This window comes from Diceros bicornis, assembly GCF_020826845.1.
Source record: "Diceros bicornis minor isolate mBicDic1 chromosome 13 unlocalized genomic scaffold, mDicBic1.mat.cur SUPER_13_unloc_1, whole genome shotgun sequence".
Lineage (NCBI taxonomy): Eukaryota > Metazoa > Chordata > Mammalia > Perissodactyla > Rhinocerotidae > Diceros > Diceros bicornis.
The window spans coordinates 22,178,346-22,322,524 of record NW_026690866.1 but is presented as its reverse complement, the minus strand read 5'-3'; the positions used below and the strand labels follow the sequence as shown (position 1 = coordinate 22,322,524).

Below are 144,179 nucleotides of genomic sequence, written 5' to 3'. Positions count from 1 at the left end.
AAGAACCCACTGATTGTTGGGATTTAATTGTCTATTTGTGGGACCAAGCTTTCACTGTTGGCACTTCTCTTTCTCTTTGGAGGGAAAGTACAGCCTTCCCAGTCTTTCCGTTACCAAATCACTTTCCTGGGTGGCTGGGCCGTGTCAGGAAGGGTTTGGGATGCCGGGAACCAGGATTCATTTTCAGCTTCTGGTTGTCCTGAGAAGACTTCCCTGGTAGAGTGCAGCCTGTGTGTCTGGGTGACACTTGCAGCCATCAGAAATGAGGGGTTATCTCACAAGTGCCAAGCGATTCATCTGGTCCTTTTCTTACAGGGTGTTTCCAAAGGTTGAGGTTCAAAATGCCACTTGGTAACCATTTGAAAGCTCCTAGTAATGGGGTGGGTTCTCGGTGCGAGCTCAGAGCAGTGTCTGTTCATGACCAGATAGGAAGCATTTCAGTATTATAATTGGTAAGGCTGTGTTCATGCACGTCCATGGACCATCAGTTCCGTGGCATTCCCTGCTGTATCCTCCCACACCCCTGTCATGCCTCATCTTTGAAAGCGCCACACAGTGTTCACACCCCAGCAGGTGGTGGTAATGTAACAACAGCACAGGACTGGGGACAAAAACACAAAAACCCTGGGGCGACACAGTTTATGGGCTCAGGCCCAATTGCCCCATTTGGAGGAGTTGGTAACACCAACACTTAGTGTGTAAACTAGAGGATTGTCCAAGACAATGGACATCAGAATGACACAGGCTCAGAAGTCACCTTGGACAGCAAGGGACAGTGTGAGGTCACTCACTGGCCAGGATTATGGTCCCTTATACTGGCAAAGTAGAGCTCACCGGGGATCCATCAGGACAAGCGAGGGAGGAGGCTTGGGGTCTTCTGGGGAATGTCTACCCTAAAGGGAATTGCATAAGGAAGGCAGGGGTGCTGAAAATCCTAGTTAACAAGGAGCAGTCATGTTTATGGAACAAAGCCCAATAGTAGCCTTAAAAGCTTGGTCACAAATCTTTTCTCCTGGATACAGATCAAGCAGGAAAAAGAATTCAGAGTCCTGGACAAGGATCCCAGCAGGATTCAAATCCAGGTCAGGGGTGAACACGGAGCCCCTAGATGGGCCTCAGGAGCTACGTTCTGCCTGCCTTTAGTCCATTTGCAAATGAGCTTCCTTGGGCCTTCTCCTCTCAACGTGCACGTTTGGATCTTTTTACATTGTTTTCCCCACATAGACCTGTTGCAATTCCAGAGATTGAACTAGAAAACTACAAGTTCCTAAAATTTAGTCAAAAGAAATCTCAAAAAGAGAAGCAGAAATCTTTCCCTGTTCCTCAAGAATGGAGAAAGGCAGCCCCTGCCTGTGGCACTACTTTGTCCTGGGTAGTGCTGCTTTAAAGACACCCACATTTCAGTGGTTGTTGCTCTGCCTGTGAAAGTACCTTCAACCTTAAAATCCCAAGAGAACGGGCGGGGGTCATGGTTGCTCCTGGAGGAGCTGAATGATATTGAAATGAACTGGTCTTCGGAATTATGGGGACTTGGGAGTGTCCCCACTAACCAGGGAAGGGGCTGGCCCTTCTCCCAGTGCCAGCTGTCCGACTTCCCAAGGGCACGTTTAGCCCGAAGATTTACTGAACCCCTAGGAGTCAGTCACCACGGCCCAGACACTCACTCACCCCTAACCTTGATGATGGCGGGTTCTTCTTATCCTTGAGTATTCTGCTGGCCAACTAGGTCTGGGGGTCCAGCTGGCAGGACAGGCTGTAGCTCCAGGACAGAGAGATACCTGTGAGCCTACCAGGAGCCACAACTCAGGTGTCACTCCATTGCCTGCCCAACAGCTGGAGTCTAGGTGTCCCAGAGGTCGCCATGCAATAAGGCCTGGGTCTGAGTGGGGTGCCACGGAGACACGCTCTCTGGACTGGCCAACAGGGAGAGTCCACCCCTGCCCTCACCCAACTCCTGCCCGGCCTCACCTATCATTCTCGTTGAGCAACTACATGTCTTGGAACCAGGCCACAAATCGCTCCTTGGGCTCTAGGTTGTAATTCTTTGCGGCCACCTGGAGCAGTAGGATCTCCCTCAGGACTGGGTATTCCTGGGACCCGAGGGAAGGAGACAATGCAGATAGGGCCTGGGTGGGGTATGCTTCATGGTCCTCGTGGGTGGTGAGGAGTGGGACAGGGGAGCAGTCCTGGGAACCCACCTTCCCTTCAGTTCCATCCAGGCTCTACCTGTTCGCAGAATGGGAATAATCAGCACCTCCTCCAGGAAGTTTTCCTTGACGCCATCCTCCCCTAAGCCCACCCGCCATTTGGTTGGGTCTCCCACTTCTCTGTTATCAAACTCTTCCACTCAATGTAATATACAGGGGGTGGAGCCAGTGACTGTTCTGCCCAGAGGGTCTCTGATTTCCTCCTTCTTCCCCTACCCTGCAGGGGGTGTGGCAGCTGTTCACTTCAGTCCTATTCTCAGGTTGATCTCATTCCCCTGGAAGGCAGACAGCCAGAGTCCATCAGACAGAGCCCCCTAGCCTGACTAGCCCCATATGCCCACACCTTCTCAAGTTGCACTACTGCCAGGTCCCCAGAGGGAGCCAGGCATGCACAGAAAGCAGGAATTGGACCTAGGCCGGGCTCTGGGCTCCAGAGAAGCAGGACATGTGGGAGAGGCTGAAGGACCTGGCAGCACAACCCTCTCTGATGACAGACTTGGAGGCTGAGGCCTCAGGCAGACAGGACTGCTCAGCCACTTATGTGCTGCCTGACTTGGAGGGGTCCGAATTCTCTCTCCCTCCATGGGCAGCATGGGAGGGAGAGGCTGAGTCCAGCTCAGATAAAACTTCATGCAGCTGTGCTGTCAGGCAGCTCTGAGCTTCCCCAGCCTGAGGAACCGGAATGGGTGTCTCAGGTGGAGCCTCTGTTCACTCATCCCTAAGATGGGCCTGATGCCCCAGCTCCCAGGGGTGGCTGAGAGGCTCTTATGACAGGAGATGTGCCAAGTGCTGAGAGCTCAGAGCTCAGTTCGGGGGCTCCCCATCCCAAGGCTCAGGATCCTGGTCCTCCCTGCCTGGTCCTCAGGTGCACCCACCTCGAGATTATCACCCACCAGCAGGTGCAGCATCAGCAGGTGACCAAGGAAAGTGCCAACATATGGGATGACACTCTGTGACATCGGGGTGTGGGTGGGATGAGTCCTTGCTCTCAAGTCAGCCACCTGCAGACCCTACCCTGAAAAGTCCTCACCCTCAGCCTCTTGGCCCACCCCAGGGTTCAAATGGGGAGCAGCCTAGGACCCTTAGCAGCCTCCCCTCATCTCCTCCACCCTTCACAGCCCAAGAACACCACACTCCTCCTCCTCACCTCCCAGGGCCGGCCTTTGGGAAAACACAGGGTGTGCGGTCCCTGGCCCTCCCCACAACAAACCCATCCTGCACCAGCTCTTCCAGGCCCTCCTCCTGGGGCATTCAGGCACTGAGGCACCAAGAGGAAGGGGCCTCCTCTATTGATTAGAGGGCCTCCAGCTGGGAGGGCAGAGCCCCTCCCCCACAAGCACACTCACCTGCTGCTGCTGCTTCTCCTACACTCTCTGGAGGCTGATCTGTGGGGGGACAAACGTGGATGGCCCCTGCTGCCAGGGTCGAGGAGAGTGTCAGTAAGGCCATTGTGCCCTCACCACATTTCTCTCCAGCACCACTGGTCTCTGACCCTGGACATCTGACTCCAGGCAACTGGTACCAATAACACTCCATCCTCCAAGGTGTTGAGATTCTAGAAAAAGCCAAGCTCCAACTCTCACTCTGGGTATGAGCTTGAGCTTTGGGCCAGGCATCCCCGAGCCTGTTTCCTCATCTGGAATGTGTGAGAACTCCAGCTACCTCACAGGTTCTCCTGAGGACTCAGTGTCACATGACACTGTTCTCGCCCTCACCCTTCCAGTTGGAGCAGGCAGAAAGCTCCCACAGTCTTTTCTTCCCTCTTACCTCATCACCACCCTGTGAGGCCTGTTCACTCTTAGCTTTCAGGGTTCAGTTTGGACTGAGAGCCTGAGTTTCTTTCTGTCTGTTGGCCTGGGCAATCTCGTGCTTCTCTCCGCTGTAGCGTCCACATTGGGCAGCCCTAAAACACTGGTATTTGATTCCTAAGTTGCATGGATTCGATAGAGTGAGAGAGAGAGAGATGGAACATGAAAGAGGGAGTAAGAGGAAGCGAGAGACTTTTTTAGTTAAAATTTAGACAAGACATCCCATCACTTTGGCTGTTATTATGTTAAGAAGCCAGTTACTAACTACTTAGTGGTTCCACTGGGATGGCTATACCATGGGTGGGGCTTACTGGGTACCACTGTGGAGATTGCCCACCTCATAGGCCAAGATGAGGCTCTTGGGTCGCATTCTCCATTAAACAGGAAACAATTGAATGGTTTTATGCCACAGGATGGCAGTATCTAAATTTCCATTAGTTTCAACACCCTCATGATGCTGATCTGAAAATGAGGCCAAGTTGGAAGCGACTGTTCCAATATCACATTGCTAGAACCCAGGCCTGTTTTGAGTGGTGTTCTGTGCTACCTGTCACCTCTTCTTGTTATTCCTCCATTTCTAAGTTTGTGCAATAGGTACATGTGACACCAGCCCACAGGGATAATAGATATTATGTCATATACACCAGGTGACATCCCTAGGAATTAGATTCTAGCCTGATCCCCATGGTGCAGGTTTAGAGACTGGGGAGGATCTGAGAGGTACAGGGACTTTCTCAGGATGAAGAACTGGTAAGAAAAAGGAGGTCTGCATTCATCTCTGTCTCCTCAAAGCTAAGACTCGACTTAGGTTTCCAGGGAGCTGTGGCTAGGGCTGTGTAGACTCCTTGTGTACAGTTTAGGAGATGACATGGGAGAGGAGGGTTAGCAGCCAGGGCACAGGGGGCAGCTCTGGACAAGTCTGATTGAGGTAAGGGGCCAGGTAAAGGAATCTTGGAAAATGACCTCACTTCCTTGGTCATAGACCTCAACAGATCATAGAACTCTGGTAACCAGGCACCCACAGCCCTCCATCCAGCTAACTTGACTGGAGACAGTCAACAGGCAAAAATACTTTCTTGTTGTATCCCAACTTTTGGAGGATCCAGGCTCAAAAAACCCCAAAAGAGAAAGTTTTGGTCATTGCCGACGTTGGCTCAGCCCTCATCCCCGACGCCTCTGGGCGTCTGGCAGAAGGCAGTGAAGGGTAACACCGGGCAGCCCAGGAAAGTCTAGTGCAGGCAAGGACACAACTGTGATCCCACCTGATCAGCCCCACACCCCTTACCCTTCACCGTGTGTGTGTGTGACTGTGTGTGTTTGTGTGGAGGGGAGAAGGCAGGTTATGAGGGGCAGGTCATTCCGAGGCAGAAGCTGGTTGTTAGCTGTCAGAAGCATGGTGGGCCTGTCATGTTCATAGCCCAGGTCATGGCTGGCAGCATGAGAAGGTGAGCTCCTCTACTCTTATGTTACTGAGCCATAGAGGTTTCATCTCTTTTCCTGCCTGACCACAGTTCTTTGCAGGGATGTCCCTCTGTGCCTGAACTGAGGAGCAGACTTTCTCTTGGGGGTTGACCCCAGTGGCAGTGTGCAGGCAGCCCCTGATTTCTTCTGGCCCAGCTCCAGAACAGTCTTTGCAGACATCCAGTCAGAATGTCATCGAGAATCTGCCCAGTGGTTTCAATTTCACCAACTCACTAGGCAAGGGGAAGGTGCCTGAGGCCACAAACACCATCCAGTGCTGCTCTGAGATGAGAGCAGGAGCAGAGGGTCTCCACACTCAGGACCTTGAGGTGACCAGGTTGGACTAGAACTAGGGCATGACCAGACTGGGGCTGTCCCTTTTTAAAGCTAAAGGGGATGTACAAGCATGTAACCCTGCCTGGCTCGGAGCTGAGCTGCCATGCCCCTCTTACCATGGCCCGGTGTGAGCTTCTGGAGGCCACTGAGGCAGACGCAGAGGGTAAGGGGGACTGCAGGCTGGATATTCCTGGAAGGGAACTGGGATCTTTCCTGTGTTTAGAAGAACACATGGAAAGTCAGCTATGTGGGTGAATCTTTCTCTTTATCCCACTGTAGCGCCAGATGCAGAGCTCCAGCCAGTGGCAGAAGCAGAGCAGTGGTTAGTGGTGGAGGTAGAGCTGGCTACAGCTCCGTTGACACCACCCCTTCTAGCGTTGGAGCCAGCGTCCCCTCCATCAGCAGTGTTGGAGCTGGAGCAAGGGCCAACATCGGCTCCAGCAGGAGTGGGAGCTGCTGAGCTGGAGTCACCTGGACCATCATTTCTAGTGGGAAGTCTGTCTCCACCTGTGGCTGTTAAGGAGCATGAGAAGAAGCCTAACCTCACCGCCTTCCCTCCTATGCAGGTGATAGAGCGGTTTACCATGATGGATGCTGTGAGCAGCTGGGCTCTCTGGGCTGGGTGGAACAGGCCTTCCCTCTGCTATCATTGCCCCAGACCTGATCCAGAATCCCATGATCTGGACCCAAATCCCAGCTCCACCCCTTAACAACCATATGACCTGGGCAACTTCCAGAACCCCCAAGCCTTTGCTGTCCACCTGCAGACCGTAGAGGTGGACACTAACAGGACCTGCTTCACAGAGTGGCTGTGCTGGCTCCATGAAGTAGAAGAGATGGAAAGCTGGGCAGGGCATGGCCCATCAGTGGTAGAGGGGAACTCATTGTGTGCAGCCAGGTCTACGGTGGCCCAGCCGTCTCCTCAGGAGGCTCAACAGCCTCAGGACTTGACACCTGATGTGTGCTTCACTGCAAGGGAGACAGACAAGGCCAGTCGTTGTAGCTGCCACAGGGGACTGTGCATCAGAATGGGAAGTGGGACCAGAGTGGAGATCAGGGTGGTGGAAGATGCCCCCTTGGCATGAGCAGAGTTGAGCCACCGTCTGGAGCTTGGAGTTAGCCAGGATGGGCTGGGTGCAAATGCCCCTCTCCCTTCTCTGCCAGGATTGGGTCCTGGGTCATCCTGTGCTTGGTACCCTCGGTGGACAGAGAAGAAAACCCAGGGACTCTCACAAGGCTCAGGCCACATCCTGAGCTTCCTGAGCTCCAGCTCTAAACTGTGACACCTGTGTTGGACTTTAGGGGCTTTGGACACAGAGCTGGCCTAGCGCAGGGCTGGATGACACTCCCCCTGTTCCCAAGGAGCTCTTCTGGAAGGTGGTGTCCTCTCAGTGTCTGGGATCTACCTGGCAGAAGAAGAACAAACCTGGCAGTGAGCACTAGACCCCCACCATCCAGGCCACCATCGACAAGTTCAGAAGGGTGGCCAGCCTTGTCATCACCACCAGCCTCAGGGACCCGAGCATGACAGTGCAAGTCAGGGCGAGGGTGGTAGAGCACTAGGTCCAGGTGGCCCAGGTTTGCCATAGGAGGCCCAGTGGAGCCCTTCTCTGGAGACTTGGCAACTCCCTCTCCACCTTTATCAGCTCCCAGGATTGCAGTGTGTGGTCTAAGCTCCTGCAAGTCCCTAGGCCCTTCCTGCCAGGGGCCCACTGACCTTGACTCCGGGTCCCAATGGGAAGATGCTCACTTCATACCTGGCTAATTCCCTGGGTTGAGCTAAACTCCTCCTCCTTGTGAGTGTTACTCTCTGGGTCCTAAATGTCCTTTTGGGGCTCCTTGAGCATCTGTCTCATCTAGGAGGGGAGATTTAAATAGAAGGGGACTAAAGCTAGAGAAAGCGTGGCTCCAGTGCCCAACCTCACACCTCATTCTCTTCCCTTCCTCAAGAGTGCGAGATCTGGAAGAACTTCTCCTCGCCCCGCACTGTCATCTCTGCTCTGCAGAAAACCTCCACAGGCCACCTGAAGAACACATCGGGGGAAGTTTCCCTGTGGGTAGGCCTCTCTCCATAGGAGGACCAGGATGAATGAGGGATCTCCTGTATGACTGTCATTGACACCTCAGTCAGCCGGGAAATCCTGGGAGGCAGCTAATGCTGGGGACAGGGCCTGGGAGTGGGTAGTTGGTCTCTAAGTCTCCTGGTGTCCTTAGTGAATCAATTCTGCTTCAGTACTAGGTTTCCCTAAATGTCAGCTACTGGGTTGAGCCACAGTGGAGATTTTCAAGTGTTTATAGCAACAGAACTCTACCGCCAGTTGAAACTCATAGTGGTCAAAACAGAGCTGCTCTGTAGAGCTGGAGAGTGGAGACCCCAGTGACCAACAGGAGAGTCCCCTCCCAGTCCCATGAGACCTTAGCGCTCAGAGGAGCCCAGTGAGAACACTCCTTCAGGCAGGTTGAATCTCTTGGGTTGTCAAGGAAAAGGGATTTGCACTCAGACCCCTCACATTATCCCTAAATTTATCCTTCCCTCTTTCCCCTCCCTTCGGGTAAAGCTCTCAAAAACTTAAGGAGCTCTATAGCCAAGACGAGTCCTGGAGCAGAGAAATGATGACCAAGATAGAGTGGAGGCTGTGGCTCTGGAAAGAGAGGAGGCGGGAGAGGGTCAAGGGGCCCGGGCAGGCTGTGTGTTTGATAGTTTCTCACTTGAACTTTCTCTGAAACATTCCCGTCTATCTTGTCCAGGTTAACAAGCAGAGGGATCTGTTCAGCCCATGGGCAGCAGGGTGCCATTTTAGGGCAGGAGGCCCTGGTTATGGGACACAGTGGTGTTGGCTGGGCTGTTCCAGGAGGAGTTGCCGAGCTGGTGCCATCAGCAGGTCTCTGGCTTCCGTGCAAGTCCATCCTGCTGGATGTAGCTTCTTCCAGGTTGTTGCGGTGGGTTTAGGCTTCAGCCTACACCTGTCCTCAGGAAGCCAGGCCCGTGCTGCTCCTTCTGTGTTCACCACGTCTGCGAAGGCGTGACTATCATCCTTCTTATCATCCTTCTTTTCCTCTTACCCTAACAAAACCAATTATGAAAGTGGGTCAAATGGTAAAGGAAGCCTACCTTTTTAGGAAAATTATCCTGGCTGTTTTGTACTTCCACCCTCCCTCGATCCCCTGGGGATAGATCTGACCTGTGTCCCGGGATGTCATCAGGCAGATTTGCATCAAGAACAGAAAGCTCAAGGTCAAAACTCAAGGCTACTCCAGATCATTTCTCCCCCTCCATCCTGTTAACACCCCCTCTTTGTTTGAGTGTGATTCTATTCTCTTCTTGTCCTTGTCACTCTCAACCACACAAGTCCTGGCACCCCCCACAGGACAGTAAGTCCCCAGTCCTTTACTAAATCCCAATTCTTACCATTTCTGTGTTTTCTGTCTAGTCATTTACTTAATCCATTGACCACTTGGTATTCATAGAGGTTAAATCAATAGTGATATTATCAACCACCCCCTGCTAACTACTTACTCCCATATCCCAGATGTTCACATAATCCAAGTGGTTATGTTCAAAAGTAAATAATTCAGAAAACATATTCACCCACCACAAATTCCTGATCTCTAATATTTTTATTCAAACAATCACACAGTAAACACCTGTCCCTCAAGATCAGAAGTAATGCCAGATCAGTAATCCTCACCTTAATTTTCTGCTACATGTATCTAATCCTGTATTCCATCGACTATGATCACAATAATTTCCTTGGAAAAATAAAAAAAATCCTTACCACTCATTTATTTTGTAAACCTCCAAACCCAGAAGATCCCGATTATCTGCCATGCTGCAGCTACTGTTGGTCTTATAACAAGCTGAAGAAAAAGCACGAAACATGATCTTTTGGTACCAATGTAAACACAAAAACATCTGCATCAACTGAGAAGCATCCATAATGCCTGGAAATTTTGTTCTCCTTTTTTTGTGTTGGCTCAATAACAAAAAGACAAATCAATTTAAAAAATGGGCAAGGGACCACAATAGACTTTTTCCAATGAAGACATACAAGTGGCCAATAGGTGTATGAAAATGTGTTTGGCATCGCTAATAATCAGGGAATACAAATCAAAACCACAATGAGCTATCACTTCACACCTGTTAAGATGGCGATTATCAGAAAAACTAAAGATGACGAATATTGGTGAAGATGTGAATAAAATGAACCCTTGTGGGAATATAAACTAGTGCAGCCATTATGAAAAAGAGTAGGGAGGTTCCTCCAAAAAAGAAAACTAGCATATGATCCAGCAATTCCACTTCTGGTATATACCACAAGGCCACAGGAATTGAAATCAGGGTCTCAAAAAGATACCAGTACTCTAATGTTCATTGCAGCTAATTCAAAATAGCCAAGATATGGAAGTAACCTAAATGTCACTGATGGATGAATGGATAAAGAAATGGAATATTCTTCAACCTTGAAAAAAGAAGGAATTCCTGCCATTTTTGACAACAAGAGGGACCTAGAAGATATTTTGCTAAGTGAAATAAGGCAGACAAAGAAAGACAGATACTTATATGTGGAATCAAAAATTGTGAAATTCATGGAAGCAGAGGTTAGAATGGTGGTTGGCAGGGGCTGGGGAGATGGAGAAATGGGGAGCTGATTGTCAAAGGATACAAAGTTTCAGTTATCAAGATAAATAAGTTCTGGAGATGTAGGATATGGCATAGTGCCTTCAGCTAACAAAACTCTATTGCATACATCACATTTGCTACTAGAGTAGATACTAAGAGTTCTTACCACAGAATGATAGTAATAAAGGAGGTGAGAGAAAGCTTTGGAAGGTGACGGATATGTTTGTGGCCTTGATGGTGGTGACAGTCTCAAGGGTGTATACTTATGTCAAAATTCATCAAGCTGTATATAGAAAAGTATGACACCATCGTTGATTCTTCTGCACCTTGAAATATGCCATGTCCTCATCACAAGACAAAAACATTTGTAACTATGTATGGGGATGTATGTTATCGGGACTTACTGTGGTGATCATTTCAATATATACTAAAACATTGAATCATTACGTTGTACCCCTGAAACTGATATAATGTTGTATGTCAACTTTACCTCAATAAAAAAACACAACAAACAAAACCATTTGAATATTGTAAATGAGTTCAGTGAATCCCTGAAAGTGCCCCATTCCCATATGAGAGCTACAGGAAGCAGAGAGGATGAAGCAAATGGAAGAAAGTTGTACAAAACACTATTCAAATTAAAATCACTTAAGTTGCTATCAGCTCCTTGTGGCAAAGTTCTGTGAGCACCGATCTTCTTTCACAATTTTCCTGGAAAAGCATGATTTCCGATCCAACCCATAACAGTTTCATCATTTCCTCTAATAAGACAATTTCAACTTAATAAATAAAACCAAAAGCATCCCTTATGTATGAATAAAGTTAGTGAAATTTACAAAGGAAAGAGCATATTTGCACAATCTCAATAAAGGAAACAGAGGAACTGAATGATGATCGAGTCTCATTCAAGCTTATCTTTGAAAGCCAGTAAGACCAAGTTATCTTTTCAAGGATGTGTGTAGAGCTGTCACCCTTGGAAGATAGAAAGAGTGGCCTCCTCTGGAGGAAATGGTAGGCTTGCTTACTGCCCAGTATAATAAAAATAGCACCCCCTCAGGGCAAAAGTTAGCAGACATCCTGCCCGTTATCAAAGATTTGAGTTCCTTAGGCTCTGAGATCTTGCAACTCTCTGCATTTCACCTGGCCCACTGTGTATCACCCTGTAGGAAGTGGGATTTAGTGAACCAGTGCAAATGCTGATACTCTGGCCACGGCTATTGTTGTGTCATTAAGTCCTTTGTCTCTGACCCATGGGTCTCGTGTCTTTTGCAAGCATCTGTAAAACCATTGTAGGCTAACTTATTAGCTTGCAGGAAAGGTAAACTATCAGACCTTTCACAGTTCCCAACAAGCCCTTAAAGTAACTAGTAGTCTTAGGAACAGAGAGCTATCCAGAACAATATGCATGGATGGTCTTCATAGAAGACTTCATGCAACCAAAACTTTAATAAGTCTCTCTGATCTCTTTTATTTCTACACCAATTAGAAGGAGAGGCACCAAGCTATTACAGACCTAGGGCTTGTGCAGGCCACCTGGAGACCTAGTAACCAGCAACTTCCCATGGGCAGGAAAGACAGATGAGCATATTTCCAAAGTGGACCCATATGCCTCCCTATCATCCAAAAGACAGTACATTATCTTAATTTATGATGATTTGAGTCATTAAAGTCTTGTGATGGGCCAAAGATACACTTCTATGAGGAGTCAGGCACATAGCAGTTGTAAGCAGATTAACACACTTGGTGAATATCAAACGTTCAACTAAACATAGTGTTCTAATCAATTATAAGGTACAACAAATTTAATTAGGTCAATTAAATGATATTTGATGGTATCCTTGATTATCACTCTCTAATAATGAACAAGAAACTCACGTAGATAACTATAATTGGCCTTACTTTAAAATATGGTAGTCAGGACTGTTTGAGATAAACTCGAGATAAGGAAGGGGAGAAATAGATAAAAGTTAGCTTCTCTGAAGCCACTGTCAAGACACCTGGATCTACATGTAACCCAGGAGATCGAGGCAGACGGCTTTGTGCCTAGATCCCCCTGCACTGTGGTTCTCAGGGATGTCACGGGGCTGAAGCAGCTTCCTGAATCGTGTTTACATGTCCATGTGTACAACACCCTTGACCATGGTGATGAACCACCATTAAAACATCTCTTACACCCCTCTAATTAACAATTAGGTTTCAAAATCATTGTATCATTACATGATCATTTATTCCTCAAACATTTGGGATGCCGAGCTAAAAGAAAATTAAATATCAATGGTTTCCTTTTTTTGAAGGACCAAGATGTTCTTTCACACTTGGAATCCGGGTTAGAAGAAAAATCCATCAAATCAATGGAAACAACTTAAGAAATGGACAGAGGGATATTTCATTCATATATACACAGTTTGCACTGTGGCAAAAATAGAGTTATATTTTTAAAAATTAGAATTTTTTGAAATTTTAGAGATATTAATGACTTTGTTCTGCTTATACTCCCTTTGGTTTACCAAACCAAACTCACTCTTTAATGGGCATTTCTAGCTTTGAGTGCTAATAACAGCAGCTTTTTTATATTCTTATTTTTCCCAGGTCAAAGACCAAGGGCAGAGGTCATCAAGAGGTCAAGTCTAATCTACCTACAGATGTGGCAGGCTTACCTATGGAGGTTCAAGCCAGACATTGCCAGCAGAACCACATCTCTTCACCCATAGGTGAGTTTTTACTAGTAATCACAGAGACTTAAGGATATCAAAGCAAATTCTTTATTAAGAACAAAAGATATAGATTCCAATGTTGAGTTCATTACTTTGAATTTTTGAACCAAATCACATATATCGATTGGACCATGTTCAATTCTATGATCTTTAGAAGACGCAGCCTACAGCTGAAGAGAAATAGATACAACACCAATATCTTACCCTCTCTGAAGCCTAACTGAGAGCCCCTGGAGTCAGACGTTTTCAAGACAAGAAAAAGTCATCCTTCATCTGAACAGAGAGAGTAGAGCCCATTCAAAGATTCAACTCACATTGTTAACATGACTTGTTAGAATGTGTTGGAGCAAGCATAATACCTTCTAAGCTTCATGATTTTTCTCCAGAATACTGATGGATGACCTTGAAGTCCAGCTTCCGCATAAATGTCGTTATTCAGTGATAAAATTAATTTCCCTATAAAATAATTCCCATAAAATTGTTAAAAATATATCATAGTCTCTGATTCAAAGGAAACAAAGCATATTGAGCAGTTGAAAGCAGTGTAATAAATTCCATACAAGGATCTTATTGCAGCATTATGTATAATAGTGAAACTGGATGTAATCTCTATGCTATCAAAGAAGATATAAAAAGATCACTGTATAACTGTTCTTTTGAATACCTCTAAAACTTCTAAAAAGGTAAGTTAGAGTGATGTGCACTGATAAGGAGAGAGGTCTATGATATATGGTTTGGGAAAGAGCAAATTGCAAAACGATGTAGTTATGTAATTTATGTTTAAAAATCTTTGTGTATTTATAAATTCATAAGAAATTTCCAAAAGAATAAGTCGCAACCTCTTAACAATAGTTCCTTCTGAGTAGGAGAGTGAGTTTTCAGGGAAGGGGATGAAAGGGGAATGTTACACTTTACTCTACATAGATCAGTGCAATTTGACTTTTTTTACAATGTGTATTTGTTTCATAATTAGAAAAATGAGTGATGTGACCATTTGGTGCAGGGCAACAGTATTATGTTCACCAGTCTCTGTACTGTATGTTACTGCACAGCACGGACTGTAGGAGAAAGCCCAGAGGAGCAATGAAGACAAAGAAGACATGACACATGCAAAAAGTCAGTGGAGCATTTCTACATAACAAACCTTCCAGGTGAGTGACAGTCAGTATCTTCCACTGCTCCAGGTCTCGCCATGAACCTAGTACCTGCCCAGAGTAAGCCGGAGGACCACGTCCCGCTAGTCCAAGCCCTGCCCGGAGCCTCTTTGTGCAGGGTGACTGACATCAAGCAGACAATGGACTCAGGATGGGGCGTGTGCCTTTGGGGAGACTGGCAGAGAGGCATAAATTGGAACACCAGCTAAGTGCGCACACCTGAGAGGCGGAGCTCCAGGTGGAGACACAAAATATACCAAGAAACTGTGTGACGTGAAGGAAGCTACTCCATCTCTCTGAGCTTCAGTGTCTCCCCCTGTAAAATGGGGATCACAGGAGCACTTCACAGAGCTGTTGGGGAAGATACATAAAAGTTCCTGTGACAGACAGTCTCCACATTATTAATAAAGTCATATCCGACTTCAAAATAATCGATGAAAAGAATAATGACAATGAGACCAAAGACGGGATGCTCAACATCATAAGCAGACCCAGCAGCATGAGAATGAGGGAGGCTCCCAGTAAGCAGGGTTCTTCACAGCTCCACTGGAGACTATGCACACGGGCTACACCAGGATAAATCACTGTTGTACAGTGACTCGTGTAGTGAGGGTGAGTCCCTGAAGACACTGTGAAATCCAGTTACACACAGTGGCTCCTAGGAAACAACTACAAAGCAATCAACTCAGCAGATAGGAATGGGAAGGGGACGGGCATAGGAGGCTCAGAGCCACAAAATCTGACGGAGGACACTGAGCCACGAGTGCTCAGCTCTGTCAACAGATGCTCTGGTTGCACCAGGAGATCAAATGTCTGAGACAGCCGTTGTGGGGACTGCCGAGAGCACAGTGGTCACTGAAGCCACTCCCCAACAGCAGTTGCATCGGAGCACACAGAACCAGAGACTTTCCTCTCCATTAATCCTTGTTTTAAGATGATGAATATCCTCATGGTACAATGTCTCCTTCCAACCCTTGTGGATGAGTGTCAACAGAACCCACTGAAGAGGTCACAGGCCAGAGTAGGATGGAACAATGGGGGCTGGGGGAGTGGCGCTGCACCTAACCATCCTGACTAGCACCTGGGCCTATTGAACACGAGAGAAGAACTCGAGGATGTGGTCTAAGGAGAATTCCCCGTCTTGCCACATTCAGAGACACTGCAGAGTTTCTCGTCCATTCTTTACAAAAATGTTAAAGAATTCGAGTCATTAATTCATAAAGAGGCAAATTCCACACATAGTGCCAAGGTCTAGTTTCCAAGACCAGCTTTTTCAGTTGTTTGATAATATCCCACATTCAGGAATCGGAAATGTAACCTATTGGGACGTGTAATATAAACAAGGACTTTTTTCATGTAGATCAACACCCAGGTTTTTAGGGAGGACATGAATCATGAAAGCTGCTAACCATTCCTCCACAGGTTTCAATAAGACTTTTAAGTTAATTTACCAATCTCAGGAAAAGATAACTTGGCAATTCAAATTTTTTGTTTCTGCATTCAGGCATACAGTACAGCCAAGAGAATGAGGAGAAAAAAATTAACAAGAAGATCTTGCTTGCATTTCATCTTTTGCAAATAATCAGGATATTTTATGCTCTGTTCCTTTCACTACTCTAATGAATTTTTAAAGGATACGGTACATTTGACTATCCCTGGTCATGTTTATCCTGTGACCTTAGCAGAATCCAAAGCAGAAATGTTAAAGCTGACGGGTTTCAAATGCTGCCCAGGTGCTGTCTACCATGAACATGCCTCTCCCAAAGCTGGACCACCCGTCTCTTCCTGAAGGATCAGAGTCATCACTCATGTCCCTGAGAGACTGGCCACTCAGGCCTGAGCTGAGATTAGGTGATCAATCTAAAGGGCAAAATGCTTAAGCTATTCTCTTCTTAAGGATGTTGTTTCAGAGGCCTCTGCATTGGAATGGGTTAGTGAAAATGGCCTACTAGATACTTGCCTGGGAATTGATTTTTTCTCCTCTGCTCTTAGCAGATCCGTTGGAAACCAATGATTAACCCCAAGGATGCCTCAACTTCCACATCTGTGAAAAAGGCAAGCAACAACCAATGTTACCACCATGCAAACTCTTAAGTTGTGTTTGCAAGAGGGGCCACAAGGGCGAATGTCTGCCAAAAAGCTGATGAAGTGATGGCACTTTGGCTGGAGAAGGCAGAGGACAGCAGGCAAACTGGAAAGTTTCTGGGATGTTAAACCAGTTCCCATAAGCAGTTTAGAGACTCACCTGGCCCTGGACTAGGTAGGAGGCTATGGAAAGACCCACAGGCATGCAGGTGGGTGGAGGAATCAAGCAACGGAGGGAGGTGGTGGGGAAGAGGCGCGAGTCCAACTTCAATTTTGGACAAAAGCAGTTGCACGCTGCAGTCCCGCGGCTGCCCATGCAGCTGCCACACCCTCCTAACTCCCTGGTCCCTCTCATACCTTCATATCCCTCCGGGACTCAGTCCAGTTGGAGCGTGTGCAGGGCCAGAGTCCTGATTCAATGGGGGTTTGACGCTCGGCCAAGCTCACATTGCCCTGTTCCTCCCCCCAGGGCTAGGCACAGCCTCGTGCATATAGGATCCTGGGAGTTCTAGTCCTGCAGCCCTACGGGCTGCCAGCTGGGAGCAGTTAAGAGAGAAAAGCTCCCAGCATGCACAGCTCGTGGCCCCAACTCGGGCATTGTCCCTCGGGCCCTGGGCTCCACGCCTCTGGGTCTCCATCCCACCCTCTTCTCTATACCACGCCCATTCTCCAAGCACTGCCCACCTCCCAGAGAATGTGCAGTGTGGTTGGGCTGCATCCCTTGAGGCTGGTACTCAGGTAGGGGTGGGGTTCACCAGGATGGCTATTGCTGAGGTTGCTTGCAGCCCTGGTGAAAGCTCCCTGGCCAGGATTTGAAAAGTAAATTCAATATCTAAAGCGGAAATACCAGGTGCCTGGGATCCTGGAATTTGCCTTTTCAAGGCCACCTGTCCTACCATCCCCCCTATCCCTCCAGGCTGCCATGATCCTCCCTCTGGACCCATGGTCAGGGTCGCTGCAGAGATCCTCCCTTTGGACACAGTCTACCTGAAGGGCCCATAACTTGGTCAGGAGTCTTTGAAGGACTGCCCTGAGCCATGACATAAAAAGGAGAAAACATCACACTGCACAGCCCCAATTCCTGCATTACACAGACAGGAAACTCAGATGCACTGGTAAGTGACCCCTAATCCACTTCAAGGGACCACACACATGTCCCTTCTCCCATGCTGCACACAGGCTGGTTCACTGGACTTCCTTATCCCAGTGTGGACCTCTTGGCCTGGTTAACATAGGCAACAACACTGAAACTGCCCTTTGGTCCTTCCCACAATTTTAGGCAAGTTTGTGCAGGAAGGTAATATGCAATTTCTGCTCTACTATAGGGCTGGCTCCTTGGGAACTAGTTTTAATATCCCTGTTTAAATATACCCTAAGAATTACAAAATAATTTGTTGCTGTGAGGTGTTATGGTGATAATTCTCTGAAGTCGTTTTTCCATTTAGCTTTTCTGATTGACTCCAAATACTACAGCACCACACGCTTCTCAGACTGGTGGATGCACAGCTCCACTTCTTTGCAGGGAGGACGGACAACAGCAGAATATCCGTAGCCTGACTTTCCGGAGCATCGGTATTACTACAAGATTTGGCATAAGAAAAGTTAGGTCATTTCCAAGGTAAGGAGTTAAAAACTTAACACTAAGATGAGGTGGGAAAGTCATATGCCATTAATAATTGTCAGTAGTCTGTGCCTGAAATGTCAGACTTTCTCGGAGAAAGAACTGTGAGACCTTATTTCCCATTGTTTTAAATAGGAAAAATTAGAAGGCATAGCAAATCTATTGAAAAACTCTACCAATTTCCTAAGTCACAATATGGCACCTAGACAAAAGTTACGAACATCATGTGCTCCTCATTTTGTTCCTATTCAACCCAGTCCCACAGGTCTTGAGTGCATGCTGTGAACACGGCACTGTGTTAGGTGTCGAGGCCTTGGTGAGCATTGTGGTGGGGGTGGACCTTGCTGGAGAAAGATGGCATCATAAAAACTCAAATCCATGCCACTTACAAAACTGAGGCAAAAATGGAAAGACCCAGGAGCCACGCAAGGGTGAGGACATTACTAGATACTTGGGAGTATTAAAATCCATCTAATGGTGTCATGAATGAATGTGTTCCACTTTAAAACAAAACACTGCTGTTATTCTGAGATATTGAGTTAGTATCTTTGTGCAAATATGCAGGATTTAAAATGTTTATTGATGTATAACATGCGTACAGAAATCTATGCAGAAGTCATCCACGTAAATCTCAACGATTTATTACAAAATGAACACACTTGTGTGACCAAGAACTAGCACCAGCTTTACTCAGGCCCCAACAATCCCTTTCCCAATTTTCCTCCCCAAAGGTAACTGATATCTTGCCAGCGAAGACTGTATATTGAGTTTGTCTTCTTATACAAGTGTTTTACTACAGAACAGATTAAACAATATACAAAATAAGTAAAATAGCATAGTAGACCCATCACCCAGCTTCAACAACTACTAATCATCTGCTATTTTTGTTTCATCCACACTCCCTCCCATTCCCACCTCACTTTATTATTCTTTTCAGCCTTTGTGCGTGTGTGGTGAGTAAGATGTATGCACACTGAAAGGCACAAATCTCAACCGTACAGTTTTGGCAAATAAACATGCCCATATAAACTTCATCACTTTAAGAATAGGATATTTCCATCACCCCCAGAAAACACCTTCCTGTTCCTTCCCAGGCAATTTTTTCCTTCCCTCGATGCAACCCCTGTTATGGTTTTTTCAGCATAGTTTCATCTTGGCTGAAATCATCCCATGTGTGTTGTTTTCTTCCAGCTTGCCTCCCACAGCACGAGGTTGATGAGTGTCTCTCAGCATGTGTGTTTCAGCGTTTGCTCCTTGGCATGGCTGAGGACGTTCTGCTCTGTGGATGCCCCAAAGTGCGCTCATCTTCCTCCTGAGGACGTGCACGTCATCTCTTGTGAACAGTCTTGTACAAATGTTTTTTGGTATGCTGTTTAATTCCTTTATTAGCATTTAAGTGACACACTTTTGGGTTTTTACTGGTTGGTCCAGATTACAATATGCATCTTTAACATATCCCAGCCTACCTAGACTTAATAGTTCACCAGTTTAATCAATGTAAAATATGGAAGACTTGCTACAGAACAGTTCCATCTACCTCTGTCTGTCCTTTGTGCTATTCTTGTCGTAAATTTTACATCTACCCATGTTATAAATCCCACAATACAGTGTTATAATTTTTGCTTTAAATAGTCATAGGTATTTTAAAGAAATAAGAGAAATAAGTTGTGTTTGGAAGGAAATGCTTTGAGATTCTGCAATTGTATTGTTTCTTCTTTAAGTTTCCTCCACAGTTTTTGCATTCGTCAGTCAATCTTTCCAACAGTAATTATTACTGTAGTGTTATAGTGGCAATTTTCAATTTCATGCTATCTAGCGCATTTATTATTTGGAATTCTGTGAGGAAGATTCCCCACTCTCCCTCTCCCTCTCCCTTCCCTCTTCCTTTCTTTCTCTCTTTCTCTCATTCTTTTTTTTCCCCTTTTTTCTTTCTTCCTTCCCCTCCTTTCTTATTTAATCTTTTTTATATCAGTATAGCGTCGTGGATATTTATTTTATTCTCTGGGTAATAATCCATTGCTACCATTATTTATTTTGTTGCTCACAGTTTTCCAGCTTGAGTCACTGGGAAGTCTTTCAGATTGATTCATTTTGACACGTCCCATCATTTTCTGTGTTTTTTTTTTTTTAAAGCACTTTCCTACTTTCTGGCACTACAAGATGATCCAGGCTCATCTTGTATTTTCCATCTCCAGCCCTAGAATTAGCCATTTCTCCAAGAAAACCTGGTTCCTTTTATTGGAGAATAATATTTAGAAAATAAGATCTGGGAGCTAGGTGTGCTCATTAATATTAGAGAGTCACTGCTTCTAGTCCCTCTCAGCAGAGTTTGTAAATGTATGTATGAATATAAACTCAAATATACACATCTCTCTATCGGTCTATCAATCTATCTATCTATTTTGATAGATATATTAAAAGAGACATGGATTCATACTGATACTTCCAACTCCAATCCAGCACCACAGGGTTTATTCTAGCATTCTCCTTTTGTTTATTTGTAACTTCTTTCACCAACAGTGAGAAACTTAACTCCAGTTAGCTACAATATGTTTACTGTGTCAACTAGTTTCAGAATTGCTAATCCATACCCTTATGAAAAACAAATTTACCACCTAGAGCACAGTGTTTGTGTCCAGTACTTTAGTTTTACAGTATCCCGTCAAAACACTGTCTTCCAAATTAACTTAGATCAGGACCTTTCATCACCAATCCTTCTGTATGGTTATGTCACATGCTTGTAATACAGTGAGATTCATTTGTCACTGCATTCCATCTCGGTTCCCCAGCATCCTGATTGATTTTTAAAATTTGCAGAGTAAAATTCACTCTTTACTGTGTACAGTTCTATGGGTTTTGACTTTATGGTCATGCATCCATGTCCACAGTACCATACAGAGCTGTTTTTCACGCCCAAAGTTCTCTCATGCTATCCCTTTGTATTCAACCTCTTCCCCTACTCCATCCCTTGGCAACTACTGATCATTTTCCATCCCTGTAATTCTGCTTTTTCTAAAAAGTCATATAAATGGAATCATATTCTATACAGCCTTTTGAATCTGGCTTCCTTCACTTAGAGAAATGCAGCCAAGATTCATCCATGTTGTTGCGTGAATCAAGAGTTTATCCTGGGGCCAGCCCCATGGCTTAGCGGTTGACTGCGTGTGCTCCCCTACTGGCGGCCCAGGTTCGGATCCATGGCGCACACTGACACATCGCTTCTCAGGCCATGCTGAGGTCGTGTTCCACATACATCAACTAGAAGGGTGTGCAAATATGACATACAACTATCTACTGGGGCTTTGGGGGGAAAAAGGAGGAGAGTTGGCAATCGATGGTAGCTCAGGGCTTATCTTCCTCACAAAAAAAAAAGAGTTTATCCTTTTTATTGCCAAGTAGTATTATAATGTACCAATGCAACACAATATCTTTCTCCATTCACCTGATGAAGGACATTTAGTTCATTTCCAGCTTTTGGCAATTATGAATAAAATGGCTATAAAGATTCCCACAAAGATTTTTGTTTAAACATTAGTTTTCAATTTTCTTCAGTAAATACCTAGGAGTGGGATATCTGAGTCATATAATAAGTGTATGTTTAGCTTTATAAGAACCTGCTCAATTGTTTTCTGAATACAACTATCATGTTGCATTCCCAGTTCTAATTGCTCCTAGTCCTCACCAGCACGTGGTATTTGCAATTTTATTTTTTATTTCAGCCACCTAATAAGCGTGCAGTATCTTATTGTGGTTTCTACATACTTTTTGAAAGTGAGTTCTGCTAAATATAGAATTTTGTGTTGACTTTTGGGTTTTCTTTCTGCACTTGAATGATGTCATTTTGTTGTTGAGTTGTCTCTTTTGTTTTTGATAGTATATCATCCATCGTTCACATTATTTCTCCCTGTATGTAATGTCTTCCACTGTATGTGTGTATTTCCCTGACTGCTTTCAAGATTTTCTTTTTATCTTTGGATTTTAGTAGCTTGACTATCATGTACCTAAGTATGCTTTTCTTTTATATTTTATTTTTTGGGTTTGCTGACTTTCTGGGATTTAAAATTTTAGATTTTCCACCAAATTTTGGAAGTTTTATGCTATTACTTATTGATTTGCCTTTCTGCCTCATTTAATTTTTCTGTCTCTCTCCTCTCTGCTTGGGACTCAATCATCTCACAGGTCATAAGGCTCTCTTCATTATTCTTCAAAATTTTTACATTCTTTTCTTCAGACTGGATAATTTCTATTGCTGTATCTTCATGGTTTTCCCACTATTTCTAATCTACCGGTAAACTCAAAAGTATTTTTTTTATTTCTTCTTCCTATTTGGTTCTTTTGTGTAATTTCCACTTCTCTGCTGAGTTCCCACATCTGTTCATTCATTATGGGAATATTTTTCTTTACCACCATGATCATCTTTATAATAGCTGCTTTCGTATTCTTGACTGCTAATTGTAACACATTGGGGAGAGTTTCTACTGCCTGCTTTTGGTCACATATGGATTACATTTTCCTATTTCTTCAAATCTCATGCTTCTTTTAAATTGTGTACTGGAAATCATGAAAGATAGGTATAGACGCTCCGGATTCTATTGTATTCCTTGGAAGAGTTTTGTTATTTTTCTAGCAGGGAATCAACTTGGCTAGACTGAAATTCCAATCCTATCTCATTTACAGTGGGCATAGCTGAAATCCTAGTTCAGTTCTTTCATCTTCCAACTGCTGTTTTTACACTAGGCCTTCTGGGGCCTACCCTGCATGTGTGTTGTTCAAAGATCTGCCAATTTGGAGTGTGTGGGGGAGATACTTACATATGTATTTTGCGATTTTCCTCTTTGTGGCTCCCTCCCTTCCAGAATTTCTCCCCTAACTTTCCAGCTACTCTGCCAGCCCAAAATTACATACTCTAACATTACAAGTAAGACTGTAGTTTTTCCCCTGTCTAGGCCATGGACAGATTTTGGAATGCTTTGAGGCAAATGACTCAAGCTTGCAAATATCTCCTGGTGCAATTCCCATTATTAAGGGAAGATTCCCTCTCAGTTCTGCTTGCTTTTGGAAGTGATTTATACATACACACAAATACACATTTATTATATGTGTATTACATATAACCACATGAGTCTGTATAAATATATATAATATTTTGTGCAGATTTTATCATTGTTATCTGTGAGAGTGTTAGTTCACCAGGCTATTCCACCATTACTAGAAGCCAGACCTCGGTTTTATTTCTTTCTTGGACTTTATATAAATGGAATTATAAAATATATAGCCTTTTGAATATAATTTCTTTCATGCAGCATTTTGGTTGTGATATTCATCCATGCTATTGCATGTAGCTAGTGTTTGTTCATTTGTTGAAAATAATTAATTTTTTAATGGTCATAAAATATGCATAACATAAAATTTTAACCATTTTTAAGTGTACAGTTCAGTGACATTCAATACATTCACATAATTGTGTAGCCATAACCTCCAACCATCCACAGAACTATTTTCACCTTGCACTGAAACTTTGTGCTCATTAAGCAACCACTCCCTGTTATCCCTCCCTCTTGCCCCTGGCAACCACCATTCTCCTTTCTATTCCTATAAATTTGACTACTCTAAATATCTTATATGAGTGGAATCATACAGTATTTTTCCTTTTGTGACTGGCTTTATTTTACTTAGCATAAATACCTCAAGGTTCATCCATGTCATAGTATGTGTCAGAATTCCTTCCTTTTTAAGGGTGAAGAGTATTCCACTATGTGTATACACCACATTTTTTTGTCAGGTCTTCCATTGATGGACACCTGGCTTGATTTCAGCTTCTGGCTAAGTTGAATAATTCTGTTAAGAACACGGGTGCACATATATGTCTTTATACCTCTGTGTTCAGTTCTTTTGCGTGTATACCCATAAATGGTGTTCTCAGATTCACTTTTTCACAAGTAGGAGGGTTCCCCACACCTCTAACAAGCAATTCTTGGAATGCTATCTGGTCGCCAGATAATTCAACTCAATTTGATGTTGACAACCCAGAGATACATCAGATTCCACAGGTTGATGGCTCCGTGCTATAAGTCTGCACACCCACCAAACCTTACCTCAACTTCAGATGCCAGTTACAAGCCCAGGCTGTTACCTATACTTCTGACTTACTGGCTAAAAACCAGAGTTTCCCACAACCATTTCCTTGGGTTTGATTAATTAGCTAGAGTGGCTCACAAAACTCAGAGAAACATTTACTAGATCACCAGTTTATTATAAAAGGATAAAATTCAAGAACAGCCTGTTGGAAGTGGTGCATAGGGAAAGGTATGGAGATGGTACACAGAGCTTTCATGCCATCTCCAGGTGGACCAATCTCCAAGCAGTCCTTGTCATTGCCAACCTGGAAGCTCTCTGAACCGCCTTCTCTTGGGATTTTTATGGAGGCTATCTCACATAGGCATGATCAATTATTAACTCAGTTTCCAGCCCCACTCCTCTCTCTGGAGGATAAGGGCTAGGGATAAATATTCCAGCTTCTAATCAGGGCTTGGTCTTTCTGGTGACCAGCCCCCATTCAGGAGGCATCCCGGAGCCCAGCCAGAGTTGCCTCAATAGAACAAAAGATTCTCCTAGTGTTCTTATCACTGGGGAAATTACAAAGGTTTTAGGAGCTCTGTGCCAACAACTGGACGCAGAGGCTGATAAATATGTTTTTTATTATTTCAGAACCCATAAGTGGAATTTATAGATCATATAGTAATTCTCTTTTTAATTTTTGAAGGAACTGCCATACTGTTTTCCACAGTTTTATATTCTCACCATCAGAGCACAAGCGTTCCAATTTGTCAACATCCTTGACAACACTTGTTATGTTCTGATTTTCTGATAGTAACTATCCTAATGAGTGTGAAAAGATATCTCATGGTGGTTTTATTTCACATTTTCCTGATACTTAGTGATGTTGAGCACCTTTGCATGTGTTTCCTGTTCATTTTATATCTTCTTTGGAGAAATGTCTATTCAAGTATTTTGTGCATTTTTAAATTGAGTTTTTTTTTTAACTTTTTTTTTATTGATGTTTTAATGGTTTCTAACATTGTGAAATTTTGGGTTGTACATTTTTGTTTGTCCATCACCATATATATGACTCCCTTCACCCCTTGTGCCCACCCCCCACGCCCCTCCGCCCACCCTCACTGCCCCTGGTAACCAAAGTCCAGTTTTCTCTGTCCAGGTGTTGGTTTATATTCCACACATGAGTGAGATCATACAGAGTTTGTCTTTCTCTTTCTGGCTTATTTCACTTAACATAATACGCTCCAGGCCCATCCATGTAGTTGTAAATGGGACAATTTTGTCTTTTTTGATGGCTGAGTAGTATTCCATTGTATATATATATCACATTTTCTTAATCCAATTGTCAGTCGAGGGACACCTAGGTTGCTTCGACTTCTTGGCTATGGTGAATAATGCTGCAATGAACATAAGGGTGCATAAGCCTCTTTGGATTGTTGATTTCAGGTGCATTGGATAGATTCCCAGTAACGGGATGGCTGGGTCATAGGGCATCTCTATTTTTAATTCTTTGAGGAATCTCCATACTGTTTTCCATAGAGACTGCACCAATTTGCATTCCCACCAGCTGTATATGAGGGTTCCTGCTTCTCCACAGCCTCTCCAACATTTGTTGTTTTTTGTCTTGGTGATAAGAGCCATTCTAACGGGCGTGAGGTAGTATCTTAGTGTTGTTTGGATTTGCATTTCCCTGATGATTAGTGATGTTGAGCATCTTTTCATGTGCCTATTGGCCATCTGTATATCTTCCTTGGAGAAGTGTCTGTTCATTTCCTCTGCCCATTTTTTGATCGGGTTGTTTGTTTTTTTGTTGTTCAGTTGTGTGAGTTCTTTATATATTATGGAGATCAACCCCTTGTCCAGATGGCTTCTCCAGTGAATTTTACCAAACATTCAAAGAAGATTTAATACACATCCTTCTCAAACTATTCCAAAACATAGAGGAATATGGAACACTTCCTTAAGCATTCTACGAGGCCAAGAGCACCCTGATACCAAAACCAGACAAAGACAGTACAAAGAAAGAAAATTACAGGCCAATATCGCTGATGAACATTGATGCAAAAATCCTCAACAAAATATTGGCAAACCGAATACAACAATACATTAAAAATATCCTACACCATGATCAAGTGGGATTTATACCAGGGACGCAGGGATGGTTCAACATCCGCAAATCAATCAACGTGATACATTACATCAACAAAAAAAAGAATAAAAACCACATGATCATCTCAATAGACGCAGAGAAGGCATTTGACAAGATACAACATCCATTTATGATGAAAACTCTCAATAAAATGGGAATAGAAGGAAAGTACCTCAACATAATAAAGGCCATATATGACAAACCCACAGCCAACATCATACTCAACGGGGAAAGACTGAAAGCCATTCCTCCGAGAACAGGAATGAGGCAGGGCTGCCCACTCTCACCACTCCTGTTCAACATAGTACTGGAGGATTTTGCCAGAGCAATTAGGCAAGAAAAAGGAATAAAAGGAATCCAAATAGGTAATGAAGAAGTGAAACTCTCAGTATTTGCAGAAGACATGATTTTATATGTAGAAAACCCTAAAGAATCTGTCGGAAAACTATTAGAAACAATCAACAACTACAGCAAAGTTGCAGGGTACAAAATCAATGGACAAAAATCAGTTTCCTTTCTATATGCTAATAATGAACTAACAGAAAGAGATCTCAAAAAGATAATACCCTTTACAATTGCATCAAAAAGAATAAAATACCTAGGAATAAATCTTACCAAGGAGGTGAAGGACCTATACAATGAGAACTACAAGACATTATTGAAATTGAGTTGTTTTTTTATTGTTGAGTTGTAGAAGTTCTGTATTTATTCCAGCTATTAATCCCTTATCAGATTTGTGATTTGCAGATATTTTCAAGCATTCCATGGTTTGCCTTTATACTCTCTTGATAGTATCTTGTGATACAGAAAACTTTTTAATTTTGATGAAGTCCAATTTGTTTTTTTTTTTGTTATTTATGTCATTGGTGTCATATTAAAGAAATCATTGTTACAATGGCATTTGGACCCAATGACACACAGCTTTTACCATGTGTTTTCTTCTAAGGATTTTATAGCTTCAACTCTAACATTTATATCTTTGATCCATTTTGAGTTAATTTTTGTATATGGTGTAAAGTAAGGGTCCCACCTCATTCTTTAGCATGTGGGTATCCAGTTTTCCCAATAACATTTGTTAAAAAACTGATCTTTTCTCCTTTGAATGGTCTTTGTACCTTTGTCTAAAATCATTGGACCATATACGCAAAGTTTTATTTCTAGGGTCTCTGTGCTATTTCACTAGTATAGTGTGTGTATTTATGCCAATACCACACTGTTTTGATTACTTTATAGTAAGTTTTGAAATCAGGAAGTGTGAGTTCTCTAACTTTGTTCTTCTTTTTCTAGATTGTTTTGGCTATTCAGTGTCCCTTGAGAGTCCGTATGAATTTTAGGATAGATTTTTCGAATTTTGCAAAACCATCCTGGAATGTTTACCTCTTTGAGTAAGTTGATTCTTAAGTATTTTACTCTTTTTGATGCTATTGTAAATAAAAATGTAAAGTTTTTAAATTTCTTTTTCAGATTACTTATTATTAATGTATAGAAGAATTAGTTTTTGCATGTTGATTTTGTGTCCTAATACTCTGCAGAATTTTCTAGTTCTAACAAATTTTTGGTGGAATTTTTAGGAGTTTTAACATATAAGATACTATTTGTAAACAAATATAATATTACTTCTTCCTTTCCAATTTGGATGCTATTTCTTTCTTTTCCTTGCCTACTTGCCTTGGCTAGAACTTCTAATACCATGTTGAATAGAAGTGGTGAAAATGGGCCTTCTTGCCTTGTTCCTGATCTTAGAGAAAAAGCTTTCATTCCTTCACCCTTGAATATGATGTTCTCTGTGGATTTCTATATATGGCTTTTATTATGTTGAAGAAGTTTCCTTTTACTCTGAGGGGTTTTTTAGTGTTTTTAGCATGAAAGCATGTTTAGTTTTGTCAAACGTCTTTTCTGCATCCATTGAGATGATCATGTGTTTTTTTCCTTCAGTCTGTTAATGTGGTTTATTACATTGATTCATTTTCATATATTGAAATATCCTTGTATTCCAGGAATAAATCCCACTTAAAAATGCTGTATAATCCTTTTAATATGCTGATTAATTTAGTTTATTACTAGTTTATGGAGGATTTTTATATCAATATTCATCAAAGATATTGACCTATAGTTTTCTTTTCTCTTAGTGTCTTTGGCTTTGATATCAGGGTAGTGCTAATCCCATAGGATGACTTTAGAGGTATTCTCTCCTCTTCAACTTTTTGAAAGAGTTTGAAAGGAATTGATGTTAGTTAATTAAAAAAATTGTCTTTGGCCCAGGAATAAATTCAGCATAAAATAAATACAAATAAATATTTTTTAAAAATATGAAAAAGTTTTTTACTAAAAAAATTTAAAAATTAAACAGGTACATCACTTATCACTTTATTTCTAAAAAATTTTTTTAACCTACTTGTAAGCATGAACAAATTGTTAGAATTAAAATGACTGAAGTGTTAATTTTCTTCATTGCAAATTTTCTGACAGAAGTATATGATGCTGTCATGTATGACATCTTTTATGAAAAAATGATCATTTTTTGTAGTATTTGAGAATATTATGAATTTTCCCAGTGGCCTCTGACAATACTCTGATATGCAAAGGTATCTTTTCAACATGTATGTTTCATCATCATCCTTACCAAATTAACAAACTCAGGTGCTAATTAATCAACTACTTTTCATATGATTCAGGTTCTCCACGACCAACTCCCTTAAACATCAGGAAATTCTACAACTTCTGCAAGATTAACAATTTTACCTTAGATTGTATTCATCTCATGTGGTTTAAAACATCCAAAAATCGTTGATAAACTGACCCTGCCCACACTAAATCATTGTGAATGATAAAAGATGGTCTCTGCTAAGTGAGGAGGGATTTCAGGTTGAATTTAATTTTATAAGTGGTCAATTTATTACAGTGTATTGTTCTGTTATGTATTTCACTTCTTTTCTTAAAAAAGTGATAGTTGAGTACACTTAGATTAAAATTTGAGAAAATAAGGAACTGTTACACACTGTAAGCTTCAAATGTTTTCAAGCATAAGAGACAATAAGAACTAAAACTACGAAATGGCAGAGGAAATAGAGATAAGAAGATGAAATTGCAAAACTGAACCTATAATAATATCTCAATGGCTAACGTTGTGGTGCCAGGAAGGTGGTGAAGTCAAAGAATTCGTAAAGATGATAATAAACACACTACAAAGAAAAGAGATTGAAATTTTCATAGAGAGAATTTTTACAGTGATATGATAGGTAGAGAACAGGTAAGAGAAGTGGAGTGAGAGACTATCTGCTTCTTAAATTATTTCCATTGTTGATGACAAAAATCCAATTTGCTGAAATCTTTATTCCCCTCTATGACCTTATATTTACCTGCAAAATCGCAGCATTGAATCGATGTCACAGTCCAGCTTTTCCATCCCTGGGGAACAGAGCAATTTATCTCATCTGAAACCTCAACTGCTCAGGCTGTGAAACAAGGCCGGCCATCCATTCTCACAGAGAAGCCAAGTGGAGGTAGGATTTTTGGTTCTGAATTCAGCTAAACATTTCAAAGAATTGTATCTGGCCTTCCTTATCCAGGGCTATCAGTGAAGGGCTGGCTGGCTTTCAGAGAAGAACAATTCACAGTCAGCGGAGATATTTCCTGTTGAGCTCTCTAGAGAAGGCTGTGGGATTTGTCAGTAAGAGTTGATTTCTATGCGGGTTATATATATTTTTTTATTTTATTCAGAGATTTATAAAGAAATTTACATGGTAAGCATTATTATCAACATAAAACGTTGTCTATTCTCTGGTCATTTAAGCAAAATTTTCCTCTCAGGGTCCACCCATGGACAAAGCCCAGGTTTAATCTCCAAGAGTCAGACAGGCACTCTGTGGTCCATGGGAAGCCCTCAAGTTTGCAGCCTGTTTCCTTGTGTGCTGTGCTCGTGTTTAATCTTCCATCTCTTCCGGGTACAACTAGACAGATGCCTATCAAACCATCAAGGGAATTGACATTCGAGAAATGTACTTTTCATTATCTTTAGACTTCTACACTTTTCAAAAAGACTCTCAGCATTTCCAGTAATTTTGCAGCAGTTTACCCAACACTAAGGTTCTCACTCTTAAAAGTTAAAACAATTAATTTTGAAAAAGAAAAAGTGATCTTCGCAATTTTGTACAGAATCTATATAATGGGTGCATCCTTATAAATGGAGGTGATGGTGCTCAGGGCAAGCTACGCCAGGAGGCACCACTCTGGAATGCAGATTATTTCCAGCTGAAGACAATAAAGACTCAGAGAACTCAGGAAGAATATTTGAGTTTCCCCTCCCAAACTGCCTAAAGAATTTAAAACAAAAGATCTGTTTCAGGAAGGAGTTATTATCATGATGGCTGTAAAGATAATGTAGGATAGAGGTTACAACAGGAAAGGCACCAAGCCCCTTTTATCAAAAACTCTATCTCTCCCTGACCACATTATCTATAGATGACCCTGAGAAGAATTATCAGGCAAACCTTTGCATTTCTATCTCCATGTGAGTTGTCTTCTTGCCCTCTGAGGTCCCAGACCACTACCCATCCCCCACACCTTCCTCGTCTTTAGCTACAATACTTAAGTGGGCAGCTTAGACAGAGGGACGAGTTGCTCACTTCTGAGTATCTCCCATGTATACATGTTATTAAACTTGGTTTTATTTTCTCCTGCTAACCTGTCTTGTTAATTATTTGGCCAGCCATAAGAACCTTAAGAAAAGGGAAGAAGCAGATTCTCTCTCTCCCCCAACAGTTTTTGTGCCCAACGTGTGGCTACACTGGCAGGCAAGTTGCATTCTCTGGCTGGAAGAACTGCCTTCTCCCTGGATTACTGCAGATGATGAGATGCGGGAACACCTGATGAAAGCTGGCAAAATGTAAGACTTCTTACCACGTCAGCCTCCCAGAGTCTCTACCTGTGGAGTCCCGTGGAAGGACGTAGTGAGAATATTTTTCTCTTTCTAAATTTAGATTGGCAGGAGAAAATATTTGGGAAGCTAGTTTCTTGTGCTTTTAGTGACGCTGGTAAATTTGATAGAGTATTCTTGGTTTTGATCTTGATCCATTTTCCTCCCAGAGATAGTCTCTGTTTTTAACTTTGGTCTTTGTCTTTTGTATCATGTGTCATAAGAAGGAAATACCATAAGGTAGGACGCAGGCATAGGCCCTATAAGCCTACTTTCTGGGCTGGCCCCCCAGACTGGTGAGTTTGTGTGTCTCACCAGACTGGCATCTATTTAGACAAACCTTGCTGTGGGTTAATATGCACATGAAGTGAAGGCCATTGCGAAGGGCATCTTGGAAGCCAAAAAGGCTGCAAATTTGGTTGGCACGGGTCGAGCAGTTAAGAGCCATTAGGGCGCTCGCCACTTTCAGGAGACACCGTGACAGGATAATTTGTGTCACAGAACGGGGTAGATGACACAGGTCCCCCGCCAACTGTAAGAAAATGTCCATGCAGTGACGAGGTACTCTGTAAAGCACACAGTCCCCAATCCCGTGGCACCTCCCACCCTAGGTATTATTCTACCAGCAACAGACCTAAGGCATGGCTAAAGCTGTCATTGTGCACATAAGAAAAAAACCAGATGAGGTTTTTCCTTCTGTCTTGTTCTGTGTCCTGAGAAAACTTGGCTTTGTGCCAAGTGTGAATATTCTCCTTGGTCTCCACCTTACGGAAGGTGCATTTATCAGGGTGCCCCTTGGTGGTCAGTCGAGTAGACTGGGGTTCTGAACTGTCTCTTTCTCCGGCTGTGCCAAGCTCTCAGGGGAGTTTGTCATAAAGGTCCCAGTCCATAAGGGCTTTTGTCATTTTAATCTTCGTTTCTTGTTAGTGCTGGAAAAATCCCATTCCAGTATCGCCTGCCCGGTGTCACAGATTAGTGGGTCTGTGACTGGAGGCATCCCACACTATTGTGGGAGAGCAGAGACACCGTTTTCACTACACCATCCTTACCACCTGTGCAACGAAGGTCTTTACTTTCTCTGAATATCTTTGAGAGTGAATTCTGTGGATCATGGGAGCTACATCATCTGCGCCCTCACCAGGGATGCCTCTTGTGTCCATGGTAAAGATTTATTCTAAGCGTGGAAAGTTACTTCCGGGTCTTTCCTTAAAATGTATTATTGGATCGAGTCACTATTGGACTAAATATACAAATGAAGATCCTACTCGTCAATGGCCAGATGACGGATCCTTAGAATTGGGAATACTTCTAAATTGGGGGAAAAAATATGTTTTGAGAGCTCTCACACAATTGTTTAATTGGTACCTAAAAAACAGCCAGACAAAGGAAGAGAAAAATTGAAATAGCCGTAAGACCTTGACTCAAGTTACAACTGAATTGAGAACATGTAAAAGTGTAAGTGTTGATAAGATTATAAAGGTTGGAATGTTTGAGCTAATTTTATATAAAGAGGTTACATCAACTTTGCCTGAGTATGTTTTAAAATGTCTGACTGGGAATGCTTCCCTTGTCCAAATTTAGAAGACCGAGACCTATTGATAAAAATCTTAATGAAAACTATGTCTAAAGGTATAAGAAGTGATGAAATTTACATGAAATTTTGTAGGAGAAAACTGATGTTATTTCTATTACAGAACTGGTTAACAAAAATAGTAATTTAAATGATGGCTAATTTTATCTAATGTCTTATGAAGTCTTATAGACAATCTAAATAATTATTGGGAACAAGTAACTAAATAGTTGTGAAAAAGATGAATATTGGGTGAACTTTAAACAATAATTATGTGTTATGGTGGTTACAGCTTCCAATTTCTTTTTGGTGACATAAAACTTTAGAGTTTTGTTAAATTTTGTGATAAAAATTCATTGAGTATCATCATTTCCTAATAAGATAAGATATTAGACATTGATTGCTAAGCTTACGTTTGTGTACTTTTGGCTTTTCATTACAGGAAAACTAAAAGGTGTTTTGGGTCTATTGGTAAACATGTGTTTTATTAAAAGATTGTACTATAAGGTAACATATTTCTAGAAGTTATGAAGTGTTTATAAATTTTCCAAGCCACAAGATACTAATGTAAAAGAAAGTTTATAATTGTTTACTTAGGTTTTACTTACAAATTGGGGTTTCTAAGAGTTAAAATTTCTAATTAGTATATGTGATTGAAGCTACTAAATATTAAGAAAATTATGTCTGTGTAGAAGGAAAGCAAGATGTATAAAGAAGGAACAAAGAATGGAGATATTTTATTTGATTGATTATGAAAGATAAATTTGTCTTCAAGTACTAGGAGGGAAAAGAAAGACATGGGACAAATTCTGATTGTAAAATGAAAGTTACAGGTTTGTGGAAGAGTAATTCTGGAAAAGGAGTTTTTGTATGGTCAAGTTGGCTAAGATTGAAATGAATTTAATTAAGTAAATGAGTTTTAATATCAGAAGGAAGCTGGTACAAAATTATAATTTGGTCTTCTCTCTTAAAAGGATAATTTTGTTGAACTGTATAAAGAGGTTACAAAAGATTTTTATTTACCTTTGGGTAAGTCTACCTAAAAGAGAGAAAAAAAAACGTTAAAATAATTTTCTGTGTTCAAAAGACTGAGGTCTCTCTATTAAGGTTTTCGGACTGTCAATGCTCTCTTTGTTTTAACGTTTTCTATTTTTGACAAGCTCCCCAAAATTCATATCTTAAATAAAGTCTTTTTTTTTCTTTTTTTCTTTGAGAATTTTCAAAGGGCCCTGGAACTTCTCAAAGAAATTTGCTCTCTTCCTACAAGGGGAAAGATACTAAATTTATTAGGCTTATTCAGTATGTTAAATTACATGGAAAGCATTGTCAGACAAGTGACGATAAGTCTGCTTAGGTGCTATTTTGTGGGCAAATGTTATTGACATAGATGTTTTAAAATTGTATAACATTACTGAAATTCTGATCTGTCCTGATTATCAGTCACAATTCTGGTTATTATTATTTTAAAGTGTTGTATGTCACAAAATTAACCAAATTTCTCTGTCAATTGCCATTTTGAGGTCTTGTTGTTTACAGACTTATTTCTTTGCTCTAATGCTTTTGCAAAATATTTCAACTTCAGAAAAATTCATGGAAAGGACTCTGACATTTACACTGGAGTACAGGTTTCTGACAAACTTTCTGATAATAGAACTGAACTTGGTAAGAAATTACAGAAATCTGATGGAAAGACTGATAACTTCATGAAGCTGCTAACAGAGAGATTGGGATCAAGAATGGATTACTCATGACTGAATGAACTGATAAGGATAATTATAATTTTTATTATTTTTCATTTGAAGTATTGCTGATTTTTTTTTTGTTTTGTTTTGTTTATTGCAGTAACATTGGTTTATCATTGTAAAAATTTCAGGTGTACATCATTGTACTTCTATTTCTGCATGGACTACATCATGTTCACCACCAAAATACTAATTACAACCCATCACCACACACATGTACCGAATTATCCCTTTCACCCTCCTCCCTTCCCCCTTCCCCTCTGGTAACCACCAATCCAAACTCTGTCCCTATGTATTTGTTTATTGTTGTTATTATCTACTACTTAATGAAGGAAATCATACGGTATTTGACCTTCTCCCTCTGACTTATTTCACTTTGCATTATACCCTCAATGTTCATCCATGTTGTCACAAATGGCTGGATTTCGTCGTTTCTTATGGCTGAGTAGTATTCCATTGTGTATATATACCAATTTTTTAATGTTTTATTTTTTTTTAGATTTAAGGAAAACTATTTCTCTTTTCTCCTGAGCTAGCTATGACTTATAACAATTTGGTAAATGATATTTTTGTAAGTAAAATTGGAATATTTATCTTTCTCTCTCTATTTGATCCCTCGAATTTGGAAACTCTTAGTAAGTGAGTATTGTTGTTTTCATGGTGTCGGGAGGAAGAGGAAGAATCACCCTCTGCCCTTTTCCTTAAGGTTCTTATGGCTGGCCAAATAATTAACAAGACAGGTTAGCAGGAGAAAATAATACCAAGTTTAATAACATGTATACATGGGAGAAACTCAGAAATGAGCAACTCGTCCCACTGTCAAAGCTGCTTGCTTAAGTATTGCAGCAAAAGGCGAGGAGTGTGTTGGGGGTGGGTAGTGGCCTGGGACTTCAGAGGGCATGAGGACAATTCTTTTCAGGGTCATCTATAGATAATGTGGTCAGCGAGAGATAGAGTTTTTTGATAAAAGGTGCTTGGTGACCCTCCCATTGTAACATCTATTTTACATTATCATTACAGCCATCATGATAGAAGATCTGTTCTAGGAAGGAGCCACCATGTCAAATTCTTTAGGCAGTTAGTGGGGGAGGTCAAATGTCCTTCAGAGAAAACAATCAAGGTAAAGAGATATATTTCAGGGTGGCCAAATCTTGATCTCCCACAGTCCCGCTTTTGAAACTAAAAGTTTCACAGTCCTTTTGAAACTTAAAGAACTTTCATAGTCCAGATGCTGAGTTGATAGACTGTTTCATCTCACTGAACACATTTCTTAGTCCTGATAATAGATCAGTTCAAGTAAGTTCCTTTTGGAAGGTGCTGATGCAGGTGGGCTTTCAAGGTTACGCCTATATTGTGGAAGCAAACAATCAAGTATTTAATAGAAGCATTTCCATGTAAACAAAAGAAAAACAAGGTTAATGGTTGGAGCAAATTGTAAACCAGTTTCTGAGGTCAGAGGACGCCAGTTAAGATGATTTTTAGATGTCAGCGTCAAAGTATCTTTTGCAGTTTAAAATGTCTCTGATGGTGTCATCATGTCATCTCTTAAGTTTATATCAAGTCCATCAGCTTCAGTCTCTAAGGCTTCAGGAAAAAGGGCAGGTTTAGTTTTCAGTGATTTCAAATGAAAATGATGGAAAAAATCAAAAACGTTAGTTTGGATATCTGTAGCCAGACATTTCAGGAGACTAGAAGAAATCAGGATCCAGTCCAGTCAACAGATATAAAACAAAAACCTCAAAAGAAAATTAACAAAACTAGGATCTAATATCTGCAAATGTATACTATAGTTTTTACTGAAGTATAATTTTTCTCTCTAAAATCACCCTCATTTTTATTGAGATAGCCAAATTAAAACTAACTAGTTTGCAAAATAGCTCTAGTTCCAATAGAGTTGGCCCAATTATTTACATAAGTACAGCAAGAATAGCAATTAATCATATAAGCTCTTTTAAATCTGCTTTGCTGAAACTTTTATAAGGAATCTCAGATTGAACTTCAAAGGCCTCTTGAGGCCAGGAAAGCCAAGCCAAGGATTTTGTCATCAGACTTTGCCTGCAATACCTAGAGATTTGGGTGAATTCCTCTCTTCCGAGGTTCCCCCAAAATATTTTGAGGTTCCTTGTGCCTGCCAGATAAGTGACATTCTTTACTTATCCTGGTAAGTGTTGCTTGGAACATAAGGTACCAGGCCAATATTTCCACGTGGCTTTATTCCATAAAGTCCAATCTTCATTCCTCGAAAGCTGTATGGTTATATCGCAAATATGGTGTTCCAGTCACAACCTTGGTAATATAACCAGTGTTTCCAATTGTGTCCTGCTATAAGGAGAACAGATTCTTATTGAACTTATGCAAATAACTATATTGCCATGAAAACAACAATACTCACTTACTAAGATTTTCTAAATTCGAGGGATCAAGTAGAGAGAAAAAGATAAATATTTCAATTTTACTTGCAAAAGTATCATTTACCAAATGGCTATAAGTCATAGCTAGCTCAGGAGAAAATAGAAAAAGTTTTCCTTAAATCTGAAAAAACAAAACATTAAAAATTCAACAATACTTCAAAGGAAAATCACAAAAATTATAATCATCCTTATCAGTTCATTCAGTCCTGTGTAATCCATTCTTGATCCCAATCTTTTTGTTAGCATCTTCATGAAGTTATCAGTCTGTCCATCACATTTCTGTAATTTCTTACCAAGTTCAGTTTTATGATCAGAAATTTTGTCAGAAACCTGTGTTCCAGTGTAAATGTTAGAGTCCTTTCCATGAATTTTTTCCGAAGTTGAAACATTTTGCAAAAGCGTTAGAGCACAGAAATAAGTCTGTAAACAACAAGACCTCAAAATGGCAATTGACAGAGAAATTTGGTTAATTTTGTGACATACAACATTTTAAAACAATAACAACCAGAATTATCACTGATAACCAGGACAAATCAGAATTTCAGTAATGTTATACAATTTTAAAATGCCTATATCAATAACATTAACCCACAAAATATCACCTAAGCAGGCTTATCATCCCTTGTCTGACAATGCTTTCCATGTAATTTAACATACTGAATAAGCCTAATAAGTTTAGTATCTTTCCCCTTATAGGAAGGGAGCAAATTTTTTTGAGAAGTTCCAGGGCCCTTTGAAAATACTCAAAGAAAAAAAGACTTATATTAAGATATGAATTTTGGTGGAGCTTGTCAAAAATATAAACAATCAATGCAAACAGAGCATTAACAGTCTAAAAAGCCTTAATAGCGAGACCTCAGTCTTTTGAACGTAGGAAATTATTTTAATATTTTTTTTTCTGTCTTTTAGGTAGACTTACTCAAAGGTAAAGAAAAATCTTTTGTAACCTCTTTATCAAGTTTAAGAAAATCATCCTTTTAAGAGAAAGAAGACCACATTTTAATTTTGCACCAGCTTACTTCTGCTATTAAAACTCATTTACTTAATTAAATTCATTTCAATCTTAGCCAACTTGACTATGCATAAAACTCCTTTTCCAGAATTCCCTCCACAAACCTTCTATAGCTTTCTTCTTACATTCAGAATTTGTCCAATGTCTTTCTTTTCCCTCCTAGTGCTTGAGGACAAATTTATCTTTCTTAATCAACCAAACAAAACATTTCTATTCTTTGTACATTTATATATCTTACTTTCCTTGTACACAGACATATTTTTCTTAATTTTTAGTAGCTTCAATCACATATATTAATTAGAAATTTTAACCTTTAGAAACCTTAATTTCTAAGTAAAAACTAAGTAAACAATTATAAACTTTCTTTTACATTAGTATCTTGTGGCTTGGAAAATTTATAAACACTTCATAACTTCTAGAAATATGTTACTTTATAGTACAATCTTTTAATAAAACACGTTTACTAATAGACCCAAAACACCTTTTAGTTTTCCTGTAATGAAAAGCCAAATGTAGACAAACGTACATTTAGCAATCAGTGTCTAATATCTTATCTTATTTGGAAATGATGATACTCAGAGAATTTTTATCATAAGATTTAGCAAAACTCAAGTTTTAAGTCACCAAAAAGAGTTTGGAAGCTGTAACCACCATAACACATAATTATTGTTTAAAGTTCATCCAACATTCATCTTTTTCACAACTATTTAGTTATTTATTCCCAATAATTATTTAGATTGCCTACAAGACTTCATAAGACTTCAGATAAAATTAGCCATCATATAAATTACTATTTTTGTTAACCAGTTCTGTAATAGAAATAACATCAGTTTTCTCCTACAAAATTTCATGTAAATTTCATCACTTCTTATACCTTTAGACATAGTTTTCATTAAGATTTTTATCAATAGGTCTCGGTCTTCTAAATTTGGACAAGGGAAGCATTCCCAGTCAGACATTTTAAAACATACTCAGGCAAAGTTGATGTAACCTCTTTATATAAAATTAGCTCAAACATTCCAATTTTTATAATCTTACCAACACTTACACTTTTACATGTTCTCAAGTCAATTGTAACCTGAGTCAAGTTCTTAAGGCTAGTCAAATTTTTCCCTTCCTTTTTCTGGCCTTAATTCCTAGGTACCAATTAAGAAATTATGTGAGAGCTCTCAAAACATTTTTTTCCCCAATTTAGAAGTTTTTCCAATTCAAAGGATCTGTCGTCTGGTGATTGACGAGTAGGAACTTCATTTGTGTATTTATTCCAATAGTGACTCGAACCAATAAGCCTTTTTAAGAAAAGACCCGGAGGTAACTTTCCACGCTTAGAATAAAACTACCATGGATGCAAGAGGCATCCCTGGTGAGGGCGCAGATGATGTAGCCCCCATGATCCACAGAATTCACTCCCAAAGATATTCAGAAATAGTAAAGACCTTCATTGCACAGGCGGTAAGGATGGTGTCTCCGGTCTCCCACAATAGTGTGGGACGCCTCCAGTCACAGACCCGCTAATCTGTGACACCGGGCAGGTGATACTGGAATGGGATTTTTCCAGCACTAACAAGCAACCAAGGTTAAGACGACAAAAGCCCGTATGGACTGGGCCCTTTATGACAAACTCCCCTGAGAGCTTGGCACAGCCGGACAAAGAGACAGTTCGGAACCCCAGTCTACTCGACTGGCCACCAAGGGTCACCCCGGTAAATGCACCTTCCGTATGGTGGAGACCAAGGAGAATATTCTCACTCGTCACAAAGCCAAGTTTTCAGGACACAGAACAAGACAGAGATTACTCTGGGAGGAAAAGGGATCAAGATAAAAACCAAGAGTACTCTACCAAATTTAAACCAAAAGTCACTAAAAGCACAAGAAACTAGTTTCCCAAATATTTTCTCCTGCCAATCTAAATTTAGAAAGAGAAAAAATTCTCACCATTTCCTTCCGCTGTACTCCGCAGATAGAGATTCCGGGAGGCTGACATGGTAAGAAACCTTACCTTTTGCCGGCTTTCGTCAGACGTTCCCGTATCTCATCATCTGCAGTTGTCCAGGGAGAAGGCAGGTCTTCCAGCCAGAGAAGGCAACTTGCCAGCCAGTGTGGCTCATGGCGACTACGCCAAAACTGTCGGGGGAAGAAAGAGAATCTCCCTCTGCCCTTTTTCTTAAGGTTCTTATGGCTGGCCAAATAATTAACAAGACAGGTTAGCAGGAGAAAATAATACCAAGTTTAATAACATGTATACATGGGAGAAACTCAGAAATGAGCAACTCGTCCCTCTGTCTAAGCTGCTTGCTTAAGTATTGCAGCTAAAGGCGAGGAGCGTGTTGGGGGTGGGTAGTGGCCTGGGACTTCAGAGGGCAGGAGGACAATTCTTTTCAGGGTCATCTATAGATAATGTGGTCAGGGAGAGATAGAGTTTTTTGATAAAAGGTGTTTGGTGCCCCTCTCATTGTAACATCTATTTTACATTATCATTACAGCCATCATGATAGAAGATTTGTTCTAGGAAGGAGCCACCATGTCAAATTCTTTAGGCAGTTAGTGGGGGAGGTCAAATGTCCTTCAAAGAAAACAATCAAGGTAAAGAGATATATTTCAGGGTGGCCAAATCTTGATCTCCCACAGTGGCAATATTGTTATTTGCATAAGTTCAATAAGAATCTGTTCTCCTTATAACAGGACACAATTGGAAACACTGGTTATATTACCAAGGCTGTCACTGGAACATCATATTTGTGATATAACCATACAGCTTTTGAGGAATGAAGATTGGACTTTATGGAAGAAAGCCACGTGGAAATATTGGCCTGGTACCTTATGTTCCAAACTGCATTTACCAGGATAAGTAAAGAATGTCACTTATCTGGCAAGCACAAAGAACCTCGAAATATTTTGAGGGAACCTCGGAAGAGAAGAATTCACCCAAATCTGTAGGTATTACAGGCAATGTCTGTTAACAAAATCCTTGGCTTGGCTTTCCTGGCCTCAAGAGGCTTTTAAAGTTCAATCTGAGATTCCTTATAAAAAGTTCCAGCAAAGCAGATTTAAAGGAGCCTATGTGATCAATTGCTATTCTTGCTGTACTTAGTAAATAATTGGGCCAACTCTATTGGAACTAGACTTATTTTGCAAACTACTTAGTTTTAATTTATCTATCTTTGATAAAAATGAGGGTGATTTTAGAAAGAAAAATTATACTTCAGTAAAAACTATAGTGTACATTTGCGGACATTAAATCCTAGTTTTCTTAATTGTCTTTTAAGGTTTTTGTTTTATATTGTTGACTTGACTGGATCTTGATTTCTTCTAGTCTCCTAAAATATCTGGCTACAGATGTCCAAACTAACGTTTTTCATTTTTTCCATCATTTTCATTTGGAAGCACTGAAAACTAAACCTGCCCTTTTTCCTGAAGCCTTTCAAACTGAAGCTGATGGACTTGATATAAACTTAAAAGATTACCCGCTGACATCATCAGAGACATTTTAAACTGCAAAAGCTGCTTTGACGCTGACATCTGAAAATCTTATCTGGCTGTCCTCTAAACTCAGAAACTGCTTTACAACTTGCTCCTAGCATTAACTTTGTTTTTCTTTTGTTTACATAGAAATGCTTCCATTAAATTCTTGATTGCTTGCTTCCACAATATAGGTGTAACCTTGAGAGCCCACCTGCATCACCACCTTCTAAAATGTACTTAATTGAACTCATCTACTATCAGGACTAAGAAATGTGCTCAGTGAGATGAAAAAAATCTACCAACTCAGCTTCTGGACTATGAAACTTCTTTAATTTTGAAAAGGACTGTGAAACTTCTAGGGAAGTTTCAGAGGAGGCAACTGATGGTGCTCAGGGCAGGCTACCCCAGGAGGCACCACTCTGGTATGCAGATTACTTCGAGCTGAAGACAATAAGGATTCAGAGAACTCAGGAAGAATATTTGAGTTTCCCCTCCCAGACTGCCTAAAGAATTTAAAACAAAAGATCTCTTTCAGGAAGGAGTTATTATCATGATGGCTGTAAAGATAATGTAGGATAGAGGTTACAACAGGAAAGGGACCAAGCCCCTTTTATCAAAAACTCTATCTCTCCCTGACCACATTATCTATAGATGACTCTGAGAAGAGTTGTCAAGCAAACATTTGCATTTCTATCTTCGTGTGAGTTGTCTTCTTGCCCTTTGAGGTCCCAGACCGCTACCCTCCCCCAACACCTTCCTCGCCTTTAACTGCAATACTTAAGCGGGCAGCTTAGACAGAGGGACGAGTTGCTCATTTCTGAGTTTCTCCCATGTATACGTTATTAAACTTGTTATTATTTTCTCCTGCTAACCTGGCTTGTTAATTATTTGACCAACCATAAGAACCTTAAGGGTAACGGCAGAGGGAGATTCTCCCTCTTCACTGAACAACAAGATTATCTGATTCCCAGAAAAAGAAAACTTTACTATAATATTAAGGCTACAACTGTCAAAAAGGAAGCCAAGATACACTCAAGTCAAGCTTTTGCTCAAAAGTTAATTGGCTCCTCTTTGAAACTTTATCATGTTTATTATGTAAGCATGATATAGAGCCTAGAATATAGAAAGTGCTTATTGGTAAGTTAACATTGTGATCATTTATTTTGTAAATATTAGTATGAGAGATGTAATTCATTTTCTAGTATATTCAGATTTTCAAGATCTGCTAAACCTAAAGCCACATTACTGGCAAGTTGGGATACCTCTAGACATCTGAAAAATATGAATCCTAAACAGAAGCATATATATTCTCTATTCATCAGGTTCTAAATTGTAAAACATTCTAAGGTTTTTGAACAAATCAATGGCATTCCAAATTTACAGTAAGGCTGCATGTGCCACACAGGATCCTACAGGAAGAGAAATCCAGATTTTAAATAGAGGAGATTATGCACAAAAATAAAGTATGTTTTCAAGTCTGAAAGGGGATTTCAAGAAAGAAAAGACTCTCAGAACATGTGGTAAGTGGTAAATAACTTACCAATGCTCTCTAAAGGAGAACATATTGTGGACAAAAGAGCTTCACACCAGAGAGCTAAAATGGCATCTCTGGTATCCTTATGATGAAACAGATGCTGAACTACTATTTCCTGAAACTTAAAATGCACCTTGGGCCGGCCCCGTGGCTTAGTGGTTAAGTGCGCATGCTCCGCTACTTGAGGCCTGGGTTCAGATCCCGGGTGCGCAGCGACGCACCGCTTCTCTGGCCATGCTGAGGCTGCATCCCACATACAGCAACTAGAAGGATGTGCAACTATGACATACAACTATCTACTGGGGCATTGGGGGAAAATATAAGGAGGAGGATTGGCAGTGGATGTTAGCTCAGAGCTGGTCTTCGACAGCAAAATGAGGGGGATTAACACGGATGTTAGCTCAGGGCTGATGTTTCTCACATAAAAATAAAAATAAAATTAATCTTATCATCCAAACAAATACCACCTCCTTGACTTGCAGCTTACCTGGACATAGTGATGTGTTGGAATCGTTTTTCTAATTCATTGGTTCTTTTGTTTTGAAGATTTTATTTATTTATTTTTTCCCCCAAAGCCTCAGTAGATAGTTGTGTGTCATAGCTGCACATCCTTCTAGTTGCTGTATGTGGGACTCGGCCTCAGCGTAGCTGGAGAAGCGGTGCCTTGGTACGCGCCCAGGATCCAAACCTGATCCACCAGCAGCGGAGCGTGCGCACTTAACATCCAAGCCACTGGGCCAGCCCCTAATTCATTGGTTCTTAAACTTGATGGGCACCAGAAGCACCTGGAGGCCTTGTTGAAATCCAGATTGCCAGGACCCACCCCAGACTTGCCAGTTCAGCAGGTCTGCAGCAGCACCTGACAATTTGCATTTCAGCCCTGTTCCCAGGTGATGCTGATGCTGCTGGTCCAAGGACTCCACTTTGAGAACCACAGCCTCTTTTAGACCCTGTATATGGTTACCAAATCCATTATTTTATCCTTTGGCTGCTACTTTTACTTTATCACATCAGCACCTTAGCTCCGAATCTCCTCAATGGAAATACATGGAGAGTTTAACAGCTGGTTCTCCTTTCCAGATCAGTTCTCCCTCTTCCTTTCAATACTACATTCTCTTGCCAGGTAACTGGTCCTTAAACATCAGTGCATCATAGATCTTCCTTGCTCAAAAACTCATGACTCTTATGCTGAACACAAGACATTTTAAATTCTCTACTTGGTTCATAAGGTCTTTAATAGCCTTACTTTAATAGTATAATGTGGACACCCTGTTCCGTACCCTGCCTGCTATAAAGGAGTATGTGAGGATTACATAAGATACAGTCAGTTCTCTTTATGCACAGTGTGACATTCTATAAGGTCATTGTGTACACTAAATCAGTGACTATGACCCACTGCTCCTATGGGAAATGCAGTGTTAAGTTCCTGCAAGCCTTAGTCACATTTTCTTCAACTGATCAGTACATTACATTGTTCTCTGTGTGTTCTCTTTAAAGTCACCTTATTTAATATATATTGTTGATATATTAACATTGAACTCACACCAACAGCACTGTAAGTAGTGTCTGATACTAGCTTGTCGAACACACATACTTTCTCCGTAAAGGCACGTCACAGCCTCTTGCCCTGAGGAACACCAGGCAGCATTGCAGCACTACACATGGGAGACATATTAAATTTCAAGGTAACCAACATAATGCACAAAAAGATAAGAAATGAGGCACTAAATAGACTGCAAGAAGGACACTTGTTTACAATGTGGGCTGAAACAAGAGGGTAGAGCAGCAGGTTGTTCCCCCTCAGTTGGGAACGTGCACATCGAGTGAATCAAATTTCTCACCACTTTGTGCATATCTGCAAATGGACATGAAAGCCCTGAGAGTGTTGATTCGGGGGCTGCTGGTACATTTTAGCTAGTGGACAAGTGTGCAACCACGGAATCCACAAATAATGAGGATCAACTATATTATGAAAGCATCTTTTCAAAACCAGAATATTGCTCATGTATAAGAGCAATAATGATAACATAACAGCTAACATTTAAGTGCCTACTATGTGCCAGGAGTTCTTTTAAGTACTTTACATAAGTTAATGCATGTAAATCTCACTAAAACCCTACGAGACAGGAGTTTTCAGTAGCCCCTTTTTATAGATGAGGAAACTAAGGTTCAGAGGGTAAATATTTCCACATGTTCTCCAGTTAGAAGTGGAATAACTGGGATTGATGCTCAGACAAACTAGTCCAAAGCCCACAGCCTCAACCACTATGGTAGGAATGTGAGCGAATTTTCTACCACTCCCTAAAAAGCCCCTTCTGCTCCAGACTGTGTGGTCTCACACATGCTTATTCACTCATCAAACATTTTCTGAGTGCACCAAAGGTGTCAGGTACAGTGTTTAGATACTGGAGGGACAAATAGAATGTCGACGCAAATAATCCATAACCAACCAATACATCAAAATTGAGGCGAGTTTATTATGAGCCAAGCTTTGAGGATCATATAGCCCTGGAGAGTCCTTTCACAAAGAAATGGAGCACTCCAAAGAAGTGGGGTGTACAGCATGGTTATACACCATCAAAGGGCATGTACCACATGTGATTGCAATGTCCCTTTTACAATAGCCACAACCTTGACCTGTCGGCACCTCCATTGATGGAGACAGTGGGTATCAGGTGTGCTGTATCCATGGGTGTGGCTGTTTTCTCAAGTTTGGTGGTCACGGAATGAGCGCAGCAATCAAATCCTAGCCTATGGAGAAATGCTTATCCTTAAGGAAATGCTAATGTGGGGGAAGTTGCATTTACACCTTAAGGGCATTGCTTTTGTCTTTGGGACACGTTAATTGCTTAAAGTGTATATACAATGGATGAACAGAGGCTACAGGCCCCTTTTGGGGGAAAAAAAAAAAAACAAGGTCAGGTCCATTAGTTTTACACCAAATGGCTTCCTCGTATGCTCCAAAGTATCCTGTTGCTTGCCATTTATTTATGAAGAAGAAGAATGGTCTCAGATTTAAGGAGCTCACTGTCTATGAGACAAGAATAAAACAACAGTTATGGAAAAGGAAATACATACAGGGTCCCAGAGTGGGGACATCAAAATGGGTCTCTAGATGGAGACCTCTCAGGAAATGTCTCCAAGAGAAAGGAACATTTGATATGAGTTTAGATCAAGAAATAGGATTTAAGTTGATTAATAAAGGGGGTAGGAGTGCAGAAGAAAAATATATAAAAAGACAGATATAAAGGATGTTAAAGCTTTCAGAAAATGGAGATATTTTTAAGGCTGGAACAAAGCGAACATGTAGGACACAGTGGGTGATGAGGCTAAAGATGAGGACAGCAAGAGAAAGCCTACGTGTCCAGCTCAGGAGTCTGAATGTTCTTTCGGATGCTCTGAGCAGTCATTGAAGGAGTCTAAACAGATATCAGATTTAAGCAAATTTGGATTCTAGAAGGTAACTCTGGAGGCATTGTGAAGGAAAGATTAGAAGAAATTAAGACTGAAGGAAAGGGACCTGTTGGAAGACTAGGCAGCGATCCAGATAAGATGGGTCCTGGCCGGCCCGGTGGCCAAGCTGTTAAGCGTGCGCGGTCCACTGCGGTGGCCTGGGCTTCGCCGGTTAGGATCTCGGGTGCGCACCGATGCACCGCTTGGCATGCCATTCTCTGGCAGCATCCCATACAAATTGGAGGAAGGTGGGCACGGATGTTAGCCCGGGGCCAGTCTTCCTCAGCAAAAAAAGAGGAGGATTGGCAGATGTTAGCACAGGGCTGATCTCCTCACACACACACACACAAAATGATAGTCCTTGGCTCAAGCACAGAGTCTGCAGGTGGAGGAGGCCAGGAGGTGGGAAGCAGTGCTGGGCTCCTGCATGAGGAAACTGAGCTGCCTCTCAGTCACAGGAAGACTGTGCCTGTCATGGCCTCCCCACCCTCATGCCCAAATGCCATGTTCCTTTCTACTTCTGTACCTTTCCTCTCTTCTCCCATCTGAAATCCTCACTCTTTCTTCCCTCCACTTGCTCAAAAGTGGTCCCTTTGAGGACTTGATCTAGTCCACCTCTCCTAAGAAGCTGTCCTTAATTACAATTTCTCGATAACATTCTCATTTTTTTAAGGTTCTGTAATACAACATACACTAAATACCTTGACAGAATCAAATTATATCTTGCAAACAATTTCATGTATGTGGAGGAGCTTGGAACCTTATAATTCTTTATATTTCCTTCGATACCTACCACAAATACCTTGCACATAGAGGTCAATGCATGTCCAGTAAAGTTAAATAGAGTTGAATCACACTTTATAAGCTAAAAACTTTTATGAGTTCAGTTATTCCTTTAGATCAGAAGCTTGAACCATTTGTTTTTCTCCACAGGTCAACAGTGTTGCCCAGCACAAATGAGTTTTAGACCTTCTCAAACTCAATAGAGCAAAGATGGAACTTCATTCCCCTTGCAAGCCTTACTGCCCCAGAGAAAAGCAAAAACATGTGACGTCTAATTCTTTCTTCACATTCTCATCTCAAATTGTAACTGTTTCCGAGTTGCTAATTGGTTTTCATTATTAAAACCGCCAAAAACTTTCTCATTATTTCTTTCTTTCTTTTTTTTGTTTTATGAGAAAGATCAGCCCTGAGCTAACTTACAATGCCAATCCTCCTCTTTTTGCTGAGGAAGATTGGTCCTGGGTTAACAATTGTGCCCATTTTCCTCTACATTATCTGGGATGCTGCCACAACACGGCTCCACAAGCGGTGCATTGGTGTGCACCCGGGATCCGAACCTCTGCACCCGGGGCCGCTGTAGCGGAGCGTGCTCACTTAACCGCTGCACCACGGGGCTGGCCCCTCTCTCTATTTCTAAAGTTAAAATGTCTAAATCTTTCTCTGGGTTAGTTGGAGTTTCCATAAAATGAAAATGTACGTTCCAGAAAAATCCTTAACTTTCCAGAATAATCTTTAATATGGTAAACACCTTGGCAAAAATGTCACTGATTTTCAATATCAGTGCCTCCGCAAGGGTATCCTTGCATTGTCTCCCCTCCCAACCACCTCTCACTTTGGCCCTCCCCAGGCTCATGGGGTCAAACTGTTTACTGAGCACTAGGAGTTATCAGAGTCTGAGGGAGACTTCAAGGATGACTAAGCCATGGTTTCTGACCCCAACCATCATTCTCCATCCCTGCTTTAACCTCTATTTTTCTTACTCTGGTTTCTACTTTAGTTGTTTACTTGTCTTGTGAATTGTTGTTTTGTGGTTTATAATTACGATGTAAATTCATATTACTTGTTGCCTTAGAGTTTAGAAAGAACTTACATTATACAATGTTTTTTTTCCCAGCCCTTTGATGTGTCTAATACCTTTCAATGAAATTCAAGTGGCTTCTTGTTTTTATGTCTCCATCATTATTTAGAATTATGTTCACCCCACACTTTTGAACTGACCAATGCTGCTTTACTCTTTAAACTTTTCTATGACAAGACTCACGTGAGGAATCCCTGAAGCACCGTCAGCTAGGCATCCCCACATTCCTCACATCTGATTCCTTGATTTGTTCCTAACTAAAGATGTTTCTGAAACTAATACTGAATTGTACCAAGTGGTCATTGTATAAAAAGCACTATCACAGATACCTTAAAGAGAACAAATGGAAAAGAATATTCAATTCCTCAGTTAAGTTCACAATCAAATGAGGCATTGAGGGGACCTGGGGGCACTGATCAGAGCAGGAATCCAAGAGAAGAGTTTTAAGTCAATTTCAAATGAGGTTAAAACTGGAATGAGATAGTATTTTACCAGTTATCTGAAATCATAGGCATTTTTTCTGACCTTTGAGAATTTATTTGCATGCAAACTGTACCTGTGGGGTAAGAGAGTGCTGATATTGTTTAATTTCTTTTTATTATTCACCACTTTGTAATAGATGTGGCTACTCACAATTAATAAATATCATAACGTGGAGAGACCCAACTGCCACTTGTTATCAATTCTTACACAAAGTTAAAGTTTTAAAGATCAAACTTCATTCTAGTTACCTTTCCACTAGTCTATTTATATAAGAAAGATGCTGAGTTTTAGGAAAATACTTCTAAACACAAATTTTATATGTAATTTCAAAAGCAAAAAATGAGTTACAAATTGGGTGGTAACCAATTTTGCTGCTATATATTAAACTTTAACATGGGAGCAGACATTTTTAGAGAATATAATTGATATTTGCCTATTTATATATTGTAGAATGTTAAAGGACTTACAGTTTTAATAGTATTTCAAATACCAGAGAATAAAAAACAGAACTGCTTCAGTTTTATGAAATAGCTTTTTAGACATAGCAGATTTTCAGAGCATATTACTTGATAACAAAACAATCAGTTAGTGAGGTTTAAGCCATGTGGTTTTATTTTAAACTTGCTCATTCCATAGGAGTGTCAATAAAAGCCCTCCAGCAGTAGCTGACGCTCTTTCCTTCTGCCTGAGCACCAGCTGCATTTTCTTCAAGCATCAGACTCTCGAGCAACACCATAGCCCTCAACTCTGTTTAGTTGAGAAAAGGCTTTATGTGTCATGTGTTTTTTCTAGGGGTATGGAGCTCCCAGAATTATTAAGTACAGGGAGAGAGTAAGAATCTGAACACATTCAATAAACTCCAATGTGCTCAGGTGAGAAGACGGGTGCCTGAACTCACATCTGAAGAAGAACTTAGAGGATGCTTTCTGACTCTGCTTCGTGCCTCTGACTAAGCAGTCCTGGACATCCCCGCTACAGCCACAGAATAACACAGGCAGTCTTGATGGACCAGAAGTCCTCCTATGTCCATCATTTGTACAGAGCAAACTGGCTTAAGATCTCTCATTTCTTGCTGCAGTGGTAATTTGCAGAGATACAGAACTGCCATCTAGTGACTAAGAGAGCAGCAAAGTGCTTTACATGAAAAGCGAAATTCTGAGTTTTATAAAACAGAACAGTGAAGAACTAAAGTTGGTAAAGTTGACACAATGTGGCACACGAAATTTATAGCAAACCTGAAAAATGTGTAGGTGAACTAATCAGTTGCTCTCTATGCCTCTAAAACATGTCTTGACATCCTACGCATACATAGTAGAGTTTAAATATAATAGAATAAATTTGGAAACAAACTTCTCATCTCATCTCATCCAATGCTGTTGGCAGGAGCCGGTATTAAATAGCCAGATGGTGAGTACCCATGTTGAAGTACCATTTTTATCACAATGGAGAGAATATGAGGGATAAGCCCAACGGACTGATGTTCAGATCTTCCGTCTTACCCTTGATCAATTTTGTAAACATGGTTTTCTTTATCAGTTAAATATGAATTATAACAGTTACTTTAAAGGATTACTGTAAGAATTGCATAAGGGAATACAGTAAAGGAACTGGCGCACAGTAGATTGATAGTTAATTCTCCTTCCCTGTCTCTCTTCTAAGAAACATACAGAAATAATCTAAGAAGAGAACCCGTGTATAAAGTAAACTTATGACAAAGAGTCAATGGCTCCTGAAGTAAGGGACATCATTGTTGAGTTCTTAACCTCAACTGCCTCCAAATACTGTTAACTCTCAATTAATTTTATGTGTTTTCTGTCTTCCAGACAGTTCACTGGCTACAAGGAAAGGAGAAGTGTGAAATTGAATTTAATTTTACCCTTGAATGGCCTAGCTGTAACAACAGGTGTTTTAAATCACCTAGTTCTTCAGGTTTTCTGCTTATTACTATATATTTTAACATGGTTCACAGCCGGAGGAAATAAGAAAATCATTATAATTTTACATACATGAATATATGTCTTGACTACTACAGCTGGACTCTTAATATATAGAGCAATGTTGTATATGTTTTCTGCTTGTTGATAGTACAGAATACTTTTCTCTAGATTTTCTTTGGCATTATCATAAATAATGAAGAACTCAGTAATATAAGCCCAGGAGAAAAGGGTTTATAAAAATCTAACATACTATCCTAGTCATGCCTCAAAAAAAAAAAAGCTATAAAAATAATGAGAGGATATTTTGAAGGCACTATTTTTCTTAATTATTTCCAACTTTATTTCCCTTTACCTCTTTTCAATCTTTCTCCGTCTTATTCGCTATTGGCTAATCATCTCACAGTAATTAAATCACCCTCAGCTGAGTCCACCATGCCTCTTCAAGTGCCCCAGCCTAATGTCTATCTCAGCTCTGACAAAAAGTAGCTGGGAAAACCTGTTTTGTGGCACTATTCTTAAGAATATCTTTACACTTGTGCCGGCCCCGTGGCTCAGTGGTTAAGTGTGCGCACTCCGCTGCTGGCGGCCCCGGTTTGGATCCCAGGCGTGCACTGACATGCTGGCTCTCCGGCCATGCTGACATCGCGTCCCAAATACAGCAACTAGAAGGATGTGCAACTATGACATACAACTATCTACTGGGGCTTTGCGGGAAAAATAAATAAATAAATGAAATTATTAAAAAAATGAATATCTTTACTCTTACAATAATAGCTATATTTTTGAAAGGCACCAGTGGATTATAAAATAAAGTACTTGACCAATGTTGTATCCACATTTTCACTCCAGGGGAAACACAACTTTCGTGTGTAATGCAGGGCTGCTGCTTTATTGTTCTCTCCTTTCAAGATATTTTATTACTTGTAAAACATAATAGGATTAATAGTGATATATGAGTAACAATATAAACTTACAAACAGCAAAAAGATACTATTTTAGTGTCATAACTTTATGTACTGTAACAAACAGTAATATTTTCATAGTGTAATATCTTGATTGATCATAATTTTTTCCTGGCTCATTTTTATGCTAATTCATATATTAGATTACCAAATTTATATTTTTATGATCTTTATTTTCAATCAATATAATTGAAGGGACATCAGTTGTTCTTGGTAAGTGAAAGTTCAGAAAAAATTTTTGATAATGTATAAGTTTGAGAAGGATCTTTCTGATTTTTAAAAGAGAAGTCAGGCCTGGCCCTGTGGCTTAGTGGTTAACTGCGCGCGCTCCGCTGCTGGCAGCCCGGGGTTCGGATCCCGGGCACGCACTGACGCACCACTTCTCCGGCCATCCTGAGGCCATGTCCCACATACATCAAGGATGTGCAGCTATGACATACAGCTATCTACTGGAGCTTTGGGGGAAAAATAAATAAATAAAATTATAAAATATAAAAGAGAAGTCATTTAATATTTGGAAAAGTTCTCAAAAATCATCAAATTCTTTAATTTTACAGTAAGGAATACTACATTCCAGAGAGCCTAAGTACATTGTCACACACTAACCAGAAACAGACCTGGGCCTAGAACTCAGGTCTGAGTCACCTGACTTCTACTGGACCACACTCAAGGGAGCACCCCCTCTTCTTACTGGTAATTTCTAATATTAAGTTATTTTCAAAAGCACAGTTGAGAGAAATTGTACATAAATAAAACATGATTTTATATAAAAAAGTAGCAATTGCGACCCACAATTTCTATTCCATATGAGTGTTTACTTTCTTGTAGGTTTCTTGTTTTTAATACTAAGTCCATTTTGGTAACAAGAAAAAAGACATAATGTTTAGTTTCTTTAGTAACATAAAAAAAGCTTCTGTGGAAATTAAAAAGACATAACTAATGTCTCGTCTACTAAAGCAACTGAAGAGTATTATTTGATTTTAGGAAAGCACTGAGAGATTTTTTTAAAAATCATATCCACGTGACTATTAGTCCAGCCAGGCACATCTCCACATGACATCTCCTAGAGTGTGCAGTTTTCTGCTGGATCCAGCTATTGTCAGGCCCAATGCTCTGGCTGAGTAGAGAATGATGCCGCTTCTGAAAAGCATGTGCTCAGTTCCACTTCAAGGTTGATTGATGGAGAGACTAGGAAAGGAAAAGATGAAAATATAACCCTAACCAATGATGTAAAACACAAGATATGAACAGCCGTTAAAAGAATTCTCTATGAAATTGATCAATTCTACTATCACTACACCGGGCTATTTCCTATCAGTAATTTGACACATAAACAAATAGAATACTGTATTTAATGATATCAGTTCTTTTAGTTGTGTGCTTTTCCTTTTAAAACTACATATGCTTATATGTGTTTGCTTTATTTTCAGGTGGTGTCACCGTGTCAAGGCCTCGCGGGCAGGTGGGGCCTTCACTGAGGACCCCCAAGGCCCCCCCTAGGCCCAGTGGTTGTGCATGTGCCCTTGACCTCATGGGTTAAACCCAAGGCCACAGGGCTCCCATAGTGGCCAGAGAAAGAAGGGTCCATGAGAGAGGTATGCTAGGGGCGCAGGCTGTGCCAACTTCCTCTTCTCAGGTCCCTGAGAGAGAGACAGAGAGAGAGAGAGTGAGAGAACCAGAGAGATCCCTGACCTCTGCATTGTTGCCTCCACTGTTAGTGCCTTGTCACACACCATCCTCCTTCCCCCAGCATCCCCATGCCACCCCTGGGAAGGCACCACCACTGGGAGGCCTGTTCCTGGTCACCGCCCTGCTGTCCCTTCAGGACCAGAACCTAGTACAGGGGAGTTGGTTCAGACAAATATTTACATGTCCCTCTCCATGAGAATTGTCTTCTGCCAGTCTCACATCCCAAACCCCACCCCCAACATCCTCCTTTGTCTTATCTGAAGATAGTATTTAAGAGGAGCATCTCTGCCATTCTTTTGAGAGACTCCATTTCTCACGTGTCTCCCATGTATACATGTTATGAGCCCAATTTAATCAGGCATGGATTCTTTTACTTGCCTATTTGCATCAGGAACATAATTACTAGTTAGATAATTAATTAGAGAATATTCATTGTGAATGAAAGATGTCATTTCTAATAACATAATGGAATTCCTTGAGGCTTTATTCTTGGCACATGTGTAGGATTAAGTCAGGACACACTGTGAGAGTGATAAATAAGTTCTGTATATTTTTCTTCTTCAAGTCCATGGATTTCAGCCACAGTTCATACCCATCTACTTTGCAACAATGAAAAACAATTAAACAATGACCTTGAATATTTTGCCCTCAGATTCATTAGTCTTTAAAGTATTAATTGAACAATTTAAATCTAGATGAGTGAAAGACTATGGAGACTTCTAGAATGTGACGTTAGGTCCTGTAGAATTGAAGAATTGTTTTTATAAAACATTTCTATTCCTTCTTATACCTTGACAATAATGTTACTCTGAATCTCTTTTAAAGAGGATAATGGCAGATTTACTTTAATTTGCACCCTTTTTAAGTACATTTACCTAATATGTCTCAGTCTCTTGAAAACTTTTATCTTTAGCTCAACCTTCATTTAAATCACCAGACCTATTTGATGAAGGCGACATGAACATTTACTCGAAAACTCCTCAGAAAATTACTAATTTAATCTGTACTTTGGACGATCCATTGTAAAACTCAAACTGGATTTACCAGGCCCCTCAAACGGCTCATAACTCTGTGTTTGTACATTTATCTGGGAAGATACTATCTGAAGGTAATTGTCCTTCCCAAATGTTTTCTTTAACTCAATCAGCAATACTTTCAAAGTTTTAATGAAAATGTGGTCAATTTGGTGAAATCCAAGTGACTTTTTTGTTTTTGCATGCCAATGAGATTAAGAAAATGAGTATTTTAATTATTGTTATTGATTTTAAAAATCAAAGATGAAGAAAACAAACTTCTTTGTCCAAAGACATTTCTGAAAATGAAATCGTCTGAATAACTGACAGCTAGCCCCCTGTTTTAACCACTAAACCATAAGAAATGTAATACCGTGGGCAAACACTTGAGCGTTGTCACCTGCAGGAGTCCCCAGCGCTGTTGCCCCATCAGGGCCATGGATCAGGGGAAGGAGCCAGTGGAGGGGAGTCAGCTGTGCCCTCAGCATCCTTCCTTCCTTGGTCAGAACCCAGTCCCAGCTGCTCCCTGTCTCATCTTCTGGGGAAGCAGAGAATTCTTCTGGAGACACAACACACTGGGTGTTAAGGATGTCATCGTTCTTTTATAAACAGATGTTAGATCGTGTAACGGGCTTCTCAGGACAGGAGAAGCCACCTCAAGGGAAGGCAGAACTTCTCCAGGAGCTGAAGGTCATCCAGGGAGAGCAGAGTCAAGGGCTGCACAGCATGAGCGCACTCCTGCTCTCCATATCATGGACACCTCGGTCCCCAATCCCCGACACCCCTCCCAGTGCCCCCGCCAAGGGTTCCTATTGTATCCTCAGAGTCCCGCATAAGCGCATGACCAGTGCTCAGAGTGGCAGAGGGGCCGGCGAGCTGGAGATCCCCGGGGCGCATGCACTGGGGGCAGAGACCCTGATGCGGAAGTGGTGGCCACTGGAGTTTGTGGGGGGGGTGCTCGGGCAGATTCTGGATCCTTCCTCCAGGATTTTCAGCGCGGGGAGCTTTCATTTCTGCAGTGTGGAGGAACACTGGGCAGGAGCGGCGGCGAGGTAGGCGGTGGGCAGTGGGCTCGGCGTGGAGAGCTCCACCACATATGGCGGGAGCGCGGTGTCTGGGGCGGCAGATGGGACCGGGGGCTGAGGCTGCTGGCTGGCTGCTTCAGGTGGGGGAGCCCAACCTCTGTCCCTTGGAGGAGCAGAAGAGGGCCGCTTGGCCAGCCTGTCCCTGTGCCTTGGTGGGTCCCCACCTCAGCGGGGACTCACCTTGGCAGGGCCTCCTGCCCACCCATCCGAGGTGCAGGGGGCGGCAGGGAGTCGCCTGCCTTGAGTGCCCGCCCTTGAATTCGCGCCACCCGAGACCCTGTCTAGGCCAGGTCGCGACATCTCTGGGTGAACGCTTTCCTTCGGAAGAGGGCCTGTGGTCAGCGCTCCTCTGCCTGACTCTGCTCAGGCTATTGGGCTCCTCATTGCCTTCATTAAACAAATGAACGGTTCCTACATCCTTGAGACCATCTTTATAGAAAAGCCTGATCGCATTCGCGGTTTCTGATAATTGAGTGTATATTTGCAAGGTGAACTTTGAAGTCTGTGAATTGTTGTAAACTGCATTTAATGAAAGGAGATTTAAACAATCTTTGGTGCAAATTGTGTACCTTCCTAATACTAACTCACCTTCTGTTAACATAGACTGATGACTGATCAATTGATGACTGACATAATGTGAATGGAATTTTGGTTACAGTTGAAAAGATTTTCTTGGCAGTTGGTGCTAAAACTAAAATCGGATAAAGAGGAGGATTTTGGAAGTTGTATATAGTGTCTGTTTTGTCCCCGTACCCATTTAGAATTGTAAGAATTTAGATTTGGAAAGCCCATAGGACAAGAAGTTTGAAATTTTGATTTGACTGACAATGGGAAAGGTCAAAAGGTCAAATATGGTAGAATTTCATTTATATAATATTCTAGAAAAGATAAACCATAGGGAAAGGCAACAGATCGTTAGTTGTCATTAGTTTTCATATTTAGTTAATCATTTAATTTAATAGTTTAATCATTAGTTTTAATATTTCTTATTAAAAAAATACATGTTAATGATAGCATCCTAATTATGCTTTTGGATGATACCAGAAGTTAATAACCTATTAAATTCTGCAGTAGGAAGAAATGACATGTTGGTTTTTGGTGTCTTTGAAGTGTAAGTATTGGCGGTAATGAAACTTTTAAATGAGCTTTTTTGGATTCTGAACTACTGATATTTTTACTAGATCGTGTTGGACATGGCGTGTTACAAGTTTCAAAAGGCTCTTTAAATTATTGTAGCAGGCTGAAGCTATTAAATTATAATGTAAGCTCTTTATAGATGAAACAGGCAAAAATACAAAAAGCCATTCATCGATTTATCTTTGTTAAAAAAATCAAGTAAATCTTACCATATACATGAATGACTTTTGGCTAGACAGACCTGAACTTGACAAGATGGACTCATTGGTATGGGGAACTTCTTTTGGAATGTTAAAATGGGAGAGGATATATAAATTTTACCTGAGGGTGACCCAAGTCGTTATGGCAGGTTTAGTTGCTTTTACACTCTTTCTGAGTTATGATCTTGATTAAAAACCTGGTCATAGACATTCCAAGACATTTGGACCATTTTATGTATCAATATATTAAGATGTCTTATTTCTCTGATACTTTCTGATTTCAGGGTGTCTGGGAAAAACAGTTTCTCAACATAGGTACTTTGGAATATAATTTTTGATTGTTGACTTATTGAATCATAGAATTGTTGAGTTGGAAATAATTTTAGTGGTTTAGAGCCTAACCTCTTCAATTTCTAGGAAATGGAAAGTGAGGTTTCTTGAGTTAAGTCGTCCACAGTCAGACTGATGCTTTAGTGGCAGAGTTGGAACTAAATGCTCAGATGCTTGTCTCCAGATTCCTACTACAGTGCTCTCTGTGCTACATACTATTAAGTAGACAAACCAATGAGTTACCTTCTCCTATCATATACGTAGCCAGCAGGGTCGATTATTTCCCATATGCATTTCTTTCCTTTCTTTTTTAAATAACTACTAACCACAATTAATTTATTCCCCTGTCATGTTTAATGACTATCCTTCTGTGTGTCTCCTCGAGCACACGTGTGGACTCGCTAGAATGGACACCTGCCTGTGATTGGATTGTTGGGCCAGAGGCTGATGTGCATCTGCATCTTGACGAGCTGCAGCCAAATCATCCTCTGAAGTTTTAACAATTTGCATTCCCTCCAACATTGTTTGAGTCATCCTTGCCCTGGGAATTGTCAGATCGGCATTGTCAGATTTTTAAAATTTTGCCATTCTGAAGGGTGAGAAATGAAGTATTTGTTTTCCTCTTTGTACAACTGTTTTGACAAACGCATAGAGCTGTGCAACTACCAAAATTGAGATATGGAACAGTTCCAGCACCCAGAACTCCCTTGAGCTGCTCTTTTGTAGTCAACTCTTCCCCCAACCTTAACCCCTGGTGGCTAATGATCTCTTGTCTTTCTCTATGGTTTGTCTTTTCTGGAATATCATATAAATGGGATCCTACAGTATTTGGCCTTTTGAGACTGGTTTCTTTCATTTAGCATGATACATTTATTTGAGTGTTCATCCATGTTGTTGACTGTATCAGCAGTTCCTTCTGTTTTATTGCTGAATGTAGTATCCATTGTATGAATTTACCACTGTTTATCCATCCATCAGTTGAAGGACATGTGAGTTATTTTCAGTTTTGTCTTTTTGACTATGAATAAAGCTGCTATAAATCTTTATGATTTGAGAAGGCAAACAAGTTTTTGTATGAACATGTCTTCTTCTCCTGGGTAAGCACATAGAAGTGGAATTGCTGGGTCATATGGTATGTGCATGTTTAACTTTATTTTTAAAAACTCTTTGTGGTAACAAAGTCATGGCCCGCAAAGATGTCCTAATCCCTGGAACCTGGGAATACATTAGTTTACTTGGCAAAAGTGAATTAAATTTGCAGACGGAATTAAGGTTGCTGATCAACTGACTTTAAAATAGGGAGATTATCCTGGATTATCCAGGTGGGCCCAGTGCATCACAAAGGCCCTTAAAAGGGAAAGAGAAGCAGTAGAGTAGAGAAAAAGATAGAACAAGGGAAGCAGGGTGAGAGAGATGTCGAGTTCTTGGTTTTGAGGGTGGAGGAGGGGGGCCATAGGGTAAGGAATGTGGTGGTCTCTAGAAGCTTGAAAAGGCTAGGAAATGGATTAAGCTTTAAAGTCCCCCAAAAAGAACCTAGCTCTGCCAACACCTTGATTATAACCCAAAGAGACCCGTGTCAGACTGCTAACCTACAGAACTGTAAAACGATAAATCTGAGTTGATTTAAGCCATGAAATTTGTGCTGATTTGTTACAGCAGCATAACAAACTCCACTTTAAAACTGTTTTCCAAACAGGCTGAAGCACTTTGTGTTCCCACCAGCAATGTAGGAGTGTTCCAGTTACTTTCCGTCCTCATTAACACCTGGTATGGTCAACCTCTTTAATTCTAGTCATTCCAGTATGTACATAGCAGGATCTCAATGTGGTTTTTATGTGCTTTTTCTCGTGATTAACGACCTTGAACATCTTTTCATGTGCTTTTTTGCCATCTGTGCATCTTCTTTGGTGAAGTGTCCAAATCTGTGCCCATTTTAAACTGGGATTTTCTTATTGCCGAGTTTTGAGAGTTCTTTATAGTCCTGTCAGATATGTGATTTGCAAAGGTCTTCTCCCAGTCTGTGGCTTGCCTTCTCCAGCCTCCCACGAGTGTTTTTGTAACGTCTGTGTAACTTAACTCGAGAGGTTTCACATGACCTTATCTTCCTTCAGTGGGAAACAGAGTGAAGTTGGAGCACCTGAGTCCAATCAGACCTTGATCAGAGTTGGATCTGGGTCTCAGTTTTAGTAAACCCAGGCCTTCCACTTTCCCCCTGTTCCTGTTTGCGGTGCTCCCCTCCCCCACACAGGGATCTGGTCCTAAGTCTGGTAGATCTCTGTCTCCTCAGGTTTGGGAGCCCACAGAAAACCTAGCTACGCCCATCAGACATCTCCGTGTAGCTCTCCAGCCTCCTACCTTACATTGTTCACAATATGGCAAATTCCCGGAAGGTCACACTAGCAGTATGTTTGACTTAGGCCACTTCCACCACTTCTGGAGGTTTCGCTTTGCTTTGTGGAAGCTTTTGGCCTATTTCCCCAGATACCTATGTGGCCCCAAAACTTAACACAGGTGCTGTGAGGAAGAGCAGTTGTGTGTCTGAGAGCCATTCCTCAAAATAACTTCCTACCCCATCTCTCTTCCTTCCAGCTCTAAAGGATTACATTCCTAAGCAAGGTTTTGAATGTAATACCATGTCGGTCCTTGAGAAGGAATCTCACATTACCTTGAGAGGGAACTTTCTGATCCCAGCTTCTAAGTAGATCCCTAGAAACAAGGTTGCATATGAGTGGAAATCATTACTACAACTGAGCTGAACTATGAATAACACCTATTCCTGAAAATAACTTCGTGCCAGTCTCTCTTCCTTCCAGATCATAAGGCCCACCTTCCTCAACCTCGTTTGGAACATATTGCCATTTCCGGCCTTGAAAAGGAACCACATATTCCTTTAAGAAGGCACTTTCTGATCACTGCTTCTAAGTATATGTCCAGGAACAAGATTCTCTGTAAGTGGCAATCGTTAGTACAACTGAGCTATTCTATGAATAGCATCAATTCCTGGAAAAAAACTTCATGCTCAATCTCTCTTACTTCCAGCTCGTAAGTACCACCTTCCTCGACCAAGTTTGGAACATATTGCTGTTTCAGGCCTTCAGAAGGAATTTCACATTTCTTTGAGAAGTCACTTTCTGATCCTGGGGTTATCTAGATGTCTAGGAACAAGTTTGTATATGAGTGGCAATCATTACTACACCTGAGTTAATCCATGTGTAAAACTCCTTCATGAAACTGTCATTGTGCCCAGTCTCTCTTCCTTCCATCCAGTAAGGATCACAAACCTAAGCCAGGTTTGGAACATATTGTGATTTGGGGCCCTGAGAAGGAATGTCACATTCCTTTGCAAAGGCCCTTTGTGTGCCTGACCTGTATGTAGATTACTATGAACAAGTTTGCATATGAGTGGCAATCATGACTACAGGAGCTAAAGTATGTATAACAGCCATCCCTGGAAATCACTTTGTGCCTAATCTCTCTTCCTTTATCTCATCAGAATCGGCTTGCTCAACCATTTTTGGAACATTATGCTACTTGGGGCCTTGAGAAGGAACCTCATAGGGTCCAGCACCATGGTGTAGTGGTTAAGTGTGCACCCTCTGTTGCTGGTGGCCCAGGTTTGGATACCGGGCACACACCGACACACAACTTGTCTGACCATGCTATGGTGGCATCCCACATCAAGTGGAGGAAGATCGCGATGGATGTTAGGTCTGGGACAGCCTTGCTCAGCAATTACAGGAGGATTGGCATGGCCGTTCACTCAGGGCTGATCTTACTCACAAAGAAAAAAGAGAAGAAACCACATATTCCTTTCAGAAGGAAGCTTCTTATCCCGGCTTCTAAGTAGAAGTCTAGGAACAAGTTTGTATATGTTTGGCAATTATTGATACAGCTGAGCTAAACTGTCACTAACAGCCATTCCTGGAAATTACTTCATGCCCAAACTCTCTTCATTCCGGCTCATAAGGACCATCTTCATCAACCAGGTTTGGAACATAGTGTCCTCTCAGGTCTTTCACATTCTTTTGAGAACAGATTCTCTGATACCAGCTTCTAAGTAGATATCTAGGAACAAGTTTGTATAGGCGTGACTGTCATTACTGGGGCTGACAATGTTGATACAACACCCATTCCTGGAAATCACTTTGTGCCTAATCTCTCTTCCTTTCATCTCGTAAGGATCACAAACCTAAACCAGATTTGGACCATAATGCCATTTTGGTCCTTAAGAAGGAGTCTCACATTGTTTTCAGAAGGAATGTTCTGATCCTGGCTTTTATGTAGATGTCTAGGAAGAAGTTTGTATATGATTGGCAATCATTACTACAGTTGAGGTAAACTTCATATAGCACCCATTCCGGGAAGTAACTTTGTGCCTAATCTCTCTTCCTTCCCTCTCATAAAGATCACAAACCTAAACCAGATTTCGAAGATATTGTCATTTCGCACCTGGACAACAAATCTCACATTCCCTTGAGAAGGCACTTTTAAAAAGTGTATAACACCTAATCCCTGAAATAACTTTGTGCATAATCTCTCTTCCTCCCATGTTGTAAAGATCACTTTCCTCACCCAGGTTTGGAACATAATGCCATTTCTGGACCTGAGAATTAATCTCACTTTCCCTTGAGAAGGAAATTTCTGATGCAGGCTTCTAAGTAGAAGTCCATGGACAAGTTTCTATATGAGTGACACTCATTCCTAGAGCTTCACAGAAGTATGAGTAACGCCCATTCCTGGAAATAAATTTGTGCCTAACCTCTCTTCTTTCCATCTTGTAATGGTGAAAAACCTGAACCCAGTTTGGAGCATAATGCCATTTTGTGCCCTGAGAATGAATCTCATACTCCTTTGCTAAGGCACTTTCTCAACCCCCTTGTAAGTAACAGTCTGGGAACAAGTAGCTATATGAGTGGTAATCATTACTACAACTGAGCTAACCTATGCATATCACCTGTCTCTGGACATGACTTCGTGCCCAATCTCCCTTCCTTCCAGCTGCTACAAATCTCCTTCCAAAAGCAGGTTTATAAACAGTGCCATGTAGGGCCTTGAGGCAGGATCACTCTCAAATGCCTTGGAGAACACAATTTCTTTTCCGGGTTTGAATGTAGATGATATGAAACACCTTGGTATCTGAGAGGCATTCATTACTACAGCTGAGTTGAACTATGTATTACAACCATTCCTGATAGTAACTTCATGCCCAATGTGTCTTCCTTCCAGCTCCTAAGGATCGCCTTCCCAAAGCAGGTTTTGCACAGGGCCATGTAGGGCCTTGAGAGAGAATCTCGCGCACATGCCTTAGAGAAGGAACTTTCTTATCCCGGTTTGTAAGTTGATGGTAAGAAACATCTTTCTGAGTGGCATAACTACTACAGCTGAGCTAAACCATGCATAGCACCAGTTCCTGGAACAAAGTTCAGGCCCAATATCCCTTCCTTCCGGTACATGAGGATTGCCTTATGAAGGAGGGTATGGAATGAGGACCATGTAGTGCCTTGAGACACTCTGACTCACAAGCCATAGAGAGCACACTTACTGATAGCGGATTCTAAGTTGATGGTTAGGATCATGTTTGTATCTGAGTGGCAAGAATTGCTACAGCTGAGCTAAACTAAGTATAACACTCATTCCTGGAAATGACTAAGTGCCCAATCTCCCTTCCTTCCAACTCCTAAGGATCGCCTTCTCAAAACAGGTTTGGAAACAGGACTGTGTATTGTCTTGAGACAGCATCTCACTCATAAGCCATTGACAGCACGTTTTCTCGTACTACATTCTAAGTAGATGGCTAGAAGCATGTTTGTATCTGAGTGGCAGGCATTATTACAGCTGAGCTAAAGTAAGTATAACTCCCATTCCTGGAAATTACTCTCTGCCCAATCTCCCTTCCTTCCAGCTCCAAAGGGTCACCTTCCCAAAGCAGGTATGGAAACAGGGCTGTGTAGGGCCTTGACACATGATCACTCTCAAATGCCTTAGGGAACGGAATTTCTTATCCTGGGTTGGAAGTAGATGGTTAGAAACATCTTTGTTTGTGAGTGGCAATCATTACTACAGCTGAGTAAAACTATGTATATGACCCATTCCTGGAAACAACTTGGTGCCCAATCTCCCTTTCTCCCAGCTCCTAAAGATCGCCACCCAAAACCAGGTTGTGCACAGGGCCATGGAGGGATTTCACACACATGTCTTAGGCAAGGCACTTTCTTATCTCGGCTTGTAAGTAGATGGAAAGAAACATCTTTCTATCTGAGTGGTAATCACTACTAAAGCTGAGTTAAACTATGTATAACTCCCATTCCTGGAAAAAACTTCTTGCCAGATCTCCCTTCCTTCCAGCGCATAAGGATCGCCTTGGCAAGCAGGTTTACACAGGCCCATGAAGGGCCTTGGGAGACAATCTCACTCACATGATTTAGAGGAGGCACTTTTTTATCCCGGCTTGTATTTAGATGGTAAGAGACATCCTTGTTTCTGAGTGGCAATCACTACTACAACTCGGATAAACTATGTATAGAACCCATTCCTGGAAGTAACTTCATGCTCCATCTCTCTTCCTTCCCACTCCTAAAGATCACCTTCCCAAAAAGGTTTTCCACAGGCCCACATAGGGCCTTCAGAGAGAATCTCACTCACATGCCTTAGAGAGGGCACTTTCTTATCCTGGAAAGTAAGTAGCTGTTATCAAACATCTTTCTATCTTTGTGGCAATCACTACTAGAGCTGAGTGAAATGATGGATACCAGCCATTCCTGGAAGTAACTTCATGCCCAATCTCCTTTCCTTGCAGCTCCTAAAGATTGCCTTCCCAAGGAAAGTTGTGCACAGCGCCATGTAGGGCCTTGAGACAGAATCTCAGTCTAATTCCTTAGAGAAGGCACTTTCTTATCCTGGCTTGTGAGAAGATGGTAAGAAACATCTTGGTATCTGAGGGGCAATCACTACTACAGCTGAGTTAAACTATGGATAACGTCCATTCCTGGAAGTACCTTCATGCCCCATCTTCCTTCCTTCCACCTGCTAATGATCACCTTCTGAAAGGAGGTTTGGAAACAGGGCCGTGGAGTTCCTAGAGACAGGAACACTCTCAAATTCCTTAGAGAACACACTATCTTCTCTCAGTTTGTAAGTTGACAGAAAGAAACATCTTTGTATCCAAGTGTGAATCATTACTAGCTTTCGGGTTAAGGTTCGTGTTAGAGTTTGTGTTAGGGATCGGGTTAGGTTTAGGGTTAGGATTAGGGTTCGGGTTGGGCTGTGGTTAGGGTTAAGGTTAGGCTTAGGGTTCAGGTTAGGTTTTGTGTACTGGTTTGGTTTAGGTTTAGGGCTAGGATTGGGATCAGGATTAGGTTTAGGTTTAGCTTTTGGGTTCGGGTTTGGGTTAGGGTTATTGTTAGGGTTACTGTCAAGGTTATGGTTGGGTTCCACTTAGGGTTAGGGTCAGGGTGTGGGTTAGAGTTCAGGCTGGTTTATGGTTAGGGTTGCATTTAGGATTTGGGTTAATGTTAGACTTAGGATTCTGGTTAGTGTTAGGGCTGGGTTAGAGTTAGGGTTCAGGTTTGAGTTAGGGTTAGGCTTAGGGTAAGTGTTACTGCTTGCTTAGAATTAGGGTTATCGTTGCCTTCCCATTAGGGTTAAGGTTTGGTTATTGTTAGTTTTCAGGTTATGGTTAGGGTTATGGTTCTGGTTAGGGTTTACTTTAGTGTTAGTGTTAGGGTTAGGGTTGGGGTTAGGGTTAGGGTTCTGGTTAGGGTTAGAGTTAGGGTGCTTGTACTGCTTTGGTTAGGTTTAGGGTTAGAGTTAGCCTTCAGGTCAGTGGTCGGGTTAGCTTTAGTTTAAGGTTAGTGCTAGGGTTCAGGTTAGGGTTAGGGTTAGGTTTAGTGGTCTGGTTAGTGTTGTAGTTAGAGTTAGGATTACGGTGAGGGTTAGGGTGAGGGTTAGGGTTAGGTTCTGTTCAGTCTTCAGGTTAGGGTTAGGGTTAGGGATCGGTTTATGGTACGAGTTAGGGTTAGGCTTCGAGTTAGGGTTAGGGTTAGGTTACTGGTCTGGTTAGTGTTGGAGTTAGAGTTAGGATTGTGGTTATGGTTAGGGTTAGGTTCTGGTCAGTCTTCAGGTTAGGTTTAGGGTTAGGGATCAGTTTATGGTACGAGTTAGGGTTAGGCTTCGTGTTAGGCTTAGGGTTAGGTTTAGGGGTATGTTTGGTTTTGTGTTCTAGTTAGGGATAGAATTTGGGTTATGGTTAGGGGTCTGGTTCTGGTTCAGATTAAATTTAGCGTTAGTGTTCATGTTGGGGTTAGGGTTCGAGTTCGGGTTAGTGTTAGCATTAGGGTTGGGTTTCAGGTTAGGGTGAGGATTAGGGTTAGGTTTCTGGACAGAGTTAGGGTTAGGGTTACTGTTATGGTTAGTCTTAGCCTCTGTTTCGGTTACAGTTAGGTTTAAGTTTAGGGTTCAGGTTAGGGGTCTGGTTAGTGTTAGGGTCAGGGTTCCAGCACCTGTTTTCTTTAGGCTTAAATTTAGTGTTAGGGTTTAGGGTTAGGGCTAGTGTTCGTGTTAAGTTTAGGGTTAGAGTTTGCATGAGGGTTAGGGTTAGGTTTAGGATTAGTGTTAGGTTTAGTGTTTGCATTAGGGTTGGTGTTAGGCTTTGTTTTTGGGATCTGGGAAGTTTTAGGGTTAAGGTTGGGTTTTGGATTAGTGATAGGGTTACTGCTATGGTTTGGATTATGCTTAGGAAAAGGTTTAGGGCTAGGTTTAGGGTTGGGTTAGGTTAGGGTTAGGGTTATAGTTCGGGTTACGGTTAGTGTTAGTTTTCAGGCTAGGGTTATGGTTAGGGTTAGGTTTAGGGTTAGGCTTAGGGTTACTGTCAAGGTTAGGGTTAGGGTTAGGTTTAGTGCAAGGGTTAGGGTTCAGATTTGGCTTAGGGTTATGGTTAGGTGTAGGATTAGAGTTAGTGGTCTGATTGGGGTTCTGGTTCCAGTTCGGTTTCGGAACTCAGGTTAGGCTTAGAGTTAGGGTAAGCTTAGGCTTCGGGTTAGGGTTAGGGTTTGGGTTCACGTTAGGATTAGGGTTAGTGTTCGGGTTAGAGTTCGGGTTTGTGTTTGAGTTACATTTAACAGTAGGTTGGGGTCATGCTTTGGGTTACAGTTATCATTTGGTTCATGTTAGGGTTTGGGTTAGGTTTATGCTTAGGTGTAGGGTCTGGTTAGGTTCAGGGTTAGTGTTTGGGTCAGGGTTTAGTTGCGTTAGAGCTAGTGTTTGCTTTAGGTTTAGGATTAGTTTTGGGGTTAGGCTAAGGGTTCAGGTTAGAGTTATGTTAGGGTTAGGGTTCGGGTTCGGGTTAGTAATTGGGTTGAAATGCGGTTTAGTGTTAGGTTTTGGGTTAGGATTTGGGTTAGATTTAGGGTACCGGTTAGGGTTAGGGTTATGGTGCGAGTTAGTGTTAGGGTTTGAGTTCGGTTTAGGGTTTGATTTAGGGTTAGCTTTAGTGTTAGGGTTCACGTGGGTTAGGGTTAGTGTTCTTGTTAGGGTTATTGGTAGGTAGAGGTTTAGGGTTAGGTTTGGAGTTAAGGTTAGTGTTCATGTTAAGTTTACTGTTTGGATTAGGGTTAGGTTTCGGGTTAGGATTAGGGTTGGGTTAGATTCAGGGTTAGGATTAGGGTTATGGTTTAAGTTAGGTTTAGCGATAGTGTGAGGGTTAACGTTAGGGTTCAGTTTCAGGTTACGTTTAGTGTTAGATTCAGGGTTTGGGTTCAGGTTAGGGCTAGGGTTGGGTTCGCGTTAGGGTTCTGCTTAGGCTTATGGTTTTGCTTAGGTTTAGGTTTAGTGTTATAGTTAGTGTTCAGATTAGGGATAGGGTTAAAGTTCGGGTTCGGGATCTGCTTAGGATTAGGATTAGGGTGTGGTTTCTTGTTAGGGTTAGCACTAGGGTTCAGGTTGGGTTTAACATTATGGTTAGGTTTAGGGTTAGGGTTATGGTTAGCTTTACGACTCCGGTTGTGGATAGGTTAATGATTCACGTTAATGTTATGGTTAGGGTTAGTGTTAGGTTTAGGGTTGGGATTAAGGTTAGGTTTATTGTTGGTGTTAGGTTTCTGGTTAGGGTTAGGGTTAGGATTCAGCTACATGTTAGGTTAGTCTTCAGATTCAGTTTACGGTTAGGGTTATGATCAGGTTAGGGTTAGTGTTACTGTTGGGGTTAGGGTTAGCGTTAGGGTTCTGTTTAGGGCAAGGCATACTATTCGGGTTAGTGTTAGTGTTAGGGTTAGGATTCAGTTTCAGTTTACAGTTAGGATTGCATTCAGGTTAGGTATTAGGGACAGGCTTAGTGTTCGGGTTAGCTTTATGGATTCTGTTAGGGTTCTGTTTCAGTTTAGAATTAGCATTCAGGCTCTAGTTATGGTTAGGGTTAGTTGTTCGGTACCGTTTAGACTTAGCATTCAGACACGGGTTAGCGTTAATGTTCTGTTTACACTAAGGGTGAGGGTTCTGGTAAAGGTTAGGGTTATCTTTAGAGTTCGGTTCAGTTTGGGCTACAGGTAGTTTGGGTCAGTGTTAGGTTTAGGCTATGGTTTGGGTTCTGTTTAGGGTTAGGGTTAGGTTTCAGGTTCGGTTTAGATTTAGGGTTTTGTTTCAGTTAGGGTTGTATTAAGGGTTAGGGTTCAGTTTAGGCTTAGTATTAGCAAGTGGGTTAGTGTTAGTCTTATGTTTAGAGTTAGGGTTAGGGTTTCAGTTATGGATAGGTTGTGGGTTCGTGGTTGGGTTAAGGTTAAGGTTAACCCTAACCTTGGGCACTTGGAGGTCCAGGGTTTTACTAATCCAGAGAAGAGGCTGGGACCTGTCGCCTGAAGGGCACATCAAGGGTGTCCCCAAATCCTTAGGCTTTGTCCTGCTTGGGCCAAACTCACTGCATTGCCATATGCCTGTCTCCACACTTGTGACTCTACAGAGACTTTCCTCTACCTGGCTGGAGTCGAAAAGTGTGGACGTGGGGTGAGGCCATGGTTTGGTCATTCCAGGAAGAAATGAGGTCCAGGACGAAGCAGCTGGCCCCAGCAGAGGCTTGACCTCGCACCCCAGTCTGCCTTGGCAGCCAGGGCCAGACTACCACTTCCAAAGTAGGGAAGTGGCTGGTGACCTGAGTGCGTGTGGGGGGATAGGAGGGAGATAATAGCTGAAGCCAAGTCAAGAAGGGCAGTATTCCTTCTTCACCTGCACGTGGCAGGTGTGAGAGAGAGCGCCACTTGGTCAGAGACCAGTGGGCAGGCGAGGCATTCAATGAGGACCCCTGAGGCCCGGTGGCCGTGCATGCGCCCTGGGCCTGACATATTGAACCCAAGCCCTCAGGGCTCCCAGAGAGACCAGAGAAAGATGGGCCCATGGGAGAGGTAGGCAAGGTGGGCAGGTTGAGCCCACATCTCTCCTCAGGTCCTTGAGAGAGAGAGAGAGAGAAACAGAGAGAGAGAGAGATCCCTGAACTATGAGTCGCTGCCTCCACCACTGGTACCAACTCACACACCATCACACTTCCCCCACCACCCCCATAACCGCCCCTGGACCAGCCCCACCACAGAGAGGTTGGTTCCTTGTCACTTCCATGCTGTCCGTTCGGGACCTGATGCCAGAGCAGGGGAAAACGTTCAGACAAAGTTTTCCATGTCACTATCCATGAGAATGGTGTTCTTCCCCTATCAAATCTGAAAACCCCACCCCAAACATCCCCTTTGTCTTGAGCTGAAGATAGTATCTAAGAGGAGAATCTCTGCCATTGTGTTGAGAGACTCAGTTTCCCTTGTTTCTCCCATCTACACATGTTGTTAAGATTGAGATTATTTTCTCCAGCTAACGTGTACTGTTAATGCTTTGTCCAGCCATAAGAAATTTAAGGGAAAGGGCAGAAGAGGGTTCTCTCTCTGCCCCCGAGAGCCCTGAGCTGGGTCCTTTCCTCAGACCTGGCCAGGGACAGCCCATACCCAGACGCCATCTCCCGGGGCATCCCAGGAAAGGCTCACCATCAGCCCCCACCCTCTCGCCACTGCCAATTCCATCGTCCTCCCTCAGGATGCCTGGACAGGTCAGAGACCCGGGTCTGGGAGGCAGCTAGATCCCAGGTCTGGCACACCGGTTACAAGGCAGCTTTCACCTCTGACGGTGCCCAGCACATGCCCCAGAAAACTTGGTGGCAGGCCCCGGGCTCTTTCCTCCGGAACATGTCCCCTTGGAAGGGGCCTGGCCAAGAAGTGTGGTCCTGCTGGCCAGCCGGCCAACTTGGGACAAAGTAGGCGAGCTGAGCCATCCTTCCAGTTGCCCTGGGCTTGGCACTGGCGACCTCAGGAAGAGGTACTCACTGGTGACCTTCATCGTGGATTTCTCCCCAGAGCCGTGGCCTGGGCACTAGGAAGGCCAGGCCCTCCCGACTCCAGAGAAGAGGCTGGGACCTGCTGCCAGAAGGGCTTTCCCAGTGTGGCCCCGGCTACCTGGGCCTGTGGCCTGCTGGGACCACACTCACTGCTTTGCCATATGCCTGTTTCGGTCCTTCAGACTCCACAGAGCCTCTCCTCCACCTGGCTGGAGTTGACAAGTGCAGGCGTGGGGTGAGGCCATGGTTTTGTCTTTCCAGGAAGAAATGAGGCCTGGCATGAAGCAGCTGGCTGAGGCAGAACCTTGACCTTGCACCCCAGTCCGCCTTTGGCTACCAGGGCTGACCACCACTTCCAAAGAAGGGAAGCATCCGGCGAGCTGAGTGAAAGTGGTCGAATGGGAGGGAGACAACAGCTGAAGCCAAGTCAAGAAGGGTGGTGTTCCTTCTTCACCTTCAACTGGCAGGCGCAAAAGAGCGCCCCACCTGGTCTCAGCCTTGTGGGCGGGCGGGGCCTTCACTGTGGACCCTTGAGGCCCAACTGCTGTGCATGCGCCCTTGGCCTGAGTGGTTGAACTCAAGCCGCAGGTCTCCCAGAGCGGCCAGAAGAAAAAATGGCCCACGGGAGAGGTAGGCGAGGTGGGCAGGGTGCGTCTCCCCTCCTCTCCTCAGGGCCCCGAAAGAGGCAGACACAGAGAGAGCCAGAGAGACGGAGAGAGAGAGAGATCCCTGACCTCTCTAGATTTCAGGTTAGAGTTAGGGTTCAGTTTAGCTTTGGGTATGATCAAGTTATTGTCAGGGTTAGTGTTACCGTTGGGGTTAGGGTTCGGGTTAGCGTTAGGGTTAGTGTTCTGGGTAGGGTTAGGGTTTGGGCTTGGTACAGGTTTGTTTTACATGTAGGGTTAGGTTTAAAATTTAGGGTTACAGTTAGGGTTAGGATTAGGGTCAGTGGTCTGGTTCAGTTTAGTGTTAGAGTTAATATTAGGTTTCCAGTTAGAGTTAGAGTTAGGGTTACGGTTAGGTTTAGTGTTAGTGGTGGTTTTCCGGTTAGGGTCAGGGTTAGGGTTTGGTTTCGGTATCAGTTTAGGCTCAGTGTTATGGTCGGGTTAGGCTTCAGGTTAGGGTTAGGTTTCGGGTTCAGGTTAGGGTTCTTGTTAGGCTTAGGATTCAGGTTAGGCTTCGGGTTAGGTTTAGGTTTAGGCTTAGTATTAGGATTAAGGTTATGATTAGGTTTCAGGTTCGGGAAAGTCTTAGCTTTAGCATTAGGTTTCTTGTTAGGGTTAGGGTTAGAGTTAGGGCTAGGTTTAGGTTTAGGGTTAAGGTTGGGTTCAGATTATGGTTAGGGTTAGGGTTAGGTTTATTTTCGGATTAGGGTTAGTGTTAAAGTTAGGGTTCAATTTAGGCTTAGAGTTAGGGCTAGGGTTAGGGTTATGGTTGGGTTTGGATTAGGGTTCGGGTTCGGGTTAGTGTTAGCATTTGGGTTAGAATTATGGTTAGAGCTCAGGTTAGGGTTAGGGTTAGCAGGAGGGTTCAGTTTAGGGTAAGGTTATTTTTAGTGTTGGGGGTAGTGTTTGAGTTACGGTTAGGGTTCAGTTTCAGGATCTGGTTAGAGTTGGAGTTAGAGTCAGGCTAGGATTAGGGTTATAGTTAGGGTTACGGTATGGTTTAGGGCTGCTGGTGGTTATGGTTAATATTCCTGTTATGTTTAGGGTTAGGTAAAGTTAGGGTTGTTTTCGGGTTAGAGTTAGGGTTAGGTTTCAGGTTCCTGTTCCAGATAGCGTTAGGGTTATGTTTTGCTTTTTTGTCATGGTTAGGATTAGGCTTACTGTTAGGGTTATGTTAACGTTTAGGATGAGGTTAGTGTTTGGCTTAGGGTTAGGGTTAGAGTTTGGGTTCTCCATGGGGTTAGAGTAACGGTCACATTAGGCTTTGGGTTTGTGTTAATTTTAGGGAAAGTGTTAAGGTTGGGGTTAGAGTCAAGGTTAGGTTTGGGGTTTGTGTTAAGGTTAGGGTTATTGTTAGGGTTTGGGTTAGGTTTAAGCTTAGGGTTAGGGCTAGGTTTAGGGTTAGTTTTGGATTAGGGATAGGGCTGGGTTTAGGTTGGGTTTGAGTTCGAGTTAGGGTTAGCTTTAGAATTCAGGTTGGGCTTAGGGTTAAGGTTAGTTTTCGCATTCAAGTTAGCATTATGGTTACATTTAGGATTCAGGTTGGGGTTAACATTAGGGTTAGGGTTAGGTTTTGGCTTAGGGTTCAGGTTAGGGTTATGGTTAGAGTTAGTGTTAGGGTTAGGATCAGAGTTAGATTGAAGGTTAGTGTTGGGTTCGGGTTAGGGTTAGCGTTAGGTTTAATGTTAGGTTTAGTGTTTGGTTTAGGGTTATGGTTAGTGTTTGGTGTTGGTATCAGGTTAGGTTTACTGTTAGGGTTCAGGTTAGCGTTGGAGTTAGGGTTAGGGTTAGGGTTAGTGTTCACCTTAGGGTTAGGTTTAGTTTTAGGGGAAGGGTTGGGTTCTGGTTTGGTTTAAGGCTAGGGTTCCGTTTAGGGTTAGGCTTCCAGTTCATGTTCATGTTAGAGTTAGGATTAGGGTTACTGTGAGGTTTAGGCTTAGGTTTATTGTGAGGTTTGCCTTCGGATTAGGGTTAGGTTTAGGTTTTGGTTGGGGATAAGAATAGGTTTAAGGTTAGTGTCGGATTAGGCTTTGGGTTAGGGTTACTTTTGGGGTCCGGTTCAGGGTTAGGTTAGGCTTATGCTTATGACTAGGTTTAGGGTTAGGGTTGGATTAGGGTTACTGTTAGGGTTCATGTTAGGGTAAGGGTTATGTTTAGTCTTAGGGTTAGTGTTCAGATTAGGGTTAGGGTTAGCTTTCAGGTTTGGGTTAGAGTTAGGATTAGCCATAGGGTTTGTGTTAGGGTTAGGACTAGGGTTCTGGTTAGAGTTGGTTTCAGGTTAGGGTTTGGGTTAGGGTTTGGGTGAAGATTATTGTTAGTGTTAGGGTTAGTGTTGATGTTATGGTTAGGATTAGGGTTAGGGTATGGCTTCAGGTTCAAGTTTGGATTAAAGTTAACATTAGGGTCGGGTTAATTTTAGGGTTAGGATTTGGGTTAAGGATAGGTTTAGGGTTCGGATTTGGGTTAGGATTATGGTTATCGTTAAGGTTTGGGTTAGGGTTGGTATTGGGTTGGCTTATGGTTAGGGTTAGGTTCATGTTAGGCTTAGGTTTAGGTTTAGAATTAGTGTTCAGATTAGCGTTAGGGTTATGTTTCGGGTTCGGGTTAGGGTTAGTATTAGCGGTAGGTTTGGTGTTATGGTAATGGCTACGTTTCAAGTTAGGGTTGTGTTTGGGTTAGGATTAGGTTTCGGTTGAGCTTTAGGGTTAGGGTTAGGGTTAGGGTTAGGGTTGGGATTATGCTTGGGATTAGGTTTTGGATTCGGGTTATAGTTAGGCTTAGGGTTAGTGCTAGGTTTAGGGTTCAGTTTAGGATTAAGTTTAGAGTCCAGCTTAGTGTGAGGGCTAGTGTTCTGGTTAGGTTTAGGGTTAGGGTTCAGGTACGGGTTACTGTTAACGTTAGGTTTCATGTTAGAGTAAAGTTTATGGTTAGAATTAGGGTTAGGGCTAAAGTTAGGGTTAGGATTGGGTTGGCTTAGTGTTAGCATTAGGGTTAGGGTGAGGTTTAGAGTTAGGTTTAGTGTTCGGGTTAGGTTTAGATTTAGGATTCGGGTTCAGGTTAGGGTTAGGGTTACTGGTAGGGTTTGTGTTATGTTTAGGCTTAGAGTTAAGGGTAGGTTTAGGATTACTGTTGGCTTTGGTTAGGGTTCTGTTTAGGCTTATGTTTAGGATTAGTGTTAGGTTTCATGATAGTGTTAGGGTGAGGGTTACTGTTTGGGTTAAGGTTAGGCTTATCTTTGGATTTCAGTTAGATTTAAGGTTTGTGTTTACGTTAGGGTTCGTTTTAGGGTTACTGTTAGGGTTAGGGTTAGAGTTCAGGTTACGGTTAGGGTTAGGTTTCAGGTTAGTGTTAGGGTTGGTGTTGGGGTTAGGGCTACGGTTATGTGTATGGTTAGTTTTAGGCTTAGGGTAATGGTACCGGTTTTATTTAGGGTTAATGTTAGTGTTAGGGTTTAGGGTTAGGGTTAGGATTAGGGTTAGTTTCCGGTTAGGGTTAGGGTTAGGGTTTGCGTTAAGATTAGTGTTAGTGTTAAGTTTAGGTTTAGGGTTCAGGTTCAGGTTAGGTTTAGCATTAGGGTGGGGTTATGTTTTGGGTTATGGTTATGATTTAGTTCGGGTTAAGGTTTGGGTTAGGGTTAGGCTTAGGGTTACGGTTCATGTTAGGGTTAGGGGTAGTGCTCAGGTTAGGGGTTGGTTGACTTAGGGCTAAGGTTTGGTTTAGGTTTAGGGTTAGTTCTAGTGTTAGAGTAAGTGTTTGGGTTAGGGTTAGATTAGGATTAGAGTTCTGGTTAGTGTTAGTATTTGGGTCTGGGTTCAGTTTAGGGTTAGCATTCAGGTTAGTCTTCGGGTTAGGGTTAGGGTACGTGTTAGGCTTAGGATTATGGTGTGGGTTAGTGTTGTGGTTCGGGTTAGGGTTAGGGTTCAGGTTCGGGTTAGGGTTAAGGTTAGTGTTTGGGTCAGGGATACAGTTCTGGTTAGGGTTTGGGTTAGGTTTAGTGTTTGGTTTTGCTTTGGGTTTAGGGTGTGGGTTACTGTTAGTTTTAGGGTTTGCGTTAGGTTTAGGGATATATTTAGTGTTATGTTTAGGGTTAGGGCCATTTCTAGTGTTAGTGCTAAGATTAGGATTAGTTCTAGGACTTGGTGAATGTTTACAGTTCTTTCTAGAGCCAGGGTTATTGTCAGGTCTAGGACTGGTTTAGGGTTAGGTCCAGGGCAAAGGGTAGGCTTGGTGTTACAATTAGGGTTAGAGTTATTGTTGGTTAGGGCTAAGGTTAGGGTTAGGGTTAGTGTAAGGGTTAGGGCCACTGCTAGTGTGAATGCTAAGGTTAGGGTTATGTCTAAGGCTTGGACAAGCATTAAGGTGTGGGCTAGGGCTAGTTTGAGCGTCAGATCTAGGACAATATGAGGGTTAGAATTAGGGTTAAGGTTAGCTTTAGGGTGAGGTTTACCGTTTGGGTTAGAGTTAGCATTTCTTAGGAGTAGGGAAGGGTTACTCTTCGGGCTAGGGCTGGGTTATGATTAGATAGTTCTGGGTTATGGTTTGATAGGGCTAGGATTAGTGTTATGGTTATTATTAGTGTTATTGGAGGTGGTCTGAGTTTCGGTTAAGATTAGGTTTAGCAATAGGTGTAGGATTAGGAATAGGGCTAGGTTTTGTGTTAGGACTGGTTTAGGGCTATAGCAATGGCTAAGGTTAGGGTTACGGTTGGGTTACATGTAGGGTTAGGGTGAAAGTAAGGGGTGGGGGTAGTGTTAGGGTTAGTGTTATGACAAAAGTTATCTACTTGCTGAACTCACCAAGAAAACCTACACTTGAAGTGTCTATGATCATCTTCTTAAGTGGCTTTAAATACACTGCAGTTCAGTCTGTATTCAGGGTCTCACTAAAATATCATGATGACCATTATTTCTTAACACAGCTTGCCAATATCTGTCAGTAACATCTTCATATAAAATTTAATGATCATAAACACTTCAAGTGTTCCTTACAGCTACTTGCAAAGTAGGTTTAGCAGGGATGTTTTCTTTTATATCAGGAAGGAAGCCTGAGTGCATGCAATCAACTGCAAAGATGAAAAGGCACTTTACAATATGATCCTAAAAAGCTAAAAGGAAGTATTTTCCTCCACAGAGAACTTGCATGTAATGGATGTTACAGATATTCCCTTGCAGCTGCAGTGCAAGTTTACAAGCTCTCAAAGGAGGATCCTGCTTAAAGCTCCTTGCCAGCTGAGTTCAGCAAGTAGTTTCTTGCATTACATAGGAGAGAGAGTCAGAGCGACAGTCGTTAACTACGATGATGGAAAAGGCAATTTGCAGGAGGATATTATACACATACCAGCGGAGATTTTCTCCATGTTTGACATTCATTTTATGGATGTTACAGATACTCTCTCCCAGCTGTAGTGACAAGTTTAAAAGCCCTCCAAGGAGGGGCTGACTTACAGCTACAGGGCTGTTGAGTTCAGAACGGGTGTTCTTTCATTATATTTGAGGGAAAGCCTGAGTGCAGGCCATGAAGATCAATGATTGAAAAGTTCACTCATCAAGATGATCCTCAACAACTAAAATGTGTTTTTTTCCACCGTGTATGTTATTTCAATGAATGTTATAGATATTTTCTCCCCGCAGTAGAGAAAAGCTTAAAAGCTCTCTTCGGAAGATCTTACTTACAGCTGATGGCAACCTTTGCTCAGTAAGAATATTCTCTCTTATATTTGAGAGAGAACCTGAGTAAATGTCGTGAGCTTCAATGTTTGAAAAAGTACTTTTCAGTGCAGATGCTAAACAGGGACAAGCAAGAGTTTTTCTCCAGAATGTGTTTTTCATCAATGGATCTTATAGATATTCTCTTCCTTGTGTAGTGAAAAGTTTAAGCCCTCTCATAGGAAGATGCTCCCTAACAGCTACTGGCAAAGCAAGTTCAACAAGCACATTCTTTCGTTCCATGTAAGAGAAAGCCTGAATCAAAGACGCGAACTGCAACCTTTGAAAAGGGACTTTTCAAGACGATCATAAACAGATAAAAAAAAGGAGTTTTTCTTCACACTGTACTTTCATTGAATGGATGTTACAGATAAGCTGTAATAGTTGTCGTGAAAAGTATAAAAGGTCTCATTAGAGTATGTTCCTTAGAGCTACTGGCAAGCTGAGTTCAGCAGAAGTGCTCTTTCAATACATTGGATAGAAACCTGAGTGTAGGCTATTAACATCATATTTGTGATATCAGTCATGTGTCCTTAGATTACTCATATATTTATGTGTGACATCACACCCATTGTTATGAGTGACATCACATGAATAGTGTGACATCAACCCCACTGCTATCTGTGACATCAGTGACATGTAAATTGCAACGTCACACACATTGTGTTCATGTGATATCACACCCTATGTTATGCGTGATATTACACACTTGGTTATGGGTGACATCACACCCCTTTGTGTGTGTGTGACAACATCCTCCTTGCGTGTCACATCTCATCAATTTTGAATGACATCAACCTTGTCATATGATATCAAACCATTAGTATGTGTGGTGTCACTCCCAGTATTATGTATGACATCACACCAATTGTGTGTGGCATCATTCTGATAGTGTTTGACATCACTCTAATGGTGTGTGACATGGCTCACATTTTGTGTCTGACATCACTCCAATCGTTACATGTGACATCAACCCATTTTGGTACATCACACACCTTGAGTGTGGTAACACTGGGCTAGACGGTCACACCTCTCAAATTGTGTGATATCACTGCCATTGTGTGTGGTGGCAGTCATATTCTTAACTGTGATGTGACACTCACTGTTATCTATGAAGTCACTTCACTTTCTGTGAAGTTTCTCACGATTTACTCTGACATTTCGCACTGGTGTGTTTTGTGTAACTCTCATTGCTATGTGTGAATATAAACTCATTTTCCTTAGACACCACTCCCGTTGTCTGTGACATCAACAGGTTGGTGTGAGCCTTCTCATACAGTGTGTGTTTGACATCACTCAATGTGTGTGTCACATCACACCAATGGTGTACTTGTGACAGGGCTCACATTTGTGTCTGAAAACACACCCATTGACGTGTGTGACACAATTCCCTTTTTGGGTACATAAGACACATTTTTATGTATGACATCACACCTATTACGAGCGTGACAATGTGCACAGATATTGACATCACACCAATTGCGTGTGACATGAATGCAATTTAGCATATGAAATCGCTATTGTTACCTGTGATGTTACTCCCAATATTCTGTGTGACGTCACACTGATTCTCGAGGACATCACTCTACTACTGTTTTGACATCACTCCCATGGTGTTTCTGTGACTTCACTCATATATTTGGAGTGACATCTCTCTGTTATTTGAGATAACATGCCTGTTGTGTTTATGACATCACACCAATAGTGTGACATCACTGACACATGTGTGTGACATCAGTCACGAGTCCTCTGCTATATTACTCACATGTTTCTGTGTGACATCACTCACATTATGTGTGACATCGTACGGATTGTATGACAACACTCCCATGGCTATGTGTGACATCGTTGTGTCCCTTTGACATAAATCACATTTTATACTGTGACATCACTCCCATTGTGTGCATGTGATATCACTCCCATCATTATGCATGACGTGACACACACGGTTATGGGTGACATCACACTACTTGTGTGTGGGACAACATCCTCATTGTGTGTCACATCACATCAATTGCGTGTGACATCAAACTTAATTAGCATATGATATCCCAATCATTATTATGTTGGTGTCACTCTCAGTATTATGTATGACATCACACCAATTGAGTGTGGCATCACTGTGATACTGTGTTTGACACGACTCCAATGCTATGCTTGTGACATCATTCACATTTTATGTGCGACATCACTGCAATCATTATGTGTGACATCACACCCTTTTTTGGACATCACATACCGTGATTGTGATAACACGAGGATAGCCAGTCACATCTCACAAGTTGTGTGATACCACTCCCATTGTGTGTGACGGCAGTCATATAACTCACTGTGATGTGACATCCGCTCTCATGTATGAAATAACACCCAGGTTTTTGTGAAATCTCTCACATTTTACTCTGACTTTAATCCCACGTGTGTGTATTGTGTAACCCTCACTTTGTGTGAATTCACACACATTATCGTGTGAGACACCACACCCATTGTCTGTGACTTCACCAGGTTGCTGTGTGATTTCACACACATTGTGTGTCTGACATCACTCAATGTGTGTGTGACGTCACACCAATGGTGTATGTGTGACAAGGCTCACACTTGTGTGTGAAAACACACCCACTGATATGTGTGACGCCATTCACCTTTTTTGTGACATAATTCAGATTTTTATGTATGACATCACACCTATTGTGTGTGACAACATTCACATATGTTGAAATCAAACCAATGGTGTGTGTTAGGGTCAGTGTTAGCGTTAGTTTTAGGGTTTTGGTTAGGGTTAAGGTTAGAGATGGAGCTAGGCTTAGGGTGAGGTGTAGGGTTAGGTCTAAGGCTGGGTTAGCATTAGGGTTAGGGTTATGGCTAGCAATAGCTTTAGGGTTAGGTTTAGGATTAGGCTGTGGCTAGGTTTATGTCTAGGGCTAGGTTTAGGGTTAAGGCTAAGTCTAGGGCTAAGGCTAGGTTTAGGGTTATTGCCAGGTTTAGTGTTAGGGCCAGGGGTTGGGTTAGGGCTAGGGTTAGGATTATGGTTAGGGTTAGAGTTAGGGTAAGGGTTAGGCTTATGGTTAGTGCAAGGGCTAGGCTTAGGGCTAAGTTTAGTGTTATGGTTAGAGTTAGTGCTAGGGTTAGGCTTAGGGTTATTGTTGGTTTTATGGCGAGAACTAGGCTTAGGCTGAGGTTTAGTGCAAGGGTTAGGGCTAGGGCTAGGGCTACTATTAGTGTTAGGGCTAGGTCTACCATTAGCTCTAGAGTCAGGTTTAGGGCTAAGCTAGGGCTAATGTTATGTCTAGACCTAGGGCTAGACCTAGCGTTTTGGCTAGGGTTTGCCTTAGGTTTACAGTTAGGGTTAGGTTTAGAGTTAGGGTTAGGGTTAGAGCTAGGGTATAGGGTAAGGCTTAGGCTTGTGTCCAGGCTTAGGGTTAGGGTTAGGACTAGGGTTATGGTTGGTTTTATGGCTATCATTAAGGTTAGCCTTATGTTAATGCTAAGTTTAGGGATAGTGCTAGTGTTAGAGTTAGCGTTAGGGCCAAGGCTATGGAAAGGGCTAGGGTTATCATTAGGGCTATGCCTAGGTCTACAGTTATGCTTAGGTTTACAGTTATGGCTAGAGCTATGGTTAGGGTTAAGGATATGCTCAGATCTGGGGCTTGGATTTGTGTTAGGGTTAGGGCTTGTGGGGAGTGTTATGATTAGGTATAGGGTTAGGTCTAATGCTAGGGTTAGGGTTATAGTTAGTGCTAGCTTTAGGTTTAGTGTTATATGTAGGGTTAACATTTTTGTTATGCTTAACGTTAGGCTTAGCACTTGGGTTAGGGTGAGGGCTAATGTTAGGGTTAGGGTTAGGTTTAAAAGTAGGTTTAGTGTTAGGGTTACCATTATGTTTAGGGTTTGGGTTTGGCTTAGGGTTAGGAATAGGGTTAGAGTTAGTGTTAGAGCTAAGGCAAAGGTTTGTGTTAGGACTCTGTCTAGGATTAGTGTTAGGCTTAGTGTTCGGGTTAGGGGTATGCTAAGTGCTTGGGTTAAGGGTAGCTGTAGGGATGAGGGCACAGTTAGGGTTAGGTTTAGGGTTAAAGTTAGAGGTAAAGTTAGGGGTGGGGGAGGTCTTGTTTTAGTGTTATGGTTAATATAAGTGTTTGTGCTGGTGTTAGGGTTCTGCATATGATTAGTGTTAGGGGTATGGGTAGGCCTAGGTTTCTGATTGGATTAAGGTTTGGGCTAGTGTTTGGGTAGGTGTAGGGGTAGGGTTTGGATTAGTGTTAGGGTTAAGGATAGAGTTAGGGTTAGGGTTTTGGTTAGGGTTAGAGTTAGTTTATAGAGAGAAGCAGGGTTAGGGTTGGGGTTAGGGTTGCGTTAGGCTTAGGTTTAAGGTTAGGGTTAGAGATAGGGTATGGTTTACGGTTAGGGTTAGTGTGGTATTAGTGTTAGTGTTAGGGTTATTGTTAGGGTTAGAGTTAAGATTAGTGTTAGCCTTAGTGTTTGTACTGGAGTTAGCATAGGGTTCGTGTTAGGGTTACGGTTTGGGCCAGTGCTAAGCTTAGATATAGGGCAAGGTTATGGCTAGTGACAAGTCTGTGTTTTAGGTCTAGGGCTAAGGTTAGGATTAGTTTCAAGTGTAGTGTTAGGTTAGTGCTAGATCTAGGGCAAGGGTTTGATGTACCATTACAGTTAGGGTTAGGGTTAGAGCTAGGGCTAGTGCCAGGGTTAGGGTTAAGGCTTGGACTAGGGTTAATATTAAGGATAGGGCTAGGCTTAGGCTTAGTGCTAGGTCTTGGATTATTGTTAGTGTTAGTGTTAGTATTTATGTTTGGGTTGGGTTGCAGTAAGGGTCAGGCATGGGGTTAGAGGTAGGCATAGGTTTAGTGTAGGGGTAAGTGTAGGATTAGCCTTAGGGTTGGGTTAGGGATAAGGTTATGTGTAGGGCTAGGGTTAGGGTTAGGATTAAGGTTAGGGCTATGGTGACAATTAGGCTTCCCATTCGGATTAATATTAGCATTACTTTTAGGGCTAGGGTTGAGGTTTGTATCACGAAACCTAACCCAAATTTAGCTCTAAGCCTAAGCTTATCCAAAACCCTAAAACTAGCCCTAGCACTAACCCTAATCGTATGCCTACCCCTAACACTCACTGTAACTGTAACCTTAAGCCAACTATCACCTTAACTTTAAACCTAGTCCTAGCCCTAGCCCTAACAGTAAACCTAACACTAGCATAACACTAACTATAACCCTCGTCCTAATCCAAACCAAAGCCCTATTCCTACTCCTACCCTTTCCATTGTCCCAACCCTAAGGCACACCCAACACTAAGGTCAGACCTAATCCTAAGCCTACCATTAACCATAACCTCAAAACCTGCCCCATAGCTAACCATAAAAATAAATCGAGCCATAAACTTAAAGAGAAACCTAACCCTAAATATAATAAATAAACCTAGCCTTTAGCCCAGCCCTACTGATAACTTTTGTCATAACACTAACCCTAACACTACCCCCACCCCTTACTTTCACCCTAACCCTACATGTAACCCAACCGTAACCCTAACCTTAGCCATTGCTATAGCCCTAAACCAGTCCTAACACAAAACCTAGCCCTATTCCTAATACTACACCTATTGCTAAACCTAATCTTAACCGAAACTCAGACCACCTCCAATAACACTAATAATAACCATAACACTAATCCTAGCCCTATCAAACCATAACCCAGAACTATCTAATCATAACCCAGCCCTAGCCCGAAGAGTAACCCTTCCCTACTCCTAAGAAATGCTAACTCTAACCCAAACGGTAAACCTCACCCTAAAGCTAACCTTAACCCTAATTCTAACCCTCATATTGTCCTAGATCTGACGCTCACACTAGCCCTAGCCCACACCTTAAGGCTTGTCCAAGCCTTAGACATAACCCTAACCTTAGCATTCACACTAGCAGTGGCCCTAACCCTTACACTAACCCTAACCCTAACCTTAGCCCTAACCAACAATAACTCTAACCCTAATTGTGACACCAAGCCTACCCTTTGCCCTGGACCTAACCCTAAACCAGTCCTAGACCTGACAATAACCCTGGCTCTAGAAAGAACTGTAAACATTCACCAAGTCCTAGAACTAATCCTAATCTTAGCACTAACACTAGCAATGGCCCTAACCCTAAACATAACACTAAATATATCCCTAAACCTAACGCAAACCCTAAAACTAACAGTAACCCACACCCTAAACCCAAAGCAAAACCAAACACTAAACCTAACCCAAACCCTAACCAGAACTGTATCCCTGACCCAAACACTAACCTTAACCCTAACCCGAACCTGAACCCTAACCCTAACCCGAACCACAACACTAACCCACACCATAATCCTAAACCTAACACGTACCCTAACCCTAACCCGAAGACTAACCTGAATGCTAACCCTAAACTGAACCCAGACCCAAATACTAACACTAACCAGAACTCTAATCCTAATCTAACCCTAACCCAAACACTTACTCTAACACTAGAACTAACCCTAAACCTAAACCAAACCTTAGCCCTAAGTCAACCAACCCCTAACCTGAGCACTACCCCTAACCCTAACATGAACCGTAACCCTAAGCCTAACCCTAACCCAAACCTTAACCCGAACTAAATCATAACCCTAACCCAAAACATAACCCCACCCTAATGCTAAACCTAACCTGAACCTGAACCCTAAACCTAAACTTAACACTAACACTAATCTTAACGCAAACCCTAACCCTAACCCTAACCGGAAACTAACCCTAATCCTAACCCTAACCCTAAACCCTAACACTAACATTAACCCTAAATAAAACCGGTACCATTACCCTAAGCCTAAAACTAACCATACACATAACCGTAGCCCTAACCCCAACACCAACCCTAACACTAACCTGAAACCTAACCCTAACCGTAACCTGAACTCTAACCCTAACCCTAACAGTAACCCTAAAACGAACCCTAACGTAAACACAAACCTTAAATCTAACTGAAATCCAAAGATAAGCCTAACCTTAACCCAAACAGTAACCCTCACCCTAACACTATCATGAAACCTAACACTAATCCTAAACATAAGCCTAAACAGAACCCTAACCAAAGCCAACAGTAATCCTAAACCTACCCTTAACTCTAAGCCTAAACATAACACAAACCCTACCAGTAACCCTACCCCTAACCTGAACCCGAATCCTAAATCTAAACCTAACCCGAACACTAAACCTAACTCTAAACCTCACCCTAACCCTAATGCTAACACTAAGTCAACCCAATCCTAACCCTAACTTTAGCCCTAACCCTAATTCTAACCATAAACTTTACTCTAACATGAAACCTAACGTTAACAGTAACCCGTACCTGAACCCTAACCCTAAACCTAACCAGAACACTAGCCCTCACACTAAGCTGGACTCTAAACTTAATCCTAAACTGAACCCTAAACCTAGCACTAACCCTAAGCCTAACTATAACCCGAATCCAAAACCTAATCCCAAGCATAATCCCAACCCTAACCCTAACCCTAACCCTAACCCTAAAGCTCAACCGAAACCTAATCCTAACCCAAACACAACCCTAACTTGAAACGTAGCCATTACCATAACACCAAACCTACCGCTAATACTAACCCTAACCCGAACCCGAAACATAACCCTAACGCTAATCTGAACACTAATTCTAAACCTAAACCTAAGCCTAACATGAACCTAACCCTAACCATAAGCCAACCCAATACCAACCCTAACCCAAACCTTAACGATAACCATAATCCTAACCCAAATCCGAACCCTAAACCTATCCTTAACCCAAATCCTAACCCTAAAATTACCCCGACCCTAATGTTAACTTTAATCCAAACTTGAACCTGAAGCCATACCCTAACCCTAATCCTAACCATAACATCAACACTAACCCTAACACTAACAATAATCTTCACCCAAACCCTAACCCAAACCCTAACCTGAAACCAACTCTAACCGGAACCCTAGTCCTAACCCTAACACAAACTCTATGGCTAATCCTAACTCTAACCCAAACCTGAAAGCTAACCCTAACCCTAATCTGAACACTAACCCTAAGACTAAACATAACCCTTACCCTAACATGAACCCTAACAGTAACCCTAATCCAACCCTAACCCTAAACCTAGTCATAAGCATAAGCCTAACCTAACCCTGAACCGGACCCCAAAAGTAACCCTAACCCAAAGCCTAATCCGACACTAACCTTAAACCTATTCTTATCCCCAACCAAAACCTAAACCTAACCCTAATCCGAAGGCAAACCTCACAATAAACCTAAGCCTAAACCTCACAGTAACCCTAATCCTAACCCTAACATGAACATGAACTGGAAGCCTAACCCTAAACGGAACCCTAGCCTTAAACCAAACCAGAACCCAACCCTTCCCCTAAAACTAAACCTAACCCTAAGGTGAACACTAACCCTAACCCTAACCCTAACTCCAACGCTAACCTGAACCCTAACAGTAAACCTAACCTGATACCAACACCAAACACTAACCATAACCCTAAACCAAACACTAAACCTAACATTAAACCTAACGCTAACCCTAACCCGAACCCAACACTAACCTTCAATCTAACTCTGATCCTAACCCTAACACTAACTCTAACCATAACCCTAACCTGAACCCTAAGCCAAAACCTAACCCTAACCCTAATGTTAACCCCAACCTGAATCCTAAATGTAACCATAATGCTAACTTGAATGCGAAAACTAACCTTAACCCTAAGCCCAACCTGAATTCTAAAGCTAACCCTAACTCGAACTCAAACCCAACCTAAACCCAGCCCTATCCCTAATTCAAAACTAACCCTAAACCTAGCCCTAACCCTAAGCTTAAACCTAACCCAAACCCTAACAATAACCCTAACCTTAACACAAACCCCAAACCTAACCTTGACTCTAACCCCAACCTTAACACTTTCCCTAAAATTAACACAAACCCAAAGCCTAATGTGACCGTTACTCTAACCCCATGGAGAACCCAAACTCTAACCCTAACCCTAAGCCAAACACTAACCTCATCCTAAACGTTAACATAACCCTAACAGTAAGCCTAATCCTAACCATGACAAAAAAGCAAAACATAACCCTAACGCTATCTGGAACAGGAACCTGAAACCTAACCCTAACTCTAACCCGAAAACAACCCTAACTTTACCTAACCCTAAACATAACAGGAATATTAACCATAACCACCAGCAGCCCTAAACCGTACCGTAACCCTAACTATAACCCTAATCCTAGCCTGACTCTAACTCCAACTCTAACCAGATCCTGAAACTGAACCCTAACCGTAACTCAAACACTACCCCCAACACTAAAAATAACCTTACCCTAAACTGAACCCTCCTGCTAACCCTAACCCTAACCTGAGCTCTAACCATAATTCTAACCCAAATGCTAACACTAACCCGAACCCGAACCCTAATCCAAACCCAACCATAACCCTAACCCTAGCCCTAACTCTAAGCCTAAATTGAACCCTAACTTTAACACTAACCCTAATCCGAAAATAAACCTAACCCTAACCCTAACCATAATCTGGACCCAACCTTAACCCTAAACCTAAACCTAGCCCTAACTCTAACCCTAACCCTAACAAGAAACCTAATGCTAAAGCTAAGACTTTCCCGAACCTGAAACCTAATCATAACCTTAATCCTAATACTAAGCCTAAACCTAAACCTAACCCGAAGCCTAACCTGAATCCTAAGCCTAACAAGAACCCTAACCTGAACCCGAAACCTAACCCTAACCTGAAGCCTAACCCGACCATAACACTGAGCCTAAACTGATACCGAAACCAAACCCTAACCCTGACCCTAACCGGAAAACCACCACTAACACTAAACCTAACCGTAACCCTAACTCTAACTCTAACTGGAAACCTAATATTAACTCTAACACTAAACTGAACCAGACCACTGACCCTAATCCTAACCCTAACTGTAACCCTAAATTTTAAACCTAACCCTACATGTAAAACAAACCTGTACCAAGCCCAAACCCTAACCCTACCCAGAACACTAACCCTAACGCTAACCCGAACCCTAACCCCAACGGTAACACTAACCCTGACAATAACTTGATCATACCCAAAGCTAAACTGAACCCTAACTCTAACCTGAAATCTAGAGAGGTCAGGGATCTCTCTCTCTCTCCGTCTCTCTGGCTCTCTCTGTGTCTGCCTCTTTCGGGGCCCTGAGGAGAGGAGGGGAGACGCACCCTGCCCACCTCGCCTACCTCTCCCGTGGGCCATTTTTTCTTCTGGCCGCTCTGGGAGACCTGCGGCTTGAGTTCAACCACTCAGGCCAAGGGCGCATGCACAGCAGTTGGGCCTCAAGGGTCCACAGTGAAGGCCCCGCCCGCCCACAAGGCTGAGACCAGGTGGGGCGCTCTTTTGCGCCTGCCAGTTGAAGGTGAAGAAGGAACACCACCCTTCTTGACTTGGCTTCAGCTGTTGTCTCCCTCCCATTCGACCACTTTCACTCAGCTCGCCGGATGCTTCCCTTCTTTGGAAGTGGTGGTCAGCCCTGGTAGCCAAAGGCGGACTGGGGTGCAAGGTCAAGGTTCTGCCTCAGCCAGCTGCTTCATGCCAGGCCTCATTTCTTCCTGGAAAGACAAAACCATGGCCTCACCCCACGCCTGCACTTGTCAACTCCAGCCAGGTGGAGGAGAGGCTCTGTGGAGTCTGAAGGACCGAAACAGGCATATGGCAAAGCAGTGAGTGTGGTCCCAGCAGGCCACAGGCCCAGGTAGCCGGGGCCACACTGGGAAAGCCCTTCTGGCAGCAGGTCCCAGCCTCTTCTCTGGAGTCGGGAGGGCCTGGCCTTCCTAGTGCCCAGGCCACGGCTCTGGGGAGAAATCCACGATGAAGGTCACCAGTGAGTACCTCTTCCTGAGGTCGCCAGTGCCAAGCCCAGGGCAACTGGAAGGATGGCTCAGCTCGCCTACTTTGTCCCAAGTTGGCCGGCTGGCCAGCAGGACCACACTTCTTGGCCAGGCCCCTTCCAAGGGGACATGTTCCGGAGGAAAGAGCCCGGGGCCTGCCACCAAGTTTTCTGGGGCATGTGCTGGGCACCGTCAGAGGTGAAAGCTGCCTTGTAACCGGTGTGCCAGACCTGGGATCTAGCTGCCTCCCAGACCCGGGTCTCTGACCTGTCCAGGCATCCTGAGGGAGGACGATGGAATTGGCAGTGGCGAGAGGGTGGGGGCTGATGGTGAGCCTTTCCTGGGATGCCCCGGGAGATGGCGTCTGGGTATGGGCTGTCCCTGGCCAGGTCTGAGGAAAGGACCCAGCTCAGGGCTCTCGGGGGCAGAGAGAGAACCCTCTTCTGCCCTTTCCCTTAAATTTCTTATGGCTGGACAAAGCATTAACAGTACATGTTAGCTGGAGAAAATAATCTCAATCTTAACAACATGTGTAGATGGGAGAAACAAGGGAAACTGAGTCTCTCAACACAATGGCAGAGATTCTCCTCTTAGATACTATCTTCAGCTCAAGACAAAGGGGATGTTTGGGGTGGGGTTTTCAGATTTGATAGGGGAAGAACACCATTCTCATGGATAGTGACATGGAAAACTTTGTCTGAACGTTTTCCCCTGCTCTGGCATCAGGTCCCGAACGGACAGCATGGAAGTGACAAGGAACCAACCTCTCTGTGGTGGGGCTGGTCCAGGGGCGGTTATGGGGGTGGTGGGGGAAGTGTGATGGTGTGTGAGTTGGTACCAGTGGTGGAGGCAGCGACTCATAGTTCAGGGATCTCTCTCTCTCTCTGTTTCTCTCTCTCTCTCTCTCAAGGACCTGAGGAGAGATGTGGGCTCAACCTGCCCACCTTGCCTACCTCTCCCATGGGCCCATCTTTCTCTGGTCTCTCTGGGAGCCCTGAGGGCTTGGGTTCAATATGTCAGGCCCAGGGCGCATGCACGGCCACCGGGCCTCAGGGGTCCTCATTGAATGCCTCGCCTGCCCACTGGTCTCTGACCAAGTGGCGCTCTCTCTCACACCTGCCACGTGCAGGTGAAGAAGGAATACTGCCCTTCTTGACTTGGCTTCAGCTATTATCTCCCTCCTATCCCCCCACACGCACTCAGGTCACCAGCCACTTCCCTACTTTGGAAGTGGTAGTCTGGCCCTGGCTGCCAAGGCAGACTGGGGTGCGAGGTCAAGCCTCTGCTGGGGCCAGCTGCTTCGTCCTGGACCTCATTTCTTCCTGGAATGACCAAACCATGGCCTCACCCCACGTCCACACTTTTCGACTCCAGCCAGGTAGAGGAAAGTCTCTGTAGAGTCACAAGTGTGGAGACAGGCATATGGCAATGCAGTGAGTTTGGCCCAAGCAGGACAAAGCCTAAGGATTTGGGGACACCCTTGATGTGCCCTTCAGGCGACAGGTCCCAGCCTCTTCTCTGGATTAGTAAAACCCTGGACCTCCAAGTGCCCAAGGTTAGGGTTAACCTTAACCTTAACCCAACCACGAACCCACAACCTATCCATAACTGAAACCCTAACCCTAACTCTAAACATAAGACTAACACTAACCCACTTGCTAATACTAAGCCTAAACTGAACCCTAACCCTTAATACAACCCTAACTGAAACAAAACCCTAAATCTAAACCGAACCTGAAACCTAACCCTAACCCTAAACAGAACCCAAACCATAGCCTAAACCTAACACTGACCCAAACTACCTGTAGCCCAAACTGAACCGAACTCTAAAGATAACCCTAACCTTTACCAGAACCCTCACCCTTAGTGTAAACAGAACATTAACGCTAACCCGTGTCTGAATGCTAAGTCTAAACGGTACCGAACAACTAACCCTAACCATAACTAGAGCCTGAATGCTAATTCTAAACTGAAACAGAACCCTAACAGAATCCATAAAGCTAACCCGAACACTAAGCCTGTCCCTAATACCTAACCTGAATGCAATCCTAACTGTAAACTGAAACTGAATCCTAACCCTAACACTAACACTAACCCGAATAGTATGCCTTGCCCTAAACAGAACCCTAACGCTAACCCTAACCCCAACAGTAACACTAACCCTAACCTGATCATAACCCTAACCGTAAACTGAATCTGAAGACTAACCTAACATGTAGCTGAATCCTAACCCTAACCCTAACCAGAAACCTAACACCAACAATAAACCTAACCTTAATCCCAACCCTAAACCTAACACTAACCCTAACCATAACATTAACGTGAATCATTAACCTATCCACAACCGGAGTCGTAAAGCTAACCATAACCCTAACCCTAAACCTAACCATAATGTTAAACCCAACCTGAACCCTAGTGCTAACCCTAACAAGAAACCACACCCTAATCCTAATCCTAAGCAGATCCCGAACCCGAACTTTAACCCTATCCCTAATCTGAACACTAACTATAACACTAAACCTAAACCTAAGCAAAACCATAAGCCTAAGCAGAACCCTAACGCGAACCCAACCCTAGCCCTAACCTGAACCCAAACCCTGAATCTAACACTAAACGTAACCTGAAACTGAACCCTAACGTTAACCCTCACACTATCGCTAAACCTAACTTAAACCATAACCCTAATCCTAACCCTGAATCTAACCCAACCCTAATCCTAACCCGAAACCTAACCCTAATCCAAACAGTAAACTTAACATGAACACTAACCTTAACTCCAAACCTAACCCTAAACCTCTACCTACCAATAACCCTAACAAGAACACTAACCCTAACCCACGTGAACCCTAACACTAAAGCTAACCCTAAATCAAACCCTAAACCGAACTCAAACCCTAACACTAACTCGCACCATAACCCTAACCCTAACCGGTACCCTAAATCTAACCCAAATCCTAACCCAAAACCTAACACTAAACCGCATTTCAACCCAATTACTAACCCGAACCCGAACCCTAACCCTAACATAACTCTAACCTGAACCCTTAGCCTAACCCCAAAACTAATCCTAAACCTAAAGCAAACACTAGCTCTAACGCAACTAAACCCTGACCCAAACACTAACCCTGAACCTAACCAGACCCTACACCTAAGCATAAACCTAACCCAAACCCTAACATGAACCAAATGATAACTGTAACCCAAAGCATGACCCCAACCTACCGTTAAATGTAACTCAAACACAAACCCGAACTCTAACCCGAACACTAACCCTAATCCTAACGTGAACCCAAACCCTAACCCTAACCCGAAGCCTAAGCTTACCCTAACTCTAAGCCTAACCTGAGTCCCGAAACCGAACTGGAACCAGAACCCCAATCAGACCACTAACTCTAATCCTACACCTAACCATAACCCTAAGCCAAATCTGAACCCTAACCCTTGCACTAAACCTAACCCTAACCCTAACCTTGACAGTAACCCTAAGCCTAACCCTAAACCTAACCCTAACCATAACCCCAGCCTGAAAACTAACACTAACCGTAACCCGAACTATAACCCTAACCCTAACCTAACCCAACCCTAAACCTAGCCCTAAACCTTTTCCTAAGCATAATCCAAACCATAGCAGTAACCCTATCACTAATCCAAAACCCAACCTTAACCCTAAAACTTCCCAGATCCCAAAAACAAAGCCTAACACCAACCCTAATGCAAACACTAAACCTAACACTAATCCTAAACCTAACCCTAACCCTCATGCAAACTCTAACCCTAAACTTAACACGAACATTAGCCCTAACCCTAAACCCTAACACTAAATTTAAGCCTAAAGAAAACAGGTGCTGGAACCCTGACCCTAACACTAACCAGACCCCTAACCTGAACCCTAAACTTAAACCTAACTGTAACCGAAACAGAGGCTAAGCCTAACCATAACAGTAACCCTAACCCTAACTCTGTCCAGAAACCTAACCCTAATCCTCACCCTAACCTGAAACCCAACCCTAATGCTAACACTAACCCGAACTCGAACCCTAACCCCAACATGAACACTAACGCTAAATTTAATCTGAACCAGAACCAGACCCCTAACCATAACCCAAATTCTATCCCTAACTAGAACACAAAACCAAACATACCCCTAAACCTAACCCTAAGCCTAACACGAAGCCTAACCCTAACTCGTACCATAAACTGATCCCTAACCCTAAACCTAACCTGAAGACTGACCAGAACCTAACCCTAACCATAACCACAATCCTAACTCTAACTCCAACACTAACCAGACCAGTAACCTAACCCTAACCCTAACTCGAAGCCTAACCCTAACTCGTACCATAAACCGATCCCTAACCCTAACCCTAACCTGAAGACTGAACAGAACCTAACCCTAACCCTCACCCTAACCCTCACCGTAATCCTAACTCTAACTACAACACTAACCAGACCACTAAACCTAACCCTAACCCTAACCTGAACCCTAGCACTAACCTTAAACTAAAGCTAACCCGACCACTGACCTGAAGGCTAACTCTAACCCTAAACCTAACCAAAGCAGTACAAGCACCCTAACTCTAACCCTAACCAGAACCCTAACCCTAACCCCAACCCTAACCCTAACACTAACACTAAAGTAAACCCTAACCAGAACCATAACCCTAACCATAACCTGAAAACTAACAATAACCAAACCTTAACCCTAATGGGAAGGCAACGATAACCCTAATTCTAAGCAAGCAGTAACACTTACCCTAAGCCTAACCCTAACTCAAACCTGAACCCTAACTCTAACCCAGCCCTAACACTAACCAGAATCCTAAGTCTAACATTAACCCAAATCCTAAATGCAACCCTAACCATAAACCAGCCTGAACTCTAACCCACACCCTGACCCTAACCCTAAGTGGAACCCAACCATAACCTTGACAATAACCCTAACAATAACCCTAACCCAAACCCGAACCCAAAAGCTAAACCTAAACCTAATCCTGATCCCAATCCTAGCCCTAAACCTAAACCAAACCAGTACACAAAACCTAACCTGAACCCTAAGCCTAACCTTAACCCTAACCACAGCCCAACCCGAACCCTAATCCTAACCCTAAACCTAACCCGATCCCTAACACAAACTCTAACACGAACCTTAACCCGAAAGCTAGTAATGATTCACACTTGGATACAAAGATGTTTCTTTCTGTCAACTTACAAACTGAGAGAAGATAGTGTGTTCTCTAAGGAATTTGAGAGTGTTCCTGTCTCTAGGAACTCCACGGCCCTGTTTCCAAACCTCCTTTCAGAAGGTGATCATTAGCAGGTGGAAGGAAGGAAGATGGGGCATGAAGGTACTTCCAGGAATGGACGTTATCCATAGTTTAACTCAGCTGTAGTAGTGATTGCCCCTCAGATACCAAGATGTTTCTTACCATCTTCTCACAAGCCAGGATAAGAAAGTGCCTTCTCTAAGGAATTAGACTGAGATTCTGTCTCAAGGCCCTACATGGCGCTGTGCACAACTTTCCTTGGGAAGGCAATCTTTAGGAGCTGCAAGGAAAGGAGATTGGGCATGAAGTTACTTCCAGGAATGGCTGGTATCCATCATTTCACTCAGCTCTAGTAGTGATTGCCACAAAGATAGAAAGATGTTTGATAACAGCTACTTACTTTCCAGGATAAGAAAGTGCCCTCTCTAAGGCATGTGAGTGAGATTCTCTCTGAAGGCCCTATGTGGGCCTGTGGAAAACCTTTTTGGGAAGGTGATCTTTAGGAGTGGGAAGGAAGAGAGATGGAGCATGAAGTTACTTCCAGGAATGGGTTCTATACATAGTTTATCCGAGTTGTAGTAGTGATTGCCACTCAGAAACAAGGATGTCTCTTACCATCTAAATACAAGCCGGGATAAAAAAGTGCCTCCTCTAAATCATGTGAGTGAGATTGTCTCCCAAGGCCCTTCATGGGCCTGTGTAAACCTGCTTGCCAAGGCGATCCTTATGCGCTGGAAGGAAGGGAGATCTGGCAAGAAGTTTTTTCCAGGAATGGGAGTTATACATAGTTTAACTCAGCTTTAGTAGTGATTACCACTCAGATAGAAAGATGTTTCTTTCCATCTACTTACAAGCCGAGATAAGAAAGTGCCTTGCCTAAGACATGTGTGTGAAATCCCTCCATGGCCCTGTGCACAACCTGGTTTTGGGTGGCGATCTTTAGGAGCTGGGAGAAAGGGAGATTGGGCACCAAGTTGTTTCCAGGAATGGGTCTTATACATAGTTTTACTCAGCTGTAGTAATGATTGCCACTCACAAACAAAGATGTTTCTAACCATCTACTTCCAACCCAGGATAAGAAATTCCGTTCCCTAAGGCATTTGAGAGTGATCATGTGTCAAGGCCCTACACAGCCCTGTTTCCATACCTGCTTTGGGAAGGTGACCCTTTGGAGCTGGAAGGAAGGGAGATTGGGCAGAGAGTAATTTCCAGGAATGGGAGTTATACTTACTTTAGCTCAGCTGTAATAATGCCTGCCACTCAGATACAAACATGCTTCTAGCCATCTACTTAGAATGTAGTACGAGAAAACGTGCTGTCAATGGCTTATGAGTGAGATGCTGTCTCAAGACAATACACAGTCCTGTTTCCAAACCTGTTTTGAGAAGGCGATCCTTAGGAGTTGGAAGGAAGGGAGATTGGGCACTTAGTCATTTCCAGGAATGAGTGTTATACTTAGTTTAGCTCAGCTGTAGCAATTCTTGCCACTCAGATACAAACATGATCCTAACCATCAACTTAGAATCCGCTATCAGTAAGTGTGCTCTCTATGGCTTGTGAGTCAGAGTGTCTCAAGGCACTACATGGTCCTCATTCCATACCCTCCTTCATAAGGCAATCCTCATGTACCGGAAGGAAGGGATATTGGGCCTGAACTTTGTTCCAGGAACTGGTGCTATGCATGGTTTAGCTCAGCTGTAGTAGTTATGCCACTCAGAAAGATGTTTCTTACCATCAACTTACAAACCGGGATAAGAAAGTTCCTTCTCTAAGGCATGTGCGCGAGATTCTCTCTCAAGGCCCTACATGGCCCTGTGCAAAACCTGCTTTGGGAAGGCGATCCTTAGGAGCTGGAAGGAAGACACATTGGGCATGAAGTTACTATCAGGAATGGTTGTAATACATAGTTCAACTCAGCTGTAGTAATGAATGCCTCTCAGATACCAAGGTGTTTCATATCATCTACATTCAAACCCGGAAAAGAAATTGTGTTCTCCAAGGCATTTGAGAGTGATCCTGCCTCAAGGCCCTACATGGCACTGTTTATAAACCTGCTTTTGGAAGGAGATTTGTAGCAGCTGGAAGGAAGGGAGATTGGGCACGAAGTCATGTCCAGAGACAGGTGATATGCATAGGTTAGCTCAGTTGTAGTAATGATTACCACTCATATAGCTACTTGTTCCCAGACTGTTACTTACAAGGGGGTTGAGAAAGTGCCTTAGCAAAGGAGTATGAGATTCATTCTCAGGGCACAAAATGGCATTATGCTCCAAACTGGGTTCAGGTTTTTCACCATTACAAGATGGAAAGAAGAGAGGTTAGGCACAAATTTATTTCCAGGAATGGGCGTTACTCATACTTCTGTGAAGCTCTAGGAATGAGTGTCACTCATATAGAAACTTGTCCATGGACTTCTACTTAGAAGCCTGCATCAGAAATTTCCTTCTCAAGGGAAAGTGAGATTAATTCTCAGGTCCAGAAATGGCATTATGTTCCAAACCTGGGTGAGGAAAGTGATCTTTACAACATGGGAGGAAGAGAGATTATGCACAAAGTTATTTCAGGGATTAGGTGTTATACACTTTTTAAAAGTGCCTTCTCAAGGGAATGTGAGATTTGTTGTCCAGGTGCGAAATGACAATATCTTCGAAATCTGGTTTAGGTTTGTGATCTTTATGAGAGGGAAGGAAGAGAGATTAGGCACAAAGTTACTTCCCGGAATGGGTGCTATATGAAGTTTACCTCAACTGTAGTAATGATTGCCAATCATATACAAACTTCTTCCTAGACATCTACATAAAAGCCAGGATCAGAACATTCCTTCTGAAAACAATGTGAGACTCCTTCTTAAGGACCAAAATGGCATTATGGTCCAAATCTGGTTTAGGTTTGTGATCCTTACGAGATGAAAGGAAGAGAGATTAGGCACAAAGTGATTTCCAGGAATGGGTGTTGTATCAACATTGTCAGCCCCAGTAATGACAGTCACGCCTATACAAACTTGTTCCTAGATATCTACTTAGAAGCTGGTATCAGAGAATCTGTTCTCAAAAGAATGTGAAAGACCTGAGAGGACACTATGTTCCAAACCTGGTTGATGAAGATGGTCCTTATGAGCCGGAATGAAGAGAGTTTGGGCATGAAGTAATTTCCAGGAATGGCTGTTAGTGACAGTTTAGCTCAGCTGTATCAATAATTGCCAAACATATACAAACTTGTTCCTAGACTTCTACTTAGAAGCCGGGATAAGAAGCTTCCTTCTGAAAGGAATATGTGGTTTCTTCTCTTTTTTCTTTGTGAGTAAGATCAGCCCTGAGTGAACGGCCATGCCAATCCTCCTGTAATTGCTGAGCAAGGCTGTCCCAGACCTAACATCCATCGCGATCTTCCTCCACTTGATGTGGGATGCCACCATAGCATGGTCAGACAAGTTGTGTGTCGGTGTGTGCCCGGTATCCAAACCTGGGCCACCAGCAACAGAGGGTGCACACTTAACCACTACACCATGGTGCTGGACCCTATGAGGTTCCTTCTCAAGGCCCCAAGTAGCATAATGTTCCAAAAATGGTTGAGCAAGCCGATTCTGATGAGATAAAGGAAGAGAGATTAGGCACAAAGTGATTTCCAGGGATGGCTGTTATACATACTTTAGCTCCTGTAGTCATGATTGCCACTCATATGCAAACTTGTTCATAGTAATCTACATACAGGTCAGGCACACAAAGGGCCTTTGCAAAGGAATGTGACATTCCTTCTCAGGGCCCCAAATCACAATATGTTCCAAACCTGGCTTAGGTTTGTGATCCTTACTGGATGGAAGGAAGAGAGACTGGGCACAATGACAGTTTCATGAAGGAGTTTTACACATGGATTAACTCAGGTGTAGTAATGATTGCCACTCATATACAAACTTGTTCCTAGACATCTAGATAACCCCAGGATCAGAAAGTGACTTCTCAAAGAAATGTGAAATTCCTTCTGAAGGCCTGAAACAGCAATATGTTCCAAACTTGGTCGAGGAAGGTGGTACTTACGAGCTGGAAGTAAGAGAGATTGAGCATGAAGTTTTTTTCCAGGAATTGATGCTATTCATAGAATAGCTCAGTTGTACTAACGATTGCCACTTACAGAGAATCTTGTTCCTGGACATATACTTAGAAGCAGTGATCAGAAAGTGCCTTCTTAAAGGAATATGTGGTTCCTTTTCAAGGCCGGAAATGGCAATATGTTCCAAACGAGGTTGAGGAAGGTGGGCCTTATGATCTGGAAGGAAGAGAGACTGGCACGAAGTTATTTTCAGGAATAGGTGTTATTCATAGTTCAGCTCAGTTGTAGTAATGATTTCCACTCATATGCAACCTTGTTTCTAGGGATCTACTTAGAAGCTGGGATCAGAAAGTTCCCTCTCAAGGTAATGTGAGATTCCTTCTCAAGGACCGACATGGTATTACATTCAAAACCTTGCTTAGGAATGTAATCCTTTAGAGCTGGAAGGAAGAGAGATGGGGTAGGAAGTTATTTTGAGGAATGGCTCTCAGACACACAACTGCTCTTCCTCACAGCACCTGTGTTAAGTTTTGGGGCCACATAGGTATCTGGGGAAATAGGCCAAAAGCTTCCACAAAGCAAAGTGAAACCTCCAGAAGTGGTGGAAGTGGCCTAAGTCAAACATACTGCTAGTGTGACCTTCCGGGAATTTGCCATATTGTGAACAATGTAAGGTAGGAGGCTGGAGAGCTACACGGAGATGTCTGATGGGCGTAGCTAGGTTTTCTGTGGGCTCCCAAACCTGAGGAGACAGAGATCTACCAGACTTAGGACCAGATCCCTGTGTGGGGGAGGGGAGCACCGCAAACAGGAACAGGGGGAAAGTGGAAGGCCTGGGTTTACTAAAACTGAGACCCAGATCCAACTCTGATCAAGGTCTGATTGGACTCAGGTGCTCCAACTTCACTCTGTTTCCCACTGAAGGAAGATAAGGTCATGTGAAACCTCTCGAGTTAAGTTACACAGACGTTACAAAAACACTCGTGGGAGGCTGGAGAAGGCAAGCCACAGACTGGGAGAAGACCTTTGCAAATCACATATCTGACAGGACTATAAAGAACTCTCAAAACTCGGCAATAAGAAAATCCCAGTTTAAAATGGGCACAGATTTGGACACTTCACCAAAGAAGATGCACAGATGGCAAAAAAGCACATGAAAAGATGTTCAAGGTCGTTAATCACGAGAAAAAGCACATAAAAACCACATTGAGATCCTGCTATGTACATACTGGAATGACTAGAATTAAAGAGGTTGACCATACCAGGTGTTAATGAGGACGGAAAGTAACTGGAACACTCCTACATTGCTGGTGGGAACACAAAGTGCTTCAGCCTGTTTGGAAAACAGTTTTAAAGTGGAGTTTGTTATGCTGCTGTAACAAATCAGCACAAATTTCATGGCTTAAATCAACTCAGATTTATCGTTTTACAGTTCTGTAGGTTAGCAGTCTGACACGGGTCTCTTTGGGTTATAATCAAGGTGTTGGCAGAGCTAGGTTCTTTTTGGGGGACTTTAAAGCTTAATCCATTTCCTAGCCTTTTCAAGCTTCTAGAGACCACCACATTCCTTACCCTATGGCCCCCCTCCTCCACCCTCAAAACCAAGAACTCGACATCTCTCTCACCCTGCTTCCCTTGTTCTATCTTTTTCTCTACTCTACTGCTTCTCTTTCCCTTTTAAGGGCCTTTGTGATGCACTGGGCCCACCTGGATAATCCAGGATAATCTCCCTATTTTAAAGTCAGTTGATCAGCAACCTTAATTCCGTCTGCAAATTTAATTCACTTTTGCCAAGTAAACTAATGTATTCCCAGATTCCAGGGATTAGGACATCTTTGCGGGCCATGACTTTGTTACCACAAAGAGTTTTTAAAAATAAAGTTAAACATGCACATACCATATGACCCAGCAATTCCACTTCTATGTGCTTACCCAGGAGAAGAAGACATGTTCATACAAAAACTTGTTTGCCTTCTCAAATCATAAAGATTTATAGCAGCTTTATTCATAGTCAAAAAGACAAAACTGAAAATAACTCACATGTCCTTCAACTGATGGATGGATAAACAGTGGTAAATTCATACAATGGATACTACATTCAGCAATAAAACAGAAGGAACTGCTGATACAGTCAACAACATGGATGAACACTCAAATAAATGTATCATGCTAAATGAAAGAAACCAGTCTCAAAAGGCCAAATACTGTAGGATCCCATTTATATGATATTCCAGAAAAGACAAACCATAGAGAAAGACAAGAGATCATTAGCCACCAGGGGTTAAGGTTGGGGGAAGAGTTGACTACAAAAGAGCAGCTCAAGGGAGTTCTGGGTGCTGGAACTGTTCCATATCTCAATTTTGGTAGTTGCACAGCTCTATGCGTTTGTCAAAACAGTTGTACAAAGAGGAAAACAAATACTTCATTTCTCACCCTTCAGAATGGCAAAATTTTAAAAATCTGACAATGCCGATTTGACAATTCCCAGGGCAAGGATGACTCAAACAATGTTGGAGGGAATGCAAATTGTTAAAACTTCAGAGGATGATTTGGCTGCAGCTCGTCAAGATGCAGATGCACATCAGCCTCTGGCCCAACAATCCAATCACAGGCAGGTGTCCATTCTAGCGAGTCCACACGTGTGCTCGAGGAGACACACAGAAGGATAGTCATTAAACATGACAGGGGAATAAATTAATTGTGGTTAGTAGTTATTTAAAAAAGAAAGGAAAGAAATGCATATGGGAAATAATCGACCCTGCTGGCTACGTATATGATAGGAGAAGGTAACTCATTGGTTTGTCTACTTAATAGTATGTAGCACAGAGAGCACTGTAGTAGGAATCTGGAGACAAGCATCTGAGCATTTAGTTCCAACTCTGCCACTAAAGCATCAGTCTGACTGTGGACGACTTAACTCAAGAAACCTCACTTTCCATTTCCTAGAAATTGAAGAGGTTAGGCTCTAAACCACTAAAATTATTTCCAACTCAACAATTCTATGATTCAATAAGTCAACAATCAAAAATTATATTCCAAAGTACCTATGTTGAGAAACTGTTTTTCCCAGACACCCTGAAATCAGAAAGTATCAGAGAAATAAGACATCTTAATATATTGATACATAAAATGGTCCAAATGTCTTGGAATGTCTATGACCAGGTTTTTAATCAAGATCATAACTCAGAAAGAGTGTAAAAGCAACTAAACCTGCCATAACGACTTGGGTCACCCTCAGGTAAAATTTATATATCCTCTCCCATTTTAACATTCCAAAAGAAGTTCCCCATACCAATGAGTCCATCTTGTCAAGTTCAGGTCTGTCTAGCCAAAAGTCATTCATGTATATGGTAAGATTTACTTGATTTTTTTAACAAAGATAAATCGATGAATGGCTTTTTGTATTTTTGCCTGTTTCATCTATAAAGAGCTTACATTATAATTTAATAGCTTCAGCCTGCTACAATAATTTAAAGAGCCTTTTGAAACTTGTAACACGCCATGTCCAACACGATCTAGTAAAAATATCAGTAGTTCAGAATCCAAAAAAGCTCATTTAAAAGTTTCATTACCGCCAATACTTACACTTCAAAGACACCAAAAACCAACATGTCATTTCTTCCTACTGCAGAATTTAATAGGTTATTAACTTCTGGTATCATCCAAAAGCATAATTAGGATGCTATCATTAACATGTATTTTTTTAATAAGAAATATTAAAACTAATGATTAAACTATTAAATTAAATGATTAACTAAATATGAAAACTAATGACAACTAACGATCTGTTGCCTTTCCCTATGGTTTATCTTTTCTAGAATATTATATAAATGAAATTCTACCATATTTGACCTTTTGACCTTTCCCATTGTCAGTCAAATCAAAATTTCAAACTTCTTGTCCTATGGGCTTTCCAAATCTAAATTCTTACAATTCTAAATGGGTACGGGGACAAAACAGACACTATATACAACTTCCAAAATCCTCCTCTTTATCCGATTTTAGTTTTAGCACCAACTGCCAAGAAAATCTTTTCAACTGTAACCAAAATTCCATTCACATTATGTCAGTCATCAATTGATCAGTCATCAGTCTATGTTAACAGAAGGTGAGTTAGTATTAGGAAGGTACACAATTTGCACCAAAGATTGTTTAAATCTCCTTTCATTAAATGCAGTTTACAACAATTCACAGACTTCAAAGTTCACCTTGCAAATATACACTCAATTATCAGAAACCGCGAATGCGATCAGGCTTTTCTATAAAGATGGTCTCAAGGATGTAGGAACCGTTCATTTGTTTAATGAAGGCAATGAGGAGCCCAATAGCCTGAGCAGAGTCAGGCAGAGGAGCGCTGACCACAGGCCCTCTTCCGAAGGAAAGCGTTCACCCAGAGATGTCGCGACCTGGCCTAGACGGGGTCCCGGGGGGCGCGAACTCAAGGGCGGGCTCACAGGGCAGGCGACTCCCTGCCGCCCCCTGCACCTCGGATGGGTGGGCAGGAGGCCCTGCCAAGGTGAGTCCCCGCTGAGGTGGGGACCCACCAAGGCACAGGGACAGGCTGGCCAAGCGGCCCTCTTCTGCTCCTCCAAGGGACAGAGGTTGGGCTCCCCCACCTGAAGCAGCCAGCCAGCAGCCTCAGCCCCCGGTCCCATCTGCCGCCCCAGACACCGCGCTCCCGCCATATGTGGTGGAGCTCTCCACGCCGAGCCCACTGCCCACCGCCTACCTCGCCGCCGCTCCTGCCCAGTGTTCCTCCACACTGCAGAAATGAAAGCTCCCCGCGCTGAAAATCCTGGAGGAAGGATCCAGAATCTGCCCGAGCACCCCCCCCACAAACTCCAGTGGCCACCACTTCCGCATCAGGGTCTCTGCCCCCAGTGCATGCGCCCCGGGGATCTCCAGCTCGCCGGCCCCTCTGCCACTCTGAGCACTGGTCATGCGCTTATGCGGGACTCTGAGGATACAATAGGAACCCTTGGCGGGGGCACTGGGAGGGGTGTCGGGGATTGGGGACCGAGGTGTCCATGATATGGAGAGCAGGAGTGCGCTCATGCTGTGCAGCCCTTGACTCTGCTCTCCCTGGATGACCTTCAGCTCCTGGAGAAGTTCTGCCTTCCCTTGAGGTGGCTTCTCCTGTCCTGAGAAGCCCGTTACACGATCTAACATCTGTTTATAAAAGAACGATGACATCCTTAACACCCAGTGTGTTGTGTCTCCAGAAGAATTCTCTGCTTCCCCAGAAGATGAGACAGGGAGCAGCTGGGACTGGGTTCTGACCAAGGAAGGAAGGATGCTGAGGGCACAGCTGACTCCCCTCCACTGGCTCCTTCCCCTGATCCATGGCCCTGATGGGGCAACAGCGCTGGGGACTCCTGCAGGTGACAACGCTCAAGTGTTTGCCCACGGTATTACATTTCTTATGGTTTAGTGGTTAAAACAGGGGGCTAGCTGTCAGTTATTCAGACGATTTCATTTTCAGAAATGTCTTTGGACAAAGAAGTTTGTTTTCTTCATCTTTGATTTTTAAAATCAATAACAATAATTAAAATACTCATTTTCTTAATCTCATTGGCATGCAAAAACAAAAAAGTCACTTGGATTTCACCAAATTGACCACATTTTCATTAAAACTTTGAAAGTATTGCTGATTGAGTTAAAGAAAACATTTGGGAAGGACAATTACCTTCAGATAGTATCTTCCCAGATAAATGTACAAACACAGAGTTATGAGCCGTTTGAGGGGCCTGGTAAATCCAGTTTGAGTTTTACAATGGATCGTCCAAAGTACAGATTAAATTAGTAATTTTCTGAGGAGTTTTCGAGTAAATGTTCATGTCGCCTTCATCAAATAGGTCTGGTGATTTAAATGAAGGTTGAGCTAAAGATAAAAGTTTTCAAGAGACTGAGACATATTAGGTAAATGTACTTAAAAAGGGTGCAAATTAAAGTAAATCTGCCATTATCCTCTTTAAAAGAGATTCAGAGTAACATTATTGTCAAGGTATAAGAAGGAATAGAAATGTTTTATAAAAACAATTCTTCAATTCTACAGGACCTAACGTCACATTCTAGAAGTCTCCATAGTCTTTCACTCATCTAGATTTAAATTGTTCAATTAATACTTTAAAGACTAATGAATCTGAGGGCAAAATATTCAAGGTCATTGTTTAATTGTTTTTCATTGTTGCAAAGTAGATGGGTATGAACTGTGGCTGAAATCCATGGACTTGAAGAAGAAAAATATACAGAACTTATTTATCACTCTCACAGTGTGTCCTGACTTAATCCTACACATGTGCCAAGAATAAAGCCTCAAGGAATTCCATTATGTTATTAGAAATGACATCTTTCATTCACAATGAATATTCTCTAATTAATTATCTAACTAGTAATTATGTTCCTGATGCAAATAGGCAAGTAAAAGAATCCATGCCTGATTAAATTGGGCTCATAACATGTATACATGGGAGACACGTGAGAAATGGAGTCTCTCAAAAGAATGGCAGAGATGCTCCTCTTAAATACTATCTTCAGATAAGACAAAGGAGGATGTTGGGGGTGGGGTTTGGGATGTGAGACTGGCAGAAGACAATTCTCATGGAGAGGGACATGTAAATATTTGTCTGAACCAACTCCCCTGTACTAGGTTCTGGTCCTGAAGGGACAGCAGGGCGGTGACCAGGAACAGGCCTCCCAGTGGTGGTGCCTTCCCAGGGGTGGCATGGGGATGCTGGGGGAAGGAGGATGGTGTGTGACAAGGCACTAACAGTGGAGGCAACAATGCAGAGGTCAGGGATCTCTCTGGTTCTCTCACTCTCTCTCTCTCTGTCTCTCTCTCAGGGACCTGAGAAGAGGAAGTTGGCACAGCCTGCGCCCCTAGCATACCTCTCTCATGGACCCTTCTTTCTCTGGCCACTATGGGAGCCCTGCGGCCTTGGGTTTAACCCATGAGGTCAAGGGCACATGCACAACCACTGGGCCTAGGGGGGGCCTTGGGGGTCCTCAGTGAAGGCCCCACCTGCCCGCGAGGCCTTGACACGGTGACACCACCTGAAAATAAAGCAAACACATATAAGCATATGTAGTTTTAAAAGGAAAAGCACACAACTAAAAGAACTGATATCATTAAATACAGTATTCTATTTGTTTATGTGTCAAATTACTGATAGGAAATAGCCCGGTGTAGTGATAGTAGAATTGATCAATTTCATAGAGAATTCTTTTAACGGCTGTTCATATCTTGTGTTTTACATCATTGGTTAGGGTTATATTTTCATCTTTTCCTTTCCTAGTCTCTCCATCAATCAACCTTGAAGTGGAACTGAGCACATGCTTTTCAGAAGCGGCATCATTCTCTACTCAGCCAGAGCATTGGGCCTGACAATAGCTGGATCCAGCAGAAAACTGCACACTCTAGGAGATGTCATGTGGAGATGTGCCTGGCTGGACTAATAGTCACGTGGATATGATTTTTAAAAAAATCTCTCAGTGCTTTCCTAAAATCAAATAATACTCTTCAGTTGCTTTAGTAGACGAGACATTAGTTATGTCTTTTTAATTTCCACAGAAGCTTTTTTTATGTTACTAAAGAAACTAAACATTATGTCTTTTTTCTTGTTACCAAAATGGACTTAGTATTAAAAACAAGAAACCTACAAGAAAGTAAACACTCATATGGAATAGAAATTGTGGGTCGCAATTGCTACTTTTTTATATAAAATCATGTTTTATTTATGTACAATTTCTCTCAACTGTGCTTTTGAAAATAACTTAATATTAGAAATTACCAGTAAGAAGAGGGGGTGCTCCCTTGAGTGTGGTCCAGTAGAAGTCAGGTGACTCAGACCTGAGTTCTAGGCCCAGGTCTGTTTCTGGTTAGTGTGTGACAATGTACTTAGGCTCTCTGGAATGTAGTATTCCTTACTGTAAAATTAAAGAATTTGATGATTTTTGAGAACTTTTCCAAATATTAAATGACTTCTCTTTTATATTTTATAATTTTATTTATTTATTTTTCCCCCAAAGCTCCAGTAGATAGCTGTATGTCATAGCTGCACATCCTTGATGTATGTGGGACATGGCCTCAGGATGGCCGGAGAAGTGGTGCGTCAGTGCGTGCCCGGGATCCGAACCCCGGGCTGCCAGCAGCGGAGCGCGCGCAGTTAACCACTAAGCCACAGGGCCAGGCCTGACTTCTCTTTTAAAAATCAGAAAGATCCTTCTCAAACTTATACATTATCAAAAATTTTTTCTGAACTTTCACTTACCAAGAACAACTGATGTCCCTTCAATTATATTGATTGAAAATAAAGATCATAAAAATATAAATTTGGTAATCTAATATATGAATTAGCATAAAAATGAGCCAGGAAAAAATTATGATCAATCAAGATATTACACTATGAAAATATTACTGTTTGTTACAGTACATAAAGTTATGACACTAAAATAGTATCTTTTTGCTGTTTGTAAGTTTATATTGTTACTCATATATCACTATTAATCCTATTATGTTTTACAAGTAATAAAATATCTTGAAAGGAGAGAACAATAAAGCAGCAGCCCTGCATTACACACGAAAGTTGTGTTTCCCCTGGAGTGAAAATGTGGATACAACATTGGTCAAGTACTTTATTTTATAATCCACTGGTGCCTTTCAAAAATATAGCTATTATTGTAAGAGTAAAGATATTCATTTTTTTAATAATTTCATTTATTTATTTATTTTTCCCGCAAAGCCCCAGTAGATAGTTGTATGTCATAGTTGCACATCCTTCTAGTTGCTGTATTTGGGACGCGATGTCAGCATGGCCGGAGAGCCAGCATGTCAGTGCACGCCTGGGATCCAAACCGGGGCCGCCAGCAGCGGAGTGCGCACACTTAACCACTGAGCCACGGGGCCGGCACAAGTGTAAAGATATTCTTAAGAATAGTGCCACAAAACAGGTTTTCCCAGCTACTTTTTGTCAGAGCTGAGATAGACATTAGGCTGGGGCACTTGAAGAGGCATGGTGGACTCAGCTGAGGGTGATTTAATTACTGTGAGATGATTAGCCAATAGCGAATAAGACGGAGAAAGATTGAAAAGAGGTAAAGGGAAATAAAGTTGGAAATAATTAAGAAAAATAGTGCCTTCAAAATATCCTCTCATTATTTTTATAGCTTTTTTTTTTTTGAGGCATGACTAGGATAGTATGTTAGATTTTTATAAACCCTTTTCTCCTGGGCTTATATTACTGAGTTCTTCATTATTTATGATAATGCCAAAGAAAATCTAGAGAAAAGTATTCTGTACTATCAACAAGCAGAAAACATATACAACATTGCTCTATATATTAAGAGTCCAGCTGTAGTAGTCAAGACATATATTCATGTATGTAAAATTATAATGATTTTCTTATTTCCTCCGGCTGTGAACCATGTTAAAATATATAGTAATAAGCAGAAAACCTGAAGAACTAGGTGATTTAAAACACCTGTTGTTACAGCTAGGCCATTCAAGGGTAAAATTAAATTCAATTTCACACTTCTCCTTTCCTTGTAGCCAGTGAACTGTCTGGAAGACAGAAAACACATAAAATTAATTGAGAGTTAACAGTATTTGGAGGCAGTTGAGGTTAAGAACTCAACAATGATGTCCCTTACTTCAGGAGCCATTGACTCTTTGTCATAAGTTTACTTTATACACGGGTTCTCTTCTTAGATTATTTCTGTATGTTTCTTAGAAGAGAGACAGGGAAGGAGAATTAACTATCAATCTACTGTGCGCCAGTTCCTTTACTGTATTCCCTTATGCAATTCTTACAGTAATCCTTTAAAGTAACTGTTATAATTCATATTTAACTGATAAAGAAAACCATGTTTACAAAATTGATCAAGGGTAAGACGGAAGATCTGAACATCAGTCCGTTGGGCTTATCCCTCATATTCTCTCCATTGTGATAAAAATGGTACTTCAACATGGGTACTCACCATCTGGCTATTTAATACCGGCTCCTGCCAACAGCATTGGATGAGATGAGATGAGAAGTTTGTTTCCAAAGTTATTCTATTATATTTAAACTCTACTATGTATGCGTAGGATGTCAAGACATGTTTTAGAGGCATAGAGAGCAACTGATTAGTTCACCTACACATTTTTCAGGTTTGCTATAAATTTCGTGTGCCACATTGTGTCAACTTTACCAACTTTAGTTCTTCACTGTTCTGTTTTATAAAACTCAGAATTTCACTTTTCATGTAAAGCACTTTGCTGCTCTCTTAGTCACTAGATGGCAGTTCTGTATCTCTGCAAATTACCACTGCAGCAAGAAATGAGAGATCTTAAGCCAGTTTGCTCTGTACAAATGATGGACATAGGAGGACTTCTGGTCCATCAAGACTGCCTGTGTTATTCCGTGGCTGTAGCGGGGATGTCCAGGACTGCTTAGTCAGAGGCACGAAGCAGAGTCAGAAAGCATCCTCTAAGTTCTTCTTCAGATGTGAGTTCAGGCACCCGTCTTCTCACCTGAGCACATTGGAGTTTATTGAATGTGTTCAGATTCTTACTCTCTCCCTGTACTTAATAATTCTGGGAGCTCCATACCCCTAGAAAAAACACATGACACATAAAGCCTTTTCTCAACTAAACAGAGTTGAGGGCTATGGTGTTGCTCGAGAGTCTGATGCTTGAAGAAAATGCAGCTGGTGCTCAGGCAGAAGGAAAGAGCGTCAGCTACTGCTGGAGGGCTTTTATTGACGCTCCTATGGAATGAGCAAGTTTAAAATAAAACCACATGGCTTAAACCTCACTAACTGATTGTTTTGTTATCAAGTAATATGCTCTGAAAATCTGCTATGTCTAAAAAGCTATTTCATAAAACTGAAGCAGTTCTGTTTTTTATTCTCTGGTATTTGAAATACTATTAAAACTGTAAGTCCTTTAACATTCTACAATATATAAATAGGCAAATATCAATTATATTCTCTAAAAATGTCTGCTCCCATGTTAAAGTTTAATATATAGCAGCAAAATTGGTTACCACCCAATTTGTAACTCATTTTTTGCTTTTGAAATTACATATAAAATTTGTGTTTAGAAGTATTTTCCTAAAACTCAGCATCTTTCTTATATAAATAGACTAGTGGAAAGGTAACTAGAATGAAGTTTGATCTTTAAAACTTTAACTTTGTGTAAGAATTGATAACAAGAGGCAGTTGGGTCTCTCCACGTTATGATATTTATTAATTGTGAGTAGCCACATCTATTACAAAGTGGTGAATAATAAAAAGAAATTAAACAATATCAGCACTCTCTTACCCCACAGGTACAGTTTGCATGCAAATAAATTCTCAAAGGTCAGAAAAAATGCCTATGATTTCAGATAACTGGTAAAATACTATCTCATTCCAGTTTTAACCTCATTTGAAATTGACTTAAAACTCTTCTCTTGGATTCCTGCTCTGATCAGTGCCCCCAGGTCCCCTCAATGCCTCATTTGATTGTGAACTTAACTGAGGAATTGAATATTCTTTTCCATTTGTTCTCTTTAAGGTATCTGTGATAGTGCTTTTTATACAATGACCACTTGGTACAATTCAGTATTAGTTTCAGAAACATCTTTAGTTAGGAACAAATCAAGGAATCAGATGTGAGGAATGTGGGGATGCCTAGCTGACGGTGCTTCAGGGATTCCTCACGTGAGTCTTGTCATAGAAAAGTTTAAAGAGTAAAGCAGCATTGGTCAGTTCAAAAGTGTGGGGTGAACATAATTCTAAATAATGATGGAGACATAAAAACAAGAAGCCACTTGAATTTCATTGAAAGGTATTAGACACATCAAAGGGCTGGGAAAAAAAACATTGTATAATGTAAGTTCTTTCTAAACTCTAAGGCAACAAGTAATATGAATTTACATCGTAATTATAAACCACAAAACAACAATTCACAAGACAAGTAAACAACTAAAGTAGAAACCAGAGTAAGAAAAATAGAGGTTAAAGCAGGGATGGAGAATGATGGTTGGGGTCAGAAACCATGGCTTAGTCATCCTTGAAGTCTCCCTCAGACTCTGATAACTCCTAGTGCTCAGTAAACAGTTTGACCCCATGAGCCTGGGGAGGGCCAAAGTGAGAGGTGGTTGGGAGGGGAGACAATGCAAGGATACCCTTGCGGAGGCACTGATATTGAAAATCAGTGACATTTTTGCCAAGGTGTTTACCATATTAAAGATTATTCTGGAAAGTTAAGGATTTTTCTGGAACGTACATTTTCATTTTATGGAAACTCCAACTAACCCAGAGAAAGATTTAGACATTTTAACTTTAGAAATAGAGAGAGGGGCCAGCCCCGTGGTGCAGCGGTTAAGTGAGCACGCTCCGCTACAGCGGCCCCGGGTGCAGAGGTTCGGATCCCGGGTGCACACCAATGCACCGCTTGTGGAGCCGTGTTGTGGCAGCATCCCAGATAATGTAGAGGAAAATGGGCACAATTGTTAACCCAGGACCAATCTTCCTCAGCAAAAAGAGGAGGATTGGCATTGTAAGTTAGCTCAGGGCTGATCTTTCTCATAAAACAAAAAAAAGAAAGAAAGAAATAATGAGAAAGTTTTTGGCGGTTTTAATAATGAAAACCAATTAGCAACTCGGAAACAGTTACAATTTGAGATGAGAATGTGAAGAAAGAATTAGACGTCACATGTTTTTGCTTTTCTCTGGGGCAGTAAGGCTTGCAAGGGGAATGAAGTTCCATCTTTGCTCTATTGAGTTTGAGAAGGTCTAAAACTCATTTGTGCTGGGCAACACTGTTGACCTGTGGAGAAAAACAAATGGTTCAAGCTTCTGATCTAAAGGAATAACTGAACTCATAAAAGTTTTTAGCTTATAAAGTGTGATTCAACTCTATTTAACTTTACTGGACATGCATTGACCTCTATGTGCAAGGTATTTGTGGTAGGTATCGAAGGAAATATAAAAACTGGATGGTAAACAGTTTTGCTACCATATATTAATCTTTAACATGGGAGCAAACCATTTTAGAGAATATAATTGATATTTGCCTATTTGTATATTGTAGAATGTTAAAGGATTTACAGTCTTAATAATAATTTCAAATACCAGAGAATAAAAAACAGAAGTCAAATTTTATGAAATGGTTATTTATTTATATATTTTTTAAAGATTTTATTTATTTATTTTTCCCCCAAAGCCCCAGTAGATAGTTGTCTGTCATAGGTGCACATCCTTCTAGTTGCTGTACGTGGGACGTGGCCTCAGCATGACCAGAGAAGGGGTGTGTCGGTGCCATCCCGGGATCCGAACCTGGGCCACCAGCAGCAGAGCACACGCACTTAACCGCTAAGCCATGGGGCCGGCCTGAAATGGTTTTTTAGACATAGCAGATTTCAGAGCATATTACTTGAAAATAAAACAATCAGCTAGTGAGGTTTAAGCAATGTGGTTTTCTTTTAAACTTGCTCATTCCATGGGAGCATCCATAAAAACCCTCTGGGAGTGGCTGACACTCTTGCCTTCTGCCTGAGCACCAACTGTATTTTCTTTAAGCATCAGACTCTCGGGCAACACCATAGCCCTCAACTCCGTTTAGTTGAGAAAAGGCTTTATGAGTCTTGTGTTTTTTCTAGCAGTATGGAGCTCCCAGACTCATTAACTACAGAGAGAGAGTAAGAGTCAGAACACATTCAATAAACTCCAGTGTGCTCAGGTGAGAGGACAGGTGCCTGAATTCACATCTGAAGAAGAATTTAGAGGATGCTTTCTGACTCTGCTTCGTGCCTCTGACTAAGCAGTCCTGGACATCCCCGTTACGGCCACGGAATAACACAGGCAGCCTTGATGGACCAGAAGTCCTCCTATGTCCATCATTTGTGCAGAGCAAACTGGCTTAAGACCTCTCGTTTCCTGCTGCAGTGGTAATTTACAGAGATACAGCACTGTCATCTAGTGAATAAAAAGAAAACAGCAAGGTGTTTGACACGAAAAGTGACATTCTGAGTTTTTTCAAAAAGAACAGTGAAGCACTAAAGTTGGTAAAGTTGACACGATGTGGCACACGAAACTTATAGTAAACATTAATAATGTGTAGGTGAACTAATCAGTTGCTCTCTATGCCTCTAAAACATGTCTTGACATCTGACTCATAAATAGTACAGTTTAACTATAATAGAATATCTTTGGAAATAACTTCGCATCTCATCTCATCCAATGCTGTTTGCAGGAGCCGGTATTAAATAGCCAGATGGTGAGTACCCATGTTGAAGCACACTTTTTATCACAGTAGAGAGAATATGAGGCATAAGCTCAACGGACTGATGTTCAGATCTTCCCTCTTACCCTTGATCAATTTTGTAAACATGGTTTTCTTTATTAAATATGAATTATAACAGTTACTTTAAAGGATTACTGTAAGAATTGCATAAGGTAATACAGTAAAGGAACTGGCGCACAGTAGATTGATAGTTAATTCTCCTTCCCTGTCTCTCTTCTAAGAAACATACAGAAATAATCTAAGAAGAGAACCCGTGTATAAAGTAAACTTATGACAAAAAGTCAATGACTCCTGAAGTAAGGGACATCATTGTTGAGTGCTTAACCTCAACTGCCTCCAAATACTGTTAACTCTCAATTAATTTTATGAGTTTTCTGTCTTCCAGACACTTCACTGGCTACAAGGAAAGAAGAAGGTGTGAATTTTAAATTGATTTCACCCTTGAATGGTCTAGTTGTAACATCAGGTGTTTTAAATTACCTAGTTTTTCAGGTTTCCTGCTTATTACTGCATATTTTACCATGGTTCACAGCCCGAGAAAATTAAAAAATCATTATAATTTTACACACATGAATATATATCTTGACTATTACAGCTGGACTCTTAATATATAGAGCAATGTTGTACATGTTTTGTCCTTGTGGATAGTACAGAATACTTTTGTCTAGGTTTTCTTTGGCATTATCATTTATAATGAAGAACTCAGTAATATATGCCCTGGAGATAAGGGTTTAGAAAAATCTAACATACTATCCTAGTCATGCCTCAAAAAAAAAAAATAAAATAAATAAAAAGCTATAAAAATAATGAGAGGATATTTTGAAAGCACTATTTTTCTTAATTATTTCAAACTTTATTCCCCTTTACCTCTTTTTAAACTTTCTCTGGCTTATATGATATTGGCTAATCATCTCATAGTAATTAAAGCACCCTCAGCTGCGTCCCCCATGCCTCTTCAAGTGCCCCAGCCTGATGTAGGTCTCAGCTCTGACAAAAAGAAGCTGGAAAACCAGATATGTGGCACTATTCTTAAGAATATCTTTACTATTACAATAATACCTATATTTTTGAAAGTCACCAGTGGATTACAAAATGAAGTACTTGACCAATGTTGTATCCTCATTTTCCTTCCAGGGGGAGCACAACTTTCATGTGTAATGCAGGGCTGCTGCTTTATTGTTTTTCCCTTTCAAGACAGTTTATTACTTGTAAAACATAATAGGGTTAATAGTGATTTATGAGTAACAATATAAACTTACAGACAGCAAAAAGATACTATTTTAGAGTCATAATTTTATATACTGTAACAAACAGTAATACTTTCATAATGTACTATCTTGATTGATCATTAATTTTTTCCTGGTTCATTTTTATGCTAATTCATTTATTAGATTATCAAATATATAATTTTATGGTCTTTATTTTCAATCAATATATTTGAAGGGACATCAGTTGTTCTTGGTAAGTGAAAGGTCACAAAAATTTTTGATAATTTATAAGTTTGAGAAGGATCTTTCTACTTTTTAAAAGAGAAGTCATTTAATATTTGGGAAAGTTCTCAAAAATCATCAAATTCTTTAATTTTACAGAAAGGAATACTACGTTCTAGAGAGCCTAAGTACGTTGTCTCACACTAACCAGAAACAGACCTGGGCCTAGAACTCAGCTCTGAGTCACTTGACTTCTACTGGACCACACTCAAGGGAGCACACCCTGTTCTTACTGATAATTTCTATTACTAAGTTATTTTCAAAAGCACAGTTGGGAGAAAGTGTAAATAAATAAAACAGATGATTTTATATAAAAAAGTAGCAATTGCTACCCACAATTTCTATTCCATATGAGTGTTTCCTTTCTTGCAGGTTTCTTTTTTTTAATAGTAAGTCCATTTTGGTAATAAGAAAAAAGACGTAAAATTTGGCTTTTTAGTAACAAAAAAAAAGCTTCTGTTGAAATTAAAAAGACACTAACTAATGTTTCATCTACTACAGCAACTTAAGAATATCATTTGATTTTGGTAAACTTCTGAGAGATTTTTTTAAAACTCATATCCATGTGACTATTAGTCCAGCCAGGCACATCTCCACATGACATCTCCTAGTGTGTCCAGTTTTCTGCTGGATCCAGCTGTTGTCAGGCCCAATGTTCTGGCTGGGTACAGAATGATGCAGCTTCTGAAAATCATGTGCTCAGTTCCACTTCAAGGCTGATTTTCTCTGCAAAGTCTAAGTGGAAGAAAACATCCCCTTCCACCTGACTGGATTTCCCTGCAGGCTTAGAGAAACAAGGTGGCCTCGTCAGACGGGCAGACAGGAAGATAAATGAGAGTCTGTCACAATTTTATGATAAATAAGAGAGAAAAGGATTTGACATCCTAACAAGATTTTCTTACCTTTTGAACAGCATCTGAACATATTTTTCAGAGTTTCCAAAATAGCAGATTGAGATTCTAGGTTGGAAAGGAAGAAGATAGGCAATATATTAAAAAATAAATTTTATAATTTCCTCAATCGCAAAACAAAACTAAATAAAATACATCTTTAACCATAAGTGCCGAAAACATCCAGTTTATCTTCCAGTTATAATTCTGTGCTATGAGAACATGAATACATTTCAATATATTTAATATGTACAGTGACTAACACTCATGCCATAAATTACTTTTGAAATTAGACTAGCCTTATGCCCTTATTGACAGACATTAATCATAATTACTTTTCTCAATTCTTAGTTTGTATTTTGTGTCAGAAAGTACCTGCTGAGACATTCACTTTTTATATTATTCACTTAGCATAAGTCTGTAAAATTATGGACGACAACTCAGCCATCTTGAAGGATGGGGTCTCAAATGCTATATCTCACTATTGACAAATCACCTTTTGGTTTGAATGAGAGACAATGAGCACTGTCACAAGAGACACTCGAAAAAAGGGATCTGGCTCCTTTTGTCTAGCCTTTGGGCGTCTGTGAGACTACAAATTCTTCATACTGGAAAACCTAAGTGAGGACCAAGTCCAGGAATCTTTTTAAAGCTAGGGGACACTTTCTTCTACGTGAAGCTTGCATCGAAGTTTATAAACATAAGAAAAAAAACAAAGAGCCTTCAGGGCCAGCTGGGTGGGGCAAGCGGATATGTGCGCGCTCTGCTGCAGCGGCCCAGGGTTCGCCGGTTCGGATCCTGGGTGCGCACCGACGCACCACTTGTCAGGCCGTGGTGTGGTGACATCCCATATAAAGTGGAGGAAGATGTGCATAGGTGTGAGCCCAACGCCAGTCTTTCTCAGCAAAAAGAGGAGTGAGAGATGTTAGCTCAGGACCGATCTTCCTCACAAAATCAAACAAACAAACAAACAAAAACCAAGAGCCTTCAGGAATATCCAGTGCTCCATGGATCGGAGTCTGAAAACCACTCATCTTTTCCGTCCTCCACATTTTACAGATGAAACATAACACAAACAGTTGGTGACAACCTGAAGACTAGAGTTCGTCTCCTGACTGTCACCTCACTCCCAACCCCGACTGCTGTGCAGACCAGACGCCTGACAAGAAACAGCCGTCACTCCTGGGGATAATTTAGACATTCCCAATTCAGCAGCATTTTAGTTGATGTACTTGACAAGACTATAGAAAAACAAAAGGTATTTACTACTTAAATTGTATAATGTATAGTTAAATGACATTGAAAGTTTTCATTTCACTTACAGCACAGTTTTGATGGGCCAAGGGGCCTTCTTTCATCTGCTCACCCTCCCCGGCATCTCAAACCTTCTCTGCCTTTCCCCTCTTGCTCACTGTGCTCCAGCCACACTGGCTTCTTGCTGCCCAACAACATCCGAGTCACAGTTCCTCCACAGCTTCTCTGCAGCCCTGGGATATCTGCATGTCCTCCTGCTCTGTCCCTTCCCTCTGAGCCTTGCTCGAGCCTCCCTGGTCTCTCTAATTAAAGTAGCAACCCATTCACTCTCTAGCTCTCCCCATTGCCTGTCACTTACCTTTTTCTTGACACAGATCATCACACGATAGACTATGTAATTCACTTGTCTGCCTACGTATCCATTATCTCACTTAGCCAACAAAAACAAGTTCTGTGAAGACAGAGATTTTGTAGAAAATTTTTTCTTTAGTGTATCCCAAACCTGGCATACAGTAAGTGTTTAAATATTTGTTGAGTAATTGTAAGAGGGAATGAAAGGAGTCATCAGAAGAATGATCACACCGTGGAAGTAGGTGCCACCATGAAGAGTGGGCATCCTGGGAAGGGAAAGAGGGAGGAAAGATTTTATATCAGGCAACACGGGTACCACTGTGCCTTTACTACTTCCTGCACATCAGCTTGTCGACGTAAATAATCCATAATCAATCTATAAATCAAAATAGGGGAGAGTTTATTATGAGACAACTTTTGAGGACCATGGCCTGTGGCCTTCCTTCCCTAAGGAAGGAAGGGCACCGAAGAATTGGGGTGTACAGAGCGGTTATATACCGTCAAAGAGCATGTATCGCAAGTGATTGCAATGGCCCTTTTACAATAGCCACGAGATCAACCCTGCCAGATTGCCCTGCCAGAACAGCTATTGATGGACACAGCAGGGGAGCAGATCTGGTGTCTCGATGGTCATGGCTGGTGTCACGTCTGTTGTCTGGATCTGGGTGGTCACAGGATGACTGCAGCAATCAAATCCTAGCCTAGGGAGAAATGCTTATCCTTAAGGAAATGCCAATGAGGGGGAAGTTACATTCTTATCTTAAGCGCATTTACTCTCCTCTTTGGGACATGGTAAAGCAGATACACAGTACAGGCGACAGACCCTTTTGGAAAAACAAATTCAGGCTGAATTAGCTTTACCCCAAATTGCTTCCTCATGTGTTCCATTATATCCTATTGCTTGCCATTTATTTATCAAGCTCACTATGTCTTTCAAACAGAAATCATCGAGAATAGCATGAAGTAGTCACTTACCAACAAATGTCACTATGGCAACAGAATATGAACAAGTCGCCTTCAAATATAACTATTCTCCCAAATACTGTATTTCACTGACTTAATCAAAAAGGGATTCTTCTCTCTTATACTGACAAATCTCCACTCTGAACTTAGCATTAGAGGTAGTCAATTTTGAATAAAGACCTTTAACATCAAAACCAGCCAATAGTTCTTGTTAAAGCAAATCCAAACTCGGGAACACTTTTTTTTTCAGTCACCTCCAATCCTCTCAAACTCAAGATAAGGTCCCGGCTTTGTGTAGACGGAGAAAAGCTTCTCTTCCTCTTTTTCTATTCAGATAGTGCAGGGAAGATCCCAAGGTGTCTCCTGGTGGAACACTAACAGTTCTTCACATTAGAAATGCATGCAATGTTTCCTAGCTTCTTTTCTATAGGCCGAGGTCTGATGAGCTGCCCCAAGGAGCAAACATCTGGGCTCCAGCAGTAAATAAGTCTGTGTGCAGTTTACCACAACAATGAACTACAAAGATGTATCAGGAAATATTTTGAACACCTACACCTAAGGTCTCAGTTTCCCTCTGTCTAATTCCGTGTCTACCTGAACTGAATTCACTCTTCATCCCTATCCCATTTGTGACAGTTTTTATTTACTTGAATCAGCATGTTATAACATCTAAGAGAAATTTATCAATATACTCTCTTCAAAATAGCTAGCTGAGGGTCAGCCCCGTGGCTTGGCAGTTAAGTGCGCAAGCTCCGCTGCTGTCAGCCTGGGTTCGGATCCCGGGCACACACCGACGCACTGCTTCACTGGCCATGCTGGGTCTGCATCCCACGTGCAGCGACTGGAAGGATGTGCAGCTGTGACGTACAACTATCTACTGGGGCTTTGGGGGAAAAAATAAAAAATAGATAAAACCTTCAAAAAACATAGCTAGCTGAATTATAGGAGTTGTAGAGGGTCAAGATTTTAAGAGGAAAGTCATGTACAGAGTAACTGTACTACAAAATAAAAAGAAAATGAATGAGAACAATAAGAGACAGAAAAAAATGATAAGGAATATAATAGAGAGTAAAAGTAAGAAAAAGAGATAAAAGAAGAAAGAAGGTTTAGGAAAGAGAGAGAGTCAGGAGAAGCATGAGAAACGGCAGAAAGGGGCACGAACAGAGGGAAGACACCAGGCTCAGAGCGAATGACAAGTCAGCTGGCTTCTGAGCAAGGCTCAGGTCTGGAGTCACTGGGCTGCATCTGAGAAATCCACTCAGTTCTAACATCCTGAGAATGACCACGCCTCATCCAAACTCGGACGACACTGGTTACCAGCGTTCTCTTCTCCCAGGACCTGCTGGAGCTTTGAGAACTGCCTCTCTCAGCTCTGGGACTGACAGAGTCCCCATTAAATATTCATCAACTGGGATGGTTGTTTTGAAAGAGTAACCCAGAGAGAGCTCTATCAAGGGTACACTTAAACCTGCCAACTCCTTCACTCATCTTTCCAAAGAATTAAGAACTAAGCTGTTTAAAAAAAAAAAAAAACTACTGTTAAGCGAAGTAGCAGAAAACTTTCCTGGCAAACTTTAAGTGTTCCATCTTTTTTGAAGTTACCTCACAAAATTCTGAGCATAGTCTGAAATTCTGGGCTCCCTACAGTTCCAAATATGTTTCAGAAATGATCTCCTCTTCATCACAATGTAAGCCTATGCCTTATGAAGCAAAATAAACTTGGATGAGTTTTACCTTGTAGAGAGAGGGCAGCAAGAAAAAGAGTAGGATGTGCCTCTCTGCTATGAAGGATAATTAATAAAATCACACCAAAATATACAAAATATGCCTCTAAAACTGAATGAAGCAGACTCTAAAAAGTTTTACATTTTAAGTAAAAATGCACTTACATAAAATTATACATCAGTTTGTCTAAAATATAATCAAATTTATAGAAGAAGAATTCATTAAGTTTCATTTAAATAGCATGACATGATTAGCTGCATAATAAATGGTAGATATTTTAATTCGGGTACACCATTGTCGGGGGAAGAGGGAGAATCTCCCTCTGTCCTTTTCCTTAAGGTTCTTATGGCTGGCCAAATAATTAACATGACAGGTTAGGAGGAGAAAATAATACCAAATTTAATATCATATATACATTGGAGAAAGCAGGGACACTGCGTTTCTCAACACAATAGCAGAAATTCTCTTCTTAAATACCATGTCCAAACAAAGACAAGGAGGATGTTGTGGGTGGGGGTGTCAGTTACAGATCATCACTAAAGTCCTGTAAACAAGAGAAATGTTTATTATGTAGTTTTAAAGCCTCACCTTCTGCATTGATAAGTCTCTAGAAATGAGGCCATCCACCCTCTTCCCAATACAGAGAGGGAGATACCTTTACAAATGGAGACTTCCCTTGTAAATGATTGATTGGTAACTCCTCACAGGGCCATCCAGAGCATGTGGCCAGAGAGACAGAACTTCCGATAAGATGGGCTTGTTGGTGTCTTTTCTACTGTCACCTCTATCCTACATTATCTTTATAGCCGTCATGATAATAACTCCTTCCTGTAACAGATGTTTTGTTTTAAATTCTTTAGGCAGTTTGGGAGGGGAAACTCAAATATTCTTCCTTAGTTCTCTGAGTCCTTATTGTCTTCAGCTCAGATTAATCCACATACCAGAGTGGTGCTTCCTGGGGTAGCTTGCCCTGAGCACCATCACCTTGTTCTTCCACCAATGAGGGTGGGCTTAAACCTGTAATTTCCCTAAAAGGCACCAAACGTATGTTCCGCTTATTTGATTATTTAATAGTATGGATCTGTCCTCATTGCCAATAAAGGATGTCTACACACACGCTTTAGCTTGCATATGGAAGGGGAAATGCAGGATGAGTTTATAAAAAGAAAAATTGAAAATGAACATTGTCTTTAGGAGACGTGGTCAATCTCTTCAAGAACATTTTCTCCCTTGGTCAAGTGAGAAGCTGAAAGAGAGAATGCTATCAGCCTCGTCCTTGGCCCCTTATAGAATTCTGCATTATCTCAATTAAAAGTGTGCTAAAGTGTTTGTAATAAACTTGGAAATGAGTTGATGATACTGTATTTGCATTACATCACACAGACTCTCTTTCTTTAGGCACGATTCAAAACACTTTTTTGAACATTAGAGGCCAGAAAAGTTTTGCTTCTCTGACAGGCTGTAGCTTTTAATCTCATGGACATGAAATGATAGAGAATTGTTCCCATTTCCCTTTCTACTTTAAACCTGAGTGATAAATTTCCAACTACCTTTAAAAACTGCAGGTCCTTCTGAAACACATTTTAATGTGCTGGTTTATTGTAGCTTCATTTCTTTGTTCTATCCTAAACTACTTTCAGTTTGATCTATGTTCCTTGTATTCCTTTTGTATACCTAGATATTTAAAATCTGCTCTAACTTATATTGGAGAAATGTTGGGTTACAAATCTTTCAGACAGCATGTAAACTCAATTTTTAGGGTTTGTACACAAAAAGTTTCTGCCATGTTTCTACCAGTTCTCCTTCCATATATTTTCCTCAAGGATTTCCTGCGACAAAATTGCCCTTCTAAAAGCCAGTCCTCTGTTCACTCTCTTGACCAATCACATATTCATACAAAATAAAGGACTGGATTATCCAAAGATGCAACAAGAATGATCAAGTGCTGATTCACACCTAGATATCCTGCTCCTGTTCTCCATGAATTTTAAAACTAAAGTTAATTTTCTCTTTCATTTTGTCTCAATCTATTGAGTAACCTTGGCAGTCAGCCCCTAAACTGGTCCACTGCTTGCTTCAGCAGACACAAAACTCTCTCTCAAATGCTTGCATTCATGTGCTGAGTAGGTATTGTATTTATTTAGATCTTATTCAACAAAAGATCTTCATTGATTCACTCAAATACTTAAGTATATATTATGTACCCAAAGATCTTGAGATGTTGTGGGTCTGCAAGGAAGACAGATATGTATAAACAGATAAATTACACTATAGAAATAATTTAATTTAAAGAGATATGAATAAAATGCCATGGGACTCCAGGAAAAAGAACCACCATAGGTTGACCTACAACTAAGATATATAGCAATGTACTGGGGCTTTGAGGAAAAAAAAAAACACACCATGGGGGGTGAATAGGGTTTATACCATATAAGTGAAGGAAAATGAAGAAAGAGAAGTTAAAGAGAAAAAAATATAAACAGAAAGGTTTTGTTCTTATTAACTTTTCTGCCACAAACTTTTTGAGTACACTGCTTCTGATGTCCTTTCTAGCCATTCTTATCCTTCAGGTGGCTTCTATAGACCTCAAAAATTTGATTGTAACAAGCTGGGGTTCTCCGCGCAGACAATGTCAAGTATGTAGGGAGCCAGGAGGTGAGCAAAAGATTCACAGGACTCTGCAGCCCATCTGCAGCTCACTGGTGGGGAGGGACACCGAGGCGTCTGTCTTGACATGAGTACAGCCATGTTTGGCAGCTCCATTGACCTACAGCCACCAGCACAAAAAGAAATATAAAAGCTGCTTTCTGTGTGGTGGGAACTGGCCTTTTCCCGGGAACTGGCCTTTCTCTCACGGAGGGAGTTGCAAGTTGTAACATTTCAAGGCTCTTGGAGTGTCGTAGCACGGGATGGACTGGCCATCTGTGCCGGGCTGGGACGATAACCAAAGAGAACAGTGCACGTACACAACTACTGGGCCGGGATGTTAGCCAGGGGGCTCAGTGCAGGTACGCCACTGAAAACCATTTTGTACATGGGAACACTAAATGCTTGCTCTGCAAACTCTGTAATTGCTTACTCTGAAAATTACTGATGGTATAAAAACTGCTGGAAACTGAGACCCGGTGAGAGTTCCACCTGTGGGAGGGACAGCTTGCCCAGGACGTGTGATCCTTGCCCAGCCGCGTCGATTGACAGGGCTCTCCCGGCAGTGGAGCGTGGTTGTTGTGAGTAACTGATTTGATGTGAAGTAATTGATTTGATATAAAATAATTGATTTAATGTGTTCTCTTTTCGGTCAACCTGGTGTTTCTCTTTCCGGTTGATTTGTGTCATTTTCTCTTCAGCCGATGTGGGTGTTTTCCCTTTCCAGTCGGGCTGATGTTTTTTCCCTCCTAATATTTGACCTATTTGGATCTGTTTGCAGACTGTCGCCTTTATTATCCTCTATATAATAAAATATACCTTTGGTCCATTTGTTTGGAGTGGAAAGTGTCTTTTACGTCTCCGATTGAATCCCCGAACCTCTCATAACAGCGTCACCTTTGCCTTATTTTCCAAGTTCACATAGAGGAGGGTCGGTTCCTTCCTCAATATGTGAAGGTGTAGATGAACTTCTTTCACAGAATAGATTATGGAAAATTTAATGTGAGAGCCATGTAAAAGGCAGAGGAGATAGCACCATGAATCTGAAGCAACTGGACATGTGAATTAGTAACCAATATAAAGAAGAGCTGAAGACAGGAAAAAGGGCTAAAAACAAGTTCTCAATTTTCTAAGATGGAAATGCAAGTCTTTCTTCTTCCAAAAGAAAAAAGTCATTGAACCATTTCCTTTAAAACAAAATTGAAAGGGGCCACATGTTGCAAATAATGGTTTTAACCATGATGTCAGTACACAATAATGTGTAGCATTCAGCTGTTAAGTGCACTGAAAATTGTTCATTCCTTAACAATTATGTTATCAAAGTTTGCAATTGATAGATATATTTTAGTAAATAGTAGACTGTGTGCAAATCTGTCACCATATTATTGACAATGTTACTCTTACAACTGAAAGCATGACTAGGAGCGAGAGGGTGGTGTGACCCCAGATTGCTAGAGTCACAGCAAGAAAAGTCAAGAAAGTGACATTAGGTTATTTGGACAAAAGAATGCTATATGGCTCTTGGGTTAATAACAGATTAATTGGAGAAAAACAAGTTACTACAGTAAATTATTGTCTACCTACCTCAGTCACCCTCTCCAAGAACACATATTTTAAAATGAGACAAGTTATTATATTTAAAATTACCGGTTCTGGCATTTTAGAAACTACATCAAATAATGAAGTAAAAACTAGGTTACAAACATCCTGGTATCAATTCCGACTACCATCTTTTACCAAAATAAAACTCTAATTATCACTAATTCACTTGCAATCTAGTCCTCCTCCAATATACAAAATCAACAACTTCAAATGTTTCATAACTTTTTATAACTTTCCCTAAAATTTTAGAAGATAATATAAATATATCTCTTGGAAAAGTTGAGAAAGATAGAGACACAAGGAAAAGTACAGATGAAAATATTACCCTAATAAATGATGTAAAACACAAGATATGAACAACTGTTAAAAGAATTCTCTATGAAATTGATAATTCTACTATCTGTACACCTGCTTATTACCTATCAGTAATTTGATACATAAACGAATAGAATACTGTATTTAATGGGATCAATTCTTTCAGTTGTGTGCTTCTCTTTTTAAAACTACATCTGCTTTTATGTGCTAGATTTATTTTCAGGTGGTATCACATTAGAACACCCTCATCTCTGAAGATTTTTGCAATAAGGAACTCTACCTTGGCCCTTGATCAACTGTACTCTATGATAAAATCAGAGCCCTACATGGAACAATGTTTCCTAAATCCTTTCTCCCATGCGTTGTTCATGTCAGGGAGTATATTCCACCAAGTAAACACTAAATAGTGTTTCAATAGCATGGGATATTAAAAGGAGGACATGCAGGGTTGGGTGTGGGACCCCATTCAGTGCCTCAGTTCAAAGAAGAAAGAGGTAAATGCATCCCTCCAGAGACTGGGATAAAAATAGGAAGTTATGAGACCGAGGCTCCCTCTGCAGGCCATTAAGCAGGAACCTGGAATAAAACTGTTGACACCATGGATCATGGTTAGTTTTACAGGGAACTCACGAGGAAGTGAAGGACATGAAATAATGATAATTATACTAACAGCAGCAAACACTTCTACAGAGCCAGGCACTACACTCTGAATGTTAATTCTGTGATTGAACATACATTAACACACATAATCCTCAAAATATCCCGACATAGTAGATGTTGGTCTTTTCACAATTATATAGATGAGCAGACTGGGTACAGTGGCTAGAAAACTCATCCAGTTTACACAGCTCATAAATGACAGAGCCCAAGCTCAATGCTGTTATGTTATGTTCTTTTACTACAACACCAAGTTAAGTCTTTAACGACTATCTCCACTGGCAACTGCCAAGACCTTAGTAGTCCCTCCATGCAGGTAGGCATGGGCATGGCAGGGACCCGCCTGAGGGAGGCTAAAACACCCAAGCTGTGGCACAGCAGTTGCCAAGTGGCTTCCTCCTCTGACGGGGGCGAGAACACACCCGAAAAAACTTGGTGACAGGCACCAAGGCTCTTTCCTTCAGAACTGGTCCACCACGAAATGGGCCTGGAGCAGTAGGATGAGCGAATAGGCCAGCCTCTTTTGAAAAAAGCAGGTGATCTGCACCAGCCTTCCTGTCGCCCTGGGCATGGCACATACGCCCTCAGGCACAGGGCCTCACACCTGCCATCCATGGTGGATTTCTCGCCAGACCATGGCCTGAGCACTAGGAAGGCCAGGCCTTCCCGACTCCACAGAGGAGGCAGGGACACGTCATGGGAAGGACTAGCCCAATATGGCTGTGGCTCCCTAGCCCTAGGGTGCGATATGCCGGTCACGGCTCTTCAAACTCCACAGAGCCTTTCCTACTCCTGGCCTGGCTGCAGTCGCAAAGTGAAGGCATGTGGTGAGGCCATGGTTTTGTCTTTTCAGGAAGAAATGAGACCCGGGATGAGGCAGCTGGCCCAGGGAGAGCCTTGAGCTTGAAGCCCAGTATGCCTATGGCCATCAGGACGAGAACAATGTTTCCAAGGAAGGGAAGCTGCCTTCAAGCTGAGTGGGAGTGGGGGAGGGGAGGCAGACAACAGCTGAAGCCAAGTCCAGAAGGGTGACGATGGAACAGCTGCAGCTGGGTGGCGCCAGCCTGTCAGATCCTGGCTGGAGGGCGGGGCCTTCACTGAGGACCCAGAGGCAAGCCCTAGGCCCTGGCGGTCGCGCATGCGCCCTTAGCCTGTGTGGGGTTGTGGGGGCTTGAACCCAAGCCCACAGGGATCCCGGAAAGGTCAGAGAAAGAAGGGACCATGGGAAAGTAAGCAAGGTGGGCAGGGCACAGCACCTTACTCTCCTCAGGTCCCCGAGGGAGAGAGAGAGAGAGAAACTGAGAGGGAGAGAGAGAGAGACCCCTGACCTCTGAGTCGCTGCCTCTACTGAGTCCTTCCAAATCACACGTCATCCCACTTCCAACCACCACACCCATGCCCGCCCCGGGGCCAGCCACACCACAGAGATGCCGGTTCCTGGTCACCTCCTTGCTGGCCCTTCCAGACCTGACCCCAGTACAGGGGAAACGGTTCAGACAAGCCTTTACATGTCCGTCTACATGACAATGGCCTTCTTCCCCTCTCCCATCTCTCAGGCCCACCCAAGACATACACCTTTGTCATTAGCTCAAGAGAGGATGCAAGATGAGAATCTCTGCCTTGTGTGGAGAAACTCAGTTTCCCGGGTTTCTCCCATGGACACATGTTCTTCAGCTGGGTCTGATTTTCTCCACCCAACCTATTTTGTTAAGGATTTGGCCAGCCATCAGAACCTAAAGGGAAAGGGCGGAGAGGGATTCTCTCTCTGCACCCGACAGCCAAGAGCTGGGTCGGTCCCTCAGACCTGGCCAGGGGCAGCCCATGCCCCGGCTCCCTCTCCCAGGGCATCCAAGGCAGGCTCGGTGACAGCACCAGCCCACTCGCCACTGCCACGACCATCGTCCTCCCTTGGGAGGCCTGGGCAGGACAGGGACCCGGGTGTGGGAGGCCTCCAGATCTCAAGTCTGGCACACCACTTGCCAGGCTGCTTCCTCCTCTGACGGGGGCCCAGCACACGTCCCAGGAGACTTGGCAGCCATCCCCAGGGCTGTGTCATCTGGAACTCATCCCCTTGGAAGGGGCCTGGCCCAGGTGCCAGGTTCGGCTGGTTGGCCAGCCTCCTTTGGAGAAAGCAGGCAAGCTGAGCCAGGCTTGCAGTGGCCCTGCACGTGACAACTGCGACCACAGGAAGAGGGCCTCACGCGTGCCCTCCATGGCGGATTTCTCCCCAGAGCCATGGCCTGGGCAGTATGAAGGCCAGGCCCTCCTGACTCCAGGGAGGAGCCTGGGACCTGTGGCCGGAAGGGCTTGCCCAGTTTGGCGCTGGCTCCCTAGCCCTGCAGTGCCATCTGCCTGTCTCGGTCCTTCTGACTCCACAGAGTCTTTCCTACACCTGACCTAGCTGCAGACGCAAAGTGCAGGCGTGGGGTGAGGCCATGGCTTTGTCTTTCCAGGAAGAAATGAGCCCCTGGACGAAGTAGCTGGCCCAGGCAGAGCCTTGAGCTTGAAGCCCAGTATGCCTGTGGCCATCAGGGCCAGAGCAATGCTTCCAAGGGAAGCGGCCTTGAAGCTGAGTGGGAGTGGGAGAGGGGAGGGAGACAGCAGCTGAGGCCAAGTCCAGAAGGGCAGCGATGGAACAGCTTCAACTGGGTGGTGCCAGTTTGTCAGAGCCTGGCGGGAAGCCAGGTCCTCCACTGAGGACTCCCGAGGCCAGCCTTAGGCCCCTGCGGTTGCGCATGCACCCTTGGCCTGTGCGGGGGTGTGGGGGGTTGAACCCAAGCCCGCAGGGCTCCTGGAGTGGTCAGAGAAAGATGGCACAATGGGAGAGGTAGGCGAGGTGGGCAGGGCGCAACACCTTACTCTCCTCAGGTCCCCGAGGGGGAGAGAGAGAGACAGAGAGAGAGAGACAGAGAGAGAAGAGAGGGAGAGAGAAAGAAACCCCTGACCTCTGAGTCACTGCCTCCACCGCTGGCTGGAGCCAACTCACACGCCATCCCACTTCCACCCACCACCCCCACGGCCCCCCTGGGGCCAGCCACACCACAGAGAGGCCGGTTCCTGGTCAGCTCTGTGCCGGCCCTTCCGGACCTGACCCCAGTGCAGGGGAAATGGTTCAGACAAGCCTTTACATGTCCCTTGGCATGACAATCATCTTCCTCCCCTCTCCCTTCCCATAGGCCCACCCACGACATCCATATTTGTCATTAGCTCAGGAGAGTATGCAAGATGAGAATCTCTGCCAGTGTGTGGAGAGACTCAGTTTCCCGTGTTTCTCCCATGGACACATGTTCTTCAACTGGGTCTGATTTTCTCCAGACAACCTGTCTTGTTAAGGATTTGGCCAGCCCTAAGATCCTGCAGGGGAAGGGCAGAGGTGGATTCTCTCTCTGGCCCGGACTGCCCCAAGCTGGGTCGGTCCCTCAGACCTGGCCAGGGGCAGCCCATCTCCAGGCGCCCTCTCCCTGGTCATCCCGGGACAGGCTAGACGGCAACCCCACCCCACTCGCCACTGCCATGACCATCGTCCTCCCTTGGGAGGCCTGGGCAGGACAGGGACCTGGGTGTGGGAGGCCGCCTGATGTCACCTCTGGCACACCAGTTGCCTGGCTGCTTCCTCCTCTGACGTGGCCCAGCACAACCCCCAGGAGACTTGTTGGCCGTCCCCAGGGCTATGTCTTCAGGAACTTGTCCCCTTGGAAGTGGCCTGGCCCAGGTAGCATGTTCGGCTGGTTGTCCAGCCTCCTTTGGAGAAAGCCAGCGACCCGAGCCAGCCATCCTCTTGCCCTCTGCCTGGCACCTTTGTACTCAGACATAAGGCCTCACACATGCCCTTCGTCATGTTTTTCTCCCCAGAGCCATTTCCTGGGGTACTCTTAGTCTTACGTTACTGTTATGTTTGGTTTCCGTTTACTGTCAGTTTTAGGGTTAGGTTTCGTTTTCGGGTTAGTGTTAGATTTACATTTAGGTATATGTTTTTGGTTAGGGTTAGGTTTATGGTTCTGGTTAGGGATAGGGTTATGATTCTGTTTAATAGTATGTTTGAGTTTAGGTTAGTGTTATGGTTGGTTGCCAGGTTTGGGTTAGATTTCAGGTTAGGGTTAGGGTTCAGTTAGCATAGCATTATCATCTGGTTAGTGTAAGGGTTAGGGTTTCTGTTACTTTTGGGGTTAGGGTTATGGTTAGCATTAGGGTTATGGTTCTGGTTAGGGTTAGGGTTTGGGTTTGGTACAGGTTTGTTTTACGTGTAGGGTTAGTGTTAGAGTTTAGGGTTATGCTTAGGGTTAGGGTCAGTGGTCAGGTTCAGTTTAGCGTTGGGGTTAGTGTTAGGGTTCAAGTTAGATTTAGGGTTATGGTTAGGTGTAGTGTTAGTGTTAGTTTCCGGGTTAATGTCAGGGTCAGGGCTTGGTTTTGATATCGGTTTAGACTTAGGGTTGTGGTTGGGTTAGTCTTCGGGTTAGTGTTAGGTTTCGGGTTCGGGTTAGGGTTCTTGTTAGGGTTAGGGTTCAGGTTAGCCTTCACGTTAGTGTTAGGCTTTGGGTTAGGCTGAGGTTAGGGTTAGTATTCGGATTAGGGTTATTATTAGGTTTCGGTTCGAAAAAGTCTTAGCTTTAGCATTAGGTTTCTTGTTAGGCTTAAGGTTAGGGTTAGGGCTAGGGTTAGGGTTAGGCTTTGGGTTGGGTTCGGGTGAGGGTTAGGGTTAGGTTTAAGTTTTGGTTTCCGATTAGGGTTATGGTTAGGGTTAGGGTTGGATTTAGGTCTAGGGTTAGGGTTAGGGTTAGGGTTAGTGTTGGGTTTGGATTAGGGTTAGGGTTAGCATTAGGGTTAGAATTATGTTTAAAGTTCAGGTTAAGGTTAGGGTTAGCAGTAGGGTTTGGGTTAGGGTAATGTTTAGTTTTAGTGTTAGCGCTAGTATTCGAGTTAGGGTTAGGCTTAGGGTTCAGGTTCGTGTTCCAGTTAGGCTTAGGGTTAGAGTCGCGCTAAGATTAGGTTTAGGGTTAGGGTTACATTTCGGGCTAGGTTTGCTGATAGGGTTAGGGTTAATTTTCATGTTAATTTTAGGTTTAGGTTTAAGGTCAGGGTTGTTTTCGGGTAAGGGTTACAGCTAGGGTTCGAGTTCATTTTCTGGTTAGGGTTAGGGTTATGTTTTGCTTTGTTGGGACGGTTAGGATTAGGGTTACCGCTAGGGTTATGTTAAGGTTTAGGGTGAGGTTACTGTTTGGATTAAGGTTATGGTTAGTGTTTGGTGTCGGTGTCAGGTTAGGTTTATTGTTAGGGTTTGGGTTAGCGTTTGAGTTAAGGTTAGGGTTTGGATTCGGGTTCTGGTTCGGGTTCGGGTTAGGTTTAGTGTTCACCTTAGGGTTAGGGTTAGTTTTATGTGTAGGGTTTGGTTCTGGGTCGGTTTAGGGTTAGATTTCTGTTTAGGTTAGGGTTCCGATTCATGTTCATGTTAGGTTTAGTATTAGGGTTATTGTGAAGTTTAGGCTTAGCCTTATTTTGAGGTTTGCCTTTGGATTAGGGTCAAGTTTAGGTTTCAGGTCGGGATAAGTTTAGGTTTAGGTTTAGTGTCGGATTAAGCTTCGCGTTAGGGTTAAATTTGGGGCCCGGTTTAGGGTTTGGGTTAGGGTTCGGCTTATGCTTAGGGCTAGGTTTGAGGTTAGGCTTGGGTTGGATTAGGTTTACTGTTAGGGTTCAGGTTAGTGTTAGAGTTATGTTTAGTCTTAGAGTTATTGTTCAGATTAGGGTTAGGTTTCAGGTTCAGGTTAGGGTTAGGATTAGTGGTAGGGTTCAGGTTAGGGTTAGGACTAGCTTTAGGGTTAGGGGCAGGGTTAGGGTGAGGGTTAGGGCCTGGGCTGGGTTATGTTTAGGGCTAGGGCTAGGATTAGTGTTATGGTTATTCTTAGAGTTAGATGATGCGGTTTGTGTTTCCATTAAGGTTAGGTTTAGCAGTAGGGTTAGGATTAGGAATAGGGTTAGTGTTTGTGTTAGGACTGGTTTAGGGCTACAGCAAGGGCAAGGGATAAGGTTAGGGTTGGATTACATGTAGGGTTAGGGTGAGACTTAGGAGTAGGTGTAGTGACAGGGTTTGTGTTATGGCAAGAGTTATCGTTAGGGCCGAGCTTAGGGCTAAGTTTAGTTATTACATTTAGGGTTAGGTTTCTTTTTAGGTTAATCACTAGATTTATTTTTATGGTTAGGGCCGGGGCAGGTTTTGAGGTTAGAGCTGGGTGTATGATTAGGCTTAGGTCTGACGTTAGTGTTGTGTGTGCCTTAGGGTGGGACAATGGAAAGTGTAGGAATAGGCATAGGGTTTTAGTTTGGGTTAAGACTAGGGTTAGAGTTAGGGTTATGCTAGCGTTAGGGTTACTGTTAGGGCTAGGGCTAGGACTAGGTTTTAAGTTAGGGTTAGAGTTGTCTTAGGGTTACAGTTACAGTGAGTGTTAGGGGTAAGCATATGATTAGGGTTAAGGCTAGGGGGAGTTTTAGGGCTTGGGGTAGGTTTAGGGTTAGAGCTAAAGTTGGGTTAGGGTTCATGATACAAACTCCAACCCTAGCCCTAAAACTAATGTTAACATTAATCCGAACGTTAAGCCTAATTCTCATCATAGACCTAAACTTAACCCTAACCCAAACCATAGCCCTAGACATAACCTTGTACCTAACCCTAACCCTAAATCTAAACCTACAATTTCCCCTACACTCAACCTAGGCCTACTACTAACCCTATACCTGACACTTAGCGCAACACAACACCAACCCAAACACTAACAGTAACAATAACAATAATTCAACAATTAGCACTAAGCCTAACCCTAGCCCTATCCCTAACACCAACCCTAGTCCTAGACATAACCCTAACCCTGGCACTAGCTCTAGCCATAAACCTAACCCTAACTGTAACCCTAACCCTAACCCTTGCCCTAGATCTAGCCCTAACCCAACCTACAGCTGAAACTAATCCTAGCCCTAGCCCTAAACCCAGACCTTACACTAGCCATAACCCTAACTCTATGTCTAAACCTAGCTCTTGCCCAAACCTTAATCGTAACACTAACACTATGCTAACTCTAGTACACTAACTCTAAACACTAAGGCTAACACTAAATTTAACTCTAATCCTAACAATAACCCTAACACTAATACAACCCTAGCCCTAACCCGAACCCTAACCATAATCCTTACCCTAAACCTAAATCTACTTCTAACCATAACCCTAACACTAACCTTGACCCAAGTCATGAACTAACCTTAGCCCTAAACTCAGCCCCAGCCCTAACCCTAATCATTGTCCTCACCTGACCCCTAACACTATCCCTAGCCTTAACACTAACCCTAATGTTATCCATAATCCTAACACAAGCCCCAGCCCTAGACCTAACTCTAGCTGTAACCCTAACCCTAAAACTGGTCCTAAAACTTAGCCCAACCCCGAACACTAACACTAAACGCAGCCCTATGCTTAGTCCTGAATCTGACATTAACCTAACAGTAAAACTGAACCTAACCCTAGTCTAAGCCCTAGACCAAGCCCTAGCCATAAACTTAACCATAGACCTAACTCTAGCCCTGGCCGTAATAGTAACGCTAATGTAATTCCCACAGCTAACCGTATCACTACCCCTAACCTTAATTGTAACCCTACCTCTATCCCTGAAACACTATTTACCCAGACCCTAAGACTTAAGGTAACACGAACCCTAACATTAACCCAACCCTAAACCCAAACCTAACTGTAACCCTAAACTTAAGCCTAAAAATAACCCAATCCCTAGTGATAACACTAACACTAATCTTAAGAATAATCATAACCCTAAACCTACCACTACACCTAACCCTAACCCTATGCCTAACTGTAACCATAACCCTAAATCTTAGATAACCCCTACCCCTAAGTCTAACGCTAACCCTAACTCTAACGTTAACCCTAACCCTAACCCTATGCCTACCCATAATACTACCCTGAACACTAACATTAACTCTTTAACCCAACCACAAACCAAACCCCAACACTAATCCTAGCATTAGCCCTAACCCAAACCCTTGCCCTAAACCTAGCACTAACCCTAACCCTAACCCTAGCCTTAACCCTAGAACCAGCACTAGACCCAGCCTTAACCCTAACCCTAAACCTAAGACAAAGCCAAACGCTAACCCTAATTGTACCCCAGACCTACCCCTAACCATAAACTACCCTTAACCCTAACCGTGGCTCTAGACCCTAATGCCAACTCTAACACTAGCCGTAAACCTAAATCAAACCCTAACTCTAAAACTAACCCTAACCCAATTCCTACAACAACCACTGGCCTTAACACGAACACTAACTCTAAACCTATCCCTACACCTATTCCTCCCCTAATCATAACCCTAACCGAAACCCTAGCCCCTCCATAACCATAGGCCAAACTCTAATGCAACTCTAACCCCAACTCTAACACTAACCATAAAACTAAAGTTAACCCTAACCCAAACTTAACCCCAACTCCATCCCTAATAATAACACTATTCCTAACACTAGCCGTAATCCTAACTGTAGCCCTAGCCCTAACTCTAAACCTAGCCCTAGCCCTAAACTTACCCCTAACCATAATGCTAACACTAACCCTAACACTATCCCTACACGTACCGCTCTGCTAAACCTAACCTTAAGCCAAGCCTAACACTAACCCTAACCCCAGTTCTAGCACTAAGACAAACCTTAACCCTAGGCCTAACTCTACCCCTACACCTGCACACCTCCCCTAATCCTAATCCAAACCATACCCCAACCCTAAGCTTAAACCTAGCCCTAACGCAAGCTTAACCCCAAACATAACCCTAACGTTAACAATAAAACTATTAACTCTGTACCAAACCTAACCTTAACCATAAACCTTACCCTAACACTAATACAAGTCCTGCACCTATACCTACTATTAACTCTAAACCTAACCATAACACAAACCGACCCCTAACCCCACCCCTACCCCTACCCCTACCCCTAAACCTAACGCGAACTCTAACCCAGCTCTACTCCTAACGTTACCCATAACGTAAACCCTAACCCATTCATACCCCAACCTTAATCCTAGCCATAGCCCTAAACATAAAACCAACAAAAGCCCTAGCCCTAAACCTGACCTAGAACTAACCCTAGCCCTAAACTTAACACTAACCATAGTCCTACCCTAACCATTGTACTAACACTCCATCGCCACCCTGAGCCCTAACTCTCACACTAACCCAACCCCAACCCAACCCCAACCCTAAACCTAACACTAACCTTAACACTATCGCTCACAGTAACCATAACCCTAGCTGTAACTCTAACCCTAACACTAACCTCATCTGTAATGTTAACGTTAAACATTACCCTAGACCTAACACTAACCCAGCCATACACATGAAATTAACCATAGTCCTAGTCCTAACCCTAAACTCAGGCCTAGCCCTAGCCATAAATCTAGACCTATACTTAACCATAGCCATGGCCCTAACATTAACCCTAACATTAACACTATCCATAACCTTAGCACAAACACTAATGCTAACCCTGAACCAAACCAAACACTAAAAAGCCATCCCCATTTCCCACTATAAACCCATCCCCATACCCCTAACACAAAGCCTACCCTTAACACTAAACCTAGCCGTAACCGTGACCCTGCACTACAATTAACCATAAAGCAAATCCTTACCCTACCATAACTCCTAATCTTAACTTAATTCTAGCCCTAGCCCTACCCTCACGTTAGTGTTAGACCTAACACTAACCCTAACACTAACCCTAAATCTAGCACTAGACCTAGCCCTACCTTTAAGCCTAACACTAGTCCTAACCATAACAGAAACCCTAACACTACCCTATGCCAAACTCTACCCTTACACCTGACTCTAACTCTAACCATATCCCTAAGCCTAACCCTCAACGCTAGCCCTAACCCAACACAAATCCTAGCCCTAAATCTGACCCTAAACTTAGCCCTAGCCCTATCCATAACTCAAACTCTAACACTAACCCTAGCTCTAACCCTAACTCTAACCCTAATAATAAATCTAGATCTAGTGCTAGCACTAACGTTAACCCTAACCGTGTCCATAGTCCTGGCTCTAACCATAACCCTAACACTAGCCCTATCACTAACACTAACCCTAAAACTACCTCTAAACATAACCTTAAACCATCTCTAACTCCAACCCTACCCATTCCCATAAGCCTAACATTAACCCTAACTCTAACTCAGCCCTAGGCTAACCTTGACCATAACACTTACCCCAGTCTAAGCCACAGCCCTAACCTTAGTTTGATCCCACACACTAAACGTAACTCTATCCCTAACAAAAACCGAGCCCCAGCAATTGCCCTAGCCCTGCCCCTAAACTAAACTTACCTCTAATACTAACTCTACCACTAAAAGTAAACCTAACCCTAGCTCTAGGACTAATCCTAAACCTAAAACTAATCCTAAGTCTAACTCTAGCTCTAGGCCTAACCCCAACCCTAGCCTAGAGGTGACCCTAACGCTAACACTAACCATCACACAACACTAACCATCACCCAACACTAAACCTAACCCTAATGTTAACTCTGCCCTAATCCTAGCCCTAACCTTAATGCTAACACTAGCCCATGTCAAAACCCTAACCCTAACCCTAGTCCTAATCTTACTTTTAACCATGATATTAGCCCTAAACCTGACTCTAAACCTAAGCCTATACCTAACCCAAACCCTAACCTTAAATGTAACCCTAACCTACCATTAACCCTAGCTGTAGCCCTAAAATTGCCCCTACCCATAATGCTAACCATAACCCTAATCCTAGCCCTATTCTTAATCCTACTCCTAATGCTAGGTCCAACCCTAGCCCTCAGCATAATCCTAGCCCTAACCCTCACTCTAGCCTTAACGCTAACTCTCATGCTACCACCAGCCCTAACACTCATCGTAAAGCTAACCCTAACCCAACCCTCAACCTACCCTTAAGCCTACCACTCCTCTAACTCTAACCCTAACCCAACACTTACCACTACACTAGCCTTAATCCTAACCTAACCCTTACGCTACCTCTAGCCCTACTTTTAACTGAAAACCTAAACAATCCCTAACCATAACCATAACATTAATCCTAACCCTAGCCTTTATCCTAAACATAGCCCTAGCCTTAACACTATCCCTAACTTAGTCGTAACCCTAATGATAGCCCTAGATTTAGCTCTAGTTCTAACCCTAGCCCAAAACTAACCCTAACCCTACTGTAATCCGAACTCTAGCCCTAACCCTAAACCGAAGACCAGCCCTAGCCCTAACCCTGACTGTAGCACTAACTCTAGACTTAACCCTAACTGTAGCTATAAACCTAACGCAAAACCTAAGGTTAAACTTAAGGCTAATCCAAGGCCTAAACCTAGCCCTAACCCTAACCCTTGTACTAACAGTAACCCTAACGCTAGACCTCCCCGTAAATCTAGCACTAAATCTAAACCTAACACACCCATAACCTTAGCCGTAACCACAGAGCGAACCCTGACACTAACCTTAACTCTAACCCTATCCTAAACCTAGTTGTAACTCTAACCCTTCCCCTAAACGTAAACCTAAACATAGCACTAGTCCTAACCCTAAACCTAACCCTGACACTAAACCTAGACATAGACCTAGGGCTAACCCAAACACTAGACAGAGACCTGAGCCTAACCCGAGACCTACCACTAACTATAACCGTAACCATAAACCTAACCATAACCCTAGCCATAGGCTTAACTTCTACCCTAGCCGTAGACCCGACCCTAACCACAACCCTAACCCTAACTCTAACCCAACAGTAGCCCTAACCCTAATGATAACCATGACCTAATGATAGCCCTAGCCCTAACCCCAACACAAGCCCTAGTCCTAACCCTAACCAAACCACGGACATAAATATAGCTCTAAACCGAACCCTAACCTTAAACATAGCCTTACCATAACCCTCACCATAACCATATGCCTAGCCCTAACCCATACTCTAACCCTAACAGTAACCCTAGACCTAGCCCTAGAACTAACACTAACACTAGCCTTAGCCCTAGACCTAGTGCTAACCTTAACCCTACCCCTAACCCTATGCCTAACACTAGCCTTAACACTAACGCCAACCCTAACCCTAAGCCTAACTCTAGCCCTAACCCTAGCCCTAGCCCTAACCTTAATGCTAACACTAACAGTAGCCCTAAATCAAAACCTAAGACTACCCCAACCATAACCCTCACTCTAACCCAACTCTAAACTTACCCCTAACTCTACCGCTACTCCTACCCGTCACTTTAACGCTTACCCTATTTTTTCCCCCAAAGCCTCAGTAGATAGTTGTATGTTATAGCTGCACATCCTTCTAGTTCCTGTATATGGGATGCGGCGTCAGCATGGCTGGAGATGCGGTGTGTCGGTGTGCACCTGGGATCCAAAGCTGGGTCGCCAACAGCGGATCCTGTGCACTTAACTGCTAAGCCATGGGGCCAGCCCCACACTTACCCTAAATACAAACCTAACCTTACACATAACCCTAAAGTTAACCCTGACCCTATCCATAACCCAAACTCTAACGCACACAACATTAACCCTAACACTAAACCTAATCCAAGCCATAGCCATAAGCCTAAAGCCAGCCACAGCCCTAGCCCTACCAGCAACCTAGCACTAACCATAGCCATAAACCTAACTGAACTCTAACCCTAAACCTAAACTTAGCACTAACCCTAGACCTAAACCTAAGCCTTTCCCAAAACCTAATCCTAACGCTAACCATACACCTGACCCTCACCCAAACACTAAACCTACCCCAAGCGTAACCCTAACCCTAGCCCTAGCCCTAGCCCTAGCCCTAAGCCGAGCCCTAAGATTAACCAGAACTCTGTTCCTAACCCAACCCCAAGTCCTAACAATAATCCTATCCCCAACCACAACCAGAAGCGCTACCCATATCCCAAACCTAAGCCTCAAACAACCCTAAACCTAAACATAGCCCTATGCCAAACCCTAACCTTAAGTGTAATGTTAACCTTACCACTTGTCATAGACCTAATTCTAACCCAGCCCTAGACCGGACCCTTACACTAGCCCTAACACTAACCCTAACCACAGACCTATCCTTAGCCCTAAGTCTAACCCCAGTCCTAACCCGATCACTGGCACTAACCCTAACTCTAACACTAAACTTATCCCTAACTGGAGCCACAACACTAATGCTAATCCTTACCCTAACCATGACCCTAAACTGATCTCTCCCATTCCCAACCAATAACCCAATCTTTAACCCTAAACCTAACAGTACCCCTGCCACTAAGTCTAACACAAACTATGACCCTAAACGGAACCATGAACTTAGCCATATCCCTAACCATAACGCTAGACCTAGACTTAACTCTAACCCTAACCCTAGCCCTAACCCGAACCATGGCACTAACAGTAATGCTCAATCTAGCCCTAACCATAACACTAACACTAAACCGAACTGTAGCCCAAAACCAACACCTACCACTATGTGTAACCCTAACCCTAAACGGAGTATTAATCCTAACGCTAACCCAAATCCTATCCATAAACCTAACCCTAACCCTAGCGCTATCACTAACATAATGCTAATCCTAACCCTAATCTGTAACCTAACCCTAACCATAGCACAGACTTAATCCTAATCCTAACTTTAACCCTCACTCTAACCCTAAAACTGACCCTAACTTATAAGCCTAACCCTAAACCTCACTGAATCAGAAACCAAACACGAACCCAAACCCTTACCCGAACATAAACTTGAACCTAAACACTAACAAGAACCCTAACCTTGACCCCAACACTAGGACTAACACTAAACATAAACTTAACATTAACCAAAGCCCTCAACCTAACTCTAACCCTAGCCCTAATGCTAGACCTAGACCTAGACCAAGCCGTAACCATAACTGTAACCCTAGCCAGAACACAGGGCCTAACCTTAGCTCTAGACCTAACACTAGCCCTAACTCTAAGTCTAGAGATAACAGTAGCCCTAGACCTAAACCTAGCACTAAATCTAATTGTAATCCTGACCCAGCACAATCGAGACCAGCGGCATAATATCTGAAGGTGCTTGCTACTAAAACCTTGGGGAGCACCCCCAGAAAACCCGGTTCGCAAAGAAACTAAAACCGGCTCTTAAAAGGCCCATGCGCCAACTCACCCATTTCAGAAAGCATCCTAAAATCACCAGAAAGAAAAGTGCACAGTGCTGTGGTGAAAAGAGACTCACCTAATAGGCCCTGAGTGCATCTCGGTGAGGGGTGAGACCTCTCCAGAGACTGGGACATTGGCGGCGGCCATTGTTGTGGCCTGGTGTGGGCGTGCTGACACAGATGCAATTGGAGTACTCCCTGGGACCTGCTAGCCCAGGGTCAGCCCCACGTGCTAGAGCACCGATTTAATCCAGCTCACCCAGGGCAGGCAGCCCACCCTAGAGACTGGTCCCACCCAACAACAAGCCCTCAGGCAACTTGTGGGCCTGCATAGATTGGTGACTGGATTCTCTGCAGCCTGGCAACTGAGCCGACTTTAAGGGGGCAGGGTGTGCACAAGGAGCCAGTGGAGAGTGTGGGGCAGTTGTGGAGTGTGTGGGGCTCCTGCCGTGGAGAGACTGGGTCTGCTTGGGGAGGTCGGGGTGCGCACACGGGGCAGGACTGTGTTGACAGTGTGTGTGGACCTGTGGGCAGCAGAGCTTGTCAGTTGCAGAAGACTTGTGCTTCTCAAAGACCCCCATGGGGGTTTGCCCCATCTTCCAAAACCTGAAGCAATTGGGTGATCCTGTGCCTGAGACCAGCCCCACACAGCTGCAATCCTCAGAGAGCTGACAAGAGACCTAACAGGCTAGAGGCTTACAGCAAATGTAAGGCCCTGAGCCTAAAAATCTGCCATGCTGGGGGCGTACTCACTTAAAAGAAATACTGCAACACAAATGTGGTATTAGAACTTGCAGCCAACTGTGCTGGGGCTCCCCACACCTCATAAAGAGACTGAAGGGCCCACAACAACTACAAGCAGCTCAGCATTACAAGGAATTAAGTAAAACAGAAATGAGCAACCTACCCGACAGAGAGTTCAAATTAAGAGTGTTAAGGATGCTCACTGATCTGGGGAGAAGAATAGATGAACTCAGTGAGAATGTCAACAAAGAAATGGAAGATATAAAAAAGAACCAATCAGAAATGAAGAATACAATACTGGAAATGAAAAATTCATTAGAGGGACACAAAAGCAGAGTAGAGAATACAGAAGAACGGATCTGTGAGCTGGATGAAAGACTAGAAGAAATTACCCAAGGTGAACAAGTAAAAGAGAAAAGAATTAAAAAGAGTGAGGACAGTCTAAGGCACCTCTGGGACAACATCAAGCACACTAAATTCCGTGCTATAGGTGTCTTGGAAGGAGTAGAGCGAGACAAGGGGGCAGAGAATCTATTTCAAGAAATAATAGATGAAAACTTCCCTAACCTAAGGAAGGAAACAGACATCCAGGTACAGGAATCACAGAGAGCCCCAAACAAGATAAACCCAAAGAGGCCCACACCAAGATACATCATAATCAAAATGTCCAGAATGAAAGATAAAGAGAGAATCCTAAAAGCCGCAAGAGAATGTCGTTACTTACAAAGGAAACCCTATAAGGCTATCAGCTGACTACTCAGCAGAAACCTTACAGGCTAGAAGAGAACGGCACGATATATTTAAAGTGCTAAAAGGAAAAAACTTACAGCCAAGAATACTCTACCCAGCAAGTTTATCATTCAAAATGGAAGGAGAAATCAAAAATTTCCCAGGCAAGCAAAAATTAAAGGAGTTTGTCACCAAGAAACCAGTGCTACAAGAAATGTTAAAGGGACAGATTTAAGGGGAAAAGAGAAGACCACAAATAAGAAAAATTATCTATTTCCATGATAAGAGGGTAATGGATACAAAAGCACAAAAAAGAGGTTAGATATGATATCAAAAACATAAAAGGAGGGATGAGAGGAGTTAAAGAGTACAGCTTTCAGACAGAGGTCAAACTAAAGTGACCATCAATTCTGTATAGAAGAAGAAAGGAATAGAGAAGGACTACTAAAACATTGAGAAAAAAAAACTTAAAAAATGGTAGTAAGTACATACTTATAAATAACGACTTTAAATGTCAATGGACTAAATGCTCCAATTAAAAGACATAGGGTGGCTGACTGGATAAAAAAACAAGACCCATATATATGCTGCATACAAGAGACACACTTCAGACCTAAAGACACTCACAATCTGAAAGTGAAGGGATGGAAAAAGATACTCCACACAAATGGCAATGAAAAGAAAGCTAGGGTAGCAGTACTCATATCAGATAAAATAGACTTTAAAACAAAAACTGTAAAAAGAGACAAAGAAGGGCATTACATAATGATCAAGGGAACACTCCAACAAGAGGATATAACACATGTAAATATCTACGCACCCAATGTAGGTGCACCTAAATATATAAAGCGATTATTACCAGACATAAAAAGAGAAATAGACAGTAACACAATAATAGTAGGGGACTTTAACACTCCACTTACACCAACGGATAGATCATCCAAACAGAAGATCAATAAGGAAACTTTGGCCTTAAACGACACACTAGAACAGATGGACCTAGTAGATATATACAGAGCATTCCATCCAAATACTGAAGAATACACGTTCTTTTCAAATGCACATGGAACATTCTCCAGGATTGATCACATATTAGGCCACAAAACAAGTCTCCATAAATTTAAAAAGATTGAAATAATACCAACCATCTTTTCTGACCACAAGGGTATGAAACGAGAAATCAACTGTAGGAAGAAAATCAGAAAAACCACAAATACGTGGAGATTAAACAAAATGCTACTGATCAATGACTGGGTGAACGAAGAAATCAAAGAAGAAATCAAAAAATACATGGAGACAAATGAAAATGAAAATACTACATCCCAGAATTTATGGGATACAGCAAAAGCGGTTCTAAGAGGGAAGTTTATAGCGATACAGGCCTATCTCAACAAACAAGAAAAATACCAAATAAACAATCTAACAATGCACCTGAAGGAACTGGAAAAAGAAGAACAAACCAAGCCCAAAATCAGTAGAAGAAGGGAAATAATAAAAATCAGAGCAGAAATAAATGAAATAGAGACCGAAAAAATTAATAAAACCAAGAGCTTGTTCTTTGAAAAGATCAACAAAATTGACAAACCTTTAGCTAGACTCACCAAGAAAAAAAGAGAGAAGGTACAAATAAGTAAAATCAGAAATGAAAGAGGAGAGGTTACAACAGACACCTCAGAAATACAAAAGATTATAAGAGAATACTATGAAAAGCTGTATGCCAACCAATCCGACAATCTGGAAGAAATGGATAAATTCTTAGAATCATACAACCTTCCAAAACTGGAACAAGAAGAAGTAGAGAATTTGAATAGACCAATCACCAGTAAGGAGATCGAAACAGTAATCAAAAACCTCCCCAAAAATAAAAGTCCAGGACCAGATGGCTTCCCTGGTGAATTCTACCAAACATTCAAAGAAGACTTAATACCTATCCTTCCCAAACTCTTCCAAAAAATTGAGGAGGAGTGGAAGCTTCCTAACTCATTTTACGAAGCTGACACTACGTTGATACCAAAACCAGACAAGGACAACACAAAAAAAGAAAATTACAGGCCAATATCACTGATAAACATCGATGCAAAAATCCTCAACAAAATACTAGCAAATCACATACAACAATACGTTAAAAAGATTATACACCATGATCAAGTGGGATTTATTCCAGGTATGCAGGGATGGTTTAACATTCGCAAATCAATCAACGTAATACACCACATTAATAAAATGAAGAATAAAAATCACATGATCATCTCAATAAATGCAGAGAAAGCATTTGACAAGATACAGCATCCATTTGTGATAAAATCTCTGAATAAAATGGGTATAGAAGGAAAGTACCTCAACATAACAAAGACCATATATGACAAACCCACAGCTAATATCATCCTCAATGGTGAAAAATTGAAAGCCATCTCTCTAAGAACAGGAACCAGACAAGGATGCCCACTGTCACCACTCCTATTGAACATAGTACTGGAAGTCCTAGCCAGAGCAATCAGGCAAGAGAAAGAAATAAAAGGGATCCAAATTGGAAAGGAAGAAGTGAAACTGTCACTATTTGCAGATGACGTGATTTTATATATAGAAAACCCTAAAGAATCCACCAGAAAACTTTTAGAAGTAATAAACGAATATGGTAAAGTTGCAGGATACAAAATCAACATACAAAAATCAGTTGCATTTCTGTACACTAACAACGAAGTAGCAGAAAGAGAAATTAAGAATACCATCCCATTTACAATTGCAACAAAAAGAATAAAAGACCTAGGAATAAACTTAACCAAAGAGGTGAAAGATCTGTACACCGAAAACTATAAAATATTCCTGAAAGAAATTGAAGAAGACACAAAGAAATGGAAAGATATTCCGTGCTCTTGGATTGGAAGATTTAACATAGTTAAGATGTCCATACTTCCTAAAGCAATCTATAGATTCAATGCAAAGCCTATCAAAGTTCCAACAACATTTTTCACAGAAATAGAGCAAAGAATCCTAAAATTTATGTGGAACAACAAAAGACCCCTAATAGCTAAAGGAATCTTGAGAAAAAAGAACAAAGCTGGATGTATCACACTCCCTGATTTCAAAATATACTACAAAGCTATAGTAAACAAAACAGCATGGTACTGGCACAAAAACAGACACACAGATCAATGGAATAGAATCGAAAGCACAGAAATAAACCCACACATCTATGGACAGCTAATCTTTGACAAAGGAGCCAAGAACATACAATGGGGAAAAGAAAGTCTCTTCAACAAAAGGTGTTGGGAAAACTGAACAGCCACATGCAAAAAAATGAATGTAGACGCTTACCTTACCCCATGCACAAAAATTAACTCCAAATGGATTAAAGACTTGAATGTAAGACCTGAAACTGTGAAACTTCTAGCAGAAAACATAGGCAGTACGCTCTTTGACATCGGTCTTAGCAACATCTTTTCAAACACCATGTCTGACCGGGCTAGAGAAACAATAGAAAAAATAAACAAATGGGACTACATCAAACTAAAAAACTTCTGCACAGCAAAGGAAGCCATCAACAAAACGAAAAGACAACCTAAAAATTGGGAGAAGATATTTGCAAAACATACATCTGATAAGGGCTTAATCTCCAAAATATATAAAGAACTCATGCATCTCAACAACAAAAAAACTACCAACCCAATTAAAAAATGGGCAAAAGACCTGAACAGACATTTCTCCAAAGAAGACATACAGATGGCCATCAGACACATGAAAAGATGTTCAAAATCACTAACTACCAGGGAAATGTAAATCAAAACTACAAACGAGATACCACCTCACGTCTGTCAGAATGACTATAATTAACAAGACAGGAAACGACATGTGTTGGAGAGGCTGTGGAGAGAAGGGTACTCTTATACACTGCTGGTGGGAGCGCAAACTGGTGCAGCCTCTATGGAAAACTGTATGGAGATTCCTCAAATATCAAGGTTAGAACTACCATATGATCCAGCTATTCCACTGTTGGGTATTTATCCAAAGAACTGGAAAACACCAATTTCTAAAAGTACATGCACCCCTGTGTTCATTGCAGCATTATTCACAATAGCCAAGACTTGGAAGCAACCTAAGTGCCCATCAAGGGACGAATGGATAAAGAAGCTGTGGTATATATACACAATGGAATACTACTCAGCCATAAGAAATGATGTAATCCGGCCATTTGTGACAACATGGATGGACATTGAGATTATCATGCAAAGTGAAATAAGTCAGAGGGAGAAGGTCAAATAACATATGATTTCCTTTGTTAAGTAATAGATAATAACAACAATAAACAAACACATAGGGACAGAGATTGGATTGGTGGTTGCCGGGGGTAGGGGGGGAGGGAGGAAGGTGAAAAGGATGTTTCGGTACATGTGTGTGGTGATGGGTTTTAGTTGGTGTTTTGGTGGTGAACATGATGTAATCTCTGCAGAAGTGGAGGTGTAGTGATGTACACCTGAAATTTTTCCAATGTTGTAAACCAATGTTACTGCAATAAACAAAAAATTTAAAAAAAAAGAGCGGATGTCAAATAACACTGAATAATATGACTGCCGTCACATGCAATGGGAGTGATATCACACAATATGTGAGATGTGACTGGCTATCCTAGTGTTACCACAATCAAGGTGTGTGATGTCCAAAAAAGGGGGTGATGTCACACATAACAGTTGCAGTGATGTCAAACACAAAATGTAAATGATGTCGCAAGCACGACGTTGGAGTGATGTGAAACACACTATCAGAGTGATGCCACACTCAATTGGTGTGATGTCATATGTAATACTGGGAGTTACACCAACATAACGACAGTTGGGATATCATATCCTAATTAAGGTTGATGTCACACACAATTGATGTGATGTGACACAAGATGAGGTTGTTGTCACACACACAAGTGGTGTGATGTCACCCATAACCGTGTGTGTCATGTCAGGCATAACAATGGGTGTGATATCCCATGCACACAATGGGACTGATGTCATACTATAAAAGGTGAGTTGTGTCAAAAGGGACATGACGATGTCACACATAGCAGTGAGAGTGTTGTCACACAATTCATATGATGTCACACATAATGTGAGTGATGTCACAGAGAAACAGGTGAGTAATACAGCAGAGGACTTGTGACTGATGTCACACATGTGTGTCAGTGATGTCACACTATTGGTGTGATGTCATAAAAACAACAGGCATGTTGTCTCAAAAAACAGAGAGATGTCACTCCAAATATATGAGTGAAGTCACAGAAACACCATGAGAGTGAGGGCACAACAGTAGTAGAGTGATATCCTCAAGAATTAGTGTGACGTCACACAGAATACTAGTAGTAACATCACACATAACAATAGTGATTTCATATGCTAAATTGCATTCATGTGACACGCAATTGATGTGATGTCAACATCTGTGAATGTTGTCACGCTCATAATAGGTGTGATGTCATACATGAAAAAGTGTCTTGTCTTATGCCACAAAAAAGTGAATGGTGTCACACATATCATTGGGTATGATTTCAATCACAAATGTGAGCCCTGTCACAAGTACACCATTGGTGTGATGTCAGACACACAATGTGTGTGAAGGCTCACATCAACCTGGTGATGTCACAGACAACAGGAGTGGTGTCTCTAAGGAAAATGAGTGAATATTCACACATAGCAATGAGAGTTACACAAAACACACCAGTGCGATATATCAGAGTAAAGGTGAGAGAGTTCACAGAAACCTGGAAATGACTTCATACATAACAGTAGGTGTCACATCACAGTTAAGAATATGACTGCCATCACACACAATGGGAGTGATATTACACAATTTGAGAGATGTGACCGTCTATCCTATTGTTAACACACTCATGTTGTGTGATGTTCCAAAATGGGTGTGATGTCCCATATAACGATTGGAATGATGTCAGACACAAAATGTGAACCACGTCACACTCCATTGGAATGATGTCAAACACTATCAGAGTGATGCCACACTCAATTGGTGTGATGTCATACATAATACTGGGAGTGACACCACGCATAATAATGGTTGGTATATCATACGGGAATTAAGGTTAATGTCTCACACAAATGTTGTGTTGTGACACACAATGAGGGTGTTGTCACACCCAAACAATTGATGTGATGTCACCAAGAAGCATGTGGTCACGCCACGCAAAATAGTGGGAGTGATATTATATGCACACAATGGGAGTGATGTCACCCTTTAAAATGTGAATTATGTCACAAGGGACATGTCACTTATACATAGCGGGTGTGATGTCGCACTATTGATGTGATGTCACACATAATAAGACTGATGTCACACATAAACATGTGATTAATACCACAAAGGACATGTGACTGACGCCAAACATATGTGGGAATGATGTCACACTATTGGTCTGATGTCCTA

The 144,179-nt window shown here is 42.3% G+C and overlaps 2 long non-coding RNA genes across 4 annotated transcripts; one reads left to right on the top strand and one right to left on the bottom strand.

Annotated features, from left to right (window-relative positions):
- Positions 1–53,135: 53,135 nt before the first annotated feature.
- Positions 53,136–100,733, bottom strand: LOC131401765 (uncharacterized). 2 transcript variants are annotated; one of them, XR_009217946.1, is made up of 3 exons: positions 100,690–100,733; positions 54,631–54,816; positions 53,136–53,195 (listed from the first exon to the last, which is right to left on the bottom strand). It is a non-coding gene; the product is annotated as an uncharacterized LOC131401765 (long non-coding RNA). The 2 variants fall into 2 exon arrangements; XR_009217945.1 differs by lacking the exon at positions 100,690–100,733 and adding an exon at positions 54,913–54,977.
- Positions 55,266–102,863, top strand: LOC131401764 (uncharacterized). 2 transcript variants are annotated; one of them, XR_009217944.1, is made up of 3 exons: positions 55,266–55,309; positions 101,183–101,368; positions 102,804–102,863. It is a non-coding gene; the product is annotated as an uncharacterized LOC131401764 (long non-coding RNA). The 2 variants fall into 2 exon arrangements; XR_009217943.1 differs by lacking the exon at positions 55,266–55,309 and adding an exon at positions 101,023–101,086.
- Positions 102,864–144,179: the final 41,316 nt, after the last annotated feature.